Source organism: Hyperolius riggenbachi, chromosome 12, assembly GCF_040937935.1.
Source record: "Hyperolius riggenbachi isolate aHypRig1 chromosome 12, aHypRig1.pri, whole genome shotgun sequence".
Lineage (NCBI taxonomy): Eukaryota > Metazoa > Chordata > Amphibia > Anura > Hyperoliidae > Hyperolius > Hyperolius riggenbachi.
Genome location: NC_090657.1, coordinates 72,410,043 through 72,554,221, shown reverse-complemented (window position 1 = coordinate 72,554,221; position 144,179 = coordinate 72,410,043). Strand labels below are relative to the sequence as shown.

Sequence of the window (144,179 nt, the reverse complement as noted above, 5' to 3'; positions counted from 1 at the left end):
ATACCGGCTATCAGCAAAGAGCAGAAATGCTCCCCTCCAAAAGCACACCAAGTGTGAACTGGCCCTTAAGAGAATTTGATTGGTGATTACAAATTGTTGCAGCCTGCAGTGTAGAACTCAGGGGCATATTTAAAATGATTTAAATATACCCCCAAGTTCTACGTATGGCCTCCTCCTCCCCACAGCCATACCAACCCTCACCAAAAAGTTACAAAGCAAACAAAACAAAAAAGATGCAGGCCGACAATCGTAATTATTGAAAATACCAGTTGCACTAGCAAAAACCAGGCAATGCAATTTACATGTTCATCGCCGTGCTGTTGCTATTGGCAAAATGGGCATGATACCATTTTTTAATTGTAACGTGCCTAATACAAAAGGGCTCTAATTAGTTGATCTCCCTCTCAGATGGTTTATTATATTCTTTTTTGGCAGAGTACTTTGGCTAATCCAATTGGCTAAAAGTAAATCACATTATGGCCAATAGGATTGTAAGCCGGCCCACCATGGCAAGGTAGACTCTTAGGGCAGGTTGGGGGAAGGGAGTGAGTGAGGCATAGGGGATGGCAGTTTTGAATGGGGATAAGGGGGATAGGTGGTCATCATGGGTACCACTCTTACACCCTCAAGTGTAAAGTCTGGAACCCATGACAACCACCTGATAAATAATTGGGACCCAGTTGGTCCCCCTTAAGCCTGGTTCAACATTGGGATCGCAAAAGGAAAATCACAATCGCTTATAGAGTGTGATTGCGTTTTTACCAAGCAATTGTGGCTCCATGTTGCAGTGATTGCGTTTTTCGAGTCTCATTCCAGAGAATGAGAATGGCATTCTAACTGCCACCGAAATGTTGCACGCAGTGCACCTTTGCGACATATGCACACCGCAGGCACTGCAAGGATTTACCACATTGCCTTGCTGAATACCGGCTATCAGCAAAGAGCAGAAATGCTCCCCACCAAAAGCACACCAAGTGTGAACTGGCCCTTAAGAGAATTTGATTGGTGATTACAAATTGTTGCAGCCTGCAGTGTAGAACTCAGGGGCATATTTAAAATGATTTAAATATACCCCCAAGTTCTACGTATGGCCTCCTCCTCCCCACAGCCATACCAACCCTCACCAAAAAGTTACAAAGCAAACAAAACAAAAAAGATGCAGGCCGACAATCGTAATTATTGAAAATACCAATTGCACTAGCAAAAACCAGGCAATGCAATTTACATGTTCATCGCCGTGCTGTTGCTATTGGTAAAATGGGCACGATACCATTTTTTAATTGTAACGTGCCTAATACAAAAGGGCTCTAATTAGTTGATCTCCCCTCTCAGATGGTTTATTATATTCTTTTTTGGCAGAGTACTTTGGCTAATCCAATTGGCTAAAAGTAAATCACATTATGGCCAATAGGATTGTAAGCCGGCCCACCATGGCAAGGTAGACTCTTAGGGCAGGTTGGGGGAGGGGAGGGAGTTAGGCATAGGGGATGGCAGTTTTGAAGGGGGATAAGGGGGATAGGTGGTCATCATGGGTACCACTCTTACACCCTCAAGTGTAAAGTCTGGAACCCATGACAAGCACCTGATAAATAATTGGGACCCAGTTGGTCCCCCTTATGCCTGGTTCAACATTGGGATCGCAAAAGGAAAATCACAATCGCTTATGGAGTGTGATTGCGTTTTTACCAAGCAATTGTGGCTCCATGTTGCAGTGATTGCGTTTTTCGAGTCTCATTCCAGAGAATGAGAATGGCATTCTAACTGCCACCGAAATGTTGCACGCAGTGCACCTTTGCGACATATGCACACCGCAGGCACTGCAAGGATTTACCACATTGCTTTGCTGAATACCGGCTATCAGCAGAGAGCAGAAGTGCTCCCCACCAAAAGCACACCGAGTGTGAACTGGCCCTTAAGAGAATTTGATTGGTGATTACAAATTGTTGCAGCCTGCAGTGTAGAACTCAGGGGCATATTTAAAATGATTTAAATATACCCCCAAGTTCTACGTATGGCCTCCTCCTCCCCACAGCCATACCAATCCTCACCAAAAAGTTACAAAGCATAGAAGCGCAAACAAAACAAAAAAGATGCAGGCCGACAATCGTAATTATTGAAAATACCAATTGCACTAGCAAAAACCAGGCAATGCAATTTACATGTTCATCGCCGTGCTGTTGCTATTGGCAAAATGGGCACGATACCTTTTTTTTAATTGTAACGTGCCTAATATAAAAGGGCTGTAATTAGTTGATCTCCCTCTCAGATGGTTTATTATATTCTTTTTTGGCAGAGTACTTTGGCTAATCCAATTGGCTAAAAGTAAATCACATTATGGCCAATAGGATTGTAAGCCGGCCCACCATGGCAAGGTAGACTCTTAGGGCAGGTTGGGGGAAGGGAGTGAGTTAGGCATAGGGGATGGCAGTTTTGAAGGGGGATAAGGGGGATAGGTGGTCATCATGGGTACCACTCTTACACCCTCAAGTGTAAAGTCTGGAACCCATGACAACCACCTGATAAATAATTGGGACCCAGTTGGTCCCCCTTATGCCTGGTTCAACATTGGGATCGCAAAAGGAAAATCACAATCGCTTATGGATTGTGATTGCGTTTTTACCAAGCAATTGTGGCTCCATGTTGCAGTGATTGCGTTTTTCGAGTCTCATTTCAAAAAATGAGAATGGCATTCTAACTGCCACCGAAATGTTGCACGCAGTGCACCTTTGCGACATATGCACACCGCAGGCACTGCAAGGATTTACCACATTGCTTTGCTGAATATCGGCTATCAGCAAAGAGCAGAAATGCTCCCCACCAAAAGCACACCAAGTGTGAACTGGCCCTTAAGAGAATTTGATTGGTGATTACAAATTGTTGCAGCCTGCAGTGTAGAACTCAGGGGCATATTTAAAATGATTTAAATATACCCCCAAGTTCTACGTATGGCCTCCTCCTCCCCACAGCCATACCAATCCTCACCAAAAAGTTACAAAGCATAGAAGCGCAAACAAAACAAAAAAGATGCAGGCCGACAATCGTAATTATTGAAAATACCAATTGCACTAGCAAAAACCTGGCAATGCAATTTACATGTTCATCGCCGTGCTGTTGCTATTGGCAAAATGGGCATGATACCTTTTTTTTTAATTGTAACGTCCCTAATACAAAAGGGCTCTACATAGTTGATCTCCCTCTCAGATGGTTTATTATATTCTTTTTTGGCAGAGTACTTTGGCTAATCCAATTGGCTAAAAGTAAATCACATTATGGCCAATAGGATTGTAAGCCGGCCCACCATGGCAAGGTAGACTCTTAGGGCAGGTTGGGGGAAGGGAGTGTGTTAGGCATAGGGGATGGCAGTTTTGAAGGGGGATAGGTGGTCATCATGGGTACCACTCTTACACCCTCAAGTGTAAAGTCTGGAACCCATGACAACCACCTGATAAATAATTGGGACCCAGTTGGTCCCCCTTATGCCTGGTTCAACATTGGGATCGCAAAAGGAAAATCACAATGGCTTATGGATTGTGATTGCGTTTTTACCAAGCAATTGTGGCTCCATGTTGCAGTGATTGCGTTTTTCGAGTCTCATTCCAAAAAATGAGAATGGCATTCTAACTGCCACCGAAATGTTGCACGCAGTGCACCTTTGCGACATATGCACACCGCAGGCACTGCAAGGATTTACCACATTGCTTTGCTGAATACCGGCTATCAGCAAAGAGCAGAAATGCTCCCCACCAAAAGCACACCAAGTGTGAACTGGCCCTTAAGAGAATTTGATTGGTGATTACAAATTGTTGCAGCCTGCAGTGTAGAACTCAGGGGCATATTTAAAATGATTTAAATATACCCCCAAGTTTTACGTATGGCCTCCTCCTCCCCACAGCCATACCAACCCTCACCAAAAAGTTACAAAGCAAACAAAACAAAAAAGATGCAGGCCGACAACCGTAATTATTGAAAATACCAATTGCACTAGCAAAAACCAGGCAATGCAATTTACATGTTCATCGCTGTGCTGTTGCTATTGGCAAAATAGGCACGATACCATTTTTTAATTGTAACGTGCCTAATACAAAAGGGCTATAATTAGTTGATCTCCCTCTCAGATGGTTTATTATATTCTTTTTGGCAGAGTACTTTGGCTAATCCAATTGACTAAAAGTAAATCACATTTTGGCCAATAGGATTGTAAGCCGGCCCACCATGGCAAGGTAGACTCTTAGGGCAGGTTGGGGGAAGGGAGTGAGTTAGGCATAGGGGATGGCAGTTTTGAAGGGGGATAAGGGGGATAGGTGGTCATCATGGGTACCACTCTTACACCCTCAAGTGTAAAGTCTGGATCCCATGACAAGCACCTGATAAATAATTGGGACCCAGTTGGTCCCCCTTATGCCTGGTTCAACATTGGGATCGCAAAAGGAAAATCACAATCACTTATGGAGTGTGATTGCATTTTTACCAAGCAATTGTGGCTCCATGTTGCAGTGATTGCGTTTTTCGAGTCTCATTCCAGAGAATGAGAATGGCATTCTAACTGCCACCGCAATGTTGCACGCAGTGCACCTTTGCAACATATGCACACCGCAGGCACTGCAAGGATTTACCACATTGCTTTGCTGAATACCGGCTATCAGCAGAGAGCAGAAATGCTCCCCACCAAAAGCACACCAAGTGTGAACTGGCCCTTTAGAGAATTTGATTGGTGATTACAAATTGTTGCAGCCTGCAGTGTAGAACTCAGGGGCATATTTAAAATGATTTAAATATACCCCCAAGTTCTACGTATGGCCTCCTCCTCCCCACAGCCATACCAACCCTCACCAAAAAGTTACAAAGCAAACAAAACAAAAAAGATGCAGGCCGACAATCGTAATTATTGAAAATACCAATTGCACTAGCAAAAACCAGGCAATGCAATTTACATGTTCATCGCCGTGCTGTTGCTATTGGCAAAATGGGCACGATACCATTTTTTAATTGTAACGTGCCTAATACAAAAGGGCTCTAATTAGTTGATCTCCCTCTCAGATGGTTTATTATATTCTTTTTTGGCAGAGTACTTTGGCTAATCCAATTGGCTAAAAGTAAATCACATTATGGCCAATAGGATTGTAAGCCGGCCCACCTTGGCAAGGTAGACTCTTAGGGCAGGTTGGGGGAAGGGAGTGAGTTAGGCATAGGGGATGGCAGTTTTGAAGGGGGATAAGGGGGATAGGTGGACATCATGGGTACCACTCTTACACCCTCAAGTGTAAAGTCTGGAACCCATGACAACCACCTGATAAATAATTGGGACCCAGTTGATCCCCCTTATGCCTGGTTCAACATTGGGATCGCAAAAGGAAAATAACAATCGCTTATGGAGTGTGATTGCGTTTTTACCAAGCAATTGTGGCTCCATGTTGCAGTGATTGCGTTTTTCGAGTCTCATTCCAGAGAATGAGAATGGCATTCTAACTGCCACCGAAATGTTGCACGCAGTGCACCTTTGCGACATATGCACACCGCAGGCACTGCAAGGATTTACCACATTGCTTTTCTGAATACCGGCTATCAGCAAAGAGCAGAAATGCTCCCCGCCAAAAGCACACCAAGTGTGAACTGGCCCTTAAGAGAATTTGATTGGTGATTACAAATTGTTGCAGCCTGCAGTGTAGAACTCAGGGGCATATTTAAAATGATTTAAATATACCCCCAAGTTCTACGTATGGCCTCCTCCTCCCCACAGCCATACCAACCCTCACCAAAAAGTTACAAAGCATAGAAGCGCAAACAAAACAAAAAAGATGCAGGCCGACAATCGTAATTATTGAAAATACCAATTGCACTAGCAAAAACCAGGCAATGCAATTTACATGTTCATCGCCGTGCTGTTGCTATTGGCAAAATGGGCATGATACCATTTTTTAATTGTAACGTGCCTAATACAAAAGGGCTCTAATTAGTTGATCTCCCTCTCAGATGGTTTATTATATTCTTTTTTGGCAGAGTACTTTGGCTAATCCAATTGGCTAAAAGTAAATCACATTTTGGCCAATAGGATTGTAAGCCGGCCCACCATGGCAAGGTAGACTCTTAGGGCAGGTTGGGGGAAGGGAGTGAGTGAGGCATAGGGGATGGCAGTTTTGAAGGGGGATAAGGGGGATAGGTGGTCATCATGAGTACCACTCTTACACCCTCAAGTGTAAGGTCTGGAACCCATGACAAGCACCTGATAAATAATTGGGACCCAGTTGGTCCCCTTTAGGCCTGGTTCAACATTGGGATCGCAAAAGGAAAATCACAATCGCCTATGGAGTGTGATTGCGTTTTTACCAAGCAATTGTGGCTCCATGTTGCAGTGATTGCGTTTTTTGAGTCTCATTCCAGAGAATGAGAATGGCATTCTAACTGCCACCGAAATGTTGCATGCAGTGCACCTTTGCGACATATGCACACCGCAGGCACTGCAAGGATTTACCACATTGCTTTGCTGAATACCGGCTATCAGCAAAGAGCAGAAATACTCCCCACCAAAAGCACACCAAGTGTGAACTGGCCCTTAAGAGAATTTGATTGGTGATTACAAATTGTTGCAGCCTGCAGTGTAGAACTCAGGAGCATATTTAAAATGATTGAAATATACCCCCAAGTTCTACGTATGGCCTCCTCCTCCCCACAGCCATACCAACCCTCACCAAAAAGTTACAAAGCAAACAAAACAAAAAAGATGCAGGCCGACAATCGTAATTATTGAAAATACCAATTGCACTAGCAAAAACCAGGCAATGCAATTTACATGTTCATCGCCGTGCTGTTGCTATTGGCAAAATGGGCACTATACCATTTTTTAATTGTAACGTGCCTAATACAAAAGAGCTCTAATTAGTTGATCTCGCTCTCAGATGGTTTATTATATTTTTTTTTGGCAGAGTACTTTGGCTAATCCAATTGGCTAAAAATAAATCACATTTTGGCCAATAGGATTGTAAGCCGGCCCACCATGGCAAGGTAGACTCTTAGGGCAGGTTGGGGGAAGGGAGTGAGTGAGGCATAGGGGATGGCAGTTTTGAAGGGGGATAAGGGGGATAGGTGGTCATCATGGGTACCACTCTTACACCCTTAAGTGTAAAGTCTGGAACCCATGACAACCACCTGATAAATAATTGGGACCCAGTTGGTCCCCCTTAGGCCTGGTTGAACATTGGGATCTCTAAAGGCAAATCACAATCGCCTATGGAGTGTGATTGCATTTTTACCAAGCAATTGTGGCTCCATGTTGCATTGATTGCGTTTTTCGAATCTCATTCCAGAGAATGAGAATGGCATTCTAACTGCCACCGAAATGTTGCACGCAGTGCACCTGTGCGACATCTGCACACCTCAGGCACTGCAAAGATTTACCACAGTGCTTTGCTGAATACTGGCTATCAGCAAAGAGCAGAAACGCCCTCCACCAAAAGCACACCAAGTGTGAACTGGCCCTTGAGAGAATTTGATTGGTGATTACAAATTGTTGCAGCCTGCAGTGTAGAACTCAGGGGCATATTTAAAATGATTTAAATATACCCCCAAGTTCTACGTATGGCCTCCTCCTCCCCACAGCCATACCACTCCTCACCAAAAAGTTACAAAGCATAGAAGCGCAAACAAAACAAAAAAGATGCAGGCCGACAATCGTAATTATTGAAAATACCAATTGCACTAGCAAAAACCTGGCAATGCAATTTACATGTTCATCGCCGTGCTGTTGCTATTGGCAAAATGGGCACGATACCTTTTTTTTTATTGTAACGTGCCTAATACAAAAGGGCTCTAATTAGTTGATCTCCCTCTCAGATGGTTTATTATATTCTTTTTTGGCAGAGTACTTTGGCTAATCCAATTGGCTAAAAGTAAATCACATTTCGGCCAATAGGATTGTAAGCCGGCCCACCATGGCAAGGTAGACTCTTAGGGCAGGTTGGAGGAAGGGAGTGAGTGAGGCATAGGGGGTGGCAGTTTTGAAGGGGGATAAGGGGGATAGGTGGTCATCATGAGTACCACTCTTACACCTTCAAGTGTAAAGTCTGGAACCCATGACAACCACCTGATAAATAATTGGGACCCAGTTGGTCCCCCTTAGGCCTGGTTCAACATTGGGATCGCAAAAGGAAAATCACAATCGCCTATGGAGTGTGATTGCGTTTTTACCAAGCAATTGTGGCTCCATGTTGCAGTGATTGCGTTTTTCGAGTCTCATTCCAAAGAATGAGAATGGCATTCTAACTGCCACCGAAATGTTGCACGCAGTGCACCTTTGCGACATATGCACACCGCAGGCACTGCAAGGATTTACCACATTGCTTTGCTGAATACCGGCTATCAGCAAAGAGCAGAAATGCTCCCCACCAAAAGCACACCAAGTGTGAACTGGCCGTAAGAGAATTTGCTTGGTGATTACAAATTGTTGCAGCCTGCAGTGTAGAACTCAGGGGCATATTTAAAATGATTTAAATATACCCCCAAGTTCTACGTATGGCCTCCTCCTCCCCACAGCCATACCAACCCTCACCAAAAAGTTACAAAGCATAGAAGCGCAAACAAAACAAAAAAGATGCAGGCCGACAATCGTAATTATTGAAAATACCAATTGCACTAGCAAAAACCAGGCAATGCAATTTACATGTTCATCGCCGTGCTGTTGCTATTGGCAAAATGGGCATGATACCATTTTTTAATTGTAACGTGCCTAATACAAAAGGGCTCTAATTAGTTGATCTCCCTCTCAGATGGTTTATTATATTCTTTTTGGCAGAGTACTTTGGCTAATCCAATTGACTAAAAGTAAATCACATTTTGGCCAATAGGATTGTAAGCCGGCCCACCATGGCAAGATAGACTCTTAGGGCAGGTTGGGGGAAGGGAGTGTGTTAGGCATAGGGGATGGCAGTTTTGAAGGGGGATAGGTGGTCATCATGGGTACCACTCTTACACCCTCAAGTGTAAAGTCTGGAACCCATGACAACCACCTGATAAATAATTGGGACCCAGTTGGTCCCCCTTATGCCTGGTTCAACATTGGGATCGCAAAAGGAAAATCACAATGGCTTATGGATTGTGATTGCGTTTTTACCAAGCAATTGTGGCTCCATGTTGCAGTGATTGCGTTTTTCGAGTCTCATTCCAAAAAATGAGAATGGCATTCTAACTGCCACCGAAATGTTGCACGCAGTGCACCTTTGCGACATATGCACACCGCAGGCACTGCAAGGATTTACCACATTGCTTTGCTGAATACCGGCTATCAGCAAAGAGCAGAAATGCTCCCCACCAAAAGCACACCAAGTGTGAACTGGCCCTTAAGAGAATTTGATTGGTGATTACAAATTGTTGCAGCCTGCAGTGTAGAACTCAGGGGCATATTTAAAATGATTTAAATATACCCCCAAGTTCTACGTATGGCCTCCTCCTCCCCACAGCCATACCAACCCTCACCAAAAAGTTACAAAGCAAACAAAACAAAAAAGATGCAGGCCGACAACCGTAATTATTGAAAATACCAATTGCACTAGCAAAAACCAGGCAATGCAATTTACATGTTCATCGCTGTGCTGTTGCTATTGGCAAAATAGGCACGATACCATTTTTTAATTGTAACGTGCCTAATACAAAAGGGCTATAATTAGTTGATCTCCCTCTCAGATGGTTTATTATATTCTTTTTGGCAGAGTACTTTGGCTAATCCAATTGACTAAAAGTAAATCACATTTTGGCCAATAGGATTGTAAGCCGGCCCACCATGGCAAGGTAGACTCTTAGGGCAGGTTGGGGGAAGGGAGCGAGTTAGGCATAGGGGATGGCAGTTTTGAAGGGGGATAAGGGGGATAGGTGGTCATCATGGGTACCACTCTTACACCCTCAAGTGTAAAGTCTGGATCCCATGACAAGCACCTGATAAATAATTGGGACCCAGTTGGTCCCCCTTATGCCTGGTTCAACATTGGGATCGCAAAAGGAAAATCACAATCACTTATGGAGTGTGATTGCATTTTTACCAAGCAATTGTGGCTCCATGTTGCAGTGATTGCGTTTTTCGAGTCTCATTCCAGAGAATGAGAATGGCATTCTAACTGCCACCGCAATGTTGCACGCAGTGCACCTTTGCAACATATGCACACCGCAGGCACTGCAAGGATTTACCACATTGCTTTGCTGAATACCGGCTATCAGCAGAGAGCAGAAATGCTCCCCACCAAAAGCACACCAAGTGTGAACTGGCCCTTTAGAGAATTTGATTGGTGATTACAAATTGTTGCAGCCTGCAGTGTAGAACTCAGGGGCATATTTAAAATGATTTAAATATACCCCCAAGTTCTACGTATGGCCTCCTCCTCCCCACAGCCATACCAACCCTCACCAAAAAGTTACAAAGCAAACAAAACAAAAAAGATGCAGGCCGACAATCGTAATTATTGAAAATACCAATTGCACTAGCAAAAACCAGGCAATGCAATTTACATGTTCATCGCCGTGCTGTTGCTATTGGCAAAATGGGCACGATACCATTTTTTAATTGTAACGTGCCTAATACAAAAGGGCTCTAATTAGTTGATCTCCCTCTCAGATGGTTTATTATATTCTTTTTTGGCAGAGTACTTTGGCTAATCCAATTGGCTAAAAGTAAATCACATTATGGCCAATAGGATTGTAAGCCGGCCCACCTTGGCAAGGTAGACTCTTAGGGCAGGTTGGGGGAAGGGAGTGAGTTAGGCATAGGGGATGGCAGTTTTGAAGGGGGATAAGGGGGATAGGTGGTCATCATGGGTACCACTCTTACACCCTCAAGTGTAAAGTCTGGAACCCATGACAACCACCTGATAAATAATTGGGACCCAGTTGATCCCCCTTATGCCTGGTTCAACATTGGGATCGCAAAAGGAAAATAACAATCGCTTATGGAGTGTGATTGCGTTTTTACCAAGCAATTGTGGCTCCATGTTGCAGTGATTGCGTTTTTCGAGTCTCATTCCAAAAAATGAGAATGGCATTCTAACTGCCACCGAAATGTTGCACGCAGTGCACCTTTGCGACATATGCACACCGCAGGCACTGCAAGGATTTACCACATTGCTTTTCTGAATACCGGCTATCAGCAAAGAGCAGAAATGCTCCCCGCCAAAAGCACACCAAGTGTGAACTGGCCCTTAAGAGAATTTGATTGGTGATTACAAATTGTTGCAGCCTGCAGTGTAGAACTCAGGGGCATATTTAAAATGATTTAAATATACCCCCAAGTTCTACGTATGGCCTCCTCCTCCCCACAGCCATACCAACCCTCACCAAAAAGTTACAAAGCATAGAAGCGCAAACAAAACAAAAAAGATGCAGGCCGACAATCGTAATTATTGAAAATACCAATTGCACTAGCAAAAACCAGGCAATGCAATTTACATGTTCATCGCCGTGCTGTTGCTATTGGCAAAATGGGCATGATACCATTTTTTAATTGTAACGTGCCTAATACAAAAGGGCTCTAATTAGTTGATCTCCCTCTCAGATGGTTTATTATATTCTTTTTTGGCAGAGTACTTTGGCTAATCCAATTGGCTAAAAGTAAATCACATTTTGGCCAATAGGATTGTAAGCCGGCCCACCATGGCAAGGTAGACTCTTAGGGCAGGTTGGGGGAAGGGAGTGAGTGAGGCATAGGGGATGGCAGTTTTGAAGGGGGATAAGGGGGATAGGTGGTCATCATGAGTACCACTCTTACACCCTCAAGTGTAAGGTCTGGAACCCATGACAAGCACCTGATAAATAATTGGGACCCAGTTGGTCCCCTTTAGGCCTGGTTCAACATTGGGATCGCAAAAGGAAAATCACAATCGCCTATGGAGTGTGATTGCGTTTTTACCAAGCAATTGTGGCTCCATGTTGCAGTGATTGCGTTTTTTGAGTCTCATTCCAGAGAATGAGAATGGCATTCTAACTGCCACCGAAATGTTGCATGCAGTGCACCTTTGCGACATATGCACACCGCAGGCACTGCAAGGATTTACCACATTGCTTTGCTGAATACCGGCTATCAGCAAAGAGCAGAAATACTCCCCACCAAAAGCACACCAAGTGTGAACTGGCCCTTAAGAGAATTTGATTGGTGATTACAAATTGTTGCAGCCTGCAGTGTAGAACTCAGGGGCATATTTAAAATGATTGAAATATACCCCCAAGTTCTACGTATGGCCTCCTCCTCCCCACAGCCATACCAACCCTCACCAAAAAGTTACAAAGCAAACAAAACAAAAAAGATGCAGGCCGACAATCGTAATTATTGAAAATACCAATTGCACTAGCAAAAACCAGGCAATGCAATTTACATGTTCATCGCCGTGCTGTTGCTATTGGCAAAATGGGCACTATACCATTTTTTAATTGTAACGTGCCTAATACAAAAGAGCTCTAATTAGTTGATCTCGCTATCAGATGGTTTATTATATTTTTTTTTGGCAGAGTACTTTGGCTAATCCAATTGGCTAAAAATAAATCACATTTTGGCCAATAGGATTGTAAGCCGGCCCACCATGGCAAGGTAGACTCTTAGGGCAGGTTGGGGGAAGGGAGTGAGTGAGGCATAGGGGATGGCAGTTTTGAAGGGGGATAAGGGGGATAGGTGGTCATCATGGGTACCACTCTTACACCCTTAAGTGTAAAGTCTGGAACCCATGACAACCACCTGATAAATAATTGGGACCCAGTTGGTCCCCCTTAGGCCTGGTTGAACATTGGGATCTCTAAAGGCAAATCACAATCGCCTATGGAGTGTGATTGCATTTTTACCAAGCAATTGTGGCTCCATGTTGCATTGATTGCGTTTTTCGAATCTCATTCCAGAGAATGAGAATGGCATTCTAACTGCCACCGAAATGTTGCACGCAGTGCACCTGTGCGACATCTGCACACCTCAGGCACTGCAAAGATTTACCACAGTGCTTTGCTGAATACTGGCTATCAGCAAAGAGCAGAAACGCCCTCCACCAAAAGCACACCAAGTGTGAACTGGCCGTTGAGAGAATTTGATTGGTGATTACAAATTGTTGCAGCCTGCAGTGTAGAACTCAGGGGCATATTTAAAATGATTTAAATATACCCCCAAGTTCTACGTATGGCCTCCTCCTCCCCACAGCCATACCACTCCTCACCAAAAAGTTACAAAGCATAGAAGCGCAAACAAAACAAAAAAGATGCAGGCCGACAATCGTAATTATTGAAAATACCAATTGCACTAGCAAAAACCAGGCAATGCAATTTACATGTTCATCGCCGTGCTGTTGCTATTGGCAAAATGGGCACGATACCTTTTTTTTAATTGTAACGTTCCTAATACAAAAGGGCTCTAATTAGTTGATCTCCCTCTCAGATGGTTTATTATATTCTTTTTTGGCAGAGTACTTTGGCTAATCCAATTGGCTAAAAGTAAATCACATTTCGGCCAATAGGATTGTAAGCCGGCCCACCATGGCAAGGTAGACTCTTAGGGCAGGTTGGAGGAAGGGAGTGAGTGAGGCATAGGGGGTGGCAGTTTTGAAGGGGGATAAGGGGGATAGGTGGTCATCATGAGTACCACTCTTACACCTTCAAGTGTAAAGTCTGGAACCCATGACAACCACCTGATAAATAATTGGGACCCAGTTGGTCCCCCTTAGGCCTGGTTCAACATTGGGATCGCAAAAGGAAAATCACAATCGCCTATGGAGTGTGATTGCGTTTTTACCAAGCAATTGTGGCTCCATGTTGCAGTGATTGCGTTTTTCGAGTCTCATTCCAAAGAATGAGAATGGCATTCTAACTGCCACCGAAATGTTGCACGCAGTGCACCTTTGCGACATATGCACACCGCAGGCACTGCAAGGATTTACCACATTGCTTTGCTGAATACCGGCTATCAGCAAAGAGCAGAAATGCTCCCCACCAAAAGCACACCAAGTGTGAACTGGCCGTAAGAGAATTTGCTTGGTGATTACAAATTGTTGCAGCCTGCAGTGTAGAACTCAGGGGCATATTTAAAATGATTTAAATATACCCCCAAGTTCTACGTATGGCCTCCTCCTCCCCACAGCCATACCAACCCTCACCAAAAAGTTACAAAGCATAGAAGCGCAAACAAAACAAAAAAGATGCAGGCCGACAATCGTAATTATTGAAAATACCAATTGCACTAGCAAAAACCAGGCAATGCAATTTACATGTTCATCGCCGTGCTGTTGCTATTGGCAAAATGGGCACGATACCTTTTTTTTAATTGTAACGTGCCTAATACTAAAGGGCTCTAATTAGTTGATCTCCCTCTCAGATGGTTTATTATATTCTTTTTGGCAGAGTACTTTGGCTAATCCAATTGGCTAAAAGTAAATCACATTTTGGCCAATAGGATTGTAAGCCGGCCCACCATGGCAAGGTAGACTCTTAGGGCAGGTTGGGGGAAGGGAGTGAGTGAGGCATAGGGGATGGCAGTTTTGAAGGGGGATAAGGGGGATAGGTGGTCATCATGGGTACCACTCTTACACCCTCAAGTGTAAAGTCTGGAACCCATGACAACCACCTGATAAATAATTGGGACCCAGTTGGTCCCCCTTATGCCTGGTTCAACATTGGGATCGCAAAAGGAAAATCACAATCGCTTATGGAGTGTGATTGCGCTTTTACCAAGCAATTGTGGCTCCATGTTGCAGTGATTGCGTTTTTTGAGTCTCATTCCAGAGAATGAGAATGGCATTCTAACTGCCACCGAAATGTTGCACGCAGTGCACCTTTGCGACATATGCACACCGCAGGCATTGCAAGGATTTACCACATTGCTTTGCTGAATACCGGCTATCAGCAAAGAGCAGAAATGATCCCCACCAAAAGCACACCAAGTGAGAGGTCCAGGCTCACCTACACTCCCCTCCAGGTATCGCGCATTGGCCTTGGGGCCCCGGCCAGTGAGAGAGGTCCGGGGCCCCTGGCCATCGTGCGAACCAATCGTGTGTTTTTAAACGTTTTTTTTTCAGCTCTAGGACATGGCAGACAGGTGAGCGGTTAGGGAGGGACCCCTGTGGGAGGGATGCCTGCACGGGGCGGTCCTGCTAGCGACGCAATCTTGCGATTTGCGTCCAACTAAAGCCTCCCACCTGAATGCTAATGGCTGCTAGATGTGGTATGGCAGGTAAAGGGTGTATGACAGTGCATTATGAGTGGCTGACGAGCACCTGCTGACGACTTAAATGTAGCTGCATGCATGTATTGCTGTGTTCTATTGCTTGTGTGTGTCGAATTTAGCATTCAGTATGGAGGCAGTGTTGGTGGGTTTTCTGGATGTGAGAGGTCCAGAGCCTGGGTGTGAGAGGTCCAGGCCCACCTACACTCCCCTCCAGGTATCGCGCATTGGCCTTGGGGCCCCGGCAAGTGAGAGAGGTCCGGGGCCCCTGGCCATCGTGCGAACCAATCGTGTGTTTTTAAACGTTATTTTTTCAGCTCTAGGACATGGCAGACAGGTGAGCGGTTAGGGAGGGACCCCTGTGGGAGGGATGCCTGCACGGGACGGTCCTGCTAGCGACGCAATCTTGCGATTTGCGTCCAACTGAAGCCTCCCACCTGAATGCTAATGGCTGCTAGATGTGGTATGGCAGGTAAAGGGTGTATGACAGTGCATCCTGATTGGCTGACGAGCACCTGCTGACGACTTAAATGTAGCTGCATGCATGTATTGCTGTGTTCTATTGCTTGTGTGTGTCGAATTTAGCATTCAGTATGGAGGCAGTGTTGGTGGGTTTTCTGGATGTGAGAGGTCCAGAGCCTGGGTGTGAGAGGTCCAGGCCCACCTACACTCCCCTCCAGGTATCACGCATTGGCCTTGGGGCCCCGGCCAGTGAGAGAGGTCCGGGGCCCCTGGCCATCGTGCGAACCAATCGTGTGTTTTTAAACGGTTTTTTTTCAGCTCTAGGACATGGCAGACAGGTGAGCGGTTAGGGAGGGACCCCTGTGGGAGGGATGCCTGCACGGGGCGGTCCTGCTAGCGACGCAATCTTGCGATTTGCGTCCAACTGAAGCCTCCCACCTGAATGCTAATGGCTGCTAGATGTGGTATGGCAGGTAAAGGGTGTATGACAGTGCATCCTGATTGGCTGACGAGCACCTGCTGACGACTTAAATGTAGCTGCATGCATGTATTGCTGTGTTCTATTGCTTGTGTGTGTCGAATTTAGCATTCAGTATGGAGGCAGTGTTGGTGGGTTTTCTGGATGTGAGAGGTCCAGAGCCTGGGTGTGAGAGGTCCAGGCCCACCTACACTCCCCTCCAGGAATCGCGCATTGGCCTTGGGGCCCCGGCAAGTGAGAGAGGTCCAGGGCCCCTGGCCATCGTGCGAACCAATTGTGTGTTTTTAAACGTTATTTTTTCAGCTCTAGGACATGGCAGACAGGTGAGCGGTTAGGGAGGGACCCCTGTGGGAGGGATGCCTGCACGGGGCGGTCCTGCTAGCGACGCAATCTTGCGATTTGCGTCCAACTGAAGCCTCCCACCTGAATGCTAATGGCTGCTAGATGTGGTATGGCAGGTAAAGGGTGTATGACAGTGCATCCTGATTGGCTGACGAGCACCTGCTGAGGACTTAAATGTAGCTGCATGCATGTATTGCTGTGTTCTATTGCTTGTGTGTGTCGAATTTAGCATTCAGTATGGAGGCAGTGTTGGTGGGTTTTCTGGATGTGAGAGGTCCAGAGCCTGGGTGTGAGAGGTCCAGGCCCACCTACACTCCCCTCCAGGTATCGCGCATTGGCCTTGGGGCCCTGGCCAGTGAGAGAGGTCCGGGGCCCCTGGCCATCGTGCGAACCAATCGTGTGTTTTTAAACGTTTTTTTTTCAGCTCTAGGACATGGCAGACAGGTGAGCGGTTAGGGAGGGACCCCTGTGGGAGGGATGCCTGCACGGGGCGGTCCTGCTAGCGACGCAATCTTGTGATTTGCGTCCAACTGAAGCCTCCCACCTGAATGCTAATGGCTGCTAGATGTGGTATGGCAGGTAAAGGGTGTATGACAGTGCATCCTGATTGGCTGACGAGCACCTGCTGACGACTTAAATGTAGCTGCATGCATGTATTGCTGTGTTCTATTGCTTGTGTGTGTCGAATTTAGCATTCAGTATGGAGGCAGTGTTGGTGGGTTTTCTGGATGTGAGAGGTCCAGAGCCTGGGTGTGAGAGGTCCAGGCCCACCTACACTCCCCTCCAGGTATCGCGCATTGGCCTTGGGGCCCCGGCCAGTGAGAGAGGTCCGGGGCCCCTGGCCATCGTGCGAACCAATCGTGTGTTTTTAAACGTTTTTTTTTCAGCTCTAGGACATGGCAGACAGGTGAGCGGTTAGGGAGGGACCCCTGTGGGAGGGATGCCTGCACGGGGCGGTCCTGCTAGCGACGCAATCTTGCGATTTGCGTCCAACTGAAGCCTCCCACCTGAATGCTAATGGCTGCTAGATGTGGTATGGCAGGTAAAGGGTGTATGACAGTGCATCCTGATTGGCTGACGAGCACCTGCTGACGACTTAAATGTAGCTGCATGCATGTATTGCTGTGTTCTATTGCTTGTGTGTGTCGAATTTAGCATTCAGTATGGAGGCAGTGTTGGTGGGTTTTCTGGATGTGAGAGGTCCAGAGCCTGGGTGTGATGGCCCATACTCACGAGTGACATTTGTCGCCGCAACACGCGGCGCGCGCGTGTTGCGGCGACAGGTCGCCCGTGAGTATGGGCCGCCGCACGCGCGCGCACCCCGAACTGTCGCCCGCCGCTCTTGTCGCCATGCGATTGAAAGTTTTAATCGCATGGCAACAGTCGCCGCCGCACCTCCGCCGCAACTGTCGCTAGTCCGCGTGAGTACGCGGACTAGCGACAGCAACCTCCATAGAGGTGAATGAAGCTTCCGGCAGGGGGAGGAGGAACGTCGGCGACAGCTTCCGTCTCGCCGCTGGTCCCTCTTCCGCGTGTGTACGCGGAGGGACCTGGAGAGAAGCTGTCGCCGGCCTGTCGCTAGCACGCTCACGTGTGCTGGCGACAGGCCACTTCTGCAGCCCGTGAGTACGGGCCATGAGAGGTCCAGGCCCACCTACACTCCCCTCCAGGTATCGCGCATTGGCCTTGGGGCCCCGGCCAGTGAGAGAGGTCCGGGGCCCCTGGCCATCGTGCGAACCAATCGTGTGTTTTTAAACGTTTTTTTTTCAGCTCTAGGACATGGCAGACAGGTGAGCGGTTAGGGAGGGACCCCTGTGGGAGGGATGCCTGCACGAGGCGGTCCTGCTAGCGACGCAATCTTGCGATTTGCGTCCAACTGAAGCCTCCCACCTGAATGCTAATGGCTGCTAGATGTGGTATGGCAGGTAAAGGGTGTATGACAGTGCATCCTGATTGGCTGACGAGCACCTGCTGACGACTTAAATGTAGCTGCATGCATGTATTGCTGTGTTCTATTGCTTGTGTGTGTCGAATTTAGCATTCAGTATGGAGGCAGTGTTGGTGGGTTTTCTGGATGTGAGAGGTCCAGAGCCTGGGTGTAAGAGGTCCAGGCCCACCTACACTCCCCACCAGGTATCGCGCATTGGCCTTGGGGCCCCGGCCAGTGAGAGAGGTCCGGGGCCCCTGGCCATCGTGCAAACCAATCGTGTGTTTTTAAACGTTTTTTTTTTTCAGCTCTAGGACATGGCAGACAGGTGAGCGGTTAGGGAGGGACCCCTGTGGGAGGGATGCCTGCACGGGGCGGTCCTGCTAGCAACGCAATCTTGCGATTTGCGTCCAACTGAAGCCTCCCACCTGAATGCTAATGGCTGCTAGATGTGGTATGGCAGGTAAAGGGTGTATGACAGTGCATCCTGATTGGCTGACGAGCACCTGCTGAGGACTTAAATGTAGCTGCATGCATGTATTGCTGTGTTCTATTGCTTGTGTGTGTCGAATTTAGCATTCAGTATGGAGGCAGTGTTGGTGGGTTTTCTGGATGTGAGAGGTCCAGAGCCTGGGTGTGAGAGGTCCAGGCCCACCTACACTCCCCCCCAGGTATCGCGCATTGGCCTTGGGGCCCCGGCCAGTGAGAGAGGTCCGGGGCCCCTGGCCATCGTGCGAACTAATCGTGTGTTTTTAAACGTTTTTTTTTCAGCTCTAGGACATGGCAGACAGGTGAGCGGTTAGGGAGGGACCCCTGTGGGAGGGATGCCTGCACGGGGCGGTCCTGCTAGCGACGCAATCTTGCGATTTGCGTCCAACTGAAGCCTCCCACCTGAATGCTAATGGCTGCTAGATGTGGTATGGCAGGTAAAGGGTGTATGACAGTGCATCCTGAGTGGCTGACGAGCACCTGCTGACGACTTAAATGTAGCTGCATGCATGTATTGCTGTGTTCTATTGCTTGTGTGTGTCGAATTTAGCATTCGGTATGGAGGCAGTGTTGGTGGGTTTTCTGGATGTGAGAGGTCCAGAGCCTGGGTGTGAGAGGTCCAGGCCCACCTACACTCCCCTCCAGGTATCGCGCATTGGCCTTGGGGCCCCGGCCAGTGAGAGAGGTCCGGGGCCCCTGGCCATCGTGCGAACCAATCGTGTGTTTTTAAACGTTTTTTTTCAGCTCTAGGACATGGCAGACAGGTGAGCGGTTAGGGAGGGACCCCTGTGGGAGGGATGCCTGCACGGGGTGGTCCTGCTAGCGACGCAATCTTGCAATTTGCGTCCAACTGAAGCCTCCCACCTGAATGCTAATGGCTGCTAGATGTGGTATGGCAGGTAAAGGGTGTATGACAGTGCATCCTGATTGGCTGACGAGCACCTGCTGACGACTTAAATGTAGCTGCATGCATGTATTGCTGTGTTCTATTGCTTGTGTGTGTCGAATTTAGCATTCAGTATGGAGGCAGTGTTGGTGGGTTTTCTGGATGTGAGAGGTCCAGAGCCTGGGTGTAAGAGGTCCAGGCCCACCTACACTCCCCTCCAGGTATCGCGCATTGTCCTTGGGGCCCCGGCCAGTGAGAGAGGTCCGGGGCCCCTGGCCATCGTGCGACCCAATCGTGTGTTTTTAAACGTTTTTTTTTTCAGCTCTAGGACATGGCAGACAGGTGAGCGGTTAGGGAGGGACCCCTGTGGGAGGGATGCCTGCACGGGGCGGTCCTGCTAGCGACGCAATCTTGCGATTTGCGTCCAACTGAAGCCTCCCACCTGAATGCTAATGGCTGCTAGATGTGGTATGGCAGGTAAAGGGTGTATGACAGTGCATCCTGATTGGCTGACGAGCACCTGCTGAGGACTTAAATGTAGCTGCATGCATGTATTGCTGTGTTCTATTGCTTGTGTGTGTCGAATTTAGCATTCAGTATGGAGGCAGTGTTGGTGGGTTTTCTGGATGTGAGAGGTCCAGAGCCTGGGTGTAAGAGGTCCAGGCCCACCTACACTCCCCTCCAGGTATCGCGCATTGGCCTTGGGGCCCCGGCCAGTGAGAGAGGTCCGGGGCCCCTGGCCATCGTGCTAACCAATCGTGTGTTTTTAAACGTTTTTTTTTCAGCTCTAGGACATGGCAGACAGGTGAGCGGTTAGGGAGGGACCCCTGTGGGAGGGATGCCTGCACGAGGCGGTCCTGCTAGCGACGCAATCTTGCGATTTGCGTCCAACTGAAGCCTCCCACCTGAATGCTAATGGCTGCTAGATGTGGTATGGCAGGTAAAGGGTGTATGACAGTGCATCCTGATTGGCTGACGAGCACCTGCTGACGACTTAAATGTAGCTGCATGCATGTATTGCTGTGTTCTATTGCTTGTGTGTGTCGAATTTAGCATTCAGTATGGAGGCAGTGTTGGTGGGTTTTCTGGATGTGAGAGGTCCAGAGCCTGGGTGTAAGAGGTCCAGGCCCACCTACACTCCCCACCAGGTATCGCGCATTGGCCTTGGGGCCCCGGCCAGTGAGAGAGGTCCGGGGCCCCTGGCCATCGTGCAAACCAATCGTGTGTTTTTAAACGTTTTTTTTTTCAGCTCTAGGACATGGCAGACAGGTGAGCGGTTAGGGAGGGACCCTTGTGGGAGGGATGCCTGCACGGGGCGGTCCTGCTAGTGACGCAATCTTGCGATTTGCGTCCAACTGAAGCCTCCCACCTGAATGCTAATGGCTGCTAGATGTGGTATGGCAGGTAAAGGGTGTATGACAGTGCATCCTGATTGGCTGACGAGCACCTGCTGAGGACTTAAATGTAGCTGCATGCATGTATTGCTGTGTTCTATTCCTTGTGTGTGTCGAATTTAGCATTCAGTATGGAGGCAGTGTTGGTGGGTTTTCTGGATGTGAGAGGTCCAGAGCCTGGGTGTGAGAGGTCCAGGCCCACCTACACTCCCCCCCAGGTATCGCGCATTGGCCTTGGGGCCCCGGCCAGTGAGAGAGGTCCGGGGCCCCTGGCCATCGTGCGAACCAATCGTGTGTTTTTAAACGTTTTTTTTTCAGCTCTAGGACATGGCAGACAGGTGAGCGGTTAGGGAGGGACCCCTGTGGGAGGGATGCCTGCACGGGGCGGTCCTGCTAGCGACGCAATCTTGCGATTTGCGTCCAACTGAAGCCTCCCACCTGAATGCTAATGGCTGCTAGATGTGGTATGGCAGGTAAAGGGTGTATGACAGTGCATCCTGAGTGGCTGACGAGCACCTGCTGACGACTTAAATGTAGCTGCATGCATGTATTGCTGTGTTCTATTGCTTGTGTGTGTCGAATTTAGCATTCGGTATGGAGGCAGTGTTGGTGGGTTTTCTGGATGTGAGAGGTCCAGAGCCTGGGTGTGAGAGGTCCAGGCCCACCTACACTCCCCTCCAGGTATCGCGCATTGGCCTTGGGGCCCCGGCCAGTGAGAGAGGTCCGGGGCCCCTGGCCATCGTGCGAACCAATCGTGTGTTTTTAAACGTTTTTTTTCAGCTCTAGGACATGGCAGACAGGTGAGCGGTTAGGGAGGGACCCCTGTGGGAGGGATGCCTGCACGGGGCGGTCCTGCTAGCGACGCAATCTTGCAATTTGCGTCCAACTGAAGCCTCCCACCTGAATGCTAATGGCTGCTAGATGTGGTATGGCAGGTAAAGGGTGTATGACAGTGCATCCTGATTGGCTGACGAGCACCTGCTGACGACTTAAATGTAGCTGCATGCATGTATTGCTGTGTTCTATTGCTTGTGTGTGTCGAATTTAGCATTCAGTATGGAGGCAGTGTTGGTGGGTTTTCTGGATGTGAGAGGTCCAGAGCCTGGGTGTAAGAGGTCCAGGCCCACCTACACTCCCCTCCAGGTATCGCGCATTGGCCTTGGGGCCCCGGCCAGTGAGAGAGGTCCGGGGCCCCTGGCCATCGTGCTAACCAATCGTGTGTTTTTAAACGGTTTTTTTTCAGCTCTAGGACATGGCAGACAGGTGAGCGGTTAGGGAGGGACCCCTGTGGGAGGGATGCCTGCACGGGGCGGTCCTGCTAGCGACGCAATCTTGCGATTTGCGTCCAACTGAAGCCTCCCACCTGAATGCTAATGGCTGCTAGATGTGGTATGGCAGGTAAAGGGTGTATGACAGTGCATCCTGATTGGCTGACGAGCACCTGCTGACGACTTAAATGTAGCTGCATGCATGTATTGCTGTGTTCTATTGCTTGTGTGTGTCGAATTTAGCATTCAGTATGGAGGCAGTGTTGGTGGGTTTTCTGGATGTGAGAGGTCCAGAGCCTGGGTGTAAGAGGTCCAGGCCCACCTACACTCCCCTCCAGGTATCGCGCATTGGCCTTGGGGCCCCGGCCAGTGAGAGAGGTCCGGGGCCCCTGGCCATCGTGCTAACCAATCGTGTGTTTTTAAACGTTTTTTTTTCAGCTCTAGGACATGGCAGACAGGTGAGCGGTTAGGGAGGGACCCCTGTGGGAGGGATGCCTGCACGGGGCGGTCCTGCTAGCGACGCAATCTTGCGATTTGCGTCCAACTGAAGCCTCCCACCTGAATGCTAATGGCTGCTAGATGTGGTATGGCAGGTAAAGGGTGTATGACAGTGCATCCTGAGTGGCTGACGAGCACCTGCTGACGACTTAAATGTAGCTGCATGCATGTATTGCTGTGTTCTATTGCTTGTGTGTGTCGAATTTAGCATTCAGTATGGAGGCAGTGTTGGTGGGTTTTCTGGATGTGAGAGGTCCAGAGCCTGGGTGTGAGAGGTCCAGGCCCACCTACACTCCCCTCCAGGTATCGCGCATTGGCCTTGGGGCCCCAGCCAGTGAGAGAGGTCCGGGGCCCCTGGCCATCGTGCGAACCAATCGTGTGTTTTTAAACGTTTTTTTTTCAGCTCTAGGACATGGCAGACAGGTGAGCGGTTAGGGAGGGACCCCTGTGGGAGGGATGCCTGCACGGGGCGGTCCTGCTAGCGACGCAATCTTGCGATTTGCGTCCAACTGAAGCCTCCCACCTGAATGCTAATGGCTGCTAGATGTGGTATGGCAGGTAAAGGGTGTATGACAGTGCATCCTGATTGGCTGACGAGCACCTGCTGACGACTTAAATGTAGCTGCATGCATGTATTGCTGTGTTCTATTGCTTGTGTGTGTCGAATTTAGCATTCAGTATGGAGGCAGTGTTGGTGGGTTTTCTAGATGTGAGAGGTCCAGAGCCTGGGTGTGAGAGGTCCAGGCCCACCTACACTCCCCTCCAGGTATCGCGCATTGGCCTTGGGGCCCCGGCCAGTGAGAGAGGTCCGGGGCCCCTGGCCATCGTGCGAACCAATCGTGTGTTTTTAAACGTTTTTTTTTCAGCTCTAGGACATGGCAGACAGGTGAGCGGTTAGGGAGAGACCCCTGTGGGAGGGATGCCTGCACGGGGCGGTCCTGCTAGCGACGCAATCTTGCGATTTGCGTCCAACTGAAGCCTCCCACCTGAATGCTAATGGCTGCTAGATGTGGTATGGCAGGTAAAGGGTGTATGACAGTGCATCCTGATTGGCTGACGAGCACCTGCTGACGACTTAAATGTAGCTGCATGCATGTATTGCTGTGTTCTATTGCTTGTGTGTGTCGAATTTAGCATTCAGTATGGAGGCAGTGTTGGTGGGTTTTCTGGATGTGAGAGGTCCAGAGCCTGGGTGTGAGAGGTCCAGGCCCACCTACACTCCCCTCCAGGTATCGCGCATTGGCCTTGGGGCCCCGGCCAGTGAGAGAGGTCCGGGGCCCCTGGCCATCGTGCGAACCAATCGTGTGTTTTTAAACGTTTTTTTTTCAGCTCTAGGACATGGCAGACAGGTGAGCGGTTAGGGAGGGACCCCTGTGGGAGGGATGCCTGCACGGGGCGGTCCTGCTAGCGACGCAATCTTGCGATTTGCGTCCAACTGAAGCCTCCCACCTGAATGCTAATGGCTGCTAGATGTGGTATGGCAGGTAAAGGGTGTATGACAGTGCATCCTGATTGGCTGACGAGCACCTGCTGACGACTTAAATGTAGCTGCATGCATGTATTGCTGTGTTCTATTGCTTGTGTGTGTCGAATTTAGCATTCAGTATGGAGGCAGTGTTGGTGGGTTTTCTGGATGTGAGAGGTCCAGAGCCTGGGTGTGAGAGGTCCAGGCCCACCTACACTCCCCTCCAGGTATCGCGCATTGGCCTTGGGGCCCCGGCCAGTGAGAGAGGTCCGGGGCCCCTGGCCATCGTGCGAACCAATCGTGTGTTTTTAAACGTTTTTTTTTCAGCTCTAGGACATGGCAGACAGGTGAGCGGTTAGGGAGAGACCCCTGTGGGAGGGATGCCTGCACGGGGCGGTCCTGCTAGCGACGCAATCTTGCGATTTGCGTCCAACTGAAGCCTCCCACCTGAATGCTAATGGCTGCTAGATGTGGTATGGCAGGTAAAGGGTGTATGACAGTGCATCCTGATTGGCTGACGAGCACCTGCTGACGACTTAAATGTAGCTGCATGCATGTATTGCTGTGTTCTATTGCTTGTGTGTGTCGAATTTAGCATTCAGTATGGAGGCAGTGTTGGTGGGTTTTCTGGATGTGAGAGGTCCAGAGCCTGGGTGTGAGAGGTCCAGGCCCACCTACACTCCCCTCCAGGTATCGCGCATTGGCCTTGGGGCCCCGGCCAGTGAGAGAGGTCCGGGGCCCCTGGCCATCGTGCGAACCAATCGTGTGTTTTTAAACGTTTTTTTTTCAGCTCTAGGACATGGCAGACAGGTGAGCGGTTAGGGAGGGACCCCTGTGGGAGGGATGCCTGCACGGGGCGGTCCTGCTAGCGACGCAATCTTGCGATTTGCGTCCAACTGAAGCCTCCCACCTGAATGCTAATGGCTGCTAGATGTGGTACGGCAGGTAAAGGGTGTATGACAGTGCATCCTGATTGGCTGACGAGCACCTGCTGACGACTTAAATGTAGCTGCATGCATGTATTGCTGTGTTCTATTGCTTGTGTGTGTCGAATTTAGCATTCAGTATGGAGGCAGTGTTGGTGGGTTTTCTGGATGTGAGAGGTCCAGAGCCTGGGTGTGAGAGGTCCAGGCCCACCTACACTCCCCTCCAGGTATCGCGCATTGGCCTTGGGGCCCCGGCCAGTGAGAGAGGTCCGGGGCCCCTGGCCATCGTGCGAACCAATCGTGTGTTTTTAAACGTTTTTTTTTCAGCTCTAGGACATGGCAGACAGGTGAGCGGTTAGGGAGAGACCCCTGTGGGAGGGATGCCTGCACGGGGCGGTCCTGCTAGCGACGCAATCTTGCGATTTGCGTCCAACTGAAGCCTCCCACCTGAATGCTAATGGCTGCTAGATGTGGTATGGCAGGTAAAGGGTGTATGACAGTGCATCCTGATTGGCTGACGAGCACCTGCTGACGACTTAAATGTAGCTGCATGCATGTATTGCTGTGTTCTATTGCTTGTGTGTGTCGAATTTAGCATTCAGTATGGAGGCAGTGTTGGTGGGTTTTCTGGATGTGAGAGGTCCAGAGCCTGGGTGTGAGAGGTCCAGGCCCACCTACACTCCCCTCCAGGTATCGCGCATTGGCCTTGGGGCCCCGGCCAGTGAGAGAGGTCCGGGGCCCCTGGCCATCGTGCGAACCAATCGTGTGTTTTTAAACGTTTTTTTTTCAGCTCTAGGACATGGCAGACAGGTGAGCGGTTAGGGAGGGACCCCTGTGGGAGGGATGCCTGCACGGGGCGGTCCTGCTAGCGACGCAATCTTGCGATTTGCGTCCAACTGAAGCCTCCCACCTGAATGCTAATGGCTGCTAGATGTGGTACGGCAGGTAAAGGGTGTATGACAGTGCATCCTGATTGGCTGACGAGCACCTGCTGACGACTTAAATGTAGCTGCATGCATGTATTGCTGTGTTCTATTGCTTGTGTGTGTCGAATTTAGCATTCAGTATGGAGGCAGTGTTGGTGGGTTTTCTGGATGTGAGAGGTCCAGAGCCTGGGTGTAAGAGGTCCAGGCCCACCTACACTCCCCTCCAGGTATCGCGCATTGGCCTTGGGGCCCCGGCCAGTGAGAGAGGTCCGGGGCCCCTGGCCATCGTGCTAACCAATCGTGTGTTTTTAAACGTTTTTTTTTCAGCTCTAGGACATGGCAGACAGGTGAGCGGTTAGGGAGGGACCCCTGTGGGAGGGATGCCTGCACGAGGCGGTCCTGCTAGCGACGCAATCTTGCGATTTGCGTCCAACTGAAGCCTCCCACCTGAATGCTAATGACTGCTAGATGTGGTATGGCAGGTAAAGGGTGTATGACAGTGCATCCTGATTGGCTGACGAGCACCTGCTGAGGACTTAAATGTAGCTGCATGCATGTATTGCTGTGTTCTATTGCTTGTGTGTGTCGAATTTAGCATTCAGTATGGAGGCAGTGTTGGTGGGTTTTCTGGATGTGAGAGGTCCAGAGCCTGGGTGTAAGAGGTCCAGGCCCACCTACACTCCCCACCAGGTATCGCGCATTGGCCTTGGGGCCCCGGCCAGTGAGAGAGGTCCGGGGCCCCTGGCCATCGTGCAAACCAATCGTGTGTTTTTAAACGTTTTTTTTTTCAGCTCTAGGACATGGCAGACAGGTGAGCGGTTAGGGAGGGACCCCTGTGGGAGGGATGCCTGCACGGGGCGGTCCTGCTAGCAACGCAATCTTGCGATTTGCGTCCAACTGAAGCCTCCCACCTGAATGCTAATGGCTGCTAGATGTGGTATGGCAGGTAAAGGGTGTATGACAGTGCATCCTGATTGGCTGACGAGCACCTGCTGAGGACTTAAATGTAGCTGCATGCATGTATTGCTGTGTTCTATTGCTTGTGTGTGTCGAATTTAGCATTCAGTATGGAGGCAGTGTTGGTGGGTTTTCTGGATGTGAGAGGTCCAGAGCCTGGGTGTGAGAGGTCCAGGCCCACCTACACTCCCCCCCAGGTATCGCGCATTGGCCTTGGGGCCCCGGCCAGTGAGAGAGGTCCGGGGCCCCTGGCCATCGTGCGAACCAATCGTGTGTTTTTAAACGTTTTTTTTTCAGCTCTAGGACATGGCAGACAGGTGAGCGGTTAGGGAGGGACCCCTGTGGGAGGGATGCCTGCACGGGGCGGTCCTGCTAGCGACGCAATCTTGCGATTTGCGTCCAACTGAAGCCTCCCACCTGAATGCTAATGGCTGCTAGATGTGGTATGGCAGGTAAAGGGTGTATGACAGTGCATCCTGAGTGGCTGACGAGCACCTGCTGACGACTTAAATGTAGCTGCATGCATGTATTGCTGTGTTCTATTGCTTGTGTGTGTCGAATTTAGCATTCGGTATGGAGGCAGTGTTGGTGGGTTTTCTGGATGTGAGAGGTCCAGAGCCTGGGTGTGAGAGGTCCAGGCCCACCTACACTCCCCTCCAGGTATCGCGCATTGGCCTTGGGGCCCCGGCCAGTGAGAGAGGTCCGGGGCCCCTGGCCATCGTGCGAACCAATCGTGTGTTTTTAAACGTTTTTTTTCAGCTCTAGGACATGGCAGACAGGTGAGCGGTTAGGGAGGGACCCCTGTGGGAGGGATGCCTGCACGGGGCGGTCCTGCTAGCGACGCAATCTTGCAATTTGCGTCCAACTGAAGCCTCCCACCTGAATGCTAATGGCTGCTAGATGTGGTATGGCAGGTAAAGGGTGTATGACAGTGCATCCTGATTGGCTGACGAGCACCTGCTGACGACTTAAATGTAGCTGCATGCATGTATTGCTGTGTTCTATTGCTTGTGTGTGTCGAATTTAGCATTCAGTATGGAGGCAGTGTTGGTGGGTTTTCTGGATGTGAGAGGTCCAGAGCCTGGGTGTAAGAGGTCCAGGCCCACCTACACTCCCCTCCAGGTATCGCGCATTGTCCTTGGGGCCCCGGCCAGTGAGAGAGGTCCGGGGCCCCTGGCCATCGTGCGACCCAATCGTGTGTTTTTAAACGTTTTTTTTTTCAGCTCTAGGACATGGCAGACAGGTGAGCGGTTAGGGAGGGACCCCTGTGGGAGGGATGCCTGCACGGGGCGGTCCTGCTAGCGACGCAATCTTGCGATTTGCGTCCAACTGAAGCCTCCCACCTGAATGCTAATGGCTGCTAGATGTGGTATGGCAGGTAAAGGGTGTATGACAGTGCATCCTGATTGGCTGACGAGCACCTGCTGACGACTTAAATGTAGCTGCATGCATGTATTGCTGTGTTCTATTGCTTGTGTGTGTCGAATTTAGCATTCAGTATGGAGGCAGTGTTGGTGGGTTTTCTGGATGTGAGAGGTCCAGAGCCTGGGTGTAAGAGGTCCAGGCCCACCTACACTCCCCTCCAGGTATCGCGCATTGGCCTTGGGGCCCCGGCCAGTGAGAGAGGTCCGGGGCCCCTGGCCATCGTGCGAACCAATCGTGTGTTTTTAAACGTTTTTTTTTCAGCTCTAGGACATGGCAGACAGGTGAGCGGTTAGGGAGGGACCCCTGTGGGAGGGATGCCTGCACGGGGCGGTCCTGCTAGCGACGCAATCTTGCGATTTGCGTCCAACTGAAGCCTCCCACCTGAATGCTAATGGCTGCTAGATGTGGTATGGCAGGTAAAGGGTGTATGACAGTGCATCCTGATTGGCTGACGAGCACCTGCTGACGACTTAAATGTAGCTGCATGCATGTATTGCTGTGTTCTATTGCTTGTGTGTGTTGAATTTAGCATTCAGTATGGAGGCAGTGTTGGTGGGTTTTCTGGATGTGAGAGGTCCAGAGCCTGGGTGTGAGAGGTCCAGGCCCACCTACACTCCCCTCCAGGTATCGCGCATTGGCCTTGGGGCCCCGGCCAGTGAGAGAGGTCCGGGGCCCCTGGCCATCGTGCGAACCAATCGTGTGTTTTTAAACGTTTTTTTTTCAGCTCTAGGACATGGCAGACAGGTGAGCGGTTAGGGAGAGACCCCTGTGGGAGGGATGCCTGCACGGGGCGGTCCTGCTAGCGACGCAATCTTGCGATTTGCGTCCAACTGAAGCCTCCCACCTGAATGCTAATGGCTGCTAGATGTGGTATGGCAGGTAAAGGGTGTATGACAGTGCATCCTGATTGGCTGACGAGCACCTGCTGACGACTTAAATGTAGCTGCATGCATGTATTGCTGTGTTCTATTGCTTGTGTGTGTCGAATTTAGCATTCAGTATGGAGGCAGTGTTGGTGGGTTTTCTGGATGTGAGAGGTCCAGAGCCTGGGTGTGAGAGGTCCAGGCCCACCTACACTCCCCTCCAGGTATCGCGCATTGGCCTTGGGGCCCCGGCCAGTGAGAGAGGTCCGGGGCCCCTGGCCATCGTGCGAACCAATCGTGTGTTTTTAAACGTTTTTTTTTCAGCTCTAGGACATGGCAGACAGGTGAGCGGTTAGGGAGGGACCCCTGTGGGAGGGATGCCTGCAAGGGGCGGTCCTGCTAGCGACGCAATCTTGCGATTTGCGTCCAACTGAAGCCTCCCACCTGAATGCTAATGACTGCTAGATGTGGTATGGCAGGTAAAGGGTGTATGACAGTGCATCCTGATTGGCTGACGAGCACCTGCTGACGACTTAAATGTAGCTGCATGCATGTATTGCTGTGTTCTATTGCTTGTGTGTGTCGAATTTAGCATTCAGTATGGAAGCAGTGTTGGTGGATTTTCTGGATATGAGAGGTCCAGAGCCTGGGTGTGAGAGGTCCAGGCCCACCTACACTCCCCTCCAGGTATCGCGCATTGGCCTTGGGGCCCCGGCCAGTGAGAGAGGTCCGGGGCCCCTGGCCATCGTGCGAACCAATCGTGTGTTTTTAAACGTTTTTTTTTCAGCTCTAGGACATGGCAGACAGGTGAGCGGTTAGGGAGGGACCCCTGTGGGAGGGATGCCTGCACGGGGCGGTCCTGCTAGCGACGCAATCTTGTGATTTGCGTCCAACTGAAGCCTCCCACCTGAATGCTAATGGCTGCTAGATGTGGTATGGCAGGTAAAGGGTGTATGACAGTGCATCCTGATTGGCTGACGAGCACCTGCTGACGACTTAAATGTAGCTGCATGCATGTATTGCTGTGTTCTATTGCTTGTGTGTGTCGAATTTAGCATTCAGTATGGAGGCAGTGTTGGTGGGTTTTCTGGATGTGAGAGGTCCAGAGCCTGGGTGTGAGAGGTCCAGGCCCACCTACACTCCCCTCCAGGTATCGCGCATTGGCCTTGGGGCCCCGGCCAGTGAGAGAGGTCCGGGGCCCCTGGCCATCGTGCGAACCAATCGTGTGTTTTTAAACGTTTTTTTTTCAGCTCTAGGACATGGCAGACAGGTGAGCGGTTAGGGAGGGACCCCTGTGGGAGGGATGCCTGCACGGGGCGGTCCTGCTAGCGACGCAATCTTGCGATTTGCGTCCAACTGAAGCCTCCCACCTGAATGCTAATGGCTGCTAGATGTGGTATGGCAGGTAAAGGGTGTATGACAGTGCATCCTGATTGGCTGACGAGCACCTGCTGACGACTTAAATGTAGCTGCATGCATGTATTGCTGTGTTCTATTGCTTGTGTGTGTCGAATTTAGCATTCAGTATGGAGGCAGTGTTGGTGGGTTTTCTGGATGTGAGAGGTCCAGAGCCTGGGTGACGACTTAAATGTAGCTGCATGCATGTATTGCTGTGTTCTATTGCTTGTGTGTGTCGAATTTAGCATTCAGTATGGAGGCAGTGTTGGTGGGTTTTCTGGATGTGAGAGGTCCAGAGCCTGGGTGTGAGAGGTCCAGGCCCACCTACACTCCCCTCCAGGTATCACGCATTGGCCTTGGGGCCCCGGCCAGTGAGAGAGGTCCGGTGCCCCTGGCCATCGTGCGAACCAATCGTGTGTTTTTAAACGGTTTTTTTTCAGCTCTAGGACATGGCAGACAGGTGAGTGGTTAGGGAGGGACCCCTGTGGGAGGGATGCCTGCACGGGGCGGTCCTGCTAGCGACGCAATCTTGCGATTTGCGTCCAACTGAAGCCTCCCACCTGAATGCTAATGGCTGCTAGATGTGGTATGGCAGGTAAAGGGTGTATGACAGTGCATCCTGAGTGGCTGACGAGCACCTGCTGACGACTTAAATGTAGCTGCATGCATGTATTGCTGTGTTCTATTGCTTGTGTGTGTCGAATTTAGCATTCAGTATGGAGGCAGTGTTGGTGGGTTTTCTGGATGTGAGAGGTCCAGAGCCTGGGTGTGAGAGGTCCAGGCCCACCTACACTCCCCTCCAGGTATCGCGCATTGGCCTTGGGGCCCCGGCCAGTGAGAGAGGTCCGGGGCCCCTGGCCATCGTGCGAACCAATCGTGTGTTTTTAAACGTTTTTTTTTCAGCTCTAGGACATGGCAGACAGGTGAGCGGTTAGGGAGGGACCCCTGTGGGAGGGATGCCTGCACGGGGCGGTCCTGCTAGCGACGCAATCTTGCGATTTGCGTCCAACTGAAGCCTCCCACCTGAATGCTAATGGCTGCTAGATGTGGTATGGCAGGTAAAGGGTGTATGACAGTGCATCCTGATTGGCTGACGAGCACCTGCTGAGGACTTAAATGTAGCTGCATGCATGTATTGCTGTGTTCTATTGCTTGTGTGTGTCGAATTTAGCATTCAGTATGGAGGCAGTGTTGGTGGGTTTTCTGGATGTGAGAGGTCCAGAGCCTGGGTGTGAGAGGTCAAGGCCCACCTACACTCCCCCCCCAGGTATCGCGCATTGGCCTTGGGGCCCCGGCCAGTGAGAGAGGTCCGGGGCCCCTGGCCATCGTGCGAACCAATCGTGTGTTTTTAAACGTTTTTTTTTCAGCTCTAGGACATGGCAGACAGGTGAGCGGTTAGGGAGGGACCCCTGTGGGAGGGATGCCTGCACGGGGCGGTCCTGCTAGCGACGCAATCTTGCGATTTGCGTCCAACTGAAGCCTCCCACCTGAATGCTAATGGCTGCTAGATGTGGTATGGCAGGTAAAGGGTGTATGACAGTGCATCCTGATTGGCTGACGAGCACCTGCTGACGACTTAAATGTAGCTGCATGCATGTATTGCTGTGTTCTATTGCTTGTGTGTGTCGAATTTAGCATTCAGTATGGAGGCAGTGTTGGTGGGTTTTCTGGATGTGAGAGGTCCAGAGCCTGGGTGTAAGAGGTCCAGGCCCACCTACACTCCCCTCCAGGTATCGCGCATTGGCCTTGGGGCCCCGGTCAGTGAGAGAGGTCCGGGGCCCCTGGCCATCGTGCGAACCAATCGTGTGTTTTTAAACGTTTTTTTTTTTCAGCTCTAGGACATGGCAGACAGGTGAGCGGTTAGGGAGGGACCCCTGTGGGAGGGATGCCTGCACGGGGCGGTCCTGCTAGCGACGCAATCTTGCGATTTGCGTCCAACTGAAGCCTCCCACCTGAATGCTAATGGCTGCTAGATGTGGTATGGCAGGTAAAGGGTGTATGACAGTGCATCCTGATTGGCTGACGAGCACCTGCTGAGGACTTAAATGTAGCTGCATGCATGTATTGCTGTGTTCTATTGCTTGTGTGTGTCGAATTTAGCATTCAGTATGGAGGCAGTGTTGGTGGGTTTTCTGGATGTGAGAGGTCCAGAGCCTGGGTGTGAGAGGTCCAGGCCCACCTACACTCCCCTCCAGGTATCGCGCATTGGCCTTGGGGCCCCGGCCAGTGAGAGAGGTCCGGGGCCCCTGGCCATCGTGCGAACCAATCGTGTGTTTTTAAACGTTTTTTTTTCAGCTCTAGGACATGGCAGACAGGTGAGCGGTTAGGGAGGGACCCCTGTGGGAGGGATGCCTGCACGGGGCGGTCCTGCTAGCGACGCAATCTTGCGATTTGCGTCCAACTGAAGCCTCCCACCTGAATGCTAATGGCTGCTAGATGTGGTATGGCAGGTAAAGGGTGTATGACAGTGCATCCTGAGTGGCTGACGAGCACCTGCTGACGACTTAAATGTAGCTGCATGCATGTATTGCTGTGTTCTATTGCTTGTGTGTGTCGAATTTAGCATTCAGTATGGAGGCAGTGTTGGTGGGTTTTCTGGATGTGAGAGGTCCAGAGCCTGGGTGTGAGAGGTCCAGGCCCACCTACACTCCCCTCCAGGTATCGCGCATTGGCCTTGGGGCCCCAGCCAGTGAGAGACGTCCGGGGCCCCTGGCCATCGTGCGAACCAATCGTGTGTTTTTAAACGTTTTTTTTCAGCTCTAGGACATGGCAGACAGGTGAGCGGTTAGGGAGGGACCCCTGTGGGAGGGATGCCTGCACGGGGCGGTCCTGCTAGCGACGCAATCTTGCGATTTGCGTCCAACTGAAGCCTCCCACCTGAATGCTAATGGCTGCTAGATGTGGTATGGCAGGTAAAGGGTGTATGACAGTGCATCCTGATTGGCTGACGAGCACCTGCTGACGACTTAAATGTAGCTGCATGCATGTATTGCTGTGTTCTATTGCTTGTGTGTGTCGAATTTAGCATTCAGTATGGAGGCAGTGTTGGTGGGTTTTCTGGATGTGAGAGGTCCAGAGCCTGGGTGTGAGAGGTCCAGGCCCACCTACACTCCCCTCCAGGTATCGCGCATTGGCCTTGGGGCCCCGGCCAGTGAGAGAGGTCCGGGGCCCCTGGCCATCGTGCGAACCAATCGTGTGTTTTTAAACTTTTTTTTTTTCAGCTCTAGGACATGGCAGACAGGTGAGCGGTTAGGGAGGGACCCCTGTGGGAGGGATGCCTGCACGGGGCGGTCCTGCTAGCGACGCAATCTTGCGATTTGCGTCCAACTGAAGCCTCCCACCTGAATGCTAATGGCTGCTAGATGTGGTATGGCAGGTAAAGGGTGTATGACAGTGCATCCTGATTGGCTGACGAGCACCTGCTGACGACTTAAATGTAGCTGCATGCATGTATTGCTGTGTTCTATTGCTTGTGTGTGTCGAATTTAGCATTCAGTATGGAGGCAGTGTTGGTGGGTTTTCTGGATGTGAGAGGTCCAGAGCCTGGGTGTGAGAGGTCCAGACCCACCTACACTCCCCTCCAGGTATCGCGCATTGGCCTTGGGGCCCCGGCCAGTTAGAGAGAGGTCCGGGGCCCCTGGCCATCGTGCGAACCAATCGTGTGTTTTTAAACGTTTTTTTTTCAGCTCTAGGACATGGCAGACAGGTGAGCGGTTAGGGAGGGACCCCTGTGGGAGGGATGCCTGCACGGGGCGGTCCTGCTAGCGACGCAATCTTGCGATTTGCGTCCAACTGAAGCCTCCCACCTGAATGCTAATGGCTGCTAGATGTGGTATGGCAGGTAAACTATGACTAAGGGCAGATTGTAAGCCCGACACGCGTCAGTTGAACCCTGTGGTTTTTATTGCTTTGCAACATGGAATTTTTTGAATAAAGAATACAGCAACTTTTCTACCAGCATTTGGTTTGCGGATCCTTTTGTGCATAAAGGGTGTATGACAGTGCATCCTGATTGGCTGACGAGCACCTGCTGACGACTTAAATTTAGCTGCATGCATGTATTGCTGTGTTCTATTGCTTGTGTGTGTCGAATTTAGCATTCAGTATGGAGGCAGTGTTGGTGGGTTTTCTGGATGTGAGAGGTCCAGAGCCTGGGTGTGAGAGGTCCAGGCCCACCTACACTCCCCTCCAGGTATCACGCATTGGCCTTGGGGCCCCGGCCAGTGAGAGAGGTCCGGTGCCCCTGGCCATCGTGCGAACCAATCGTGTGTTTTTAAACGGTTTTTTTTCAGCTCTAGGACATGGCAGACAGGTGAGTGGTTAGGGAGGGACCCCTGTGGGAGGGATGCCTGCACGGGGCGGTCCTGCTAGCGACGCAATCTTGCGATTTGCGTCCAACTGAAGCCTCCCACCTGAATGCTAATGGCTGCTAGATGTGGTATGGCAGGTAAAGGGTGTATGACAGTGCATCCTGAGTGGCTGACGAGCACCTGCTGACGACTTAAATGTAGCTGCATGCATGTATTGCTGTGTTCTATTGCTTGTGTGTGTCGAATTTAGCATTCAGTATGGAGGCAGTGTTGGTGGGTTTTCTGGATGTGAGAGGTCCAGAGCCTGGGTGTAAGAGGTCCAGGCCCACCTACACTCCCCACCAGGTATCGCGCATTGACCTTGGGGCCCCGGCCAGTGAGAGAGGTCCGGGGCCCCTGGCCATCGTGCAAACCAATCGTGTGTTTTTAAACGTTTTTTTTTTCAGCTCTAGGACATGACAGACAGGTGAGCGGTTAGGGAGGGACCCCTGTGGGAGGGATGCCTGCACGGGGCGGTCCTGCTAGCAACGCAATCTTGCGATTTGCGTCCAACTGAAGCCTCCCACCTGAATGCTAATGGCTGCTAGATGTGGTATGGCAGGTAAAGGGTGTATGACAGTGCATCCTGATTGGCTGACGAGCACCTGCTGAGGACTTAAATGTAGCTGCATGCATGTATTGCTGTGTTCTATTGCTTGTGTGTGTCGAATTTAGCATTCAGTATGGAGGCAGTGTTGGTGGGTTTTCTGGATGTGAGAGGTCCAGAGCCTGGGTGTGAGAGGTCAAGGCCCACCTACACTCCCCCCCAGGTATCGCGCATTGGCCTTGGGGCCCCGGCCAGTGAGAGAGGTCCGGTGCCCCTGGCCATCGTGCGAACCAATCGTGTGTTTTTAAACGTTTTTTTTTCAGCTCTAGGACATGGCAGACAGGTGAGCGGTTAGGGAGGGACCCCTGTGGGAGGGATGCCTGCACGGGGCGGTCCTGCTAGCGACGCAATCTTGCGATTTGCGTCCAACTGAAGCCTCCCACCTGAATGCTAATGGCTGCTAGATGTGGTATGGCAGGTAAAGGGTGTATGACAGTGCATCCTGAGTGGCTGACGAGCACCTGCTGACGACTTAAATGTAGCTGCATGCATGTATTGCTGTGTTCTATTGCTTGTGTGTGTCGAATTTAGCATTCAGTATGGAGGCAGTGTTGGTGGGTTTTCTGGATGTGAGAGGTCCAGAGCCTGGGTGTGAGAGGTCCAGGCCCACCTACACTCCCCTCCAGGTATCGCGCATTGGCCTTGGGGCCCCAGCCAGTGAGAGACGTCCGGGGCCCCTGGCCATCGTGCGAACCAATCGTGTGTTTTTAAACGTTTTTTTTCAGCTCTAGGACATGGCAGACAGGTGAGCGGTTAGGGAGGGACCCCTGTGGGAGGGATGCCTGCACGGGGCGGTCCTGCTAGCGACGCAATCTTGCGATTTGCGTCCAACTGAAGCCTCCCACCTGAATGCTAATGGCTGCTAGATGTGGTATGGCAGGTAAAGGGTGTATGACAGTGCATCCTGATTGGCTGACGAGCACCTGCTGACGACTTAAATGTAGCTGCATGCATGTATTGCTGTGTTCTATTGCTTGTGTGTGTCGAATTTAGCATTCAGTATGGAGGCAGTGTTGGTGGGTTTTCTGGATGTGAGAGGTCCAGAGCCTGGGTGTGAGAGGTCCAGGCCCACCTACACTCCCCTCCAGGTATCGCGCATTGGCCTTGGGGCCCCGGCCAGTGAGAGAGGTCCGGGGCCCCTGGCCATCGTGCGAACCAATCGTGTGTTTTTAAACTTTTTTTTTTTCAGCTCTAGGACATGGCAGACAGGTGAGCGGTTAGGGAGGGACCCCTGTGGGAGGGATGCCTGCACGGGGCGGTCCTGCTAGCGACGCAATCTTGCGATTTGCGTCCAACTGAAGCCTCCCACCTGAATGCTAATGGCTGCTAGATGTGGTATGGCAGGTAAAGGGTGTATGACAGTGCATCCTGATTGGCTGACGAGCACCTGCTGACGACTTAAATGTAGCTGCATGCATGTATTGCTGTGTTCTATTGCTTGTGTGTGTCGAATTTAGCATTCAGTATGGAGGCAGTGTTGGTGGGTTTTCTGGATGTGAGAGGTCCAGAGCCTGGGTGTGAGAGGTCCAGACCCACCTACACTCCCCTCCAGGTATCGCGCATTGGCCTTGGGGCCCCGGCCAGTGAGAGAGGTCCGGGGCCCCTGGCCATCGTGTGAACCAATCGTGTGTTTTTAAACGTTTTTTTTTCAGCTCTAGGACATGGCAGACAGGTGAGCGGTTAGGGAGGGACCCCTGTGGGAGGGATGCCTGCACGGGGCGGTCCTGCTAGCGACGCAATCTTGCGATTTGCGTCCAACTGAAGCCTCCCACCTGAATGCTAATGGCTGCTAGATGTGGTATGGCAGGTAAAGGGTGTATGACAGTGCATCCTGATTGGCTGACGAGCACCTGCTGACGACTTAAATGTAGCTGCATGCATGTATTGCTGTGTTCTATTGCTTGTGTGTGTCGAATTTAGCATTCAGTATGGAGGCAGTGTTGGTGGGTTTTCTGGATGTGAGAGGTCCAGAGCCTGGGTGTAAGAGGTCCAGGCCCACCTACACTCCCCTCCAGGTATCGCGCATTGGCCTTGGGGCCCCGGTCAGTGAGAGAGGTCCGGGGCCCCTGGCCATCGTGCGAACCAATCGTGTGTTTTTAAACGTTTTTTTTTTCAGCTCTAGGACATGGCAGACAGGTGAGCGGTTAGGGAGGGACCCCTGTGGGAGGGATGCCTGCACGGGGCGGTCCTGCTAGCGACGCAATCTTGCGATTTGCGTCCAACTGAAGCCTCCCACCTGAATGCTAATGGCTGCTAGATGTGGTATGGCAGGTAAAGGGTGTATGACAGTGCATCCTGATTGGCTGACGAGCACCTGCTGAGGACTTAAATGTAGCTGCATGCATGTATTGCTGTGTTCTATTGCTTGTGTGTGTCGAATTTAGCATTCAGTATGGAGGCAGTGTTGGTGGGTTTTCTGGATGTGAGAGGTCCAGAGCCTGGGTGTGAGAGGTCCAGGCCCACCTACACTCCACTCCAGGTATCGCGCATTGGCCTTGGGGCCCCGGCCAGTGAGAGAGGTCCGGGGCCCCTGGCCATCGTGCGAACCAATCGTGTGTTTTTAAACGTTTTTTTTTCAGCTCTAGGACATGGCAGACAGGTGAGCGGTTAGGGAGGGACCCCTGTGGGAGGGATGCCTGCACGGGGCGGTCCTGCTAGCGACGCAATCTTGCGATTTGCGTCCAACTGAAGCCTCCCACCTGAATGCTAATGGCTGCTAGATGTGGTATGGCAGGTAAAGGGTGTATGACAGTGCATCCTGAGTGGCTGACGAGCACCTGCTGACGACTTAAATGTAGCTGCATGCATGTATTGCTGTGTTCTATTGCTTGTGTGTGTCGAATTTAGCATTCAGTATGGAGGCAGTGTTGGTGGGTTTTCTGGATGTGAGAGGTCCAGAGCCTGGGTGTGAGAGGTCCAGGCCCACCTACACTCCCCTCCAGGTATCGCGCATTGGCCTTGGGGCCCCAGCCAGTGAGAGACGTCCGGGGCCCCTGGCCATCGTGCGAACCAATCGTGTGTTTTTAAACGTTTTTTTTCAGCTCTAGGACATGGCAGACAGGTGAGCGGTTAGGGAGGGACCCCTGTGGGAGGGATGCCTGCACGGGGCGGTCCTGCTAGCGACGCAATCTTGCGATTTGCGTCCAACTGAAGCCTCCCACCTGAATGCTAATGGCTGCTAGATGTGGTATGGCAGGTAAAGGGTGTATGACAGTGCATCCTGATTGGCTGACGAGCACCTGCTGACGACTTAAATGTAGCTGCATGCATGTATTGCTGTGTTCTATTGCTTGTGTGTGTCGAATTTAGCATTCAGTATGGAGGCAGTGTTGGTGGGTTTTCTGGATGTGAGAGGTCCAGAGCCTGGGTGTGAGAGGTCCAGGCCCACCTACACTCCCCTCCAGATATCGCGCATTGGCCTTGGGGCCCCGGCCAGTGAGAGAGGTCCGGGGCCCCTGGCCATCGTGCGAACCAATCGTGTGTTTTTAAATTTTTTTTATTTCAGCTCTAGGACATGGCAGACAGGTGAGCGGTTAGGGAGGGACCCCTGTGGGAGGGATGCCTGCACGGGGCGGTCCTGCTAGCGACGCAATCTTGCGATTTGCGTCCAACTGAAGCCTCCCACCTGAATGCTAATGGCTGCTAGATGTGGTATGGCAGGTAAAGGGTGTATGACAGTGCATCCTGATTGGCTGACGAGCACCTGCTGACGACTTAAATGTAGCTGCATGCATGTATTGCTGTGTTCTATTGCTTGTGTGTGTCGAATTTAGCATTCAGTATGGAGGCAGTGTTGGTGGGTTTTCTGGATGTGAGAGGTCCAGAGCCTGGGTGTGAGAGGTCCAGACCCACCTACACTCCCCTCCAGGTATCGCGCATTGGCCTTGGGGCCCCGGCCAGTGAGAGAGGTCCGGGGCCCCTGGCCATCGTGTGAACCAATCGTGTGTTTTTAAACGTTTTTTTTTCAGCTCTAGGACATGGCAGACAGGTGAGCGGTTAGGGAGGGACCCCTGTGGGAGGGATGCCTGCACGGGGCGGTCCTGCTAGCGACGCAATCTTGCGATTTGCGTCCAACTGAAGCCTCCCACCTGAATGCTAATGGCTGCTAGATGTGGTATGGCAGGTAAAGGGTGTATGACAGTGCATCCTGATTGGCTGACGAGCACCTGCTGACGACTTAAATGTAGCTGCATGCATGTATTGCTGTGTTCTATTGCTTGTGTGTGTCGAATTTAGCATTCAGTATGGAGGCAGTGTTGGTGGGTTTTCTGGATGTGAGAGGTCCAGAGCCTGGGTGTGAGAGGTCCAGGCCCACCTACACTCCCCTCCAGGTATCGCGCATTGGCCTTGGGGCCCCGGCCAGTGAGAGAGGTCCGGGGCCCCTGGCCATCGTGCGAACCAATCGTGTGTTTTTAAACGGTTTTTTTTCAGCTCTAGGACATGGCAGACAGGTGAGCGGTTAGGGAGGGACCCCTGTGGGAGGGATGCCTGCACGGGGCGGTCCTGCTAGCGACGCAATCTTGCGATTTGCGTCCAACTGAAGCCTCCCACCTGAATGCTAATGGCTGCTAAATGTGGTATGGCAGGTAAAGGGTGTATGACAGTGCATCCTGATTGGCTGACGAGCACCTGCTGACGACTTAAATGTAGCTGCATGCATGTATTGCTGTGTTCTATTGCTTGTGTGTGTCAAATTTAGCATTCAGTATGGAGGCAGTGTTGGTGGGTTTTCTGGATGTGAGAGGTCCAGAGCCTGGGTGTGAGAGGTCCAGGCCCACCTACACTCCCCTCCAGGTATCGCGCATTGGCCTTGGGGCCCCGGCCAGTGAGAGAGGTCCGGGGCCCCTGGCCATCGTGCGAACCAATCGTGTGTTTTTAAACGTTTTTTTTTTCAGCTCTAGGACATGGCAGACAGGTGAGCGGTTAGGGAGGGACCCCTGTGGGAGGGATGCCTGCACGGGGCGGTCCTGCTAGTTACGCAATCTTGCGATTTGCGTCCAACTGAAGCCTCCCACCTGAATGCTAATGGCTGCTAGATGTGGTATGGCAGGTAAAGGGTGTATGACAGTGCATCCTGATTGGCTGACGAGCACCTGCTGACGACTTAAATGTAGCTGCATGCATGTATTGCTGTGTTCTATTGCTTGTGTGTGTCGAATTTAGCATTCAGTATGGAGGCAGTGTTGGTGGGTTTTCTGGATGTGAGAGGTCCAGAGCCTGGGTGTGAGAGGTCCAGGCCCACCTACACTCCCCTCCAGGTATCGCGCATTGGCCTTGGGGCCCCGGCCAGTGAGAGAGGTCCGGGGCCCCTGGCCATTGTGCGAACCAATCGTGTGTTTTTAAACGTTTTTTTTTCAGCTCTAGGACATGGCAGACAGGTGAGCGGTTAGGGAGGGACCCCTGTGGGAGGGATGCCTGCACGGGGCGGTCCTGCTAGCGACGCAATCTTGCGATTTGCGTCCAACTGAAGCCTCCCACCTGAATGCTAATGGCTGCTAGATGTGGTATGGCAGGTAAAGGGTGTATGACAGTGCATCCTGAGTGGCTGACGAGCACCTGCTGACGACTTAAATGTAGCTGCATGCATGTATTGCTGTGTTCTATTGCTTGTGTGTGTCGAATTTAGCATTCAGTATGGAGGCAGTGTTGGTGGGTTTTCTGGATGTGAGAGGTCCAGAGCCTGGGTGTGAGAGGTCCAGGCCCACCTAAGCTCCCCTCCAGGTATCGCGCATTGGCCTTGGGGCCCCGGCCAGTGAGAGAGGTCCGGGGCCCCTGGCCATCGTGCGAACCAATCGTGTGTTTTTAAACGGTTTTTTTTCAGCTCTAGGACATGGCAGACAGGTGAGCGGTTAGGGAGGGACCCCTGTGGGAGGGATGCCTGCACGGGGCGGTCCTGCTAGCGACGCAATCTTGCGATTTGCGTCCAACTGAAGCCTCCCACCTGAATGCTAATGGCTGCTAGATGTGGTATGGCAGGTAAAGGGTGTATGACAGTGCATCCTGATTGGCTGACGAGCACCTGCTGACGACTTAAATGTAGCTGCATGCATGTATTGCTGTGTTCTATTGCTTGTGTGTGTCGAATTTAGCATTCAGTATGGAGGCAGTGTTGGTGGGTTTTCTGGATGTGAGAGGTCCAGAGCCTGGGTGTGAGAGGTCCAGGCCCACCTACACTCCCCTCCAGGTATCGCGCATTGGCCTTGGGGCCCCGGCCAGTGAGAGAGGTCCGGGGCCCCTGGCCATCGTGCGAACCAATCGTGTGTTTTTAAACGTTTTTTTTTCAGCTCTAGGACATGGCAGACAGGTGAGCGCTTAGGGAGGGACCCCTGTGGGAGGGATGCCTGCACGGGGCGGTCCTGCTAGCGACGCAATCTTGCGATTTGCGTCCAACTGAAGCCTCCCACCTGAATGCTAATGGCTGCTAGATGTGGTATGGCAGGTAAAGGGTGTATGACAGTGCATCCTGATTGGCTGACGAGCACCTGCTGACGACTTAAATGTAGCTGTATGCATGTATTGCTGTGTTCTATTGCTTGTGTGTGTCGAATTTAGCATTCAGTATGGAGGCAGTGTTGGTGGGTTTTCTGGATGTGAGAGGTCCAGAGCCTGGGTGTGAGAGGTCCAGGCCCACCTACACTCCCCTCCAGGTATCGCGCATTGGCCTTGGGGCCCCGGCCAGTGAGAGAGGTCCGGGGCCCCTGGCCATCGTGCGAACCAATCGTGTGTTTTTAAACGTTTTTTTTTCAGCTCTAGGACATGGCAGACAGGTGAGCGGTTAGGGAGGGACCCCTGTGGGAGGGATGCCTGCACGGGGCGGTCCTGCTAGCGACGCAATCTTGCGATTTGCGTCCAACTGAAGCCTCCCACCTGAATGCTAATGGCTGCTAGATGTGGTATGGCAGGTAAAGGGTGTATGACAGTGCATCCTGAGTGGCTGACGAGCACCTGCTGACGACTTAAATGTAGCTGCATGCATGTATTGCTGTGTTCTATTGCTTGTGTGTGTCGAATTTAGCATTCAGTATGGAGGCAGTGTTGGTGGGTTTTCTGGATGTGAGAGGTCCAGAGCCTGGGTGTGAGAGGTCCAGGCCCACCTACACTCCCCTCCAGGTATCGCGCATTGGCCTTGGGGCCCCGGCCAGTGAGAGAGGTCCGGGGCCCCTGGCCATCGTGCGAACCAATCGTGTGTTTTTAAACGTTTTTTTTTTCAGCTCTAGGACATGGCAGACAGGTGAGCGGTTAGGGAGGGATCCCTGTGGGAGGGATGCCTGCACGGGGAGGTCCTGCTAGCGACGCAATCTTGCGATTTGCGTCCAACTGAAGCCTCCCACCTGAATGCTAATGGCTGCTAGATGTGGTATGGCAGGTAAAGGGTGTATGACAGTGCATCCTGAGTGGCTGACGAGCACCTGCTGACGACTTAAATGTAGCTGCATGCATGTATTGCTGTGTTCTATTGCTTGTGTGTGTCGAATTTAGCATTCAGTATGGAGGCAGTGTTGGTGGGTTTTCTGGATGTGAGAGGTCCAGAGCCTGGGTGTGAGAGGTCCAGGCCCACCTACACTCCCCTCCAGGTATCGCGCATTGGCCTTGGGGCCCCGGCCAGTGAGAGAGGTCCGGGGCCCCTGGCCATTGTGCGAACCAATCGTGTGTTTTTAAACGTTTTTTTTTCAGCTCTAGGACATGGCAGACAGGTGAGCGGTTAGGGAGGGACCCCTGTGGGAGGGATGCCTGCACGGGGCGGTCCTGCTAGCGACGCAATCTTGCGATTTGCGTCCAACTGAAGCCTCCCACCTGAATGCTAATGGCTGCTAGATGTGGTATGGCAGGTAAAGGGTGTATGACAGTGCATCCTGAGTGGCTGACGAGCACCTGCTGACGACTTAAATGTAGCTGCATGCATGTATTGCTGTGTTCTATTGCTTGTGTGTGTCGAATTTAGCATTCAGTATGGAGGCAGTGTTGGTGGGTTTTCTGGATGTGAGAGGTCCAGAGCCTGGGTGTGAGAGGTCCAGGCCCACCTACACTCCCCTCCAGGTATCGCGCATTGGCCAGGGGCCCCGGCCAGTGAGAGAGGTCCGGGGCCCCTGGCCATCGTGCGAACCAATCGTGTGTTTTTAAACGTTTTTTTTTCAGCTCTAGGACATGGCAGACAGGTGAGCGGTTAGGGAGGGACCCCTGTGGGAGGGATGCCTGCACGGGGCGGTCCTGCTAGCGACGCAATCTTGCGATTTGCGTCCAACTGAAGCCTCCCACCTGAATGCTAATGGCTGCTAGATGTGGTATGGCAGGTAAAGGGTGTATGACAGTGCATCCTGATTGGCTGACGAGCACCTGCTGACGACTTAAATGTAGCTGCATGCATGTATTGCTGTGTTCTATTGCTTGTGTGTGTCGAATTTAGCATTCAGTATGGAGGCAGTGTTGGTGGGTTTTCTGGATGTGAGAGTTCCAGAGCCTGGGTGTGAGAGGTCCAGGCCCACCTACACTCCCCTCCAGGTATCGCGCATTGGCCTTGGGGCCCCGGCCAGTGAGAGAGGTCCGGGGCCCCTGGCCATCGTGCGAACCAATCGTGTGTTTTTAAACGTTTTTTTTTCAGCTCTAGGACATGGCAGACAGGTGAGCGGTTAGGGAGGGACCCCTGTGGGAGGGATGCCTGCACGGGGCGGTCCTGCTAGCGACGCAATCTTGCGATTTGCGTCCAACTGAAGCCTCCCACCTGAATGCTAATGGCTGCTAGATGTGGTATGGCAGGTAAAGGGTGTATGACAGTGCATCCTGATTGGCTGACGAGCACCTGCTGACGACTTAAATGTAGCTGCATGCATGTATTGCTGTGTTCTATTGCTTGTGTGTGTCGAATTTAGCATTCAGTATGGAGGCAGTGTTGGTGGGTTTTCTGGATGTGAGAGGTCCAGAGCCTGGGTGTGAGAGGTCCAGGCCCACCTACACTCCCCTCCAGGTATCGCGCATTGGCCTTGGGGCCCCGGCCAGTGAGAGAGGTCCGGGGCCCCTGGCCATTGTGCGAACCAATCGTGTGTTTTTAAACGTTTTTTTTTCAGCTCTAGGACATGGCAGACAGGTGAGCGGTTAGGGAGGGGCCCCTGTGGGAGGGATGCCTGCACGGGGCGGTCCTGCTAGCGACGCAATCTTGCGATTTGCGTCCAACTGAAGCCTCCCACCTGAATGCTAATGGCTGCTAGATGTGGTATGGCAGGTAAAGGGTGTATGACAGTGCATCCTGATTGGCTGACGAGCACCTGCTGACGACTTAAATGTAGCTGTATGCATGTATTGCTGTGTTCTATTGCTTGTGTGTGTCGAATTTAGCATTCAGTATGGAGGCAGTGTTGGTGGGTTTTCTGGATGTGAGAGGTCCAGAGCCTGGGTGTGAGAGGTCCAGGCCCACCTACACTCCCCTCCAGGTATCGCGCATTGGCCTTGGGGCCCCGGCCAGTGAGAGAGGTCCGGGGCCCCTGGCCATCGTGCGAACCAATCGTGTGTTTTTAAACGTTTTTTTTTCAGCTCTAGGACATGGCAGACAGGTGAGCGGTTAGGGAGGGACCCCTGTGGGAGGGATGCCTGCACGGGGCGGTCCTGCTAGTGACGCAATCTTGCGATTTGCGTCCAACTGAAGCCTCCCACCTGAATGCTAATGGCTGCTAGATGTGGTATGGCAGGTAAAGGGTGTATGACAGTGCATCCTGATTGGCTGACGAGCACCTGCTGACGACTTAAATGTAGCTGCATGCATGTATTGCTGTGTTCTTTTGCTTGTGTGTGTCGAATTTAGCATTCAGTATGGAGGCAGTGTTGGTGGGTTTTCTGGATGTGAGAGGTCCAGAGCCTGGGTGTGAGAGGTCCAGGCCCACCTACACTCCCCTCCAGGTATCGCGCATTGGCCTTGGGGCCCCGGCCAGTGAGAGAGGTCCGGGGCCCCTGGCCATTGTGCGAACCAATCGTGTGTTTTTAAACGTTTTTTTTTTCAGCTCTAGGACATGGCAGACAGGTGAGCGGTTAGGGAGGGACCCCTGTGGGAGGGATGCCTGCACGGGGCGGTCCTGCTAGCGACGCAATCTTGCGATTTGCGTCCAACTGAAGCCTCCCACCTGAATGCTAATGGCTGCTAGATGTGGTATGGCAGGTAAAGGGTGTATGACAGTGCATCCTGAGTGGCTGACGAGCACCTGCTGACGACTTAAATGTAGCTGCATGCATGTATTGCTCTGTTCTATTGCTTGTGTGTGTCGAATTTAGCATTCAGTATGGAGGCAGTGTTGGTGGGTTTTCTGGATGTGAGAGGTCCAGAGCCTGGGTGTGAGAGGTCCAGGCCCACCTACACTCCCCTCCAGGTATCGCGCATTGGCCTTGGGGCCCCGGCCAGTGAGAGAGGTCCGGGGCCCCTGGCCATCGTGCGAACCAATCGTGTGTTTTTAAACGTTTTTTTTTCAGCTCTAGGACATGGCAGACAGGTGAGCGGTTAGGGAGGGACCCCTGTGGGAGGGATGCCTGCACGGGGCGGTCCTGCTAGCGACGCAATCTTGCGATTTGCGTCCAACTGAAGCCTCCCACCTGAATGCTAATGGCTGCTAGATGTGGTATGGCAGGTAAAGGGTGTATGACAGTGCATCCTGATTGGCTGACGAGCACCTGCTGACGACTTAAATGTAGCTGCATGCATGTATTGCTGTGTTCTATTGCTTGTGTGTGTCGAATTTAGCATTCAGTATGGAGGCAGTGTTGGTGGGTTTTCTGGATGTGAGAGGTCCAGAGCCTGGGTGTGAGAGGTCCAGGCCCACCTACACTCCCCTCCAGGTATCGCGCATTGGCCTTGGGGCCCCGGCCAGTGAGAGAGGTCCGGGGCCCCTGGCCATTGTGCGAACCAATCGTGTGTTTTTAAACGTTTTTTTTTTCAGCTCTAGGACATGGCAGACAGGTGAGCGGTTAGGGAGGGACCCCTGTGGGAGGGATGCCTGCACGGGGCGGTCCTGCTAGCGACGCAATCTTGCGATTTGAGTCCAACTGAAGCCTCCCACCTGAATGCTAATGGCTGCTAGATGTGGTATGGCAGGTAAAGGGTGTATGACAGTGCATCCTGAGTGGCTGACGAGCACCTGCTGACGACTTAAATGTAGCTGCATGCATGTATTGCTGTGTTCTATTGCTTGTGTGTGTCGAATTTAGCATTCAGTATGGAGGCAGTGTTGGTGGGTTTTCTGGATGTGAGAGGTCCAGAGCCTGGGTGTGAGAGGTCCAGGCCCACCTACACTCCCCTCCAGGTATCGCGCATTGGCCTTGGGGCCCCGGCCAGTGAGAGAGGTCCGGGGCCCCTGGCCATCGTGCGAACCAATCGTGTGTTTTTAAACGTTTTTTTTTCAGCTCTAGGACATGGCAGACAGGTGAGCGGTTAGGGAGGGACCCCTGTGGGAGGGATGCCTGCACGGGGCGGTCCTGCTAGCGACGCAATCTTGCGATTTGCGTCCAACTGAAGCCTCCCACCTGAATGCTAATGGCTGCTAGATGTGGTATGGCAGGTAAAGGGTGTATGACAGTGCATCCTGATTGGCTGACGAGCACCTGCTGACGACTTAAATGTAGCTGCATGCATGTATTGCTGTGTTCTATTGCTTGTGTGTGTCGAATTTAGCATTCAGTATGGAGGCAGTGTTGGTGGGTTTTCTGGATGTGAGAGGTCCAGAGCCTGGGTGTGAGAGGTCCAGGCCCACCTACACTCCCCTCCAGGTATCGCGCATTGGCCTTGGGGCCCCGGCCAGTGAGAGAGGTCCGGGGCCCCTGGCCATCGTGCGAACCAATCGTCTGTTTTTAAACGTTTTTTTTTCAGCTCTAGGACATGGCAGACAGGTGAGCGGTTAGGGAGGGACCCCTGTGGGAGGGATGCCTGCACGGGGCGGTCCTGCTAGCGACGCAATCTTGCGATTTGCGTCCAACTGAAGCCTCCCACCTGAATGCTAATGGCTGCTAGATGTGGTATGGCAGGTAAAGGGTGTATGACAGTGCATCCTGATTGGCTGACGAGCACCTGCTGACGACTTAAATGTAGCTGTATGCATATATTGCTGTGTTCTATTGCTTGTGTGTGTCGAATTTAGCATTCAGTATGGAGGCAGTGTTGGTGGGTTTTCTGGATGTGAGAGGTCCAGAGCCTGGGTGTGAGAGGTCCAGGCCCACCTACACTCCCCTCCAGGTATCGCGCATTGGCCTTGGGGCCCCGGCCAGTGAGAGAGGTCCGGGGCCCCTGGCCATCGTGCGAACCAATCGTGTGTTTTTAAACGTTTTTTTTTTTCAGCTCTAGGACATGGCAGACAGGTGAGCGGTTAGGGAGGGACCCCTGTGGGAGGGATGCCTGCACGGGGCGGTCCTGCTAGCGACGCAATCTTGCGATTTGCGTCCAACTGAAGCCTCCCACCTGAATGCTAATGGCTGCTAGATGTGGTATGGCAGGTAAAGGGTGTATGACAGTGCATCCTGATTGGCTGACGAGCACCTGCTGACGACTTAAATGTAGCTGCATGCATGTATTGCTGTGTTCTATTGCTTGTGTGTGTCGAATTTAGCATTCAGTATGGAGGCAGTGTTGGTGGGTTTTCTGGATGTGAGAGGTCCAGAGCCTGGGTGTGAGAGGTCCTGGCCCACCTACACTCCCCTCCAGGTATCGCGCATTGGCCTTGGGGCCCCGGCCAGTGAGAGAGGTCCGGGGCCCCTGGCCATCGTGCGAACCAATCGTGTGTTTTTAAACGTTTTTTTTTCAGCTCTAGGACATGGCAGACAGGTGAGCGGTTAGGGAGGGACCCCTGTGGGAGGGATGCCTGCACGGGGCGGTCCTGCTAGCGACGCAATCTTGCGATTTGCGTCCAACTGAAGCCTCCCACCTGAATGCTAATGGCTGCTAGATGTGGTATGGCAGGTAAAGGGTGTATGACAGTGCATCCTGATTGGCTGACGAGCACCTGCTGACGACTTAAATGTAGCTGCATGCATGTATTGCTGTGTTCTATTGCTTGTGTGTGTCGAATTTAGCATTCAGTATGGAGGCAGTGTTGGTGGGTTTTCTGGATGTGAGAGGTCCAGAGCCTGGGTGTGAGAGGTCCAGGCCCACCTACACTCCCCTCCAGGTATCGCGCATTGGCCTTGGGGCCCCGGCCAGTGAGAGAGGTCCGGGGCCCCTGGCCATCGTGCGAACCAATCGTGTGTTTTTAAACGTTTTTTTTTTCAGCTCTAGGACATGGCAGACAGGTGAGCGGTTAGGGAGGGACCCCTGTGGGAGGGATGCCTGCACGGGGCGGTCCTGCTAGCGACGCAATCTTGCGATTTGCGTCCAACTGAAGCCTCCCACCTGAATGCTAATGGCTGCTAGATGTGGTATGGCAGGTAAAGGGTGTATGACAGTGCATCCTGATTGGCTGACGAGCACCTGCTGACGACTTAAATGTAGCTGCATGCATGTATTGCTGTGTTCTATTGCTTGTGTGTGTCGAATTTAGCATTCAGTATGGAGGCAGTGTTGGTGGGTTTTCTGGATGTGAGAGGTCCAGAGCCTGGGTGTGAGAGGTCCAGGCCCACCTACACTCCCCTCCAGGTATCGCGCATTGGCCTTGGGGCCCCGGCCAGTGAGAGAGGTCCGGGGCCCCTGGCCATCGTGCGAACCAATCGTGTGTTTTTAAACGGTTTTTTTCAGCTCTAGGACATGGCAGACAGGTGAGCGGTTAGGGAGGGACCCCTGTGGGAGGGATGCCTGCACGGGGCGGTCCTGCTAGCGACGCAATCTTGCGATTTGCGTCCAACTGAAGCCTCCCACCTGAATGCTAATGGCTGCTAAATGTGGTATGGCAGGTAAAGGGTGTATGACAGTGCATCCTGATTGGCTGACGAGCACCTGCTGACGACTTAAAATGTAGCTGCATGCATGTATTGCTGTGTTCTATTGCTTGTGTGTGTCAAATTTAGCATTCAGTATGGAGGCAGTGTTGGTGGGTTTTCTGGATGTGAGAGGTCCAGAGCCTGGGTGTGAGAGGTCCAGGCCCACCTACACTCCCCTCCAGGTATCGCGCATTGGCCTTGGGGCCCCGGCCAGTGAGAGAGGTCCGGGGCCCCTGGCCATCGTGCGAACCAATCGTGTGTTTTTAAACGTTTTTTTTTCAGCTCTAGGACATGGCAGACAGGTGAGCGGTTAGGGAGGGACCCCTGTGGGAGGGATGCCTGCACGGGGCGGTCCTGCTAGCGACGCAATCTTGCGATTTGCGTCCAACTGAAGCCTCCCACCTGAATGCTAATGGCTGCTAGATGTGGTATGGCAGGTAAAGGGTGTATGACAGTGCATCCTGATTGGCTGACGAGCACCTGCTGACGACTTAAATGTAGCTGCATGCATGTATTGCTGTGTTCTATTGCTTGTGTGTGTCGAATTTAGCATTCAGTATGGAGGCAGTGTTGGTGGGTTTTCTGGATGTGAGAGGTCCAGAGCCTGGGTGTGAGAGGTCCAGGCCCACCTACACTCCCCTCCAGGTATCGCGCATTGGCCTTGGGGCCCCGGCCAGTGAGAGAGGTCCGGGGCCCCTGGCCATCGTGCGAACCAATCGTGTGTTTTTAAACGGTTTTTTTCAGCTCTAGGACATGGCAGACAGGTGAGCGGTTAGGGAGGGACCCCTGTGGGAGGGATGCCTGCACGGGGCGGTCCTGCTAGCGACGCAATCTTGCGATTTGCGTCCAACTGAAGCCTCCCACCTGAATGCTAATGGCTGCTAAATGTGGTATGGCAGGTAAAGGGTGTATGACAGTGCATCCTGATTGGCTGACGAGCACCTGCTGACGACTTAAATGTAGCTGCATGCATGTATTGCTGTGTTCTATTGCTTGTGTGTGTCAAATTTAGCATTCAGTATGGAGGCAGTGTTGGTGGGTTTTCTGGATGTGAGAGGTCCAGAGCCTGGGTGTGAGAGGTCCAGGCCCACCTACACTCCCCTCCAGGTATCGCGCATTGGCCTTGGGGCCCCGGCCAGTGAGAGAGGTCCGGGGCCCCTGGCCATCGTGCGAACCAATCGTGTGTTTTTAAACGTTTTTTTTTTCAGCTCTAGGACATGGCAGACAGGTGAGCGGTTAGGGAGGGACCCCTGTGGGAGGGATGCCTGCACGGGGCGGTCCTGCTAGTGACGCAATCTTGCGATTTGCGTCCAACTGAAGCCTCCCACCTGAATGCTAATGGCTGCTAGATGTGGTATGGCAGGTAAAGGGTGTATGACAGTGCATCCTGATTGGCTGACGAGCACCTGCTGACGACTTAAATGTAGCTGCATGCATGTATTGCTGTGTTCTATTGCTTGTGTGTGTCGAATTTAGCATTCAGTATGGAGGCAGTGTTGGTGGGTTTTCTGGATGTGAGAGGTCCAGAGCCTGGGTGTGAGAGCTCCAGGCCCACCTACACTCCCCTCCAGGTATCGCGCATTGGCCTTGGGGCCCCGGCCAGTGAGAGAGGTCCGGGGCCCCTGGCCATTGTGCGAACCAATCGTGTGTTTTTAAACGTTTTTTTTTCAGCTCTAGGACATGGCAGACAGGTGAGCGGTTAGGGAGGGACCCCTGTGGGAGGGATGCCTGCACGGGGCGGTCCTGCTAGCGACGCAATCTTGCGATTTGCGTCCAACTGAAGCCTCCCACCTGAATGCTAATGGCTGCTAGATGTGGTATGGCAGGTAAAGGGTGTATGACAGTGCATCCTGATTGGCTGACGAGCACCTGCTGACGACTTAAATGTAGCTGCATGCATGTATTGCTGTGTTCTATTGCTTGTGTGTGTCGAATTTAGCATTCAGTATGGAGGCAGTGTTGGTGGGTTTTCTGGATGTGAGAGGTCCAGAGCCTGGGTGTGAGAGGTCCAGGCCCACCTACACTCCCCTCCAGGTATCGCGCATTGGCCTTGGGGCCCCGGCCAGTGAGAGAGGTCCGGGGCCCCTGGCCATCGTGCGAACCAATCGTGTGTTTTTAAACGTTTTTTTTTTTCAGCTCTAGGACATGGCAGACAGGTGAGCGGTTAGGGAGGGACCCCTGTGGGAGGGATGCCTGCACGGGGCGGTCCTGCTAGCGACGCAATCTTGCGATTTGCGTCCAACTGAAGCCTCCCACCTGAATGCTAATGGCTGCTAGATGTGGTATGGCAGGTAAAGGGTGTATGACAGTGCATCCTGATTGGCTGACGAGCACCTGCTGACGACTTAAATGTAGCTGCATGCATGTATTGCTGTGTTCTATTGCTTGTGTGTGTCGAATTTAGCATTCAGTATGGAGGCAGTGTTGGTGGGTTTTCTGGATGTGAGAGGTCCAGAGCCTGGGTGTGAGAGGTCCAGGCCCACCTACACTCCCCTCCAGGTATCGCGCATTGGCCTTGGGGCCCCGGCCAGTGAGAGAGGTCCGGGGCCCCTGGCCATCGTGCGAACCAATCGTGTGTTTTTAAACGTTTTTTTTTTCAGCTCTAGGACATGGCAGACAGGTGAGCGGTTAGGGAGGGACCCCTGTGGGAGGGATGCCTGCACGGGGCGGTCCTGCTAGCGACGCAATCTTGCGATTTGCGTCCAACTGAAGCCTCCCACCTGAATGCTAATGGCTGCTAGATGTGGTATGGCAGGTAAAGGGTGTATGACAGTGCATCCTGATTGGCTGACGAGCACCTGCTGACGACTTAAATGTAGCTGCATGCATGTATTGCTGTGTTCTATTGCTTGTGTGTGTCGAATTTAGCATTCAGTATGGAGGCAGTGTTGGTGGGTTTTCTGGATGTGAGAGGTCCAGAGCCTGGGTGTGAGAGGTCCAGGCCCACCTACACTCCCCTCCAGGTATCGCGCATTGGCCTTGGGGCCCCGGCCAGTGAGAGAGGTCCGGGGCCCCTGGCCATCGTGCGAACCAATCGTCTGTTTTTAAAGGTAGACTCTTTGGGCAGGTTGGGGGAAGGGAGTGAGTGAGGCATAGGGGATGGCAGTTTTGAAGGGGGATAAGAGGGATAGGTGGTCATTATGAGTACCACTCTTACACCCTCAAGTGTAAAGTATGGAAACACAACGACCACCTGATAAATAATTCGGACCCAGGTGATCCCCCTTAGGCCTGGTTTAACATTGGGATCTCAAAAGGCAAATCACAATCGCCTATGGAGTGTGATTGAGTTTTTACCAAGCAATTGTGGCTCCATGTTGCAGTGATTGCGTTTTTTGAGTCTCATTCCAGAGAATGAGAATGGCATTCTAACTGCCACCGAAATGTTGCACGCAGTACACCTTTGCGACATATGCACACCGCAGGCACTGCAAGGATTTACCACATTTATTTGCTGAATACCGGCTATCAGCAAAGAGCAGAAATGCTCCCCACCAAAAGCACACCAAGTGTGAACTGGCCCTTAAGAGAATTTTATTGGTGATTACAAATTGTTGCAGCCTGCAGTGTAGAACTCAGGGGCATATTTAAAATGATTTAAATATACCCCCAAGTTCTACGTATGGCCTCCTCCTTCCCACAGCCATACCAACCCTCACCAAAAAGTTATAAAGCATAGAAGCGCAAACAAAACAAAAAAGATGCAGGCCGACAATCGTAGTTATTGAAAATTCCAATTGCACTAGCAAAAACCAGGCAATGCAATTTACATGTTCATCGCCGTGCTGTTGCTATTGGCAAAATGGGCACGATACCATTTTTTAATTGTAACGTGCCTAATACAAAAGGGCTCTAATTAGTTGATCTCCCTCTCAGATGGTTTATTATATTCTTTTTGGCAGAGTACTTTGGCTAATCCAATTGGCTAAAAGTAAATCACATTTTGGCCAATAGGATTGTAAGCCGGCCCACCATGGCAAGGTAGACTCTTAGGGCAGGTTGGGGGAAGGGAGTGAGTGAGGCATAAGGGATGGCAGTTTTGAAGGGGGATAAGGGGGATAGGTGGTCATCATGAGTACCACTCTTACAACCTCAAGTGTAAAGTCTGGAACCCATGACAACCACCTGATAAATAATTGGGACCCAGTTGGTCCCCCTTAGGCCTGGTTTAACATTGAGATCGCAAAAGGAAAATCACAATCGCCTATGGAGTGTGATTGCGTTTTTACCAAGCAATTGTGGCTCCATGTTGCAGTGATTGCGTTTTTCGAGTCTCATTCCAGAGAATGAGAATGGCATTCTAACTGCCACCGAAATGTTGCACGCAGTGCACCTTTGTGACATATGCACACCGCAGGCACTGCAAGGATTTACCACATTGCTTTGCTGAAAAACGGCTATCAGCAAAGAGCAGAAATGCTCCCCACCAAAAGCACACCAAGTGTGAACTGGCCCTTAAGAGAATTTGATTGGTGATTACAAATTGTTGCAGCCTGCAGTGTAGAACTCAGGGGCATATTTAAAATGATTTAAATATACCCCCAAGTTCTACGTATGGCCTCCTCCTCCCCACAGCCATACCAACCTTCACCAAAAAGTTACAAAGCATAGAAGCGCAAACAAAACAAAAAAGATGCAGGCCGTCAATTGTAATTATTGAAAATACCAATTGCACTAGCAAAAACCAGGCAATGCAATTTACATGTTCATCGCCGTGCTGTTGCTATTGGCAAAATGGGCACGATACCATTTTTTTATTGTAACGTGCCTAATACAAAAGGGCTCTAATTAGTTGATCTCCCTCTCAGATGGTTTATTATATTCTTTTTTGGCAGAGTACTTTGGCTAATCCAATTGGCTAAAAGTAAATCACATTATGGCCAATAGGATTGTAAGCCGGCCCACCATGGCAAGGTAGACTCTTAGGGCAGGATGGGGGAAGGGAGTGAGTGAGGCATAGGGGATGGCAGTTTTGAAGGGGGATAAGGGGGATAGGTGGTCATCATGGGTACCACTCTTACACCTTCAAGTGTAAAGTCTGGAACCCATGACAACCACCTGATAAATAATTGGGACCCAGTTGGTCCCCCTTAGGCCTGGTTCAACATTGGGATCGCAAAAGGAAAATCACAATCGCCTATGGAGTGTGATTGCGTTTTTACCAAGCAATTGTGGCTCCATGTTGCAGTGATTGCGTTTTTCGAGTCTCATTCCAGAGAATGAGAATGGCATTCTAACTGCCACCGAAATGTTGCACGCAGTGCACCTGTGCGACATATGCACACCGCAGGCACTGCAAGGATTTACCACATTGCTTTGCTGAATACCGGCTATCAGCAAAGAGCAGAAACGCTCCCCACCAAAAGCACTCCAAACACCAATAAATTACTGTGCGCGGTACAAAGTAAGTAAAAATATGGGGTGTACTGTAATATAGAAAAATTTATATGTTACGGCCAGAACCCGAAGTTTCAGGTTCTGGTCGGCCAATGTGCGAAGTGGCCACTGCGCTGCGGCCAGTGTTAGAAATGAAATGTTTCCTGATAGATGAATGTATTTTCTGGCCGTCTCGCTGCGGCCGAATGTATGAAAAGTTAATTAATTTAATGAAATTAAGACGGCAGCAATGTAGCCGCCGGCTTCCTCTCTGCCTCTCTCTCCTCCCCCCTGCCTCTCTCTCTCTCCTACTGGCAGCCGGGGGGGGACACGCGTGTCCCCGAGAGTCGTTCGTCGCAGCAGGGAATCCTGCCGTTCTTGCAGAGCGGGTGTTGGCACAAGCAATGTCTGCAGCCTTCCCCGCTATGCTTCCCTGGTGTGACGAACGACTCTCGGGGACACGCGTGTCCCCCCCGGCTGCCAGTAGGAGAGAGAGGCAGGGGAAGGAGAGAGAGGCAGAGCTGAAGCCAGCGGCTTCATCTGCTACATTTGCCGCCGGCTTAATTTCATTAACATTAACTAACTTTTCATACATTCAGCGAGACAGCCAGAAAATACATTCATCTTTCAGGAATCATTTCATTTCTAACACTGGCCGCAGCGCAGCAGCCACATTGGCCGGCCAGAACCCGAAGTGGCCAGCCAGAACGCGAAGTGGCCAAACTTCAGGTTCTGGCCGTAACATATACACCAAATATAAACACACTGGCTCAAAATTCAGACTTGGTAGAAAAAGTAATTACAGTGACAAATGTTACATGATGAATAAAATGTATAACACATTTCAAGACACAACATGTTGAGAGAGCCTTGTCCTTGTGAGTTTACTATCTATGGGAATTCGGGGGATGGTGTAGTAAACAACATGTATACCAAGAGGTGATGTGTTTTTAGGTTTGCTAGTGAGGAGCACAACTTGGCCAGAGGCTGATGTGGGAGTGGCGTAAGTTGTAGTGTGTATACTTGTTGGAAAATGTAGCTATCAAGTGTGATGCTTTTTTCAGGACCATATACTAGCACAGAGTAATAATTCATAGCAGCAATTCATAGCTGTTGCATGAAATAACTGGAGAATTGTTGCCACCCTGTCATCCTATAAATTGTAACACCAGATTACTATCAAGTGTGACCATGTTTCAGGGCCGTATACAGTCACGCTCTGTCAGTCAGTTGTAAATGGTGGTGAGAAATGACTTTGCGGTACCTCTCCCATTTGTAGAGCTGCAGGACTGTCTTACAGGATGTATACTCTGCAGAATCTGGCACCTGGCCTCCAGTACTGCAGAGTGACCAGGATCTGCTTTCCTTTCCGTCCTCTTCCCCAATGTGCATGCATACTAGAACAGCAGTGAAAAGCACCACCTGAGAGGGCGTGGACCAGAGGTTCCCAGCATCCTCTATCTATACCCAGCTGAGTATTGTGAGGTCATCAGGTAATCCTGACCAGGGCAGTTTCTAGGCAAAAATACACTCAGGGCGAGGGTGTGAAAAGTGCACCCCCTCCACGTGGAGCCAGGTATAGGGGCCTGCAGTATAGGTTAGCAAGGTCTAGTTGCACTAAGTATAGGTAGCCAACTATAAGTCCCCTCAGTATAGGTAGCTAGGCATAGGTGCCCCAGTATAGGTAGCCAGCTATAGGTCCCCACAGTATAGGTTAGCCAGGTAGGTGCCTCCAGTATAGGTATGCAGTATTGTTGTCCCGGCATAGGTTAGATAGGCAGGTGTCACCGCTATAGGTTAGATAGGTAGGTGCCCCCAGTACAGGTTAGCTAGGTGGGTGTCTCCAATATAAGTAGCCAGAATAGTTGCCCCAGTATAGGCTAGCTAGGTAGGTGCCCCCAGTATAGGCTAGCTAGGTAGGTGCCCGCAGTATAGGCTAGATAGGTAGGTTCCCCCAGTATAGGTTAGATAGGTAGATGCCCCCAATATAGGTTAGATAGGTAGCTGCCCCCAGTAAAGGCTAGATAGGTAGGTGCCCCCAGTACAGGTTAGATAGGTAGGTGCCCCCAGTATAGGCTAGATAGGTAGGTGCCTCCAGTATAGGCTAGATAGGTAGGTGCCTCCAGTATAGGCTAGATAGGTAGGTGCCTCCAGTATAGGATAGATAGGTAGCTGCCCCCCGTATAGGTTAGATAGGTAGGTATGACAAAAAAGGGAGCCTCATATACAACGTATCAAAAATATTTTTTATTCAAAAAGCATAGTGTGAATAACCCCCCCTGCCCAATTTAAAACCATAAAAATGGCTGCGGTTCCCATAGAGGATGGTAGGCCTAGCGCTAGATGAATTTGGAGTGCACTTCTATTATTCAAGCATAAGCAACAGTTACCAATAGCGTATTTCTTCTGGATCCCCTTTATGTACACTCAGGATGCTAACAATCCTTGTGATGTTCTCTATAGGTATCCAGGTCATGTGCCATATGTCATGGATAGCATATGATGAATAGACTTCAGCCTCTTACTTTAGCTCCCCTTTTTATATGCAGAACATCCACAGCAATTTTTCTAAGCAGACCGGCACTTGCCGGGACTCACCTGTCCTTTTGTATAAGTGTATTACGCTATAATGGCGGGTACTTCCGGCACTAGCAACGTCCATATGCCAGGTTCCCTTGCGTGCCACTCGTCTGCCGCCGTCCGTTTATGTGCACCGGCTACTTCAGCTGTTCGGGCGTTTTGAAGCAGGAACCAGGATGCTGGGAGGAGAGAGCGAGGCCGTACACCGAGATCCGTCACATGACCGTAGCCTCACGTGACGCATTTCACCCGGCGTCGGGTTTCTTCAGACAGGTAGGTACCTGCAATATAGGTTAGATAGGCAGCTGCCCCCAGTATAGGTTAGATAGGTAGGTACCAGCAATATAGGTTAGATAGGTAGCTGCCCCCAGTATAGGTTAGATAGGTAGGTACCAGCAATATAGGTTAGATAGGCAGCTGCCCCCAGTATAGGTTAGATAGGCAGGTACTTCCAGTATAGGTTAGATAGGTAGGTGCCCCCCAGTATAGGCTAGACGGGTAGGTGCCCCTAGTATAGGTTAGATAGGTAGGTACCCCTGTATTGGTTAGATAGGTAGGTGCCCCCAGTATAGGTTAGATAGGTAGGTACCTGCAATATAGGTTAGATAGGTAGGTGCCCCCAGTATAGGTTAGATAGGTAGGTACCTGCAATATAGGTTAGATAGGTAGCTGCCCCCAGTATAGGTTAGATAGGTAGGTACCAGCAATATAGGTTAGATAGGCAGCTGCCCCCAGTATAGGTTAGATAGGCAGCTGCCCCCAGTATAGGTTAGATAGGTAGGTACCTGCAATATAGGTTAGATAGGTAGGTGCCCCCAGTATAGGTTAGATAGGTAGGTACCTGCAATATAGGTTAGATAGGTAGCTGCCCCCAGTATAGGTTAGATAGGTAGCTGCCCCCAGTATAGGTTAGATAGGTAGATGCCCCACAGTATAGGCTAGATAGGTAGGTGCCCCCAGTATAGGTTAGATAGGTAGGTGCCCCCAGTATAGGTTAGATAGGTAGGTACCCCCAGTATAGGCTAGATAGGAGGCTGCCCCCGTATAGGTTAGATAGGTAGTTTTTCCCCGGATAGGCTAGATAGGTAGGTGCCCCCAGTATAAGTTAGATAGGTAGGTACCTCCAGTATAGGCTAGATAGGTAGGTGCCCCCAGTATTGGTTAGATAGGTAGGTGCCCCCAGTATAGGTTAGATAGGTAGCTACCCCCAGTATAGGCTAGATAGGAGGCTGCCCCCGTATAGGTTAGATAGGTAGTTTTTCCCCGGATAGGCTAGATAGGTAGGTGCCCCCAGTATAAGTTAGATAGGTAGGTACCTCCAGTATAGGCTCGATAGGTAGGTGCCCCCAGTATAGGTTAGATAGGTAGGTACCCCCAGTATAGGTTAGATAGGTAGCTGCCCCTAGTATCAGCTAGATAGGTAGGTACCCTCCTCCCCATCATGGAGGGGGGAGTCAGCCGAGGGGAGAGCGACCCAACCTCTCCCTTCCTTCCTCTCCCGGGCTGCCCTCCGTGCTCCCCCTTTGATGCAGAGTAAAGCGCAGCAGGAAGCAATGTAGAGAGCAACAGGAAGCAATGTAGAGCGCATCTGCCTGTGTTCCAATCGCCGGTCACTAGCCGCTGGTCTCCTCCTCTGCATAGCCGCTTATACACACACTATACTTCCTGCTAAACCAGTACCCCCAAACAAGAAGTATAGTGTGTATAAGCAGCTATGCAGAGGAGGAGACCAGCGGCTAGTTACCGGCGATTGGAACTCAGGCAGGTGAGTTGCTCTCTACATTTTCAATTTCACCGTGATGTTGCGCTCAGTCCTCAAGCTCCTGTGTGGCTGCTGACTATGCACAGAGACAAGTCCCAGTGAAACAAATGCAATCAATTAGACGTGCCAATGGTCCACACACGCCCAATTCAGATTGTGTTTTTATTTTTAAGGTCTCACAGACAAGAGGGTCTCCTCATAGTGAGTATTGCCTCAATACAGTACACCCTAGTGCCAACACACACTGCGTGAGGGTAATAGCTATCACCAAAAGGCAGGAGATCACCCCCCCTCTCAATCCCCACTCACCGGATGGCTTCTTTTAATAATTACACATCAAACATTTCATTCCGGCTGCACATGAAGATCTGAAGAGATGCACACCCCGCTGAAGGTCTAATGAAGATGTGCCCAGGCTGCTCGATCACCACTCGAGTACATATAGCAAAGAAGTAAAGCCGGCACCATCAAAGCTCTTTTACTTTTTATTAAAGACTGTCATACATAACAGCGACGTTTCGGAGCAGATGTTATGCTCCTTTATCAAGCTATGGCAGTCTCAAAGTGTAAGTTTTCAACAGTAGTTTATATAACACACCCACATTTTAAATTCACCAATTGTAGGCTATCAAAACATAATAGACCAATCCCCTGTCTCCACACAAGGGAGGACCTGATGGGGAACTATGCACGAAAATGTAGGAGCCAATGGAGAAAAGGAGAACTCACCTGCGTCATATGCAATCACACTCCACATCCGCATCACGCCAGGTCTGCCCCACAGCTCGGCGTCACAGTGATGGAACCACTCCCACCAGTCGCACGGACCAGATGGGAAACTGAGCGTCGAGTAGGCGGTGCTACAACGTCACATGGACGTTGTCAGGGGAACAGTGAAGACGCCACGGAGAGAGCCCCGTGCGTCTATCAAACCAGTGGATGACGTCACTGTGGTCCTGGCCAATCAGGTGGCTCCATGGTCCACCAATTGGCCGGCACGCTGTTACACCACATGGCTACGTGTAGACCAGCTTACACGTTGCCATAGCGATGTACACGCCGGGGCAGAGATGCGGATGTAGAGAGGAACACACAGAGCATAAACAGCCCAGAATAGCCACCGCGCAGCAGCAGTCACCGGGTCTCATCCAAACACAGCACATCACTTGATCTCTATAGTCCAGATTAGGAATAAAAATCAAACCACAGACATTAAGGGGAAGAATGCCCAGAAAAAATAAAAGAAAAAAGATAAAAAAGGATATGATCTTAAGATGAGATCAGTTGTAAAAAAATCTATTGTTGCAAAAAATTACAAGGAATCACAAAAGGGGCAATAGATCGTATTCACGATTCATGCCCCGTGGTTCCAAAGTGTCAAGAACACGTATCCAGTGAGCCTCGCGGCGTAACAGTAGCCTGTGTCTATCGCCAGCCCGTTTTAAAGGAGGCACGCTGTCAATAATTTGACAGCGTAACTGACTAACAGAATGGTTAACTTGGGCGAAGTGACAGGCCACTGGTTGCTCCACCAGGCGTTCCCGGATAGCATGTTTATGAGCAGACAGTCTAATCTTGAATTTTTGAGTAGTCTCCCCCACATAGAGAAGGCCACAAGGGCACTTCAATATGTATATCACATATTGGGAATCACAGTTATAGATACTCCTAATCTCAAACTTGGTACCCAATCTAGGATGAGTGAAAAAGTTGCTCCTGATAACTGAGTTGCAGTGCACACAATTAAGGCACGGATACATGCCTCTCCTAGAGCCCCCACATTTTTTGTCAGAAGGTTTAATTTCAGCGTGTACAAGTTTATCCCTGAGTGTAGGGGCCCTTTTGTAAGAGAATAAAGGCGGATTCTGGAACTCAGGGACAGCGGGGAGCGACTGCGAAAGAGCACCCCAATGTTGCTTAATAATTCTCCCAACTCTTCCGGCTGCACATAAAATAAACTGGTATGTTTGCATATCACAATACCCATCCGCCGACACCGGTCACCTCACACATGCCCAGGCCGCGTCTGGTTCAGTATTCAGTTTGTGTGCGTCCTCCAAGCTCCGCCCTACGCATTTCGTCAGGATTGTGACTCAGTCAGGAGGACGCACGCAAACTGAATACTGAACCAGACGCGGCCTGGGGATGTGAGAGGTGACCGGTGTCGGCGGACGGGTGTTGTGATATGTAAACATACCAGTGTATTTTATGTGCAGCCGGAATGAAATGTTTGATGTGTAATTATTGAAAGAAGCCATCCGGTGAGCGGCGATTGAGGGGGGGGGGGGTGATCCCCTGCCTTTTGGTGATAGCTATTACCCTCACGCAATGTGTGTTGGCAGTAGGGTGTACTGTATTGAGGCAATACTCACTATGAGGAGACCCGCTTGTCTGTGTTTTTATTTTTAAGGTATCACAATCTTAATTGGGCATGTGTGGACCATTGGCGCCACTAATTGATTGGATTTGCTCTCTACATTGCTTCCTGTTACTCTCTACATTGCTTCCTGCTGCGCTTTACTCTGCATCAGAGAGGGAGCATGGAGGGCGGCCCGGGAGAGGAAGGGAGAGAGAGGTCGGGCCACTCTCCCCACAGCTGCAGCTCCCCCTCCATCACTGCGCCCCCCTCAGGGTGGCCACACGGCCCTACAAAACGGGCCTGATCCTGACTCTATGGAAGGAGTTAATAAGCCTGAGGTAGAGAATATAACCTTGTGAGCCAATCATAACCATAAAGAAAAAGTAATATTAATAAGCAGAGATAAGATGGAACTGTGCCCCATTGTAGAATGGAATCTCCACTTTCACACATATCATACTTGATCAGATATCAGATACTTGACTCAGATGCTTCCAGCTAGTTGTTATGCCTGGTACATACACACCATGCAATTTCCCATCTGATAGACGGGTCCAAACGATGATTTCTGACAGGTCCAATCTGATCTGATTTCTGATCATGTTTCTGATGCATTTTTTGTAGAAGTTTTTGGAAAGTTTAATTGGAAAAACGATCTGAAATCAGATCTAATCTGTTGGAAATTATCAATTCGATCCGTCCATCTGAAGGAAATTGCATGGTGTGACCCAGGCATAACACCTATAGGATGTAGTCTTCCCAGTGAGTAAATCCTGGTACACACTTTCAATTATGATTGGCCAATCACTAACTAACCTTACCAAAATGCACTATGGGAGCCAACAGATATTGGATTTAATGAGCAGATTGTGCAGGTAAACAATCACACTACATATAGCTAGGTTCACACTTGGTCCGTTAACATATCTGTGGCTCTGTTTTTCAGGCCGGATCAAAACTGGAGCTACGGATACCAGTGTTAAAGATGGCAGTTCTCTTCACCCATAAAAAAAAAACGGATCTGTCTGCGTTCAGGGGGACCCGTTTTTAAAACCTGAACGGACGGTCCGTATTTGCAACATTTTCAAGGACCCCAACTAGCTGGAGGGAGAGCGGGGACGGGGGACCCAGGTGAGGGGGGAATGACCCCCCTCCCCACTGACGTTTCCATGGACTGGAAACGTCACCTGTGGCTTTATCCTAGCCTCTGTTTTGTTTAGAGAAAAAAATAAAAAAGGACCCTTTTAAAACGGATTTGATCCTGAACTGACAAGTGTGGACCTAGCCATAGGTGGTAATTGGTAAGTTATTGGCCAATCATAATTGAAAGTGTGTACCAGGCTACTAAACATGTCAAACGTTCCATCGTTCTGCCATGATTGGCCTGCTTGGTGTTAGTAGTTTTCAGATCATCAAATCATTATATTTGTGATCTGTTTATATAACTTTCTATTTGGCTACTAATTACCATAATTTCTGTGAACAGATCACAAATATGATTTGATGATCTGAAAACTACTAACACCAAACTGGCCAATCAGGAATCCACAGTTATGGTTACTAATGCACTTAAGGGGCCCATACAGTGGTTGATTTCAGCGATCGATCGATCAGAAATCGATTCTATCAAATTCCCCATTCGATCGATTTGCGGCCAAGTTCGATCGATTTGATCTATCTGACAGGATCGACCTAAATTTTCCATCCTGTCAGATAGATCAAATCGATCGAAAATTGGCCGCAAATCGATCGAATGGGGAATTTGATAGAATCAATTTCTGATCGATGACCCATAGAGTTGCATTGGCTCTAATGGTCCAATAATGAGTGAGTTTACTATCTATGGGAATTCGGGGGATGGGGTAGTAAACAACATGTATACCAAGAGGTGATGTGTTTTTAGGTTTGCTAGTGAGGAGCACAACTTGGCCAGAGGCTGATGTGGGAGTGGCGTAAGTTGTAGTGTGTATACCTTGCATTGGATTTAATGGTTCAATAATGCATTTAGATTGATTTTCAATAGATTTCAGGAAATCTGTTCCTATTGTGTGGCACATCAGATAGATTCCTGTCAGATTGGACTTGACAGGCATCTGCCATAAATCTATCTGATGGTCAAATCTGCTGCAAATCTATAAGTGTATGGCAACCTTTACACTCAGCTCATACTTAGTGCTTAAAACTGACTGAGGCTGGGTGCACACATAACAGAGTGTGAAAGGTTGCGTTTTCTGTCATGTGTGGGGTTTTTTGTGTGTGTTTTTAGTACGTTTGCGGTTTTTCCTTGCAGATGCGTTTTTCAAGCGTTTGTGTGCATTTTTATGCATTTGTGTTTGGTATATACAAAACCCATATGTGTTTTGTATGCGCTTTTCAATTGCGTTTTATGCTAATCCCTAGGAAGACAACAGGAAGCGGAAATACATAAGAAAACAATTTTTTAAAATAAAAACGCATATAAAAGCGCATGTAAAATGCAAACATAAAACATAAAAAATGCATACCATTGCGTTCCCATTGACTTTCATTATGTGTGTTTTTTAATATTATGCAACAAAACCTGAATTTTAAAAACGCATGTTTGAAAACGCATATGCGTTTTTATATGCATTTTTCCTGCGGCCCATTGACTTCCGTTCTGCAACGTTAGCGTTTCTGCTAAGTGTGCACCTAGCCTGTATGTTCTCTATTCCATATACTTATTCTTCCTACATGCATCCTCTATGTATAACCAGCTGAGTACTGTGAGGTCATCAGGTAATCCTAGCATTCTCTATACCCAGCCGAGTTTATTGTGAGGTCATCAGGTAATCCCAGCATCCTCTATACCCAGCCGAGTATTGTGAGGTCATCAGGTAATCCCAGCATCCTCTATACCCAGCTGAGTATTGTGAGGTCATCAGGTAATCCCAGCATCCTCTATACCCACCTGAGTATTGTGAGGCCATCACGTAATCCCAGCATCCTCTATACCCAGCTGAGTATTGTGAGGTCATCAGGTAATCCTAGCATCCTCTATACCCAGCTGAGTATTGTGAGGTCATCAGGTAATCCAAGCATCCTCTATCTGTACCCAGCTGAGTATTGTGAGGTCATCAGGTGGGAAAAAACAGCTATAACTGATCAGTCAAGTTTTCATCTGGAAAGACAATTTACAGCATGTCAGGACTGTTTGCATGTAAATGATAATGTATTCTGTACTAGGGATTTGATTATATTTTCTTTTCATAATTCACGCTGATGTAATGCTTCCTGAGTGAGGTTTGTTGACTTTTTTGTATATATGGACTTTGCTTACCTTTTCAATAAAACGTTTAAACAAAAAATACACACACACACACATATATACATATATATATATATATATATATATATATATATATATATATATATAGCCATCATTTCTTATGTCATTTGGTATATCTGCTTACATCGCTTTTTCTCTGGCTGCTATATATATATATAACGCTTTCATTAATATATTTGCTGTATTAAAATCCTTATGTGACTCTATGATTGATGTTTAAATAATAAAAAGAATAATTACTAAAACATTCCTTCCTTCCGTTGCAGCATCGGAGCTGCGATCAGCGGCAGAGGTGCCCCTCGGCTCGGCGGTCTCTAGGCGAATGCCTCGCTCCCGCAGCGGAGCTTTATACAGCCACAGAGCGGACCACGTTGAGAACACACACAGCCACCGCGTGCCGCTGCGCCACATTTGTGTTTCTTCTCCCGCCTCTTCGCGGGGTTTTCAGGCGATCGGTGACCCCCAAACCCGGGACCACCCGCATGTCTCCATCTCCGGACTCCGCCCCGAAGACCCGAACAGGAATCCCGGAGGAATGCCGCCGCTTTCATGTGGAAATCATACGATCCATGGGCGCCCCCTGGCGGTCACAGCGCCAGCGGTGTGAAGACGGCTGTTCGGGGGCAGATTGCGGGGGTGAGAGGGGGCAGAGAGGAGAGATCGCTGCTGGGGGTGGAGGAGGGCTCTCTGATAGACAGGTGTAATGCTATTTGGGGCCTCCAGGGGGCGGTGATGGGGAGTTATGAGCAGTTTAGTGTGATTGGAGAAGCACAAAGCCTGTCACGTGACCCCGGAGCTGTCGGCACTGGAAGCACAGATGCGGCTCCGTCACGTGCAGAGGGGAGGGGCTCTGGCACATCCCCCCCCGACCCCCACATGCCTTTTTTTACATACAACAAAGGTGGCTGCAAGAAGCCACGCCCCCCGCCGCGAGAAGCTCCGCCCCCCTATCCAGGACACTTTGGAGAGGCAGGCAGCCCTGACAGGAATTTGGGATCAGGTGAGAATGTGCATCCCCCATTGCAGCACCCTCACTGAGCTCCACCCCCTTCCAACTAACTTCTCCTTTATCCACACACCGACACTGACCCCTCCCCCCACCTGCACCCACAGTACTTTCTCCCTCAAGAACCCCCCCCCCACACACACACACACACACTGACCCCTCCTTCCACCAATCAACACACACTGATCCCTCACCCCCCCCCCCCACCCCACCCCCAAAACCCACAGTAACTTCTTCCTCATCCAACACACACACCCCCTACACCCACACTGGCCTCTCCCTCCACCAATCACCTACACTGACCCATCACCCCCCCCTAGAACCCACAGTAACTTCATACCCCCCCCCACACACACACACACACACACACCCACACACACACACACTGACCTCACCCTCCACCCACACTAACCTCTCCATCATCCACACTGACCTCTCCCACCCCCCACAATCCACTCTAACTTCTCCCTTCCCTGACAATCATACTGACCTCTCCCTTCCCCGACAATCACAATGACCTCTACCTTCCCCCACCCCCTACACTAACCTGTCCCAACCCCCGGAACCCACACTAACCTCTCCCTTTCCCGACAACCACACTGACCTCTCCCTTCCTCGACAATCACACTGACCTCTCCCTTCCCCCACCCCCTACACTAACCTCTCCCACCCCCCAGAACCCACACTAACTTCTCCCTTCCCCAACAACCACACTGACCTGTCCCTCCCCCGACACCCACACTGACCCCCGCCCAGCACCCATCCTGACCTCTTCCTCCTCCCAGCACCTACACTGAGTTCTCCCTCCTCCAGCACAAGTGGCATAGGAATCTCCATAGGAGCCATAGTAGCTGCTATGGCGGCCTTAGCCAAGGGTCCTATTCTCTTTACCGGCGATAGGGGGGTCTGCTGCGAGCCTCATGGAGACCCATGGCGGTCTACCTGAAGTGTACAGCTAGCAAAGGGGGGACATTTCACCCTGGGCCGGCTGCACTAATGCAATAGAAAATACAGCTGTAACACCGCGACCACTCGATTAGCTCCGCCCCCTCCTCTGTACCTTTCCACCTGGCTGTCATGCCTCTTTGTTGCTTTCTGTGTTGGGTGCCAGGGATGTGATGCTCCTGTCATGCTCCTGCTATTTGCTGCTGTAGTGCTGTGCTCCGCCCCTCCGTCCTGGAACTTTCAATCTGGAAACCGTGGCGCAAGTGCCACATGTAACATTGCTGCATTTTCCCTATGGGCTAAAGTGCTGTATTTTCCCTATGGTCTAAAGTGCTATATTTTCCCTATGGGCTAAAGTGCTGCATTTTCCATATGGTCTAATGTGCTGCATTTTATATATTGGCTAACATGCTGCATTTTATATATGGGCCAATATGCTGCATTTTATATATATGTTACGGCCAGAACCCGAAGTTTGGCCACTTCTAGTTCTGGCCGGCCACTTCGGGTTCTGGCCGGCCAATGCGCGAAGTGGCCGCTGCGCTGCGGCCAATGTTAGAAATGGAATGATTCCTCTGAGGTTAATGTATCTTCTGGCCGCAGCGCAGCGACCAAACGTTTAACAACTTAGTGAATTTATTGCAATTCAGCCGGCGGCAATGTAACAATTCAAGCCTCCGGCTTTTTTTTTTTCTGCCTCTCTCTCTCTCTCCTCTTATGGGCAGTCGGCGGGGACATGCGTGTCCCCGGGAGTCGTTCGTGGCGCCAGGGCAGCAGAGCGGGGAGGCTGCAGACATTGCTTCTGCCAGCACCCGCTCTGCAAGAACAGCAGGATCCCCCTGCCGCGACGAACGACTCCGGGGGGACACGCGTGTCCCCGCCGGCGGCCCATAGGAGAGCGAGAGAGGCGGGGGGGGGGGGGGGGAGGAGAGAGAGGCAGAAAAAAAAAAAGCCGGCGGCTTGAAATGTTACATTGCCGCCGGCTGAATTGCAATAAATTCACTAAGTTGTTATACGTTTGGCCGCTGCGCTGCGGCCAGAAGATACATTAACCTCAGAGGAATCATTCCATTTCTAACATTGGCCGCAGCGCAGCGGCCACTTCGCGCATTGGCCGGCCAGAACCCGAAGTGGCCGGCCAGAACTAGAAGTGGCCAAACTTCGGGTTCTGGCCGTAACATATATACTAACATGCTGCATTTTATATATGGGTCAATATGCTGCATTTTATATATGGACTAACATGCTGCATTTTATATATGGGTCAATATGCTGCATTTTGTTTATTGGCTAACGTGCTGCATTTTGTATACGGGCTAACGTGCTGCGTTTTATATATGGGCTAACGTGCTGCATTTTGTATACGGGCTAATGTGCTGCATTTTGTATACGGGCTAACGTGCTGCATTTTGTATACGGGCTAACGTGTTGCATTTTGTATACGGGCTAACGTGCTGCATTTTGTATACGGGCTAACGTGCTGCGTGTTGTATATGGGCTAACGTGCTGCGTTTTGTATACGGGCTAACGTGCTGCGTTCATTATACGGGCTAACGTGCTGCGTTTTGTATACGGGCTAACGTGCTGCGTTTTGTATACGGTCTAACGTGCTGCGTTTTGTATACGGTCTAACGTGCTGCGTTTTGTATACGGTCTAACGTGCTGCGTTTTGTCTACGGGCTAACGTGCTGCGTTTTGTCTACGGGCTAACGTGCTGCGTTTTGTATACGGGCTACCGTGCTGCATTTTCCCTATGGGCTAAAGTGCTGTATTTTCCCTATGGTCTAAAGTGCTGTATTTTCCCTATGGGCTAAAGTGCTGCATTTTCCATATGGTCTAATGTGCTGCATTTTATATATTGGCTAACATGCTGCATTTTATATATTGGCTAACATGCTGCATTTTATATATGGGCCAATATGCTGCATTTTATATATATATACACTAACATGCTGCATTTTATATATGGGTCAATATGCTGCATTTTATATATGGACTAACATGCTGCATTTTATATATGGGTCAATATGCTGCATTTTGTTTATTGGCTAACGTGCTGCATTTTGTATACGGGCTAACGTGCTGCGTTTTATATATGGGCTAACGTGCTGCATTTTGTATACGGGCTAATGTGCTGCATTTTGTATACGGGCTAACGTGCTGCGTGTTGTATATGGGCTAACGTGCTGCGTTTTGTATACGGGCTAACGTGCTGCGTTCGTTATACGGGCTAACGTGCTGCGTTTTGTATACAGGCTAACGTGCTGCGTTTTGTATACGGGCTAACGTGCTGCGTTTTGTATACAGGCTAACGTGCTGCGTTTTGTATACGGTCTAACGTGCTGCGTTTTGTATACGGTCTAACGTGCTGCGTTTTGTATACGGGCTAGCGTGCTGCGTTTTGTCTACGGGCTAACGTGCTGCGTTTTGTCTACGGGCTAACGTGCTGCGTTTTGTCTACGGGCTAACGTGCTGCGTTTTGTATACGGGCTACCGTGCTGCGTTTTGTATACGGGCTAACGTGCTGCGTGTTGTATACGGGCTAACGTGCTGCGTTTTGTATACGGGCTAACGTACTGCATTTTGTATACGGGCTAACGTACTGAATTTTGTATACGGACTAACGTGCTGCATTTTGTATTCGGGCTAACATGCTGCGTTTTGTATTCGGGCTAACGTGCTGCGTTTTGTATTCGGGTTAACGTGCTGCGTTTTATATATGGGCTAACGTGCTGCGTTTTGTATACGGGCTAACGTGCTGCGTTTTGTATACAGGCTAACGTGCTGCGTTTTGTATACGGTCTAACGTGCTGCGTTTTGTAATCGGGCTAACGTGCTGCATTTTGTATTCGGGCTAACGTGCTGCATTTTGTATTCGGGTTAACGTGCTGCGTTTTGTATACGGGCTAACGTGCTGCGTTTTGTATACGGGCTAACGGGCTGCATTTTGTATACGGGCTAATGTGCTGATTTTTGTATACGGGCTAATGTGCTGCGTTTTGTATACGGTCTAACGGGCTGCATTTTGTATACGGGCTAACGTGCTGATTTTTGTATTCGGGTTAACGTGCTGCGTTTTGTATACGGGCTAACGTGCTGCGTTTTTTATACGGGCTAACGTGCTGCGTTTTGTATACGGGCTAACGTGCTGCATTTTGTATATGGGCTAATGTGCTGCATTTTGTATATGGGCTAATGTGCTGCATTTTGTATATGGGCTAACGTGCTGCATTTTGTATATGGGCTAACGTGCTGCATTTTGTATATGGGCTAACGTGCTGCATTTGTATATGGGCTAATGTCCTGTGTTTTGTATATGGGCTAACATGCTGCATTTTCTGTATGGGCTAACATGCTGCATTTTATATATGGTTTAAGATGCTGCATTTTCTATGTGGGCAAACATGCTTCTTTTTGTATATGGACTGCATTTTCTATATGGGCTAACATGCTCATTTTATTTTTGGGCTAGCCAACTTATTTTCTATATAGGCAAATGTGCTGCATTTTCCGTATGGTCTAACGTGCTGCATTTTATATATGGGCTTACGTGCTACATTCTCTATATGTGCTAACATGCTGCATTTTCTATATGAGCTAACATGCTGCATTTTATATAAGGGCTTACATGCTGATGACCTGGCGTTACCCGGGTATGTATTTGGCTGGTGTTGGCTCTGCCCACTTTTTCTAACCCTAACACACAATTACTCAATGACCAAGTTTGTGAGCTTTGTGGTCTTTGGCATCAATAATTTGCATTGAAATGAAACAAATCTGATTGACGGTGGCTCCACCCCTTTTCTGAATTTGATCCCCAGTCACCCAATGACCAACTGTACCAGGTTTGAGGTTTGCGCCATTAACAGTGCAAGAATGGCAGCAATTAAATATTCCCTGTGAAAATCAATAGGTGAATTCTGATTGGCTTTTGTAGGCTCCACCCACTTTTCTGAATATTAATCCCAGTCACCCAGTGGCCAACTGTGCAAAGTTTGAGAACCCTGCTATTACCAGTGTAAGAATGGCTGCAGTTTACATTTTCCCAGTGAAATTTGTATTTGTCTCCGCCCACTTTTTGGTTATGGGGATAAAAAGTATCCTATATGTTATTTCAGGTAATATACTATGTGTGTGCCAAATTTCATTCAAATTCCTTCAGCCATTTTTGCGTGATCGAGTAGCAAACATCCGAACTTCCCCTTTTATAATATTAGTAGGATATGCTGCATTTTATAGATGGTCTACATTTTCTGTCTGGGCTAATATGCTCATTTTATGTGTGGCCTAATCTTTTTAACTTCTATATGGGCTAATGTGCTTCATTTTCTGTATGGGCTAATGTGCTGCAATTCATATATAGGCTGCTGTTTCTATATGGATTAACCTGCTTATTTTCTATATGGGCTAACATGCTTCATTTTATTAATGGGCTGCATTTTGTTTATGGGCTAATGTGCTGCTTTTTATATATGGACTGCATTATGTATATGGGCTAACGTGCTGTATTTTCCATATGGGCTAATGTGCTGCATTTTCCATATGGGCTAAAGTGCTGCATTTTCCATATGGGCTAACGTGCTGCATTTTCCATATGGGCTAAAGTGCTGCATTTTCCATATGGGCTAAAGTGCTGCATTTTCCATATGGGCTGGTAAAAAGAGTGGCACTCATATAAAGCAGGGATATGGGTGCCAAAGCCTCAAAGGATCCTCACACCTCTGGATCCAATTCGTGTAGTAGAAGTATTGGAGGCTGACACTTCCAAACGTGAAAAAAGCTCTTTATTGAAGCATTAAAATTAGTGGTAATACAGCTGTATTACCACTAATTTTAATGTTTCAATAAAGAGCTTTTTTCACGTTTGGAAGTGCCAGCCTCCAATACTTCTACTCTTCCATATGGGCTAACGTGCTGCATTTTGTATATGGGCTAACGTGCTGCATTTTCTATATGGGCTAACGTGCTGCATTTTCCATATGGGCTAAAGTGCTGCATTTTCCATATGGGCTAAAGTGCTGCATTTTCCATATGGACTAAAGTGCTACATTTTCCATATGGGCCAATGTGATACATTTTATATATGGGCTGCATTCGGAGAAGTGATTTTTAGCACTGCTAGATTTGAGCGCAGCCGGCGCCACCATAGACTATTATAGGAATCACATCACACAGCGCTCAGTGAGTAACGTTGGCGCTGTCAGAAGACAGAGCCGAAGTTGCTTAAATCACACAATAAATCGGCCTCCAGCAATCGCTGGAAGCCAAATTATATCATTCCCCCCTATCCATGGCGGCCTGGAGGAGGAATAGTAATTAACACGGCCCGGACTTGTGCAGAAGCAGGATCAGCCAGGGCCGGCCCGCTCATGAGGCGGGGTGAAACTTTTACCTCAGGCGGCAAATTTCTAGGGGCGGCATCCGCCCGTCGGAGGGTGCGGGGAGCCGGCCGCCCAGCTGGAGGGGTAGCGGGCAGGACGGGGGTATTGGGCCTAGCGGCGGGGAGGGGGGTCGGACCCCCCCTCCATCGCCTGGGTCCCCGTCCTCCGCTCCCCTCCAGCCTTAAATACATCAGAACTAGCGCAACTCGTAAGAAGCAGTGGGCGGGGAGGACTCACGTCTTCCTCGCTCGATCCAGCGTGCGCTCCACTGACGTCACTTCCTGCACGCCGCCCACTGTATTGTAAATGGACGGCGCTGCAGGAAGGGACGTCAGTGGAGCGCACGCTGGATCGAGCGAGGAAGAGGTGAGTCCTCCCCGCCCACTGCCTCTTACGAGTTGCGCTAGTTCTGATGTATTTAAGGCTGGAGGGGAGCGGAGGACGGGGACCCAGGCGAGGGAGGGGGGGGGGGTCCGACCCCCCTCCCCGCCGCTACGCACAATACCCCCGCCCTGCCCGCTACCCCTCCAGCTCGGCGGCGGCAGCAATAATTTTTTTTAAAATTTGCCTCAGGCGGCAAAAAGTCTCGGGCCGGCCCTGGGATCAGCTATATACCTGCTGTGTCCTGTGCCCAAGTCTACCGGGCTGATTTCACATGTATGCACTACATTTTCTATACTGGCTAATGTGCTGCATTTTATGATATGTGAGATGGGCCCCTGTATTGGAGGGGGGGGGGGAGGTTAGAAGCTGTGCCCCCACAGCTCTGGAACCCCCTGCAGTCACTGGGGCTGCTCTCTGTGGTTACACCTCTGGTATAGATATTGTGGGGACTGCTTGAGTGTCCTGAACGTAACTGCACAACACTTATAAAGCATATACAGTATATTAGAATCTTGCTGCTCAAATAAATTGTTCAAGTAGTCTGAAGTGTGTGTCCAGGTGCCCCCAATGTTCCTGGCATTCCCTTCAGCCATTGCACACTTTAGGTCAGCATTGTCTGACAGTTATCTTCTATTGTTTTTCCTACACCTCCAGCTCACCCCTTTTCCCCTCCCCTTTCCATACAACAGAACAGGCTACTCAGCAGATAGCCCGCTAGCATGCCTATACAGAGATCATTCCTAAATTACCACCTTGAAGTAATGTTTTTTATGTGAATGGAGTCATTCATATTTTAATAATATTAATCAACGTTTATAACAGTATTGATAAATTAAATGTTTTGTTTCCATAACCTCCTCAAGCCCTTGTCGAATAAGTTCTGGATCGGTGGGATCAAGGAGGATTGAGAAGACTCTGAACTCTCCAGAGGCTTCCCACTACTGAGGTAAGTGTTCAATTATCTTTTTTTCACTTCAGGTACCCTTGAAAGGATGCACGAGGTGACATGATGACATAGACATGTGTATGTACAGCGCCAAGCATACAAATAACTATGCTGTGTTCCTTTTTTTCTTTCCCTGCCTGAAAGAGTTAAACATCAGGCATGCAAGTGACTGGCTTGGGACTGGGTGGGACCACAGCGTAACCCTCACTGATAAGGAATTCCAGCTATAATACAGAAAATGGCTTCTGAGAGCAGAAAATAGATTAAAAAGGGTCAACAGTTCATAGATTGTAGCTCTGGCATACTTCAATAAAGGGCTATTGAGCAGAGACAATGAAACAGTAAAAACTTAAAAAGTAGATTTAAATATTAAATAAAACTGGGATATCTAAAAAAACAACAACACATTTTTAGGAGGAGGATCAGGGCATAGGGGCCAAGGTCGCAGCAGTTGCCTGTGCAACCGGGCCCCTGAGGGGCCCGCTTGTTCCTACCACAGTGCTGCCATTGAGGGAGTCATCAGATACTAACTTCGCCACGATCCACGCTCTGCAGCTACAAACTTCTTCCTGTTCTTGTGCTCCATCTCACATTAAGAGTGCTCCCTAGGGGCGCTCTTGCTGTGAGCTGGAACATAGGACAGGAAGAATTTTGTAGCTGCAGAGCGTGGATCTTGGCCGAAGTGACTATCCGATGACAGCTGAGCCACTGCTGCTGCATACCCCCTCCGCCTGGCTACCTATATAGAGGCATCTGATTCTGACTATCTATACAGAGCCATCTAATCCTGGCTACCTATAAAGAAGCATCTAATCCTGGCTATACAGAGGCATCTAATCCTGACTACCTAACCAAAGGCATCTAATCCTGACTATCTGCACAGAGGCATCTAATACTGACTATCTATACAGACGCATCTAATCCTGGCTATACAGATGCATCTAATCCTGACTACCTATACAGAGGCATCTAATCCTGACTATCTATACAGAGGCATTGAATCCTGACTATACAGAGGCATCGAATCCTGACTACTATACAGAGACATCTAATCCTGACTATACAGAGGCATCGAATCTTGACTACCTATACACAGCCATCTAATACTGACTACCTATACAGAGGCATCTGATCCTGACTACCTATACAGAGGCATCTAATCCTGTCTACCTATACTGCGGCATCTAATCCTGACTACCTATACAGAGGCATCTAATCCTGACTACCTATACAGAAGTATCTAATCCTGGCTACCTATACAGAGGCATCTAATCCTGACTACCTATACAGAAGCATCTAATCCTGGCTACCTATACAGAGGCATCTAATCCTGACTATCTATACAGAAGCATCTAATCCTGGCTACCTATACAGAGGCATATAATCCTGACTTCCTATACAGAAGCATCTAATCCTGGCTACCTATACAGAGGCATCTAATCCTGACTATCTATACAGAGGCATCTAATCCTGACTACTTCTACAAAAGCATCTAATCCTGGCTACCTATACATAAGCGTTTCCTTCCGGGTACCACTTAACAATGCCGCCCATGCCCCCTGCATCAGCGTGTAGCTGCATACGGAGGTCCACCAAGTTTGTAGCTGCAGAGAGTGGATCCTGGCCGAAGTGACTATCCGATGACAGCTGAGCCTCTGCTGCTGTGTCCCCCCTCCGCATGGCTACCTATATAGAGGCATCTAATACTGACTATCTATACAGAGCCATCTAATCCTGGCTACCTATAAAGAAGCATCTAATCCTGGCTATACAGAGGCATCTAATCCTGACTACCTATACAGAGGCATCTAATCCTGGCTACCTATACAGAGGCATCTAATACTGACTATCTATACAGAGGCATCTAATCCTGACTACCTATACACAGCCATCTAATACTGACTATCTATACAGAGGCATCTAATCCTGACTACCTACACAGAGGCATCTAATCCTGACTATCTATACAGAGGCATCGAATCCTGACTATACAGAGGCATTGAATCCTGACTATACAGAGGCATCGAATCCTGACTACCTATACAGAGCCATCTAATCCTGACTACCTATACAGAGCCATCTAATCCTGACTATCTATGCAGAGGCATCTAATACTGACTATCTATACAGAGGCATCTAATCCTGACTATACAGAGGCATCTAATCTTGACTACCTATACACAGCCATCTAATACTGACTACCTATACAGAAACATCTAATCCTGACTACCTACACAGAGGCATCTAATCCTGACTATCTATACAGAGGCATCTAATCCTGACTACCTATACAGAGGCATCTAATCCTGACTACCTATACAGAGGCATCTAATCCTGACTACCTATACAGAAGCATCTAATCCTGGCTACCTATACAGAGGCATCTAATCCTGGCTACCTATACAGAGGCATCTAATACTGACTATCTATACAGAGGAATCTAATCCTGACTACCTATACACAGCCATCTAATACTGACTATCTATACAGAGGCATCTAATCCTGACTACCTACACAGAGGCATCTAATCCTGACTATCTATACAGAGGCATCGAATCCTGACTATACAGAGGCATTGAATCCTGACTACCTATACAGAGCCATCTAATCTTGACTATCTATGCAGAGGCATCTAATCCTGACTATCTATACATAGGCATCTAATCCTGACTATACAGAGGCATCTAATCTTGACTACCTATACACAGCCATCTAATACTGACTACCTATACAGAAGCATCTAATCCTGACTACCTACACAGAGGCATCTAATCCTGACTATCTATATAGAGGCATCTAATCCTGACTACCTATACAGAGGCATCTAATCCTGACTACCTATACAGAGGCATCTAATCCTGACTACCTATACAGAAGCATCTAATACTGGCTACCTATACAGGGGCATCTAATCCTGACTACCTATACAGAAGCATCTAATCCTGGCTACCTATACAGAGGCATCTAATCCTGACTATCTATACAGAAGCATCTAATCCTGGCTACCTATACAGAGGCATATAATCCTGACTTCCTATACAGAAGCATCTAATCCTGGCTACCTATACAGAGGCATCTAATCCTGACTATCTATACAGAGGCATCTAATCCTGACTATACAGAGGCATCTAATCTTGACTACCTATACACAGCCATCTAATACTGACTACCTATACAGAAGCATCTAATCCTGACTACCTACACAGAGGCATCTAATCCTGACTATCTATATAGAGGCATCTAATCCTGACTACCTATACAGAGGCATCTAATCCTGACTACCTATACAGAGGCATCTAATCCTGACTACCTATACAGAAGCATCTAATACTGGCTACCTATACAGGGGCATCTAATCCTGACTACCTATACAGAAGCATCTAATCCTGGCTACCTATACAGAGGCATCTAATCCTGACTATCTATACAGAAGCATCTAATCCTGGCTACCTATACAGAGGCATATAATCCTGACTTCCTATACAGAAGCATCTAATCCTGGCTACCTATACAGAGGCATCTAATCCTGACTATACAGAGGCATCTAATCTTGACTACCTATACACAGCCATCTAATACTGACTACCTATACAGAAGCATCTAATCCTGACTACCTACACAGAGGCATCTAATCCTGACTATCTATATAGAGGCATCTAATCCTGACTACCTATACAGAGGCATCTAATCCTGACTACCTATACAGAGGCATCTAATCCTGACTACCTATACAGAAGCATCTAATACTGGCTACCTATACAGGGGCATCTAATCCTGACTACCTATACAGAAGCATCTAATCCTGGCTACCTATACAGAGGCATCTAATCCTGACTATCTATACAGAAGCATCTAATCCTGGCTACCTATACAGAGGCATATAATCCTGACTTCCTATACAGAAGCATCTAATCCTGGCTACCTATACAGAGGCATCTAATCCTGACTATACAGAGGCATCTAATCTTGACTACCTATACACAGCCATCTAATACTGACTACCTATACAGAAGCATCTAATCCTGACTACCTACACAGAGGCATCTAATCCTGACTATCTATACAGAGGCATCTAATCCTGACTACCTATACAGAGGCATCTAATCCTGACTACCTATACAGAGGCATCTAATCCTGACTACCTATACAGAAGCATCTAATACTGGCTACCTATACAGGGGCATCTAATCCTGACTACCTATACAGAAGCATCTAATCCTGGCTACCTATACAGAGGCATCTAATCCTGACTATCTATACAGAAGCATCTAATCCTGACTACCTATACAGAAGCATCTAATCCTGACTACCTACACAGAGGCATCTAATCCTGACTATCTATATAGAGGCATCTAATCCTGACTACCTATACAGAGGCATCTAATCCTGACTACCTATACAGAGGCATCTAATCCTGACTACCTATACAGAGGCATCTAATCCTGACTACCTATACAGAAGCATCTAATACTGGCTACCTATACAGGGGCATCTAATCCTGACTACCTATACAGAGGCATCTAATCCTGACTATCTATACAGAAGCATCTAATCCTGGCTACCTATACAGAGGCATCTAATCCTGACTATCTATACAGAGGCATCTAACCCTGGCTACCTATACAGAGCTATCCAATTCTGGCTACCTATACAGTGCCATCTAATCCTGGCTACCTACACAGAGCTATCTAATCCTTGCTACCTATACAGAGCCATCTAATCCTGACTACCTTTACAGAGGCATCTAATCCTGACTATCTATACAGAGGCATCTAATCCTGGCTATCTATACAGAGGCATCTAATCCGGACTACTTCTACAGAGGCATCTAATCCTGGCTATCTATACAGAGGCATCTAATCCGGACTATCTATACAGAGGCATCTAATCCTGATTACTTCTACAGAGGCATCTAATCCTGACTACTACAGAGGCATCTAATCCTGGCTACCTATACAGAAGCGTTTCCTTCCGGGTACCACATAACAACGCCACCCATGCCCACTGCATCAGCGTGTAGCTGCATACGGAGGTCCACCGTGTGTCATCCACCCAGCACTCTGAAGCCCTGTGTTATGGACTTAGCAGCATCTTGAGACCAGATAGGAAGCAGTTGTCCAATGGATTGAATAGAGATTTCTGCTTTACAACAGTAGCTTCGTTTGTCTCTGGGCGGCAATGTCTTGTGCTTCCACATGCTGCATCGCTTGCTTTTGTACACGCTTCATGGTGCCATATTCCATACTCAAGAGTGCTAACTGATTCAATAACTACGATTGAGTTGTGATCTGGACACTCTGCTGGAATAGTGTGGACACTGCCGGAATTATTGCGTTGGCAATTGTTTGAGGAATGAGAGCATCAGCTTAAGGTGCCAAGCATTATTGCTTTTTCATCATGAATTGTGCTTGATGCTATTAACATGCAAATAAATATCTGGGGATTGCGACCAGAGATACCTGCTCTCTGAAATGTTGCTTATAGCTAGTAGGTGTAGTCCAGCGGACCATTTCTGGCAGGTAGTTGTAGGTGGTGTATGAATGACATTACAACGTTGGCCGGCCATACTGTTTTTAATATTTTGACAGATCTGTCAGATATTTTACAAGATGTTTGTCTGAGTATGCACTTTAACTTTTTCTAATGCACTAATAAAGTGACAACACAGTGGGTTTGTTGGACATACACGCTCATTAGTGTTTTATTTTTTGGGCAACTTTTAAGAAGAAAATAAACGCAGTGGGCAGCATTTCAGCAGAAAATAAACGCAGTGGGCAACATTTCAGCAGAAAATAAACGCAGTGGGCCACATTTCAGCAGAAAATAAACGCAGTGGGCAACATTTCAGCAGGAAATAACGCAGTGGGCAACATTTCAGCAGAAAATAAACGCAGTGGGCAACATTTCAGCAGAAAATAATGCAGTGGGCCACATTTCAGCAGAAAATAACACAATGTGGGCAACATTTCAGCAGAAAATAAACGCAGTGGGCAACATTTCAGCAGAAAATAAACGCAATGAGGGCAGCTTTTCACCAGAAAATAAACACAGTGAGTGCAGCTTTTCACCTGAAAATAAACGCAATGATGGCAGCATTTCACCAGAAAATAAACACAATGAGGGCAGCTTTTCACCAGAAAATAAACACAGTGAGTGCAGCTTTTCACCAGAAAATAAACGCAATGATGGCGGCATTTCACCAGAAAATAAACGCAATGAGGGCAGCTTTTCACCAGAAAATAAACGCAATGATGGCAGCTTTTCACCAAAAATAAACGCAAAGATGGCAGCATTTCACCTGCAAAGAAAAAAAAATTTACTCACCTGACAGAAGTCTCCTCTCCCGGCGGTCTCTGGTGTGCAGTTCCCCAGATGATGCTCCTGCAGTCTCCCGCGCTGACAGGCAGAATGCAGGGCTACAAGAAGATGGCGCCCGAAGCCCTGTACTGGAGACACAAATAGTCTCCAGTGCAGGGCTTCGGGCGTCATCTTCCCGTAGCCCTGCAGACTGGAGCGGGGCTGCGGGCTATGAACTGTTAAATCCGGGACATAGCGCAGCAGCGATGGCGTGTCTGCAGATGAGGCTATGCGTGCTGGGTCTAGCACGCGTGCCATAGGTTCGCCATAGCTGATCTATACTAAGGTACCTATTCCTGACTACCTATAAAGAGGCATCTAATCCTGACTATCTATACTGAGGTACCTATTCCTGACTGTAGAGAGGCATTTAATCCTGGCTATCTATACTGAGGTACCTATTCCTGACTATATACAGAGGCATATAATCCTGGTGTATACTGAGGTAACTATTCCTGACTATCTATACAGAGGCATCTAATCTTGGCTATTTATACTGAGGTACCTATTCCTGACTATCTATACAGAGGCATCTAATCCTGACTATCTATACTGAGGCATCTAATCCTGGCTACCTATAAAGAGGCATCTAATCCTGACTATCTATAGAGAGGCATCTAATCCTGGCTACCTATACTGAGGCCTCTAATCCTGACTATACAGAGGCATCTAATCCTGGCTATCTATACTGAGGCATCTAATCCTGACTATACAGAGGCATCTAATCCTGGCTATCTATACTGAGGTACCTATTCCTGACTATGTATACAGAGGCATCTAATCCTGACTATACTGAGGCATCTAATCCTGGCTACCTATACTGAGGTACCTATTCCTGACTATAGAGAGGCATCTAATCCTGGCTACCTATACTGAGGTACCTATTCCTGACTATGTATACAGAGGCATCTAATCCTGACTATACTGAGGCATCTAATCCTGGCTACCTATACTGAGGTACCTATTCCTGACTATAGAGAGGCATCTAATCCTGGCTACCTATACTGAGGTACCTGTTCCTGACTATCTATACAGAGGCATCTAATCCTGACTACCTATACAGAGGCATCGAATCCTGACTACCTATACAGAGGCATCTAATCCTGGCTACCTATACTACGGCATCTAATCCTGACTACCTATACAGAGGCATCTAATCCTGACTACCTATACAGAAGCATCTAATCCTGGCTACCTATACAGGGGCATCTAATACTGACTACCTATACAGAAGCATCTAATCCTGGCTACCTATACAGAGGCATCTAATCCTGACTATCTATACAGAAGCATCTAATCCTGGCTACCTATACAGAGGCATATAATCCTGACTTCCTATACAGAAGCATCTAATCCTGGCTACCTATACAGAGGCATCTAATCCTGACTACTTCTACTACAAAAGCATCTAATCCTGGCTACCTATACATAAGCGTTTCCTTCCGGGTACCACGTAACAATGCCGCCTATGCCCCCTGCATCAGCGTGTAGCTGCATACGGAGGTCCACCAAGTTTGTAGCTGCAGAGAGTGGATCCTCGCCGAAGTGACTATCCGATGACAGCTGAGCCTCTGCTGCTGTGTCCCCCCTCCGCATGGCTACCTATATAGAGGCATCTAATCCTGACTATACAGAGGCATCAAATCCTGACTATACAGAGGCATTGAATCCTGGCTATACAGAGGCATCGAATCCTGACTACCTATACAGAGCCATCGAATCCTGACTACCTATACAGAGCCATCTAATCCTGACTATCTATGCAGAGGCATCTAATACTGACTATCTATACAGAGGCATCTAATCCTGACTATACAGAGGCATCTAATCCTGACTACCTATACAGAGCCATCTAATACTGACTACCTATACATGAGGTGTAATAAAAAGGAGTTTGAAGTGCAAAGCGTGATTAAACCAATACTTGACAAGGGATTAAATGGTATGAAAAATCATCGCTTTATTGTATCAAAAAAGGGTAAAATGCAATATTGGATGTCAGAAGCCCGATGCCTGTCCAACCCACCCACCAATAAAAACCCAAATGTCCGTGGAGCGAGGATCACCCAAGTGTTGGAAGCCAACACTGGGAAAATGCAGCCAAAGAAATATAAATTCACTGCCAGTTCAATAATGACACGGAAGGTAAATGGCACTCCAGATAGCTGTCACAAACTGGGTCTAGCACGCGTGCCATAGGTTCGCCATAGCTGATCTATACTAAGGTACCTATTCTTGACTACCTATAAAGAGGCATCTAATCCTGACTATCTATACTGAGGTACCTATTCCTGACTGTAGAGAGGCATTTAATCCTGGCTATCTATACTGAGGTACCTATTCCTGACTATATACAGAGGCATATAATCCTGGTGTATACTGAGGTAACTATTCCTGACTATACAGAGGCATCTAATCTTGGCTATTTATACTGAGGTACCTATTCCTGACTATCTATACAGAGGCATCTAATCCTGACTATCTATACTGAGGCATCTAATCCTGGCTACCTATAAAGAGGCATCTAATCCTGACTATCTATAGAAAGGCATCTAATCCTGGCTACCTATACTGAGGCCTCTAATCCTGACTATACAGAGGCATCTAATCCTGGCTATCTATACAGAGGCATCTAATCCTGGCTATCTATACTGAGGTACCTATTCCTGACTATGTATACAGAGGCATCTAATCCTGACTATACTGAGGCATCTAATCCTGGCTACCTATACTGAGGTACCTGTTCCTGACTATCTATACAGAGGCATCTAATCCTGGCTACCTATACTGAGGTATCTATTCCTGACTATCTATACAGAGGCATCTAATCCTGACTATGTATACTGAGGTACCTATTCCTGGATATCTATACAGAGACATCTAATCCTGGCTATGTATACTGAGGTACCTATTCTGGACTATACAGACTATGTATCCTGAGGTACCTATTCCTGACTATCTATACAGAGGCATCTAATCCTGGCTACCTATACTGAGGTACCTGTTCCTGACTATACAGAGGAATCTAATCTTGGCTATCTATCTGAGGCATCTAATCCTGACTACCTATAAAGAGGCATCTAATCCTGACTATACTGAGGTACCTATTCCTGACTATTTAGACCAGTGGGCCTCAAACTAAGGCCTGCGGGCCGAATGTGGCCCCCAGAGGCATTTTTACCGGCCCCCCACACAAAATGTATTACTTAAAGATGCGATCAGCTACATCTTTAAATATTGGTGGTCCGCATATAAAATAGCAGTGCTGGCACCACCCATCCACATGGAAGCCAGAAAGCAGTAATTCGCTGCATTCCAATTATATAGGTAGAAAAAAACAACGTTTTGTAAAAAAATAATACCTTTTAATGGCTAACTAATAGAGTTAAATGATGCAAGCTTTCTGGGATCTAGTCCCCTTCTTCAGGCATATTTCCAGATGTATATTTCCAACTTTTTTGCTGCTTTCCATTCAAATTCCACATCAGATGACACTGCTGTCCAATTGGACTGCAGGTTGTTACCTGGGTATGCTTTACTGTCTGGCCCGCAGACTTCTACATCATTTTATATATACTCCGGGCCCCCAGCTGTCTGAAGTATGTTGACCCGGCCCTCGACCCAAAACATTTGGGGACCCCTGATCTAGACAGAGGCATCTAATCCTGGCTATCTATACTGAGGTACCTATTTCCTGACTATCTATACAGAGGAATCTAATCCTGGCTATGTATACTGAGGTACCTATTCCTGACTATCTATACAGAGGCATCTAATCCTGGCTATGTATACTGAAGTACCTATTCCTGACTATCTAGACAGAGATAACAATGAAGCAACGACCTTATTATCTTCTTGTATGTAGGTAGGCATAGGTAGGAGTCCCAGTATAGGTAGGTAGTCCCAGTAGTTAGCTAGGCATAGGTAGGAGTCCCAGTATAGGCATGTAGGCATAGGTAGGTGCCCCAGTAGTCAGCTAGGCATAGGTAGGAGTCCCAGTATAGGTAGGTAGGTAGACATCTAATCCTGGCTATCTATACTGAGGTACCTATTCCTGACTATCTATACAGAGTCATCTAATCCTGACTATACTGAGGCATCTAATCCTGTCTATCTATACTGAGGCATCTAATCCTGGCTACCTATAAAGAGGAATCTAATCCTGACTATACTGAGGTACCTATTCCTGACTATCTAGACAGGCATCTAATCCTGGATATCTATACTGAGGTACCGATTTCCTGACTATACAGAGGCATCTAATCCTGGCTACCTATACAGAGGCGTTTCCTACCGGGTACCACGTTGCAACACCGTCCATGCCACCTGCATCAGCGTGCCATCAGTGTGTAGCTGCATACGGAGGTCCGCCGTGTGTCATCCACCCAGCGCTCTGTGCAGCGCGGCTCTGAGCTGAAGCCCTGTGTTATGGACTTAGCAGCATCTTGAGACCAGATAGAAAGTGGTTGTCCAGCGCATGGGTGAGAGACTTCTGCTTTACAACGGTAGCTTCGTTTGTCTCTGAGCCGCAATGCCTTGTGTTTTTACACATGCTGCATTGCTTGCTTTTGTACACGCTTCATGGTGGCATAATCCTGACTGAGGTACCTATTCCTGGCTACCTATAAAGAGGCATCTAATCCTGACTATCTATACTGAGGTACCTATTCCTGACTATCTAGACAGAGGCATCTAATCCTGACTATCTATACTGTGGTACCTATTCCTGGCTATCTATACAGAGGTATCTAATCCTGCCTATCTATACTGAGGTACCTATTCCTGACTATCTATACAGAGGTATCTAATCCTGACTATCTATACTGAGGTACCTATTCCTGGCTATCTATACAGAGGCATCTAATCCTGACTATCTATACTGAGGTACATATTCCTGGCTATCTATACAGAGGTATCTAATCCTGCCTATCTATACTGAGGTACCTATTCCTGGCTATCTATACAGAGGTATCTAATCCTGCCTATCTATACTGAGGTACCTATTCCTGGCTATCTATACAGAGGTATCTAATCCTGCCTATCTATACTGAGGTACCTATTCCTGACTATCTATACAGAGGCATCTAATCCTGTCTACTGTATGTATAATGAGGTACCTATTCCTGACTATCTATACAGAGGCATCTATTCCTGGCTATCTATACTGAGGTACCTATTCCTGTCTATCTATACAGAGGCACCTATGGTACCTATACTGAGGTACCTATTCCTGACTATACAGAGGCATCTAATCTTGGCTATGTATACTGAGGTACCTATTCCTAACTATCTAAACAGAGATAACAATGAAGCAACTACCTTATTATCTTCTTGTATGTAGGTAGGCATAGGTAGGAATCCCAGTATAGGTAGGTAGGCATAGGTAGGTGTCCCAGTAGTTAGCTAGGCATAGGTAGGAATCCCAGTATAGGTAGGTAGGCATAGGTAGGTGTCCCAGTATAGGTAGATAGGCATAGGTAGGTGCCTCAGTAGTTAGCTAGGCATAGGTAGGAGACCCAGTATAGGTAGGTAGGCATAGGTAGGTGCCCCAGTAGTTAGCTAGGCATAGGTAGGAGTCCCAGTATAGGTAGGTAGGCATAGGTAGGTGTCCCAGTATAGGTAGATAGCCATAGGTAGGTGCCTCAGTAGTTAGCTAGGCATAAGTAGGAGACCCAGTATAGGTAGGTAGGCATAGGTAGGTGCCCCAGTAGTTAGCTAGGCATAGGTAGGTGTCCCCGTATAGGTAGGTAGGCATGGGTAGGTGTCCCAGTATAGGTAGATAGGCATAGGTAGGTGCCTCAGTAGTTAGCTAGGCATAGGTAGGAGACCCAGTATAGGTAGGTAGGCATAGGTAGGTGTCCCAGTATAGGTAGGTAGGCATAGGTAGGAGTCACAGTATAGGTAGGTAGGCATAGGTAGGAGTCACAGTATAGGTAAGTAGGCATAGGTAGGTCCCCTAATGTAGGTAGGTAGGCATAGGTAGGTGTCCCCGTAAAGGTAAGTAGGTGCCCCAGTAGTTAAGAAGGCATAGGTAGGTGTCCCAGTATAGATAGTTAGGCAGGGCCTGGCTGGCACAGTAATAACAATTACCAAGGTCCAGCTGCAACAGATAGGGCTGTATAATGTCAGTGTCAGTGAGCAACACAAAAAAAAAAACACATCAGGAGAATATTAGCTCTCAAAAGAGCTGTTGGTTGGTACTATTTTAGCAATAACAATCAGCCAGGAGCAAGCTAACAAGCCAAGAGCCTAACTAATCTTTCCCTAGGAGAAACAGTCTGAAGCAGCTCACCCTACTCTCACTATTGCAGGCACACGAGTGAGTGTAATGGCCAGCGGAGCCTGCCTTATATAAGGGGGGAGTGGCTCCAGGACTGAGTGTAGCCTGATTGGCTACAATGTGCCTGCTGACTGTGATGTAGAGGGTCAAAGTTGACACTAATGGAGCATTATGGGGTGAATCGAACTTCCAGGAAAGTTCGCCGGCGAAGGCGAACCACCCAAAGTTCGCCTCGAACCATTCGGGCCATTTCTAATTGGCAATTGTTTGAGGAATGACAGCATCAGCTTAAGGCGCCAAGCATCATTGCTTTTTCATCATGAATTGTGCTTGATGCTATTAATAAATGAATATCTGGGGATTGCGACCAGAGATACCTGCTCTCTGAACTGTTGCTCATAGCTAGTAGGTGTAGTCCAGCGGACCATTCCTGGCAGGTAGTTGTAGGTGGTGTGTGAATTGCATTACAGCATGGGCCGGCCATATTGTTTTTTTATATTTTGACAGATCTGTCAGATATTTTACAAGATGTTTGTCTGAGTATGCACTTTAACTTTTTCTAATGCACTAATAAAGTGACCACACAGTGGGTTTGTTGGACATACACGCTCATTAGATTGTTATTTTTTCCCCTTACCTTTTTGAATTACCTATACAGAGGCATCTAATCCTGACTATCTATACAGAGGCATCTAATACTGGCTACCTATACTGTGGTACCTATTCCTGACTATCTATACAGAGGCATTTAATCCTGGCTATGTATACTGAGGTACCTATTCCTGTCTATCTATACAGAGGCATCTAAACCTGGCTATGTATACTGTGGTACCTATTCCTGACTATCTATACAGAGGCATCTAATCCTGGCTATGTATACTGAGGTACCTATTCCTGTCTATCTATACAGAGGCATCTAATCCTGGCTATTTATACTGAGGTACTTATTCCTGACTATACAGAGGCATCTAATCCTGGCTACCTATACTGTGGTACCTATTCCTGACTATCTATACAGAGGCATCTAATCCTGGCTATGTATACTGAGGTACCTATTCCTGACTATCTATACAGAGGCATCTAATTCTGGCAATGTATACTGAGGTACCTATTCCTGACTATCTATACAGAGGCATCTAATCCTGACTACCTATACTGAGGTACCTATTCCTGACTATCTATACAGAGGCATCTAATCCTCCTGGCTATGTATACTGAGGTACCTATTCCTGACTATCTATACAGAGGCATCTAATCCTCCTGGCTATGTATACTGTGGTAGCTATTCCTGACTATACAGAGGCATCTAATCCTGGCTATGTATGCTGAGGTACCTATTCCTGACTTGGTATCAGCGAATAATTGCGCACAGCGCCTATGCATAAAATTGGCGCCGCATTAAAAAGATACGCTTATCACTATTTATCGTTAGTACTGCATAATAATGGCGCACAGGGAAAAAAGAAGAAAAACGGCACACAGTAACGTTATTTATCAATAGTGCTGTTCATATGCCAAACAGCAGACGTTATTGTGCACAGTAACATTATTTATCAATAGCGCCCTACATAAGCCAAACTGCAGAAGTTATTTAACTGCAAAACAGTGAATGGATTTAATGTAACACTGTCAAGGTTAGGCACCATCAGGGGAGATTTAGGGTTAGGCATCACCATGGAGGTCTTAGGGTTAGGCACCACCAGGGGAGTGGTTAGGGTTTGGCACTACCAAGGGGGTGGTTAGGGTTAGGCATCACCAGGAGGGTGGTTAGGGTTAGGCACCACCAAGGGGGTGGTTAGGATTAGGCACCGCCAGGGGGGTGGTTAGGGTTAGGCACCACTGGGAGGTCTTAGGCTTAGGCACCACCATGGAGGTGCTTAGGGTTAGGCACCACCAGGGGAGTGGTTAGGGTTAGGCACCACCAAGGGGGTGGTTAGGGTTAGGCACCATCAGGGGGGTGGTTAGGGTTATGCACCACCATGGGGGTGGTTAGGGTTAGGCACCACCAGGGGGGTGGTTAGGGTTAGGCACCACCAGGGGGGGGTTAGGGATAGGTACAGAGAGGGTTCTGTGTGTTAACGCTAAATAACAATAAGGCTTTAACGTTAAATAGCGATAAGGCTTTAACGTTAAATAGCGATAAGCGTCAAACGGATTAGCAACAACACCGTGCGCCATTATTCGCAGGTGCCATTTTCAGATGGACCCTTACCCGGGGCTTCCTTAAGCCCCTTGTGGCCACTCGGCCCCTCTACAACTCCCCTGGTGGCTCCTGCTGCACGGGGCGATAGCCTGGCCAAGTCACGTTTTGTCAAGTATGTGTGGGCTGGCTGCAAGCATGCCCCCGTCGCTGGGAGCGTCCTGAGCCTGCTGGAGCATGACTGGGGCAAGTGTGCAGCCGGGCCGTAAACGCGCGACAAAGCACAACGCAGCCAGGCTATCGGTAGTGGCGTGGCTAAGGAGCAATGGGCCCTGGTGCAAGTTTTACATTGGGGCTCCCCAAGCACTCTATACACAACAATTGATAGGGCGCACCAAATCCTGCCAAGGAGAACCACAGTGTCAGAGGTGCAAGAAGGAGATGGGGACAGTGTGCTAATAATTACTATTACTATTCAAGGCATCTATAGAAGTGATTATTACAAGCACAGGACCAATAGAGAGCTAATACTGTGGTTGAGGTAGGGCCCCTCTGGCCCAAGGGCACTGATGCGGTTGCAATCTCTGCACCCCCTATTGCTACGCCACTGTTAGTACAAAACACCTATTGGGCTATTGTAATATACTACTTTTTGGACCACCAACTACCAGACAGGCTCCCCTTTAATCTGCACTGAACATGGCTGAAATTGAAAACGTCAGCGATTTTCAATTTTGTGGGCAAATGTTTTTCCTCTGCCAGCGCTTGGGGGGGGGGGGGGGGGGAGCTGCGTTTTTTATCCGCTTTTGCAGAGCGATTTGTTTTTTCACTACCTGACGTCAGTCAGGAAGTGAACTCTTTGAACCGGAAAATAATTAATACAATGGGCTTGATTCATAAAAGCGTGATAACTCAGTTATCACGCCTAAAAACTTAGTTATCACGCCTAAAAGCTTTGCACGTGCAAACTAGGGTGCTGAGTAGTTTGCACCCTAGTTTGCAAGTGCAAAGCTTTTAGGCGTGATAACTCAGTTATCACCCTTTTGTGAATCAAAAGCCCATTGTATTTATTCTTAAAAGCGCCTGGGAAATCGCTAAGCAAAGCGCTTTTTCAAGGGTTGTGTGATTCCCCTATACTTTCCATTGAGGCATACTATACTTTTCCATTGAGCGGATCGGAAATGAGAAGCTCAAATGTGAACACTCTCATAGGGAATCATTGCACAAGCACTTTGAAGGGGATTTTCAAAATCGCCGGTGCTTGAAAAAAAACGCAAAACGCCCTAGGAGTGAACAAGCCCTTAACCCTAACCTACAAAGCTCTCTACAATCTCTCTCCCCTCTACAGGTAGCCATACACTGGTTGATTTGCCATCAGATCCGACCAACAGATAGATCCCTCTCTGATCGAATCTGATCAGAGAGGGATCGTATGGCTGGCTTTACTGCAAACAGATTGTGAATCGATTTCAGCATGAAACCGATTACAATCTGTGGTGGTGGTGCTGCCGCGGCCCCCTCCCCTTGCATACATTACCTGCTCTGGCCGGCGCATGTCCCCTGGTCTCCGTTGTCCCTTCTCTGTGCTCGGCTCCTCCAGCTTCACTGAACTTCCTGCCGGGGAAGTTTAAACAGTAGAGGGCGCTCTACTGTTTAAAGTTCCTGCCGGGACACTAAGTTCATTGAAGGTGGAGGAGCAGAGCACAGAGAAGTGACAGCGGAGACCAGGGGACATGCCCCGGCCGGAACAGGTAATGTATTGCAGCTAGCGTCGGTCGTCGGGCATTCGAACGCCGCTATAGCTGTGTAGATACATGACGTCATAATTATTGGTTTATTAACATGATCATCACCTGATCATTGCTGATAGTGCCGGCTTTGGCTACTTATGGCCACCCAGCACATACCTTACTGGAATCTTTAAAACACTGTATTGTTTGCTATCAAATGGCGATCACCTGCCATCTATAGGTCGCTTGGAAGTGAAAGCAAATAAATGAGCTTTGCCTTAGGTCTTGCCATGTTTTCATTTCACACCGGTAATCACCGATAGAATCAATACAGCGCTGCACGTTAAGCATGAAGATGCCCTCGCGTCGTATCAGCTTGTGTTTGTTGAATAACATCATTTCTGATTACCGCACTGCTCACTTGCAGGTAAACAGCTGAAGTGGGTCAGAAGCTATTAGTGCTACACATAGACAAAACTTATAGTCAATACAAGAGACTGCCTCTTCCGCACCTATTCTCCAAGCTCTCTAATGCAGATGTGAATATTTATTTCCGATGTCAGTGACTCAGTCACAGGGTACAAGTTACTTACAGACAGCAGATGTTTGCCAACTGACAGTATTTGAAAGAAAGGAATAAATAAAATAAATTCCAGTATTTGTATAGTGCTTTTCTCCTGTCGGACTCAAAGCGCCTTGCGAGGCAGCCACTGGAGCGCACTCATTAGAACGGTGTAGTGTTAGGGTGTCTCACCCAAGGTCTCCTTACTGAATAGGTGCAACTTACTGAACAGGAAGAGTAGAGATTTGAACCCAGGTCTCGTGTCAGAGGTAAAGTCCTTGACCATTACACTTTCTAGCCAAAGGAAGGATCTGAGACTAATTGATTACAGGTTTGTTATCACTATCTGCCGCGCGTGGCAGCACTTCCTGTTCTGCGAGGACACAGATGAATCCCAGAAGCTGTGCCATGCACAGCTATGGTATTAGAAATATCATCCAATATCAATGGAATAGAAATATCATCATTGAGCTGTAATTTGGGTGCTCCCAGTGCCCAATTAATAACGGGCACTGCATCGGCTATTTATTGGGCAATCAAATCACAGCTCAATGCCAATATTCCTATAGGTGCCTACGGCGGCGCCCAAGCTTTCAGCATTAGCGGGGAACCCAAATTGCCTGCTTCACCCCTCCATCCCACTCTAACCTTGGGAGAAAAAACAAATATGGAAATATTTAAAGGACCACTGCTGTGAAAATCTTTACTTTAAAATACATGTAAACACATACAGATAAGAAGCAGATAAGAAGTTTCTTCCAGAGTAAGACGAGCCATACATTACTTTTCTCCTGTGTTGCTGTCACTTACAGTAAGTAGTGGAAATCTGACATTACTGACAGGTTTTGGGCTAGTCCATCTCTCCATAGGGGATTTTCAGCATGGCCTTTATTCTTTATAAAAACACTCCTTGGAAAAGATTTATAAAAAGATGCTGGCCAGCCTGCCTGCTCGCTGCACACTTTCTTGGCAGTTGGGCGGAGCAACTGCCATTAACTAAGTGCTTTTCAAAATAAAGAAAACCCATGAGGAGATGAGCTAGTCCAAAACGTGTCGGTTCTGTCAGTTTTCTACTACTTACTGTAAGTGACAGCAACATAAGAGAAAAGTAATTTATAGTTCATTTTACTCTGGAAGAAAAGTACTGTACTTCTTATCTGTATATGTTTACATCGATTTAAAATTTTAAGATTTTCGCAACAGAGGTCCTTTAAGTAATTGCTATAATATCTCCAAATCGGATGGCAAATTTTCCCCAAATTTCCTTGAATACAATTGCTCTGGGATTGCGGCAAAAATGGTGCAGGCAGCAGCTGTGGAATCACCTTCCCAGGGTTCTACTGCTGCAGCGCTTTTCTGACCGCAGCTGATCGCAAAGTGCCGGGATCCCAGCCCTTACTCTTAGGTCACAGATACATTCTATCATCCTGAATGGCTTCTTTGTGCAACTCGAGGTCCCAGTTTTTGCTGAAACAGAAGCTCGACTCTGCAGATGACAATAATTGGTGGTCAAATATATTTTATTGATTTTCCTGTAACCATAACACACACAGCTGAAGCACAGGTATAAAAGCATCACCTAGAGTAGATAAACAGTTCATACATGACAGATGTAAGAAATATTAGGTAATATGGATTTCATTTTACATCATGAGTCCTATGGGAGAAAAGTGCTAAAGAAATGTTATTGGTATTGTTGTTATCACTTCATAGCTATAATGCAGTACAATATAATTTTTGTTTGTTTGAAAAACACAGACAATAACGTCAGCATAAAAGAAACGCAATAACATCATACTGAACAAGAGCAAAGAGCAACACCTATCAGCGTTAGGACAGCACCCAAACAACAAATAAACAGTCTTAGTGATTTACTGCAGTAGTGTAGTTGGCATGGCTTGTCCTATACAGAGCACTTGGCAATAACAAACATAGCCTGGCTGTCCACCAAGCTGCGCTCTAAACTCAATATTTTACTAACGTGATTGTAGTTGTCAAAAGCGAGAGACTTGCCTGGATATTGTGGATTTACCTTTCTTTGATTAGGTAAGAAGGGGAATAGGGTTCATAAAAGTTGCCAGGGCCGAGGCAGAGGCGAGAGAGGCTCCATCCTCAGGGCGCAGTGTAGGAGGCGGCGCACAACTCATTCAGCTATCAATACCCTATTGTGTCTGAAGCAGAGAGAAATAAGAAAAGGGGATACATGGCAGTGACTGCAAGCCAGATTACTAGAGATTAAGGTGGTGGTGGGGCAGGGGGGGGGGGGGGGGGGGGGGTTTGGGTTTTCTAGTAATCAAATAGCAACCAGAGTGTAAAGACTGTGGTAGGGGTGATGGAGGGCACCCTTTGGTGTCTCAGTCTTGGGTGCTGGAGGACCTTGTCCCGGCTCTGGTTGCCAGCCAGGCCCCTGAACACGGATTAGGCTCTAGGCACCTGCCTTGGGTGGCCTTGTGAATGATACAGCTTTGGTGTGATGTGTGAAGTACAGAGATAGGCAATAAGATGTCTATAATTCCAGTTTACGTGCACATTGTATGCAGCTAGAAACTGAGTTAATCAAAACGGGTAGGAACTGATTACATAGCTTCAACTGTCCCTTTCAAAAACTGCAAGCAGTTGTGCTTTTGTGTCTAATGACTTGAAGAAGCATCACCAGATTTGAAAGGAGTTGTCATGGTAGATCTGGTACATTTGATGCTTTAATGTGATTTTAAGAAGATTAAATAAAGTGGCTTTAACTGAATGGTGCGGATCCTTATGTGAAGAGATTCAACGCAATTCCCTTTAAACTCCAGGGGACAGATCTTGCACACCAATACAGGGGCTGGACAAAATAATGGAAACACCTTTTGGCATCATAATCTTTGAACATGTTTTAAGCAATCAAAACTTGACATATGTTAATTTTTATTATTTTTGTCATTTGATGTTTAATGAAAATAATAGTTTTTTACAGATATTTAAACAAAAGTTGGTTATCTATATATATAAAATCGTATGTATGTATGTATATGTGTGTGCATGTATGTATGTGTGTATGTATGTGTGTGTGCCGCGATCACGCGAAAACAGCTCGACCGATTTGAACTAAACTTGAACCAGGAGGACCTGGGAATTCACACTGAGCCAGATTACTTGTGTTTATTCTGTTATACTTCAGACTAGTTTCAGGGTGTAGAGACCACAGATCCCTTACTACCTGGGATGATATGTTCTGGGGGTCTCGCGGCACCCCTGCACACCTGGGCGGAGCTACAAACAGCCAATCAGATTTCACCCATTCAAGTCAATGGAAAAAATGTAAAAGGCTGTGTGAGAAAACGCGGAAAAGCCGCCGCGTGTACTAGCAGCAAGGTGGCTGATTCCGCGTCCAATGCGGCGGTCTGCACGCGGAAGCGTGCATCTAGTGACATGGCAGAACGCGGAAAAGCTGTCGCATGTATTGATAGCGAGGCGGCTGGTTCAGCGTCCAGCGTGGCGGTTTGCACGCAGCAGCGTGCAGCCGGGGTGGCTGAGCCTGTTAGTTCACATAGGTTTAGGAATACACGCGCGCGCGCTGAAAAGCAGAACTTTTATGATGGCCAAGGGGGGATCAGCTGACCAGGCTGGTCAGCTGACCTCAGAGCTGGTAACCATTGGTTGATCATTTTAGGGCGGCGCCAGTGAGCACTGCTCTATATATGGTTACTGCTGGCCACTCTCAAATTGTCTGCCATTGCGATCACTACGTGGAAGCACTCAGACCTTAGTCAGATCCTACAGTGTGTTTGAACCAGGAGGACCTGGGAATTCACACTGAGCCAGATTACTTGTGTTTATTCTGTTATACTTCAGACTAGTTTCAGGGTGTAGAGACCACAGACCTCACACCCAAGACTAGGGAACTTGTGTTATCATTCTGTTATACATCAGACTAGTTCCAGGGTGTAGAGACCACGGATCTCACACCCAAGACTAGGCATTGTTTGATATTTGTTATGACCTGTTACTTTCCTGACTATCCCTCTGCTCTCTGAATCGGTACCACCCATATCTGATATACCGTTGCCAAACCCTGCCTGCCCTGGATACCGAATCAGCCTTCTGTCTTTTGTACTTTGTCTGTCCGTGTGTTGCCGACCTGGCTTGTCCGACCTCGAGAGCTATCTCTCTCCACTTAAGAGATAGTCTCCAGATCTGTCAGTGACATCCACCTCCAGGTGTCACTCACTCTCTGGTCCTTCCTACCTTCAGCCTGATTCCACCCCTTGGAGAGTCTCAAGCTGCTGGAAGGTTTCTGTACTCTCTATAGCAGTACTTCCTGTACTGCCTAGGGCCACCTGCTCTTCAGGTGGGTTACTCAAAGTTATACTGTTACACCAAACACTCACTATATACTTTAAGAGGTGTCCAGAGGTTAGCACTATATCTGTATTGTTGGTGATTCTGCAGATCATCCATAACCAGGTATAGATCTGTATTCTTGGTGATACTGCAGATCACCAATAATCAGATTCTCTCTGCGAGCTGACACCGATCGTTACAGGCTGCCATTCTCACAGTAATCAAGCCAGAGTCCCCACACTTGGCACAGTTGGTCACTTGGTGACTGAGGTTACAAATCCAGGAAAAGTGGGAGGAGCATAACACAGCCAATCAAATTTCAGCCATTCATTTTAAATGGAAACATGTAAATGCCATTCTTAGACTGGGTTCTCATACTTGCCACAGTTCGTCACTGGGTGAATGTGATTAAGATTCAAGAAAGTGGGTGGAGCCTACAACAGCCAATCAAAATTCACCTATTGATTTTCAAGGGGAATATTAAAACTGCTGCCATGCTTACACTGTTAGCGGCAGAGGCTTCAAACCTGGTACAGTTGGTCATTGGGTGACTGGGGTCCAAATTCACTAAAGGGGCGGGGCCACAAACAGCCAATCAGATTTCCTTGCTGGATAAACTGCTTCCATTCAGACATTTTTGATGCCAGGAACCTGAAAGCTCACAAACTTGGTCATTGAGTGACTGTGTGTCAAGGTTACAAAAAGTGGGCGGAGCCAAAAATAAAGTTCACTAGGAAAATATAAACTGCAGCCATTCTTACACTGTTTCTGGCAGGGGTCTCAAACTTTGCACAGTTGGTCAATGGGTGAATAGGATGAATATTCAAGAGAGTGGGTGGAGCCTACAACAGCCAATTCAAATTCACCTGTTGATTTTCAAAGGGAATATTTACATTGCTGCCATTCTTACACTGTTAATGGCAGATGCTTCAAACCTGGTACTGTTAGTCACTGGGTGACTGGGGTTCAAATTCAGAAAGGGGGCGGAGCCACAAACAGCCAATCAGATTTATTTAATTTCAATGGGAATACACAAATAATTGATACCAAAAGCCCAAAGCTCATAAACTTGATCATTGAGTGACTGTATGTTAAGGTTAGAAAAAGTGGGCAGAGCCAACAACTATATTTTATTCCAGGGGAAAATATAAACTGCAGCCATTTTTACACTGTTAATGGCGGGGTTCCCAAACTTGACACAGTGGGCCACTGGGATTAATATTCAGAAATGTGGGTGGAGCCAACAGCCAATCAAATTTCACCTATTGATTTTCAAGGGGAATATTTACATTGCTACCATTCTTACACTGTTAATGGCAGAGGCCTCTTAGCTGATAGGTGACTGGGGTCCAAATTCACTTAAGGGATGGAGCCACAAACAGCTAATCAGATTTGTTAGATTGATTTCAGCCATTCTGTTATTGGCAGGGTTCTCAAACGTGACACAGTTGGTCAATGGATGAATGGGATTAATATTCAGGAAAGTGGGTGAAACCTACAACAGCCAATCAAAATTCACCTATTGATTTTTAAGGGAAATATTGAAACTGCTGCCACTCTTACACTAATAATGGCAGAAGCCTCAAACCAGCTACAGTCGGTAATGAAGTGGCTGGGGTTCAAATGCACTAAAGGGGTGGAGCCACAAACAGCCAATCAGATTACTTTACTGGATAAACTGCTTCCATTCACACAATTTTGATGGCAGAAACCCAAAAGCTTAAAACTTGGTCACTGGGATTTTCCGGGATTAATATTCAAAAAAGTGGGTGGAGCCTAAAAAGAAAATCAAAATTCACCTGTTGATTTTCAAGGGGAATATTTAAATTGCTGCCATTCTTGCACTGCTAATGGCACAAGCCTCAAACCTGGTACAGTTGGTCATTGGGTCACTGGGGTTCAAATTCAGAAAAGGGGTGGAGCTACAAACAGCCAATCAGATTTGTTTCATCTCACTGGTAAATTACAAATTAATGATGCCAAGGACCCCAGAGCTCACAAACTTGGTCATTGAGTGACTGTGTGTCAAGGTTACAAAAATTGGGCAGAGCCAAAAACAAATTTCAATAGGAAAATATAAACTGCAGCCATTCTTACACTGTTAATGGCAAGGGTTCTCAAACTGTGCCCAGATGGTCACTGGGTGACTGAGATTAATATTATGGGAAGTGGGTGGAGCCTATAATAGCCAATCAAAATTCACCTGTTTATTTTCAAGGGGAATATTTAAATTGCTTCCATTTTTGCTCTATTAATAGCAGATGCCTCAAACCTGCTACAGTTGGTCATTGGGTGACTGGGGTTCAAATGCAGAGCCACAAACAGCCAATCTGATTTGCTCAATTTCTATGGGAATATACAATTTATTTATTTTTAACAGAGAATTTTTATTGTTTTTTTTTAAAGCAGTACAATAAAAACATAAAATAGAGAAAGAAAAAAAGAAAAACATTCCAGCGTACATACGAATATTGGCACAGATCAATGATTTGATTATAATCAGCAGTTGGTCATAAACATTAATATTTTAGACAAACTTTGATTTCTCACAGGGTGCATGTATTATTGACATTCGTTGTGGTGAAGGTGGCATTGATGCCCATAAATGTGTCTGCAAACATCTTTTTTAAACCCATTGTAGGTCTTGAACAGCTACGCTTATATCGAGATTAGGGATTGTAGTTTCCGTAGCATCTACCCATCTATACCAGATTTTATCGAATTTTTTGAATTGGTTTCGTGACTGGTAGGTGATTTTGTAAAGTGGGAGCGCTGAATTTACCAGTTTTTTCCAGTCTCTTATTGAGGGAATTGTAGGTAGTTTCCATTTTAAGGCTACAGCTTTTCTGGCATAATGTAGAAGAATTTTAACTAGGATAGACTGATATTTGCTACAGGGTATGTCTCCCAGGATCCCTAACAAGCACAGCTGTATATCTAGCATCACCGGTAGTTGTAGAGTATCTCGTAGAAAATGTATGACAGATTTCCAGTAGTTATTGACTAAAGGACAGCTCCATACGCAGTGGAGGAAGTCAGCGTGGGGGGCTTTGCACTTAAAGCAACAATCATCATAAGAGGAACTCATTTTAGCTAATCTTAGTGGTGTATAGTAAACTTGGTGAAACCATTTAATATTTGTAATTTTGTCATATGAGGCAATGATATTCTTATTAAAGCCTTCCGCATGTTCTGACCATTTCTCTTGGGATAAATTTGGATCGATAGCCGACCATCGGTTTCTCGAAACCAGGATTCTCCTGTTATTTCCGTGGGTGCTTAAAAAATTGGATAAGGTGGATAGTTGTTTTGTGTGATCTTTTTTGAGGAGAAGTTTTTCTAGTTCCGAGGGTTCAAGGGTTACCCCTGTTAGCCCAATTTGTGCTTTTAAGGCGTGTCGTAATTGAAAATACCGAAATAGAGCATGTTTGGGTAGACCAAATTCTAAGCGTAGAGTATTAAAGTCTTTAAAAGTGCCACTGTCATGCAGTTGGGATATATACTTGACATTATGTGTATGCCAGAAGATAATATCAGGCAGTGTATGTAATTCAGGGAGCTTGGGGTTGCCCCATAAGGGAGAACTAAGGGAGACATATCTCAGGGGTTCATCTAGTAGTTTTCGCGCTTTTTTGTACATTCGTATGGTGTTACAAATGAGGGATGTTCCCTCTAGACCTCCAGAGACTTTATATCGATAGACCGCACCGCATAATGATTCATAGGAGCCTGCAATGTCCGCTTCCACCGCTAAGCTGGAATTTGATCTGTCATCACTCAGCCAACTTTGAATGGGAATTAGTTGTGCCGCCATGTGATATAGCATAAAATTAGGTAAGGCCAGGCCTTCTAAAGCTGGGGGGAGTTGGAGTGTAGCTAATGATATGCACGTTGGGGAGCCGGACCAAATGAATGAAAGTATCATAGAGTTGATACGTTTAAAAAAGGATTGTTGGATCCAAACTGGGGACATCTGCATAATATATAGTATTTTGGGGGCTATTACCATTTTAATAATACATATTCTACCAGCTAGATTTAGGGGCAAAGAGGCCCACTTTCGTAGTTTTAATTCAACCTGTGTCATAACAGGGTCGAGATTTGTCTCTATGAAGGATTTTAGATGGCGTCTTACCCATATTCCTAGGTATTTAAATTCCTCCACTACCTGTAGTTGAGAGAGTTTGGAAATTCTCTGGTGGTCAAAGGTATCCAGAGGAAATAAGATTGATTTGGACCAATTGATAGAGAGTCCCGATATTTTATAAAAGGCATTATATATATTTAAAGTGGCCTCTAAAGAGGGACCTGGATCTGCCAAATATACCAGCATGTCATCGGCATATAGGGAGATGCGTTCTTCAACATTGTGTATTTTGAGGCCTTGAATTAAAGGGCTGTGACGGATAGCTTGGGCAAGGGGTTCAATAGCAATGGCAAAAAGAAGAGGTGAAAGTGGGCATCCCTGCCTCGTACCTCTAGAAATAGAAAAAAGAGGGGAAATCAAAGAGTTAATTCTTATCTTGGCTTTTGGTTTGTTATATAAAATCTGGAACCAATTTTGAAAGACTGGACCAAAGCCGAAGGCTTTGAGAACTGCTCTTACATATATCCATTCGATTGAGTCAAGCGCTTTATTAGCGTCGAGTGATAAGATTACTCTTGAACCAGAATTTTTGTGTGGAAATTGTAAGTTTGAAAAAAGTCTCCTTATATTAAGCCTGGTAGAGCGATTGGGGATAAAGCCCGTTTGGTCTTGGTGTATAATGGAGGTAATGCAGTTATTGAGTCTAGAGGCCAGAATTTTAGTGAGAATTTTTATATCAGTGTTAATAAGTGATATTGGACGATATGAATCACACGAGGTGGGGTCTTTGTTAGGTTTAAGAATTAACGTAATTAAAGCTTCATACATAGTATCAGGGAGAGAGCCAGTGTCATATATGTGTTGAAATAAAGATACTAGGTGGGGAATTATAGAGGACTTATTTTTTGCATACCATTCGATAGGTATACCATCCGGTCCTGGGGCTTTGTTATGTTTAAAGGAGGAGATGGTTATACTTATTTCCTGGGGTGTTATGGGAGCATCAAGGGTTTTAATTGCCTCTTCTGATAGAGTTGGCAGATCCAGATCTCGAAGAAACACCTCGATTTCTGTGTCTATATTTCCAACTTTAGTGGAGTATAGGTCTGTATAGAAATTAGTGAAGGCATGAGCAATGTCAGGAGATTTATTACATACAGTGCCAGCGGGGGACTTGATGTTGGGAATTGCCATAGACTCTGACGTAGATTTTAATAGATATGTTAGCAATTTGCTACACTTATTCCCATATTCAAAATACCGCTGAGACTGAATGATGTCCTTGCGTTTGGTTCTTTGTAAATTGATTAATTCAAGCTTTCTGCGGGCTATTTGCCATCTGGTATAGTTGTCATCCGAGGGGTTATTAATTAAAGCGGTTTGGGCGTCATTGGTGGCTTCTTCATGATATTCCTGCGATGCGGTTTCGTTTTGTCTAATTCGTGAGAGAGATGCACGAAAGTGGCCTCTAAGCACCGCCTTGCCTGCATCCCAGCATATGTTCTCCCCAGCTGTCCCTGTGTTAATGCGCCAGAAGTCATCCATACCCCTCTGACATTCCTGAAGAACCATCTCGTCTTCTAGCCAACATGGATTCATTCGCCACAATGTTTGGGAGGTCAGGGTAGGGAGCCGTAGTTTGCAAAGCAGGGGGAAATGATCTGATATACCATGTGGTAAATAGTTAATAGAGTCTATTAGTGGTAGGGTATCTGAGGAGCCTAGGCACATATCAAGTCTAGACATAGTTTTATATGGGTCTGAGAAACAGGAAAATACTTTAGAGTCAGGGAATTTCCATCTCCATATGTCCTGTAAATTGTATGTGTCTAGCCAGTTTAGTAATGTTGGAAAGGATCTCCCCCCTGTTTTTAGTCTATCTATGTCTGGGTCTAGAACTGCATTAAAATCTCCGATTATGATTAATGGACCGTCTAGCAGGGAATGTGTCTTGGACATCAGTGCTGATAATACAGATATGTCAAAAGGAGGTGGCTATATATATGGATGCAAATATAAATGAGCGCCCTTCTATTAGGCATTTAATTATTACGAAATTTCCCTTGGGATCCACCCTGACCTCCGAGACACTACCCTGGAATGTTCTAGTGACCAAAATGGCCGTGCCCCTCGAGTAGGAAGAATAGTGTGCCAAGTAATATTTGGCTACCCAGGGTTTTTTAAGGAGAAATGCTCTGGCTCCTAATAGGTGGGTTTCTTGCAGGCAGATTATTTGTGGGGCTAATTTACGGATATGGTTGAACACTAGTTTACGTTTAATAGGATTATTCATTCCCCTGACGTTCCACGACAGTATTGGAATCAGAGCCATAGATATATTGTTTCATATGTCTTAAAGAATGGGTTATTCACTATTATTCCTTCTCTAATGACACTGTGAGACAAAAGTTGTCTATCACATTTTGCTGGAATGGAGTAAAAGAAGAAAAGGGAAAAAGAAAAGGGAAGAGAAAAATAACCAAAAATCCCTAGGAGGACGTCTCGTCATTACGAGATTACCTACCTAAAACAAACTCAAACACCCTACTCCCTGTTCCAACTACAGAGAGTCTTGTGCCCTAAACTAACGAAAGGAGTAAGCAACAAAGGGTCGACTATGTCCAACTCACCATCAGAAAAAATGTTTTTCTCCCATTATTTGAGATAGAATAGTACCTTCATGTTTAGAGAAAACAAACTCAATGACATTAGTGTCTTAGCAGTCTCAGGTTAAGGGGGGGGAGGTTGAGGGGAGGAGGGTACAGGGGGGAGGGGAGCATATATTGCTAGAATAACAACATACATGGATAAAAACATATAAGTGTCAATGTAACATTTCAGCCTGCTACCATAATAGTTAACTAAAAGAGATTATTCTGTGTAGATAGTTAAAGATTATTATGTTATCCGGTGTCCAATACAGCAAGAGGTAGTATGCGGTTGGATATTTGAAATCAGAGAACCATTTGGAGTATGAGAAAGCAGCTGAGAAAAACATTTAAACCATTAATTCAAAAGCATGCCAGTAGGTGTCGCTGTTGTATTACAAATGGTTATATGGTGCTGATAAACTTATATTCAATTGAAAGTTGAAAGTGGGAACCTGTGGAAAAAAAACAAAATAGGGAAGTCATCCCAGGAGGAAAGTTATCTTGGTATGCTGTTATTGGTTGGGGAAGAGAGTCAGTAAACTGATTTGAATTATTACACAGTTAGTTTGTAATTTAAGGAAAACCAGCACACATCTATGCTATGAACATTGGAGCATGAGAAAAAAAAAAGGATCTAGTGGGCTGGTGTATTGATCCAGTGTCAAATTTTCCAAGGACCTAAATTCCAGACCTGTAAATCAGTGTATATAAGTAGATAGGTTGCTGCATTACTGTTCAGCGTTTTGGCTTGTTGGAGATGATTGGAATTGGAATATCCTGTTCCTCCATCCAAGCAGCTGCTTCAGCAGAAGTTGTAAAGAAGAGTGCTTTGCCTTTAAACAGGATCTTCAGCTTGGCTGGAAAAAGCATACTGTAATTAATCTGTTTGTCCCTGAGGCCTGCTTTAACAGCTTGGAATGTGGCCCTGAGTTTTTGTATTTCAGCAGAGAAATCTTGATAGATGGAGATTTTTTTGCCGTTATATTCCATTTGAGGAGCCAGCCTGGCTTTCTGCAGAATCTCGGTTTTGTCTCTGTAATTTAGCAATTTAGCAATCATAGGTCTCAGGGGTTTGCCTGGTGTTGGGTTCCCACCTGGGATTCTGTGCGCCCTTTCTATTGAAAAGGAGTGTGTGAGAACTAAGTTTGCATACCCCCCAACCGTCCCGTTTTCGTCGGGATTCTCCCGATTTGGGGGGGCCCTCCCGCTATCCCGGGCCCCCCCTCTCGAATCCCGACGGCTGGCAGAGAATAGAGGCGGAAAAACTGATCGAGGCTCCAGCCGCGGTACTGAGGGATGCGGGAGCCCGGCTTCAATACTTCCTCCCTCCCTCCCTCTGTGAATGCCCCCTAATGTATGTCCGTGTGCCCCCCTCTCCTCCCCTCCCTATAGGCAGAGTGAGCGCAGCGGAGCGGGCAGTCGGGTCCTCTTACCGCTGGCTGATGCACGCGTACTGTCTCTGGCATCGGACTTCCATGTGCTTCCTGTTTACTATGACGTCACAGGAAGCACATGGAGGTCGGATGCCAGAGACAGTACGCGTGCATCAGCCAGCGGTAAGAGGACCCGACTGCCCGCTCCGCTGCGCTCACTCTGCCTATAGGGAGGGGAGGAGAGGGGGGCACACGGACATACATTAGGGGGCATTCACAGAGGGAGGGAGGGAGGAAGTATTGAAGCCGGGCTCCCGCATCCCTCAGTACCGCGGCTGGAGCCTCGATCAGTTTTTCCGCCTCCATTCTCTGCCCAGGCGCCCCCCCCCCCCCCCACCTAAAAGTGGCACCCTCCTCCCCACCCACGGTGACGGGCATTCTCCCCCCCTCCACTGACAACCCCCCTAATTAATCACATAATGGGACACTGGGGGCACATTAGGAGGGAGGGAGGGAGAAGCTTAATAGCGTCCATGCGGCATCCATGCCGCATACGCATCCCCGGGCTGGTGCCTCGATCGGGTTTTCTTTTCCCCCCCTCGGCCACCCTCACCACCCTCCTCCCCCTCCCACTGGCACCCTCCCTTTCGGGAGTAATTAATTACATTTTTTTAATAAAAAATAAATTAAAAAAAATAACATAAAATAGTGGGCGTGACTAGGGGGTTGGGGGCGTGGCCTAAGTGTCCCACTTTCGACACTTAAAATGTTGGGAGGTATGACGTTTGGAATGGTGGACTTCAGCCATTGTTCTAGAAAGTTCTCTGGGGCGGTTCCCTCTGACTTTTCAGGGAATCCCACAAACCGTAAATTGGATCTCCTTGATCTATTCTCTAGGTCATCTAATTTCAGAGCGTGTGAGGCTGAAGTTTTTATCATGGTATACTGTGCTGCTTGCATGGGTTTTATAGCATCTTCAATGTCACTGATTCTTCTATCTGATGCTGCAGCCTTTCCCTTAGTTTTCTCAAATCATCTTTTACCAGAGATAAGTCAGATTGTACTGTATCGAGTTTGGCTGTCACATTAACTTGTAATGCTCTTATTGCTTCTAGAAGCTCGGCTCTGGATGGCTCCCTCTCCCCCTTGTCTGATTCCCCATCACTAGATGTTTGTGCCCGCTTTTTTTTCCTGCTGGATTCCCCTTCATGAATCTTGGGGCTGGGGCATCTACTCACAGTTTGAGAGGTTGTGTGTTCTGTCTCCCCCTCCTGTTCCATGTCTGTGTCGTCGCTCGAGAGAGTGTCAGCTTGTATGACGGGCGGGTTGGCTGGGAACGGAGCGGCGCCATCTTGGCTGGCCCTGTGCGCATATTTAGCCAGCTTCTCTGCCGCCTCCTCGGCTCTGGCTTGCGCGGATTTCGGCATGTCGGGGCTCAATTGGGAGCTGAGGTGATCCGCCGTCACTGGGGCAAGGTTGCGTGGCAGTTGGGCTGCTGGGAGAATCAGGATACCGCAGGATTAGAGGTGAGGTGGAGGAGCCGCGGGAGATCGCGTCTTCACTCCTGCATAGCCGGCCACGCCCCCGGGAATATACAAATTTTTGATGACAAAGACTCCAAAGCTCACAAACTTGGTCATTGAGTATTTGTGTGTTAGGGTTAGAAAAAGTGGCCGGAGCTAACACCAGCCAAATACATACCCGGGCAACGCCGATTCATCAGCTATTATTCATAAAAGTGGATGGAGCCTACAAAAGCCAATCAAAATTAATCTATTGATTTTCAAGGGAAGTATTTCATTACTGCCATTCTTGCACTGTTGATGGCACAAGCCCCAAACTGGGTACAGTTATTTATTGGGTGACTGGGGTTCAAATGCAGAAAAGGGGTGGAGACACAAACAGCCCAAGACTGCAAAGCTCACAAATTTGGTCACTGAGTAATTAAGTAATTGTCTGTTACTATTAAAAAAGTGGGCATAGCCATCACCAGCCTAATACATACCCAGGCAATGCTGGGTCATCAGTGGGCGGAGACAAATAGAAATGTCACCGGGAAAATGTAAACTACAGCCATTCTTACACTGTTAACGGTAGAGTTCTCAAACTTTGCACAGTTGGTCACTGGGTTACTGGGATTAATATTCATAAAAGAGGGTGGAGCCTACAAAAGCCAATCCAAATTCATTTATTGCTTTTCAAGGGGAATATTCAATTGCTGCCATTCTTGCACTGTTAAGGACACAAGCTTAAAACCTGGTACAGTTGGTCATTTGGTGACTGGGGTTCAAAATCAGAAAAGAGGGTGGAGCCACAGCCAATCAGATTTGTTTCATTTCAATGCAAATTATTGATGCCAAACAATGCAAAGCTCACAAACTAGGCCATTGAGTCATTGTGTGTTTGGGTTAGAAAAGTGGGCGGGGCCAACACCAACCAAATACATACCCGGGCAATGCCGGGCAATCAGCTAGTAATTTATAAAAATGGCAGATCTCTCAGACTTTCAAAGAGGCCAAATTGTTGGTGCTCGTATGGCAGGCGCTACTGTAACAAAAACTGCCCGAATGCTTGGATATTTCAAGAGGTACTGTCTCAAAAGAAAGGACTGCCTTTGAGAGAGAAGGAAAAACGTCCTCAGCAAAGCACAGGTGTGGCCGAAAGTCGAAGTTGTCTGAGAGAGACCGTCGGACTCTAAATCGAATTGTTACAAAAGCTCGCAAGACCACGGCTCCTAAAATCACTGCAGAGCTGAATGAACACCTGCAGAACCCAGTTTCCACAAAAACTGTTCATTGGGAGCTGCACAAATCTGGATTCCACGGAAGAACTGCAATTAGAAAACCTCTGCTCTCAATGACAAATGTTTCAAAGCGTGTGAGAAGAGTGGTGTAGAAACCACCAGAATTGGTCCCTCGAGCAGTGGAAAAATTAGATTTTCTCTGACGAATCATCGCTTACCTTATTTCTGGCCGAGTGTACGTTTGGAGACAGCCGAAAGAAGCATTTCATCCAGACTGCCTTCTCCGAACCATAAAACATGGCGGGGTTCTGTGATGATCTGGGGTGCTATTTCTTGGAAATCCGCCAGGCAAATGATTTCCCTTTTGTAACGATGGGTGTCAACACGCAGAGAGAATCTGATTACTGGTGATCTGCAGAATCACCCGCAATGCAGATATACACCAGATTATGGATGATCTGCAGTATCACCAATAATCCGGGTATGTCTAACCTCTGGACACCAGTATAATGTGAGTGTTTGGTGTAACAGTACAACTCTGAGTATAGACCACCAGGGACCCCGGTGGCCTGAGTGACTTGAGGAATACTCCCCTGACTGTGGGGAATATTCCTGTAGCCTGAGGACTCCCTAGGAGAGGGACCCAGGCTGGGTTGCAGGAAGCCCTGCTGCTAATATGAACAAACTGGCCCTAACTAGGTGTGAGGGCCTATTCTCTATGCCCTGGAACCGGGCTAAGGCAAATACACATACAATACAATCCTAGCTCTGGGTGTGAGGTCCGTGATCACAACACCCTGGAACTAGCCTACCGAATACCCTAGTCTTGGGTGTGAGGTCCGTGATCACAACACCCCGGAACTAGTCTAGAGCATAACATAGAACTGACACAATATCCTAGTCTTGGGTGTGAGGTCCATAGTCACAACACCCCGGAACTGGGCTAAAGCATAACATAGAACTGACACAGTATCCTAGTCTTGGGTGTAAGGTCCGTAGACACAACACCCTGGAACTGGTCTAAAGCATAACATAGAACTGACACAGTATCCTAGTCTTGGGTGTGAGGTCCGTAGTCACAACACCCTGGAACTGGTCTAAAGCATAACATAGAACTGACACAGTATCCTAGTCTTGGGTGTGAGGTCTGTAGTCACAACACCCTGGAACTGGTCTAAAGCATAACACAGAACTGACACAGTATCCTAGTCTTGGGTGTGAAGTCCGTAGTCACAACACCCTGGAACTGGTCTAAAGCATAACATAGAACTGACACAGTATCCTAGTCTTGGGTGTGATGTCCGTAGTCACAACACCCTGGAACTGGTCTAAAGCATAACATAGAGCTGACACAGTATCCAAGTCATGGGTGTGAGGTCCGTAGTCACAACACCCTGGAACTGGTCTAAAGCATAACATAGCCACAAGAGTAATCTAGCTCAGTGTGAATCCCTAGGTCCACCTGGCTCTTAACACACTGTAGGATCTGACTGTGGTCTGTGTGCCAACACATAAGCATTCGCAACGGCAGACAACGTGAGACTGAAGGACAAGCAGCTATATAGTGCAGCGCAGATCAGCGCCGCCCAGTCCCTTTCAGCCAACCGCCGTTCGTTCTGGGATCAGCTGACCAGTAGAGTCAGCTGACCCCTTTCTGCTTCCCATAAAGCTTCTGCCTCTCAGCGCGCGCGTGCGTATTCCTCAGCCTATGTGCACAGGAAGGCTGAACCACATCAGACACATGTCGCCGCGCAGAAACCGCCGGGCTGAACGCGGAACCAGCTGCCGCGCAGTCAGAGCACGCGGCGGCTTTTCCACAATCCTTCACAGTACCCCCCCCCCCCCGAGGAGTGGACTCCGAACACTTCCCGCCAGGCTTCCCAGGATGTAAGTCATGGAACTCTTTCCTTAACTCCTCTGCGTGCATGCGACATTCTGGCACCCGAGTCCTATCCTCCACATCATAACCTTTCCAGTGCACCAGATACTGCACGGAGTTCTGCACTAGCCGTGAGTCCAGAATCTTTTCAACCTCATACTCAGGTTGATCATCAATCAACACAGGGGGGGGGGAGCAGAATCCACCTGTACTGCCGGCTTGAGCAATGACACGTGGAAAGATCTTACACCTCGCATACTGGTAGGAAGATCTACAGCATAAGTGACAGCATTAATCTTTTTGGTCACTGGAAAAGGCCCAACAAACCTAGGCCCCAATTTGGGTGACAGTTGTTTCAGTGCCAGGTGTCGCGTAGACACCCAGACCAAATCTCCTGGTGAAAAGTCCCATTCAGTAGACCGCCTTTTGTCCGCCTGTTTTTTCTGAGACTTGAATGCCTACTCCAAATTTGTTTTCACCATAGCCCAAATCTGTTTTAACGCCCCCTGCCAATCCTCTAATGCTGGGAAAGGACTAGATGTCACTGGCAAAGGAGCAAACTTAGGTGACCTTCCTGACACCACCTGAAATAGGGAAAACCCAGAGGAAGAACTTCTCAGATTGTTGTGCGCAAACTCTGCAAAAGGCAAAAACTTAACCCAGTCGGTTTGCGCATCAGCCACATAACATCTGAGAAACTGTTCCATGGATTGGTTGACTCTTTCTGTCTGGCCATTGGTCTGCGGGTGGTAGCCTGATGAAAACGAAAGATCCATGCCCATTAGATGACAAAATGCCCTCCAGAACTTAGAAACGAATTGGACTCCCCTATCTGACACCACATTCTCCGGAATGCCGCGCAGCCGGAAAATGTGCTGGATGAAGAGATTAGCCAGCTCCTGGGCTGAGGGGAGTCCTTTCAGAGGGACAAAATGGGCCATCTTGCTGAATCTGTCTACTACCACCCAAATGACAGACATGCCTTCTGACCTGGGGAGTTCACCCACAAAATCCATGGACAGATGAGTCCACGGTTCATTTGGCACCGGCAAAGGCTGCAAAGTTCCCACTGGTGCCTGATGGGAAGGTTTACTCCTAGCACACACAGCACACTCTCTCACAAACTCCTTACAGTCCGTGGCTAAAGATGGCCACCATGCACACCTGGCAAGGAGATCCTGTGTCCTGGTGGCCCCTGGATGACCAGCATTCTTATGAGAATGAAATAACTGTAAGAGCTGTAGGCGAAAAGGCAGGGGCACAAACAACACTCCCTCAGGCTTTCCTTCAGGAACATCCTGCTGATATGGGGCCAGTGTGGCAGCCCAATCCTTCCAGGTATCTGTGGCTGCCAAAACCACCTTCCAAGGCAGAATAGTCTCGGGTGCTGAGGGCTGTGCCGTCTCGGGCTCGAAACACCTGGACAAGGCATCAACCTTAACGTTTTTACTACCAGGAGTGTATGTAATTACAAAATTGAATCTGGAAAAGAACAGTGACCACCGGGCCTGTCGGGGACTGAGTCTCTTAGCGTTTTCTATGTACTCTAAATTTTTATGGTCCGTGTTAACCATAAAATAATGATAATGTGTTCTGCTCCCTCTAGCCAATGCCGCCATTCCTCAAAGGCTAACTTGATGGCCAGGAGTTCTCAGTTACCTATATCGTAGTTTCTCTCTGCTGGGGAAAACCTACGAGAGAAGTAGGCACATGGGTGAAGCTTACCCTGCAAACCAGAACGCTGAGACAGCACAGCCCCCACCCTCACCTCTGAGGCATCGACCTCCAGTATAAAAGGGAAGGTGACATCAACGTGTCTCAAAATTGGTGCAGAACAAAACAGTTTCTTCAGTGTGTCAAACGCCATAAGAGCCTCCTCGGACCAGTGGTAAGTATCAGCCCCCTTCTTGGTAAGACTGGTGAGGAGCGCGACCACTGTAGAGTACTCCTTTATAAATCTCCTGTAGTAATTTGCAAAAACCCAGGAATCTCTGGATGGCCTTCAAACCCAGAGGCTGCGGGCAGTCCAGCATTGCAGAGACCTTCCCAGGATCCATAGATAGGCCCGAGGTGGATATTAAATACCCCAAGAAAGCAACAGAGGTCACCTCAAAAATACACTTTTCCAGTTTGGCATACAATTGATTTTGTCTTAGTCTTCCCAGCACGAACTTGACATGTCTCCGATGCTCTGAAAGAGTAGCTGAAAAGATCAGTATATCATCGAGATATACCAAGGCAAATTTGCCCAAAATCGGTCTAAAGACCTCGTTAATCAGCTCTTGGAAGACGGCAGGAGCGTTGCACAACCCGAAGGGCATCACCAGATACTCGTAATGCCCATCGGGTGTATTAAAGAATGTCTTCAACTCATCACCGTCCCTGATATGTACAAGGTTGTATGCACCCCTTAAGTCCAATTTCGAGAAAATTTTAGCATTTGTGATCTGAGAAAATAAATCATCAATCATAGGCAGGGGGTAACGATTTTTTACTGTGATCTTGTTTACGCCCCGATAGTCAATGCAGGGACGTAGGCCCCCATCTTTTTTCTTGCCAAAAAAGAACCCGGCCCCCGCAGGTGACCGAGAGGGGCGGATAAAACCCTTGGCTACATTTTCTTTGATGTATTCTTGCATTGCCAATTTCTCTGGCCCGGACAAGTTATATAGATGACCCCTAGGGGGCATACAACCAGATCTTAAGTCAACTGGACAATCAAAGGGACGGTGAGGAGGCAGTCTATCTGCTCAACAAAAGTTAGATGGCGCTGCCTGAATAAAGCTAAAAAGATCCTGATACTGCCCACCTGCTGCTTCCCAGATGAGGTGGGTATCCCCCTCCTCCCACCTTAAAAAACACTACTTTCAAATCCTAATTATGGGTGCGCAGGTGCTGAATAATATGGATGGAGAATTAATCGATAATAAATGGATCAATATTTTATTATAAAAGTCAAAATTACATGCATAATCCACATGCATTACCCTCAATCACACTGTATCCACACATGCATGGGAGTCATATGGTGTCCATTAAAAAATGTGTAAATTACATATATACTTAGAGACTCCGCAGGGTTTTTCTTTAAAAATACTAAAAGACTGAAAGAGTATCTCTAATCAATCCCACAGTTCCGTGGCTGTTATCAGCTTTCCCTGTATATGTTTATGTCCCAAACAAATTGTTGTCCACAAATATGCACTATATATACTGTTTGGTGGGTTTTGAAAAAAAAAGGTTGATGTCACCTGACACTGTGGTATTCCTGATGCTTAGTTCGTTTTGAACTCCCGACCTGGGTAGCGGCGAGCTACGCTTTGATCTCCGTGGCTCCACGTAGGTACTGGACGGTGTCACCGGCCGAGTTCTCCTATAGTCTCGTGGGAACTCGCCGGACTCTCCAGTCATACAACTCAGAGCGCTCCTGCGCGGTGACGTCACGTCTTTTCCCAGTGGTATGGAGCTGCGTATTGGTCAGTACTGATTCTGAGGAAGACAATAGTTATTGTCGAAACATGTCAATCAAAGTCAGTCTGTAGGGGCGCCCCATTGACTGCTGAAGTACCGAGCACTAGGAGGTTTGACTGACATCTGAAGTTGATGCTAAAAAATCTGCTGTTTATTTCAACTCTTGCAATCCAGGAAGCGCTGTGGAACGCATCCAATCCAGGAAGCGCCGTGGAACGCAAAACAGCAAGGTGAAAACCCGGAGCTTAACACAAAATAGAGCGGACCAATACGCAGCTCCATACCACTGGGAAAAGACGTGACGTCACCGCGCAGGAGCGCTCTGAGTTGTATGACTGGAGAGTCCGGCGAGTTCCCACGAGACTATAGGAGAACTCGGCCGGTGACACCGTCCAGTACCTACGTGGAGCCACAGAGATCAAAGCGTAGCTCGCCGCTACCCAGGTCGGGAGTTCAAAACGAACTAAGCATTTTTTTTTCAAAACCCACCAAACAGTATATATAGTGCATATTTGTGGACAACAATTTGTTTGGGACATAAACATATACAGGGAAAGCTGATAACAGCCACGGAACTGTGGGATTGATTAGAGATACTCTTTCAGTCTTTTAGTATTTTTAAAGAAAAACCCTGCGGAGTCTCTAAGTATATATGTAATTTACACATTTTTTAATGGACACCATATGACTCCCATGCATGTGTGGATACAGTGTGATTGAGGGTAATGCATGTGGATTATGCATGTAATTTTGACTTTTATAATAAAATATTGATCCATTTATTATCGATTAATTCTCCATCCATATTATTCAGCACCTGTGCACCCATAATTAGGATTTGAAAGTAGTCTATCTGCTGCCTTAGGACAAAATACATCAGCAAATTCTTTATACTGCTCTGGCAATCCTTACACCTGAATTCTGGTGTTACCCATGGTTACCTTCGCCAAACAATGATGATGGCAGTGGGTAGACCAGTTTGTTAGCTGACCAGAGGCCCAATTAATCTGAGGGGCGTGAAGTCGTAACCACGGCAGGCCAAGGATAACCGTGGAAGTTGCCATCCGTAACACAAAAAACTGCAGACTCTCTCTATGTAAAACCCCTATGGTGACCCCCAACTCTGGAGTCTGAGACAGAGGGTATTTACTCTGCAGAGGAGAGTCATCCACCGCAGTAGCCAACACTTTATGATCTAATGGGAGAATAGGAATTCCCAATTTTCTGGCAAATTCGTAGTCGATAAAATTGGCCGCAGAGCCAGAGTCAAGAAAGGCCTCAGTAGAAACTGTCTGACCTTCCCATGAAATTATACATGGGAGAAGCAACCGATCATCATGAAGAGATAAATTCTGCACGCCTAGGGTATTACCTCTGACTACTCCTAGGCGGCAGTGTTTCCCGACTTCTTGGGACAGTTCTGCCCTTTATGACCCTCCTCTGCACAGTACAAACAGAGCTGCTCGGCTTTCCTGCGACTCTGCTCGACCCGAGACAATTTTGACCTACCAATCTGCATGGGTTCAGGAGGAGGTGACGTAGGTGGAGACGAGGCATAGGAAACATATATCACACTATTCCTGCCCCGAGTCTGCCTCTGATATCGTAAGCGACGATCCACTCTGACTGCTAGTGTAATGGCCTCATCAATGGACTTTGGTTCAGGATAGCCTAACATCAGACTAGAAACTGCATCTGATAATCCTGACAAGAAGCAGTCTAACAGTGCGAATGAGCCCCATCTAGCCGACACCGCCCACTTCCTGAACTCAGCTGCATAAATCTCTACCGAATCCTTGCCCTGCCGCAGAGTCTTGAGATTCCGCTCAGCGGTCGAAGCAATATCCGGATCATCGTAAATTATAGCCATAGCTTTAAAAATTCCTCCACCGAGGTCAGGGCCTTATCCCCTGGTTGCAGACCATATGCCCAGGTCTGAGAATCCCCTGTCAACAGAGTCTTAATAAAGATAATTCTCTGTGCGACAGTACCAGATGAATTAGGTCTTAACCCAAAGTATGATAACACTCGATCTTTAAAGTTTCGAAAGTCAGATCTGTGACCAGAAAACTTCTCGGGCACCGGCATGCGTAAATCGGTAACAAGAGGGGACCGCACTGCATTAACAGTCGTCTGAAGGGCTTGTATAGACCCAGACAAAGCATCGATCTGGGTCTGATGACTATCCAGCACGCTGATGCAATTCTCCACCGAGGTGGTGAATGCAAGCAGACGACTGTCAAGTGCGTCCATATTGTTTTGGTCTGCCGTTCTGTATCGATGGGTGTCAACACGCAGAGAGAATCTGATTACTGGTGATCTGCAGAATCACCCGCAATGCAGATATACACCAGATTATGGATGATCTGCAGTATCACCAATAATCCGGGAATGTCTAACCTCTGGACACCAGTATAATGTGAGTGTTTGGTGTAACAGTACAACTGTAAAGTATAGACCACCAGGGACCCCGGTGGCCTGAGTGACTTGAGGAATACTCCCCTGACTGTGGGGAATATTCCTGTAGCCTGAGGACTCCCTAGGAGAGGGACCCAGGCTGGGTTGCAGGAAGCCCTGCTGCTAATATGAACAGACTGGCCCTAATTAGGTGTGAGGGCCTATTATCTATGCCCTGGAACTGGGCTAAGGCAAATACACATACAATACAATCCTAGCTCTGGGTGTGAGGTCCGTGATCACAACACCCTGGAACTAGCCTACCGAATTACCCTAGTTCTGGGGTGTGAGGTCCGTGATCACAACACCCCAGAACTAGTCTAGAGCATAACATAGAACTGACACAGTATCCTAGTCTTGGGTGTGAGGTCCGTAGTCACAACACCCCGGAACTGGTCTAAAGCATAACATAGAACTGACACAGTATGCTAGTCTTGGGTGTGAGGTCCGTAGACACAACACCCCGGAACTGGTGTAAAGCATAACATAGAACTGACACAGTATCCTAGTCTTGGGTGTGAGGTCCGTAGTCACAACTAGTGTTGGGCGAACAGTGTTCGCCACTGTTCGGGTTCTGCAGAACATCACCCTGTTCGGGTGATGTTCGAGTTCGGCCGAACACCTGATGGTGTTCGGCCAAACCGTTCGGCCGCATGGCCGAACTAAGAGCGCATGGCCGAACGTTCCCCGAACGTTCGGCTAGCGCTGTGATTGGCCGAACGGGTCACGTGGTTCGGACCCGAACGCGCTCTGATTGGCCGAACTGTCACGTGGTTCGGGTAAATAAATACCCGAACCACGTCATATTTCCGCCATTTGTCTGTGGGTTTAGCTTTGGGTAGGCAGGCAGGGTAGTTCGCACTCCAGCCACGCTAGCCAGGGTCCCCCCAGTCATTGTGTCGCTGCTGGGAATAGTAGTACACCGCTCGCTCAGCATTGTGTTTACTGCCACTGTGTACCTCGCTCAGCCACACTATATAGCATTCTGTTTACTGTTCTGTGTCTGCTGGGAATAGTAGTACACCGCTCGCTCAGCCACACTATATAGCATTCTGTTTACTGCCACTCTGTCTTCTGGGAATAGTGGTACACCGCTCACCCGCCACTGTATAGCATTGTGCTCTGTGTTGCTGCTGGGAATAGTGGTACACCGCTCACCCGCCACTGTATAGCATTGTGCTCTGTGTCGCTGCTGGGAATAGTGGTACACCGCTCACCCGCCACTGTATAGCATTGTGCTCTGTATCGCTGCTGGGAATAGTGGTACACCGCTCAGCCACACTATATAGCATTCTGTTTACTGTTCTGTGTCTGCTGGGAATAGTAGTACACCGCTCGCTCAGCCACACTATATAGCATTCTGTTTACTGCCACTCTGTGTACCTCGCTCAGCCACACTATATAGCATTCTGTTTACTGTTCTGTGTCTGCTGGGAATAGTAGTACACCGCTCGCTCAGCCACACTATATAGCATTCTGTTTACTGCCACTCTGTGTACCTCGCTCAGCCACACTATATAGCATTCTGTTTACTGTTCTGTGTCTGCTGGGAATAGTAGTACACCGCTCGCTCAGCCACACTATATAGCATTCTGTTTACTGCCACTCTGTGTACCTCGCTCAGCCACACTATATAGCATTCTGTTTACTGTTTTGTGCCTGCTGGGAATAGTAGTACACCGCTCGCTCAGCCACACTATATAGCATTCTGTTTACTGCCACTCTGTGTACCTCGCTCAGCCACACTATATAGCATTCTGTTTACTGTTCTGTGTCTGCTGGGAATAGTAGTACACCGCTCGCTCAGCCACACTATATAGCATTCTGTTTACTGTTCTGTGTCTGCTGGGAATAGTAGTACACCGCTCGCTCAGCCACACTATATAGCATTCTGTTTACTGTTCTGTGTCTGCTGGGAATAGTAGTACACCGCTCGCTCAGCCACACTATATAGCATTCTGTTTACTGCCACTCTGTGTACCTCGCTCAGCCACACTATATAGCATTCTGTTTACTGTTCTGTGTCTGCTGGGAATAGTAGTACACCGCTCGCTCAGCCACACTATATAGCATTCTGTTTACTGCCACTCTGTGTACACCGCTCAGCCAGACTATATAGCATTGCGTACTCTGCCAGTCAGTGTGTATATTGCTGGGATCAGTAATACTCCACTCACCGCCAACCACTATATGAGCTCACCATGAGTTCCTCAGAGACCTCCGCTGTGAGCAGCACTCCCAACAACAGCAACAGCCAACGCCCCACGCAAGCTATAAACTCCACCCCAGCAGCCAGTGGTCAGCAGCAGCCCTCCCCGGAGGAGAACGTTGTGTCCATCGGTCCGTCGCCAGAGCGATTAATGAGGGCTGCCATTGAGGAGATGATGGGGCCTGATGTGGAGGAGGAGGTCTGGCTCAGGCCAGCATCCCAAGTTAATGTTGAGGACGATGAGGGGTCTGTGTCTGGGGATGTTGGGGTGGCAGAGGTGGTGGGTGGGTCAGACTCAGGAGAAGAGTTGTATGATGAGGATGATGATCGGGACCATCTGTATGTGCCTCAGAGTCCGACCCCGGAAAACATGTTGTATCGTGTGTTTAGGTACTAAAATCTGCGTTCCCACTTCCCAGTACTGCCCGCAGTGCCCGGGTCCACGGATCCATATAATTTTTTGGGCAGCACTATCAAACTGTGGTACTATGAGTGAGTTGCCATGGTCCTTCTGTGCTGCCTGTCACACTCACCGTCTGTCTGCAGATGGATTGTTCAACACAGCTACGCCATCTGACATGTAGTCCTGGACCTTGACCATCTTCTCCAGGCGATTGGTGTTGGAGGACGTGGAACTGCCCGATTGCTGTTCTGTGGGCTGCTGCATGGGTGTCAGAAAATGTTCCCACTCCAAGGACACTGCCAATACCATTCCCTTTTCGGCACTAGCAGCAGCTTGTGTTCTTTGCTGCCCTCCTGGTCCTCCTGGGTTTGCTGAAGTCAGTCTGTCGGCGTACAACTGGCTAGAGAAGGAGGAGGATGTCAATCTCCTCTCTAAAGTCTCCATCCTCAAGGGCCTGCTGGAATTGTTCCATTTTTGACCTGTCTGACACTTTCTTCAATCAGTTTTTTAACATTGTGTTTGTATAAACTGGGTATAAACCCAGTAATTGGTGTTGTCCAGATTCCAGAATAATGAATAATAATGAATAGTGAATAATGCGCGGGCCGCGTTCAATGCAGTCTAGCATGAATTGAGCCATGTGTGCCAGAGAGTCCTGCCAGACTCCTCTGTCTTCATGTTCTTGTGAGCGTTGTGATTGTTGTGATGCACCATATTCGTCACCAGCATCACTTTCTTCCTCTTCTGCTGTCCATTCCCGCTAAATTGTGGAAGTCCAACGTGCACCGCTCTGTCCCTCGGCAGTGGGGGCATCCAATTCCTGCTCCAACTCCAGCTGTTCCTCGTCCTGTTCTTTGTCATAGCTGGGACCAGCGTTTCCTGAGGCAGGTTGCCTGATGTTGGTATCATCACGCTGATCGTTTTCATCTTCAGAATCCCCCACTTGCATCATGCCAGCGGTTTCCATCTTCAACATTGATTTCTTCAGTAAACACAGCAGTGGTATTGTAATGCTGACTGTAGAGTTGTCACTGCTCAGTCACGCAACGTGGATTGCTCAAAATTTTGGAGGACTTGGCAGAGATCTAACATGGTGGCCCAATCAGATCCACAGAAGCTTGGTAGCTAGCTGCTGGAATGCGCCTCGGCACTGCGCAAAAGCGTGCTAGCATGTGCAGCGTAGAATTCCAGCGCGTAGGGAGGGACATCACCCAGCGAGCGATGAAGCATCTCCTGCATCTCTTGGTGAGTCCTTCAGAAGCGGTACTGGACTTTTAACAATGTTTTTTTTTTTTTCCTTCAACAGAAGATCTGCCACGTTGGAGTGAGGAGGACGCCGCCGACCCCGACACCAAGCTGAACCCCGGCGAACTCCAAGCAGAGGATCTTCAGGAACCCTCAAGGCTTTGAGCAAGCTGAGGAGGATCAGCAGTCCCGACGAGACCTCTCCTCATATGCGACTGAGTGCAGTGGAGCTCCCCAGAACAACCTCTCAGTTGTCACTTTGTCACTGGTCACTTTGTCATTTTGTCACTTGTCATTTTGTCACTTTGTCACTTGTCACTTTGTCACTTGTCACTTTGTCATTTTGTCACTTTGTCACTGGTCACTTTGTCACTTGGTCACTTGTCACTTGGTCACTTGTCCAGATGATCTCGGTACACCTCCTGCGATTCAAATTCCTGCACACATTGCTCTGGGATTTGGGTGTGATGAATGATGCATCTAACTGGCCACCGGAGGCAATTAAGGCCTTCAAAACATTGAAAGCAGCTTTCTGTTCCGCCCCCATTTTGCGTCATGTTGAGTTGTTGACGTCATGTTCATCCTCGGCCTCGCCTTGCATTTCAGTGCGAGGTGCATTTTCCACAGAAAAAGGTTGTGAATCCGGGCACAACATTTGTGGCTGTTCCATTGACCTTTCACAGGTAGAAGATTGTGGGGGTGGGAATAGCTCCTCCGAATAGCCCATTGTGTCCTGAAAACTACTCATTGCATTGCTTTGCGCACACATTTTTTTGTCCTCATGCAAGGCCTGAGTTGCCCCTGAAAGCGTGGCCTTCTCCTCCTGCGCCTCCTCCTGTTCCATCACGTCTGCTGCTGCTGCTGGGTTAGCGTTGACGCCCGGTCCCCGTTTATTGAACCTCTTATCTTTATTACATTTATGACTGCATGGCGTTAAAAAGCATGCTATCCGCACGCTTCTTGTCCTCATGCAAGGCCTGGGTTGTTGTGTCTCAAAAAGCATGGCCTTCTCCTCCTGCGCCTGCTCCTGTTCCATCACGTGTGCTGCTGCTGCTGGGTTAGCGTTACCGGTCCCTTTTCCTGGAACCTCTTCTCTGTATTACATTTATGACTGCATGGCGACAAAAAGCATGTTACCTGTGCAAAGAAACATGACATTTTCCACATTTAAAAGACAGTTTTTCCTTTGAAACTTTACAATCAATTTTCTCAAAAACTATAAGCTCTTTTTCAAATATTTTTTTTCCTCTTGTACCCACTCCCAAGGTGCACATACCCTGCTAATTTGGGGTATGTAGCATGTAAGGAAGCTTTACAAAGCACGAAAGTTCGGGTCCCCATTGACTTCCATTATGTTCGGAGTTCGGCGCGAACACCCGAACATCGCGGCGATGTTCGGCGAACGTTCGCGAACCCGAACATCTAGGTGTTCGCCCAACACTAGTCACAACACCCTGGAACTGGTCTAAAGCATAACATAGAACTGACACAGTGTCCTAGTCTTGGGTGTGAGGTCCATAGTCACAACACCCTGGAACTGGTCTAAAGCACAACATAGCCACAAGAGTAATCTAGCTCAGTGTGAATCCCCAGGTCCACCTGGCTCTTAACACACTGTAGGATCTGACTGTGGTCTGTGTGCCAACACATAAGCATTCGCAACGGCAGACAACGTGAGACTGAAGGACAAGCAGCTACATAGTGCAGCGCAGATCAGCGCCGCCCAGTCCCCTTCAGCCAACCGCCATTCGTTCTGGGATCAGTTGACCAGTAGAGTCAGCTGACCCCTTTCTGCTTCCCATAAAGCTTCTGCCTCTCGGCGTGCGCATTCCTCAGCCTATGTGCACAGGAAGGCTGAACCACATCAGACACATGTCGCCGCGCAGAAACCGCCAGGCTGAACGCGGAACCAGCCGCCGCGCCGTCAGAGCACACGGCGGCTTTTCCGCAATCCTTCACACCTTCATGGAAGAATTAACAGCAGAGACTATTTAGGAATTTTGGGTGACCAAGTTCATCCTATGGTTCAAGAACGGTTTCCGGAGGGGAATGTCATCTTTCAAGATGATAATGCCCCAATCCATACAGCTAGAATAGTTAAAGAATGGCACGGGGAACATTCTAATGAAGTTGAGCATCTCATCTGGCCACCACAATCCCCAGACCTTAACATTAATGAGCATTTACAGACGTTTTTAGAGATTTTAGTTACATAGTTGTTTAGGTTGAAAAAAGACATACGTCCAACGAGTTCAACCAGAGAACAAAGTACAACACCAGCCTGCTCCCTCACATATTTATCCAGAGGAAGGCGAAAAACCCTTACAAGGCATGGTCCAATTAGCCCCAAAAGGTAAAAAAATTCCTTCCTGACTCCAAATGGCAATCAGATAATATCCCTGGATCAACATCACTGGGCATTACCTAGTAATTGTAGCCATGGATGTCTTTCAACGAAAGGAAAGCATCTAAGTCCCCTTTAAATGCAGATATAGAATTTGCCATAACTACTTTCTGTGGCAATGCATTCCACATCTTAATCACTCTTACTGTAAGGAACCCTTATCTAAATAAATGGCTTAAATGTTTTTCCTCCATGCGCAGATCATGTCCGCTAGTCCTTTGAGAAGGCCTAGGGACAAAAAGCTCATCCACCAATCTTTTATATTGCACTCTGATGTATTTATACATGTTAATTAGATCCCCTCTAAGGCGTCTTTTCTCTAGACTAAATAAACCCAGTTTATCTAACCTTTCTTGGTAAGTGAGACCTTCCGTCCCTCATATCAATTTTGTTTCTCATCTCTGCACCTGCTCTAAAACTGCAATATCTTTCCTGTAATGTGGTGCCCAGAACTGAATTCCATATTCCAGATGTGGCCTTACTAGAGAGTTAAATAGGGGCAATATTATGCTAGCATCTCAAGTTTATATTTCCCTTTTAATGCATCCAAAAATTTTATTAGCTTTAGCTGCAGCGGCTTGGCATTGAATACGATTATTTAACTTCCTTGCCTTCCTCTGGATCAACAGGGACATGTGAGGGAGTAGGCTGATGTTGTACTTTGTTCTCTGGTTGAACTCGATGGACGTATGTCTTTTTTCAACCAAAATAACTATGTAACTTGCTGTCGATGAGTACTCCTAAGTCCTTCTCCAAGTTTGATGTCCCCAACTGTATCCCATTTATTTTATATGGTGCTAGGCCATTGGTATGACCAAAATGCATGACTTTACATTTTTCAACATTGAATTTCATCTGCCATTTATGTGTCCATATAGCCATCCTTTCCAGATCCTGTTGCAATATGTCACTATATTCCTGAGAGTTGATGATCTACTGCATCTACTAGGTCATTAATAAATAAATTGAAGAGCACTGGACCCAGTACAGATCCCTGTGGGACCCCACTGCTAACAGTCTCCCATTTTGAGTATGATCCATTGACCACAACTCTTTGTTTTCTGTCCATTAGCCAGTTCCCTATCCATGCACACAGACTCTTCCCCAGTCCTTGCATCCTCAACTTTTGCACCAGTGGGGAACAGGTTCGAAGGCCTTAGCAAAGTCCAAGTATATCACAACTACAGCATTCCCAATATCCACATTAGCGTTCACTACCTCATAAAAGCTGAGCATGTTAGTCAAACAGGACCTGTCTTTAGTAAACCCATGCTGATGCTCAGAAATAAGATTATTTTCTACTATGAAGTCCTGCATAGTATCTCTTAGTAACCCTTCAAATAGTTTACATACAACTTATATACGCTTACAGGTCTATAATTTCCTGGATCTGATTGTTTGCCCTTCTTAAATAATGGGAAAATGTGGGCTGTACGCCAATCCACTGGGACTCTGCCAGTTGAAAGAGACTCACAAAAAAGATAAGATAAAGGGGTTTATCTCTAACTGAACTTAATTCCCTTAGGACCCGAGGATTTATGCCATCCGGGCCAGGTGCCTTGTCTATTTTTTATTTATTTAGTCTTGCCTTCACTTCTTCCTGAGTTAAGTATTTTAATATTACAAGTGAAAGATTGAGACTCTTCTGCATCTGTAATTTGCAACAGTGATGTTTCCCTTGTGAACAGGGGTGCTTCTACCAAAATGCAGTACAAGCAACTGCTTGAGGTGCTGTGTGGGGAAAAGGCGCCCCTCCCCCACCGCTACTACCATTATGCTGACCGGCTGCCATGTATTTTGTTTATAGCCTAGCAGTCCAAGCCTACAGCAGCACTCGCACGCTCCTACCACATGTGAGGAAGTACTTCAGCCTGGATACACACTATGCCCTCCATCCCCGGCAACATGGTGTGCAGAGTGCATTGCTCAAGACTACCTATGTCCCCTGGCTTGTGGAGTTGAGCGTGCAAGCAATTTATTTGCAGTGCAATGATCGGGGATGCTTCCTGTGCAGCAATGGCTGTATCTCAAATCTATGACACCATCTAGTTGCTTCTTGAGACACTGCTGCATCATCCTTGGGGCACCTTTAGCTATGGGGAGGGGGCTGACTTGTACCGGGGGCACATCTGGCTATTCTGGAGGGGGCTATACTGGAAAAGGGGCATGTATGCGAGTCAATCATTTTTTTCCTGGTTTCCTTTGCATGTCGCTCGCCTGTTCTCCTTTCTGCCCCCCACATTATGCCTAAATGTCCCCCAGATCCCTCTTCCGGGTCGCCAGAGTCGGGCTTTACTGAGCAGGTGCTGGACGGGCTGTACGCGTCCTACAGTGATGTCACTACGTCATGTGAATTAAGTCATATGCATGTGCAGAGCTCTCCCAGCCACAGGCGTGCGCTGTAGGATGCGCACAGCCTGGCCAGCATCTGAGCAGTAAAGCCTGACTCCGGCAACCTGGAAGAGGGTCCCGGGGGGCATTTAGGCATAATGCGGGGGGCAGAAAAGAGAATGGGGGGAGCGACAGGCATCAGGACAGGTAAGACTATATGCCTGCTCCCTCCGTTTCTATTACTATTTTCACATCTGGTACCCTTTAAGTTTAAAGATTGCCAATAAAGTGTGTCATATGTAATTAAAATAAGAACAATATGCAGCTGGGGGCCTCAGATCTCTTTAAAGTGATTTAAAACCCTGACATAATATTCAATAAAAACATGTTTTCCTACTTTTTATATGCCATACGGTTATCATATTTGCATATGTGCATAAGTATTATTATTCATTTAGAAGTTATAGGTTTCCAAAAGTACAGTTTTTTGCTTTGTGAGCTGACTTTGCATTGTATTAATAACTGTTTTTATTCATTATGTATTAAAGGCAGACATGCTTTGAGTCTCTGTGTTGAGCTGCTTCTCCGCAGTCAGAGAATGTGTCACATTCCTCACTTGATACATTTAAGTAAACACAAGATAACATAATCTAAATCTTCGGATGTGTCCAGATTTCACTGCACTGAACTTTCAAGCTCTGTGTGTAACCCTTCGAATAAAAAAAATATGCTGATTTCATATAATATGCTGTAAACAATGTTTTAGAGCAAATATGAAATGCTGGGTTATATTCTGCTTTAAGGGAGTAAAGAGTCATAATTAGTTACATGAATAATCTGGGGACAATTTAGAGTTAACCCCATATCTTCATCATAAGTACACTTAATACTATAAGACAACAGAACTAAAGTGCAAAACAGTAACAGTTTCTGAATAGAAAATCTTGCTATTGGTCACCCAGTATTAGCTGATAGTAGCTCCTCCCCTCTGCGGTGCACACTCCACCAGCCTGGAGTTTATTTTCGTGAAGCAAGGTGTTTACGAGTGAAGCTATTTACACTGCCAGTGTTTCAGCACTGTCTCTAGAACTGGTATGTTGACACTCGGTGCTGCCAAGAAATGTCCCCACCTTATAAATACCACATTATGTAAGCTGATCTCTGAAGCTGGTAAACATTAGTATTTTGGCATGTGTGCAAGCGAGCGCAGGCTGCTTTACTGATGAAGGTAGGAGATAAGATAAGCCAATACTTGTGTCAGTGATGTGACGTCCTACAGAATGGGGCTGCTGTCAACCAAGTTCGTGAAGTGCAGATGTCATAACCCTAAGATGAAGTTGACGTAAAAGTCACAGATACGGCAGGTACAAGGCTTTGGATGGGGCCCTCCCACCCCCCTCGCTTTCTGCACAGGAAAACTGAGGACCTGTAACGATTGGTGTCAGCACACAGAGAGAATCTGATTATTGATGATCTGCAGAATCATCAACAATACAGATGTATACCTGATTATGGATGATCTGCAGAATCACCAATAATACAAGTATGACTAACCTCTGGACACCTAATGAAGTATAAGTGTTAAGTGTAACTGTAGGCTATCTCCCGTGAGGCGGGAGATACAGGCAGCTCGGCCAGGAACCACCTGAGGGGCAGGTGGCCCTGGACTGTGCAGGGACTATCTCCTAGAGAGAGGAGATAGTGATAATCTGGCAGCCAGTGATTCCTTGGTAAACTGGAAATCAGACTGTACTGCAGCCAAGGGACTCCAATGGGATAGAGGCCACTGGCTGTGTTGCAGGAAGGACTCTCGGATGAGCAAGAGGTCCTTGCAGCTAACTGACACTTGGTGGAATAGTGTCACGGGTAGTACAGACAGACTGAACGCTCAAGGGATGAGTGACAGCCAGAAGGGTCGGCCAGGCCAGGTCGGCAAAACACGAGCAAATGGTCATAACAGATATAAATCACAATCCTAGTCTGGGGTGTGAGGACCTTGGTCTAGACACCCAGGAATTAGTCTAAAGAATAACACAGTATCCTATGCTTGGGTGTGAGGTCCTTGGTCTCAACACCCTGGAACTGCTGGAACTGGTCTAGAGTATAACACAGTAATGACACAGTAATCCTAAGCTTGGGTGTGAGGTCCTTGGTCACAACACCCTGGAACTGGTCTAAAGTATAACACAGTAATGACACAGTAATCCTAAACTTGGGTGTGAGGTCCTTGGTCACAACACCCTGGAACTGGTCTAAAGTATAACACAGCATATAACAATAGCGTAATCTGGCTAAGTGTGAATTCCCAGGTCCACCTGGTTCTAACACACTGTAGGATCTGACTGAGGTCTGAGTGGTCACACGTAAGTATTCGCAACGGCAGACAAGCAGCAACTGACAAGCAAGATCTATATATACTTGCAGTGTTGTGCAGCTCCGCCCGAGCCACTCAGCCAATCCAGAGTCCAGCTGGGATCAGCTGATCGGCCTGATCAACTGATTCCCCTTCTGCTGATATAACTGTCCTGTCGCCTGGCGCGCGGCGTAGCTCTCCATCTGTGTGAACTAGAAGGTCCAGCCAAGCCAGACGTGTGTCGCTGCGCGGAAACCGCCGGTTTGACCGCGGAGATAGCCGCCCTGTCACTAGACCATGCGGCGGCATCTCCGCTGTTCCTACAGGACCAATGTGTTTTCCCCATGCTGATAAAAACACTTAGACTTAAAGGAAACGTCAGGCAATCTATGCTACCCCTAGATCTACTTACCCGGGGCTTCCTCCAGCCCCTTGCAGCCAACAAGTCCCTTGTCGAAGCTCTGCTCCCACTACATACATACACACACAGCCGTATTATCTTACTACATGAGAGCACATGCTATATGGAGGAACAACAATGGCATGCTGAACATAAGAAGATATAGTATTTACTGTAACTTTGGCAAAACATTCAAAATGTCACTGATTGATACTGTTATTACAGGATCTTGGACTCCATGTGAGACAACAAGCTCTCAAAAAGGCAGCAACAGTCAGACATCAATCTCCACTCCACTGTGTTGTAAATGTAATCAGAGCCATAAGGTCATTAGCCTGTGTGTGATAAGAATCTAGGAATCCTTTCGGAGTGATTGCTGAAAAGGGAAAGTCTTCAACTTTTTTTCAAAACGTGACTACTTTGTAAGGTTGTACATGAAGTCATCAGAACTTTGCAGCAGTTAGAGACAGATGTTTTTTTATGAACCCTAAGGAGCAGGGACAGTGTATGAGTCCTTATCTGTGTCATATGCAGTCAATATAACAATGGTGCGAGAGCAGAATACGTTTTTTCTCTCCATGTCCTTAGCTGTCAGACACTCAAACTGTTCCCCCCACGGGCCCCCTGTGGCTTCTGGGCCCCCTGCGGAGGCATCCCTTGCATGGTCTATTGTTACGACCCTGAATTTGAAATAAAGGTGTATTTTTTCTGTTTTGAGTTTTTCTCAGGGGACAGGACAGGCTGTGGAGTATCTGGTTTTTTTTATAATTCCAACAGAGGGGCAGAACACTGGGCATGTCTAGTGCACCACATGTGCCATGCCATAAACAAGCCAGCCAGTCTCACCAAGTCCAGTAGAGAGGCCCATGGAGACAACAAGTAACATGGTCCTACAGTGCCCATGTGCCACCACAAGCTGATCTGCCCCATTTGTCTGCAGAGTGCAGATGCCTGGGGTATGTGCATCACTCATGTCCAAGGCATGCAATTGTTTTTGCCAGCTGAATGTGTTAGGAATTAACTGGTAAGCTTCACAACAGCAAGAAATACAACAAACTATAAAACACAGATCAGCAGAATGCACAATAACAGCATCAAACATAAAAGTGTACCTGATGTGTTAACCTCCCTGGCGGTAAGCCCGTGCTGAGCACGGGCTATGCCGCCGGGAGGCACCGCTCAGGCCCCGCTGGGCCGATTTGCATAATTTTTTTTTGCTACACGCAGCTAGCACTTTGCTAGCTGCGTGTAGCATCTGATCGCCGCCGCTACCCGCCGATCCGCCGCAATTCCTCTCGCCGCGGCCGCCCCCCCCCCAGACCCCGTGCGCTGCCTGGCCAATCAGTGCCAGGCAGCGCTATGGGGCAGATCGGAGTCCCCTCTGACGTCACGACGTCGATGACGTCGGTGACGTCATCCCGCCCGTCGCCATTTGAACGGGATCTCCTGATCTCTGATCGGAGGGGCTGGGGGGATGCCGCTGAGCAGCGGCTATCATGTAGCGAGACTTTGTCTCGCTACATGAAAAAAAAAAAAAAATTAAAAAAAAAGATGTGCTGCCCCCTGGCGGATTTTTTGCAAACCGCCAGGGGGGTTAATATAGTGACTCTACACAACCCTCTAAGATGGAGTGATGGCTGGATGAAAGAAGTAGCCTGGAGCTGTCTGATTAGTCTCTCAAACACCAACGTTAAGTATATATTAACAATTTTTCACCTCTGGTTTACTTTAACAAACTAACATTATACAGTATAGCATATTGACAGAATGAATTAAAGGACAACTGTAACGAGAGGGATATAGAGGCAGCCATATTTATTGACTTTTTAAAAAAAAATACCAGTTGCCTGGCAGCCCTGCTGATTCTCTGTCTCTAATACTTGTAGCCATAGACCCTGAACAATCATATGCAGATCAGGTGTTTCTGATAATTGTAACGATTGGTGTCAGCACACAGAAAGAATCCGATTATTGATGATCTGCAGAATCACCAATAATACAAGTATGACTAACCTCTGGACACCTGATAAATTGTAAGTGTTTTGGTGCAACAGTAGGCTGTCTTCCGTGGGGCGGGAGACACAGATAACAATGAGCATGGACCACCTGAGGAGCAGGAGGCCCCTGGCTGTGTGTGAACTATCTCCTAGGAAAGGGGATAGAGATAACCTTCGAGCCAGTGATTCCCTGCAATACTGGGAATCAGACTATACTGCAGCCAAAGGAATCCTAAGGGATAGAGCCCCTGACTGGACTGCCGAGAGGCCTCTCTGAGGAACAGGAGGTCTCTGCAGCTACCTGACACTTGGCGGGGTAGTGTCACAGGTAGTACAGACAGACTGAACACTCAAGGTATGAGTGACAGCCAGAAGGGTCGGCCAGGCCAGGTTGGCAACACACAAACAGATAAGGTACAGAGACAGAAGGCTGATTCGGTAACCAGGTACAGGCAGAGTTTGCAACAGGTAGGCAGATATGCATAGGTACCGAATCAGAAAGCAGGAGAGAGGTCGAGAGAGCAATTGGTCATAACAGATAAAGCAGAGGCCTAGTCTAGAGTGTGAGGTCCGTGGTCTCAACACCCAGGAACTAGTCTAAAGTATAACACAGCAATGACACAGTATTCCTAAGCTTGGGTGTGAGGTCCTTGGTCACAACACCCTGGAACTGGTCTAAAGTATAACACAGCAATGACACAGTATTCCTAAGCTTGGGTGTGAGGTCCTTGGTCACAACACCCTGGAACTGGTCTAAAGTATAACACAGTAATGACACAAGCGTAATCTGGCTAAGTGTGAATTCCCAGGTCCACCTGGTTCTAACACACTGTGGGATCTGACTATGGTCTGAGTGCTCACACGTATGTATTCGCAACGGCAGACAACCTGAGACTGACCAGCGAGATTTATATATAGTGCCGCGCTCCTCAGTGCCACCCAGCGCTACTCAGCCAATGACAGTCTGCGCTGGGATCAGCTGACAAACCTGATCAGCTGATCCCTCTCCTCCTGGCATAAAGGTCCTGCCTCTCAGCGCGCGCGCGTAGCTCTCCATCTGTGTGCACTAGAAGGCTCAGACAAACCAGACGCATGCTGCTGTGCGGAAACCGCCGGTCTGAACGCGTAGACAGCCGGCATCTCCGCAATCCTTTCCAGTACCCCCCCCCCCCCCCCCCCCCCCCCCGAGGAGTGGACTCCGGACACTTCCCACCAGGCTTCCCAGGATGTGAGTCATGAAACTCTTTCTTTAATTCTTCCGCATGCATGCGACAATCTGGCACCCAAGTTCTTTCCTCTACACCATATCCCTTCCAATGAACCAGATACTGCACGGAATTCTGCACTAACCGAGAGTCTAGAATCTTTTCAATCTCATATTCCGGTTGGTCATCAACCAACACAAGGGGGGGGGGGGAGGAATCCACGTGCACTGCCGGCTTCAACAGAGACACATGGAATGATCTCACACCTCGCATGCTGGCTGGGAGATCAATAGCATAAGTGACGTTATTGATTTTTCTGGTCACTGGAAAAGGTCCTATAAATCTAGGACCCAGTTTGGGTGACAGTTGCTTCAAGGCCAAATGCCGAGTGGACACCCACATCAAGTCCCCTGGAGAGAATTTCCACTCTGCGGACCGCCTTTTGTCCACCTGCTTTCTCTGGGTCTGGAAGGCTTTCCCCAAGTTTCTCTTAACCATTCACCAAATCTCCTTCAAAGCCCTCTGCCAGTCCTCCAGGGCCGGGAATGGTGTAGAAGCCACTGGCAATGGGGCAAACTTGGGCGATCTTCCCGACACTATCTGAAATGGGGAAAACCCTGAAGAGGAACTCTTCAGGTTGTTGTGTGCAAATTCTGCAAACGGCAAAAATTTTACCCAATCGGATTGCGCATCTGCAACATAACATCTAAGAAATTATTCCAGGGACTGGTTAACTCTCTCGGTCTGGCCATTGGTCTGTGGGTGGTAGCCTGATGAGAATGCAAGATCCATGTCCAGCTGATGGCAAAAAGCTCTCCAAAACTTAGATACAAATTGGACTCCCCGATCTGACACTACATTTTCCGGAATGCCATGCAGCCGGAAAATGTGCTGGATGAAGAGATCGGCCAATTCCTGGGCTGAGGGGAGTCCTTTCAAGGGGACAAAGTGAGCCATCTTACTGAATCTGTCTACTACCACCCAAATGACCGTCTTGCCCTCAGACCTGGGGAGTTCTCCCACAAAATCCATGGACAAGTGAGTCCAAGATTCACTCTGGACTGGTAAAGGTTGTAAAGTACCAACAGGAGCCTGACGAGAAGGTTTACTCCTAGCACACACTGCACACTCTCTTACAAACTCCTTACAGTCTGTTGCTAATGTAGGCCACCAAGCACATCTGGCCAGCAAATCCTAAGTTCTGGTGGCATGACCAGCATTTTTGTGAGAATGGAACAGCTGTAACAGTTGTAGACGGAAAGGTAGTGGCACAAACATAACCCCGTCAGGCTTCCCCTCTGGAACATCCTGTTGGTAAGGGATCAGAGTGACTGTCCAATCTTTCCAGGTCTCAGTGGCTGCCAAAACCACCTTCTGAGGTAGAATGGTCTCAGGGGCTGAGGGCTGTACCGTCTCGGGCTCGAAACACCTGGACAAGGCGTCGGCCTTGACGTTTTTACTACCAGGGGTATACGTAATTACAAATCTAAATCTCGAGAAGAACAAAGACCATCGGGCCTGACGGGGGCTAAGTCTCTTGGCACCCTCTATGTACTCCAAATTTTTATGATCTGTATAAACTGTGATAGTGTGTTCTGCACCTTCTAGCCAATGTCGCCATTCCTCAAAGGCTAACTTGATAGCCAAAAGCTCCCGGTTGCCTATATCGTAGTTTTTCTCTGTGGGTGAAAACCTACGAGAGAAGTAGGCGCATGGGTGGAGTTTACCCTGTAAACCCGAACGCTGAGACAATACAGCCCCCACCCCTACCTCTGAAGCATCCACCTCCACGATGAAGGGGAAGGTGACATCCACATGTCTCAATATGGGTGCAGAATAGAACAGTTTTTTCAGTGTGGAAAAAGCAGTATGTGCCTCTGCTGACCAGTGGTAAGTATCAGCCCCCTTTTTGGTGAGACTGGTGAGGGGCGAGACTTCTGTAGAGTACCCCTTTATAAACCTCCTGTAGTAGTTGGCAAAGCCCAAAAACCTTTGGAGCGCCTTCAGTCCCACAGGCTGAGGCCACTCCAAGACAGCAGAAACCTTACCAGGATCCATAGAGAGGCCAGACGTAGAGATAATCTACCCCAGGAAGGCAACAGAGGTCACTTCGAAAAGACATTTCTCAAGTTTAGCGTAAAGCAGATTCTGTCTTAACTTCCATAGGACAAACTTGACATGCTTTCGGTGTTCCGAGAGATTAGACGAAAAGATCAGAATATCGTCCAGATATACTAGGACAAACTTCCCCAACACCTCCCTGAACACCTCATTAATCAACTCCTGGAAGACGGCCGGGGCGTTACACAACCCGAAGGGCATCACCAGGTACTCGTAGTGTCCGTCGGGTGTGTTGAAGGCCGTCTTCCATTCGTCACCATCCCTGATACAAACTAGGTTGTATGCACCTCTCAAATCTAATTTCGAGAAAATCTTGGCGTTAGTAACCTGAGTGAACAAATGGTCAATCAAGGGCAGAGGATAACGATTTTTTCACTGTAATCTTGTTTAAACCTCGGTAATCAATGCAAGGACGAAGGCCTCCATCTTTTTTCTCAAAAAAGAATCCTGCCCCTGCTGGTGAACGAGAGGGGCGGATGAACCCTTTAGCCAAATTTTCTTTGATATACTCCTGCATTGCCAGTTTCTCAGGCCCAGATAGATTATAGAGGTGACCTCTGGGAGGCATACAACCAGATCTTAAATCGATGGGACAGTCAAAGGTACGGTGGGGGGGAAGTTTATCAGCTGATTTGGAACAAAACACGTCTGCAAATTCTGCGTATTGGCTTGGCACACCTTTAACCTGAATCTTGGTGTTATCATCACTGTTTAGCGAAAGTAACCGTGGGTAACAATGGGTAGACTAGCTTGTTAGCTGACCTGAAACCCAGTCTATCTGAGGTGAGTGAAGCTGTAACCATGGCATACCAAGAATAACGGTGGAGGTTGCCATACGCAAGACCAGAAACTGTAGACTCTCTTTATGTAGTACCCCAACACTGAACCCCAACTCCGGGGTCCGAGACAGGGGATGTCTACTTTGCATAGGAGAGTCATCTACTGCAGTGACCAAAAACCTACAGGTCCAATGGAAGTATGGGAATCCCCAACTTTTTTGCAAACTCGTAATCCATAAAGTTGGCCGCTGAGCCAGAGTCTAAGAAAGCTTCAGTGGAAACAGTCTGACCTTCCCATGTGACAGAACAGGGAAGGAGCAAGCGATTATCGTTTAGAGGTAAAGACTGCGCGCCTAGGGTATTACATCTGACTACACCTAGGCGGCAGCGTTTCCCGACTTCTTGGGACAATTCTGTACCTTATGACCCTCCTCTGCACAGTATAAACAGAGCTGTTCTGTTTTCCTGCGATTCTTTTCCACCCGTGTCAATTTTGACTGCCCAATTTGCATTGGCTCTGGTGGAGGTGACACAGGTGGAGGAGAGGCGTAGGAGACATATCTCACAGTGTTCTTACCCCGGGTCTGTTTCTGATAGCGTAAACGCTGATCAACCCGTACTGCTAAGGCGATTGCCTCATCGATAGACTTAGGTTCAGGGTGTCCCAACATCAAATCTGAGACTGCGTCTGACAACCCTGATAAAAAACAGTCTAACAATGCAAATGTCCCCCACCTAGCTGACACAGGCCACTTCCTGAACTCAGCTGCGTAGACTTCTACCGGATCCTTGCCTTGACGCAAAGTTTTGAGCTTCCGCTCAGCAGTGGAGGCAATGTCCGGATAATCATAAATTATGGCCATGGCCTTAAAAAATTCCTCGACTGACGTCAAAGCCTCATTCCCTGTCTGAAGGCTATATGCCCATGTTTGAGAATCCCCTGACAGCAGGGTCTTAATAAATGTAATTCTCTGTGTGTCAGTTCCTGACAAGTTGGGTCTCAACTCAAAATATGACATTACTCGATTTTTAAAATTCTGAAAGTCAGATCTATGACCAGAAAACCTTTCGGGTACAGACATACGTAAGTCTGTAACTGGAGGGGATCGCACTGAATTCACAGCCGTCTGAAGGACTTGTATGGACCCAGACAAGGCAGTGATCTGGGTCTGATGACCGTCCAGCACTCTGATGAAATTCTCCACCGAGGTGGTGAGTGCATCAAGATGGCTGTGGAGTGCATCCATTTTGTTTTTTGGGTCTGCCGTTCTGTAACGATTGGTGTCAGCACACAGAGAGAATTTGATTATTGGTGATCTGCAGTATCACCAACAATACAGATATATACCCGGTTATTGATGATCTGCAGAATCACCAATAATACAAGTATGACTAACCTCTGGACACCTGATAAATTGTAAGTGTTTTGGTGCAACAGTAGGCTGCCTCCCGTGGGGCGGGAGATGCAGATAACAATGAGCATGGACCACCTGAGGAGCAGGAGGCCCCTGGCTGTGTGTGAACTATCTCCTAGGAAAGGGGATAGAGATAACCTGCGAGCCAGTGATTCCCTGCAATACTGGGAATCAGACTATACTGCAGCCAAAGGAATCCTAAGGGATAGAGCCCCTGACTGGACTGCCGTGAGGCCTATCTGAGGAACAGGAGGTCTCTGCAGCTACCTGACACTTGGCGGGGTAGTGTCACAGGTAGTACAGACAGACTGAACACTCAAGGCATGAGTGACAGCCAGAAGGGTCGGCCAGGCTAGGTTGGCAACACACGAGCAGATAAGGTACAGAGACAGAAGGCTGATTCGGTAACCAGGTACAGGCAGGGTATGGCAACAGGTAGGCAGATATGCATAGGTACCGAATCAGAAAGCAGGAGAGAGGTCGAGAGAGCAATTGGTCATAACAGATAAAGCAGAGGCCTAGTCTAGAGTGTGAGGTCCGTGGTCTCAACACCCAGGAACTAGTCTAAAGTATAAAACAGCAATGACACAGTATTCCTAAGCTTGGGTGTGAGGTCCTTGGTCACAACACCCTGGAACTGGTCTAAAGTATAACACAGCAATGACACAGTATTCCTAAGCTTGGGTGTGAGGTCCTTGGTCACAAAACCCTGGAACTAGTCTAAAGTATAACACAGCAATGACACAGTATTCCTAAGCTTGGGTGTGAGGTCCTTGGTCACAACACCCTGGAACTGGTCTAAAGTATAACACAGCAATGACACAGTATTCCTAAGCTTGGGTGTGAGGTCCTTGGTCACAAAACCCTGTAACTGGTCTAAAGTATAACACAGCAATGACACAGTATTCCTAAGCTTGGGTGTGAGGTCCTTGGTCACAACACTCTGGAACTGGTCTAAAGTATAACACAGTAATGACACAAGCGTAATCTGGCTAAGTGTGAATTCCCAGGTCCACCTGGTTCTAACACACTGTGAGATCTGACTATGTTCTGAGTGCTCACACGTATGTATTCGCAACGGCAGACAACCTGAGACTGACCAGCGAGATCTATATATATAGTGCCGCGCTCCTCAGCGCTACCCAGCCAATGACAGTCTGCGCTGGGATCAGCTGACCAACCTGATCAGCTGATCCCTCTCCTCCTGGCATAAAGGTCCTGCCTCCCAGCGCGCGCGTAGCTCTCCATCTGTGTGCACTAGAAGGCTCAGACAAACCAGACGCATGCTGCTGTGCGGAAACCGCCGGTCTGAACGCGGAGAGAGCCGCCCCCCCGCCAGACTGCGCGGCGGCATCACCGCAATCCTTTAAAATAATATTGTCAGATTTGACAAGATTAGCTGCATGCTTGTTTCTGGTGTGATTCAGACACTACTGCAGCCAAACAGACCAGCAGGGCTGCCAGGCACCTGGTATTGTTTAAAAGGAAATAAATATGTCCGCCTCCATGTCCCTCTCGTTACAGTTTTCCTTCAAGGCTCGTACCCACGTCGTGATTTTGTAGGTTATTCTTCCAGCCACCAGCGATTTTATGAGCAACAAGCGATTGTTTCCATGATCTCGCGATGTGAGTATGAGCGTGCTATTAGAGGAACAATGTTTTGTAGCACGCATCGATTATGACTGTCATGGCGGAACAGATTGTTAAGATCCCGGATGACTCCCGCAGAAAGTGCGGCGATGGTTTGAACTCTCCTTTGCGCCCGACGTGTGCCATAACGTGACATTGCATGTTCCCACGGGCAGGACGATGGGTGGGGGAATGCTCTTAGTCTGGTGTTCTCATTGTGATCCATCTTCCTGTGTCTTCAGGTGAGTATTCAGAATTTAGCATTTCACTGCCATCAAAACTAACAATACTTAATATTGCTAAATGCTGCCATCTTGTGGTAAACAATAAAAATGCACTCAATGCTAGAAACAATACTGATAATCTAGACTGAGATCAAAGAAATCACAAAAACATCCATATATTACCGGGATGTTAGAAAGCTGGAGGCAATATTGGTCGATTTTAATAAAAAAGGAGAATGATAACCCACCTTCTAATCACATCCAGGGAGGCAGCATCCCTTCTAAACAGGAGGCTCAAACTGATGACTTCCACTACTGATATGCTGCTGGGAATAAAGAGAAATAAATAATGGATTCATGAGAATAAAAATGTATTGTAAATATTATAAGGAAAAAAATAAAACTGTAAGAAAAATGTATTGATTGATCTGTCCTAAATATGGATATGGGATAGGCAAAGTGAACAATGTTAAAGTAAACCTGAGATGAACGGGACAAAGAGATGCTTACTTCCCTGAGGCTTCCCTTTAGTCCAGTGGTCCTCAAACTAAGGCCCGCGGGCCGAATATGGCCCCCTGAGGCTTTTTTTACCGGCCCCCAAACACAAAATGTATAACTTATAGATGCGGTCAGCTACATCTTTAAATATTGGTGGTCTGCATATAGAATAGCAGTGCTGGCCACCCATTCACATCCAATCAAATTCCACATCCGGTGACACTGCTGTCCAATTGGACTGCAGTTTGTTACTTGGGTATGCTTCACTGTCTGGCCCGCAAAGACTTCTACATCATTTTATGTATATTCCGGCCCCCCAGCAGTCTGAAGTATGTTGACCCGGCCCTCGACCGAAAACCTTTGGGGAACCTGCTTAAGTCTGTCAATGCCCTCCCAGTCCGATCCGCTATGCCACTGTCAGCGATGGGGGCGGCTATGGCTGGCTAAGCTATACTGGCAACAATACCTTTGGCTGGCTAACCTATACTGGGGGTTCCTATGGCTGGCTAACCTTTTACGGCTGCACCTATGGCTGACTAACCTATACTGTGGGCACCTATGACTGGCTAACCTATACTGGGGGCACCTATGGCTGGCTAACCATTACTGGGGGCACCTATGGCTGGCTAACCTTTACATGGGGGCACCTATGGCTGGCTAACCTATACTGGGGGCACCTTTGGCTGGCTAACCTTTACTAGGGGCACCTATGGCTGGCTAACCCTACACTGGCGGCACCTATGGCTGGCTAACCTTTTACGGCAGCACCTACGGTTGGCTAACCTATACTGGGGGCACCTATGGCTGGCTAACCCTACACTGGCGGTACCTATGGCTGGCTAACCTTTACTGGGGTCACCAATGGCTGGCTAACCTATACTGGGCCACCTATGGCTAACTAACCTTTACTGGGGCACCTATGGCTGGATAACCTACTATGGGGCGCCTATAGCTGGCTACCTATACTTGGGGGCTAATTATCGCATCGTAATTACCATTCTCAAGCCCACGGGGGAGGGGGGTACAATATTAAAACCCTTGCCCCCATCATGCTGTGGTGCCCAGGAGTGTTCTGCAAATGGGAACTTCATTAAGATTGTAACTGCGCCTGAGCAGAACGCCCCCGGTCACGGGAGAACGATCGAGGTGGTGTGCGCCCAGAACAGCGCATGCACAGTAACCCGCAACCCAGATGGATCACAGACTTCATAGCAGCACAGCAGATCGGACCCGGAGGACATTGAGGGAACTAATAGACTACAGGGGGCTGGAGGAAGCCCCAGGTAAGTACAAATCATCTCAGGTTTATTTTAAGGGCAACGAACAGAAAATTGTGTAAATAAGACCAAACACTTACCAAGTGTGTAAATAAGACCCAACACATTGTATTTATTCATGACTTTCAGGGCAGCAGCCCTTGCAGCCTCCCCCCTTAGTCTTTTAAATGTATCGGCTCCCTTCATGTCCCCTCCATTGTGCCACTGCCCCCCTCAGAAAGATCTACAACCATTTTTTGTTGGGGGTTGCTGCGCATGCGTGGTCCTATCCGTGTGCCTGCTTGATTGCGCTCAAGTCTCTTGGATCATTTTGTGCACTTTCCTTTAGGCTGCTTACACACCAAGACGTTACAGGCGCACGTTAGTGCGCCTGTAACGCTCCCCCAACGCACAGCAATGTAACACAAGTGGGCTGTTCACACAGCCCACGTTGCGTTACATGTAACGCTGCACGTTCTCCGCAAAGTGCAGCATGCTACGGCGTTGGAGCGGCTATAGCCGTGTTAGACTGTTTGCACATGCGCAGTGGGGGGCGGAGAGGAGGCGGGAAGAGCCAGCTACAGTAGCCGCGCACATGGCTACTTAATATTCACTGCACTGGCGGGCGCTGATTGGCCGGCGGGACCACGTGATGCGGAGTGTCTCGCTCCGCATCACGTGGACCCACTGGCCAATCAGCGCCACTCTGGGAGACATTATAGGAATCGAGCAGCCTAACGCGGCTCACTCTACCGTCGGCTCTTGCAGCACCGTACGTTGTGTTAGGTGCACGTTATGCGACCTTAACGTAGCACCTAACGCAACGTCTTGGTGTGCAAGTAGCCTTAGGGCTTGTTCACACTATGAGTTTTTGCTGAATTTTTTAAGCGCTGGCAATTTTGCAAATCGCTCTAAAAGCGTTTGTGCAATAACTTCCTATGAGAATGTTCACATTTGAGCGTTTGGATTTTTTTTATAAATGCTAACGCACTACCTGTACCATTGTCGGAGCATTTTGGCTCAATGGAAGGTATAGGGAAATCGCAAAGCTTTTGAAAAAGCCCTTTGTATAGCGATTTCACAAGCGATTTTAAGAATAAATACATTGTATTTATTCATTTCTGGGTTAAAGAATTCACTGATGTCAGGAAGTAAAAAAACATTCGCTCCGCCGAAATCGCTCTGAAAGCTCCTGTAAAAGCGCTTTCAAAATCCCCCCATAAATCGCCAGCGCTTGCGATAGCGCTGGCGATTTATAATGTGAACAAGGCCTTAAAGTGGACCTGAACTCTTGCACAGGGAAGAAGGAAAACATCTCATCTGTGTCCAATCACAAGTTGTAATTTGAACTCTCCCACGTCTGCCACGGTAGATAAGCTCATTTGAAAGCACGGGATATTAACAATATGTCTGCTTCCATGAAAACAGGAAGTAGACACACTGCAGATTTATTGTAGGATTTGTATCAGCTGTAACAAAGACATGTTTTTCTTTAAAGGTTATTATCCTGTTGGGTATCTTTTAGAGCAGAGAAGAAGTTCTGAATTCAAGTCCACATTAAATGCCTTTTTTCTATTCCATCTTTCACTATTTACTTTCTATAATTAAAAGGGTTAATCTCACTTCTGTTTACACTAAACTTTTCACCTTGAGGTTGTGCCTATATCCCAGTTAGTTAATACATATAGCTTGGATCACACCTGCTAAAATAGTGTGTGTACCACTTTAAGTCAGATAATAAAATAGTGTACAGGGCACTCAACAAGAAACTGATAATAACATCAGCATCTGTGTAAAACACTTCACGTAATGTCCTTTCAGATTAGCATTTAATACAAAAGAGTCCTCATAAGCTTCCCTCAATGCTGATTGTCACGGACGGTTGCGTGGCCGCAAACGCGTCAAAGAACCGCCTGTGAAGAAAATGCGAACGCAATCGATTCTCTGCATCGATTGCGATTCAGATCAATAGGATCTGGATTGGTTGTGTAGGGGCTACCTGTAGCAACCTGGAGTTTCTCTTTCTCCCAGCTGTCACGGAAAAGCCGGGAGGAACGATTTTTCCAAATTCTTGGTCAGATTTGCCAGTCGTGCAAGCGATCAGAAAATTACTTCTTTGTGTTTTTTTTTTAAAAACACACGATTGGTTCACACGATGGCCAGGGGCCCCGGACCTCTCTCATTGGCCGGGGCCCCAAGGCCAACACGTGATACCTGGAGGGGAGTGCAGGTGGGCCTGGACCTCTCACACCCAGGCTCTGGACCTCTCACATCCAGAAAACCCACCAACACTGCCTCCATACTGAATGCTAAATTCAACACACACAAGCAATAGAACACAGCAGTACATGCATCCAGCTACATTTGAAATTGGTCAGCAGGTGCTCGTCAGCCAATCAGGATGCACTGTCATACACCCTTTACCTGCCATACCATATCTAGCAGCCATTAGCATTCAGGTGGGAGGCTTCAGTTGGACGCCATCGCAAGATTGCGTCGCTAGCAGGACCGCCCCGTGCAGGCATCCCTCCCACAGGGGTCCCTCCCTAACCGCTCACCTGTCCGCCATGTCCTAGAGCTGAAAGAAAACAGCTCTAGGACATGGTGGACAGGTGAGCAGTTAGGGAGGGACCCCTGTGGGAGGGATGCCTGCACGGGGCGGTCCTGCTAGCGACGCAATCTTGCGATGGCGTCCAACTGAAGCCTCCCACCTGAATGCTAATGGCTGCTAGATATGGTATGGCAGGTAAAGGGTGTATGACAGTGCATCCTCATTGGCTGACGAGCACCTGCTGACCAATTTCAAATGTAGCTGGATGCATGTACTGCTGTGTTCTATTGCTTGTGTGTGTTGAATTTAGCATTCAGTATGGAGGCAGTGTTGGTGGGTTTTCTGGATGTGAGAGGTCCAGAGCCTGGGTGTGAGAGGTCCAGGCCCACCTGCACTCCCCTCCAGGAATCACGTGTTGGCCTTGGGACCCCGGCCAGTGAGAGAGGTCCGGGGCCCCTGGCCATCGTGTGAACCAATCGTGTGTTTTTAAACGTCTTCTTTCAGCTCTAGGACATGGCGGACAGGTGAGCGGTTAGGGAGGGACCCCTGTGGGAGGGATGCCTGCACGGGGCGGTCCTGCTAGCGACGCAATCTTGCGATGGCGTCCAACTGAAGCCTCCCACCTGAATGCTAATGGCTGCTAGATATGATATGGCAGGTAAAGGGTGTATGACAGTGCATCCTGATTGGCTGACGAGCACCTGCTGACCAATTTCAAATGTAGCTCGATGCATGTACTGCTGTGTTCTATTGCTTGTGTGTGTTGTTGTTTTTTTTAAACCAGAGATCTGTCCCCCTGTGAGCAAAGCATTCCCCTCACCCCTCAGGAATGTCGCACGTGGCCAGATTCCCTGCAGGGACCAGCTCATTCCCCCCACAGCCAAATGGCTCCATGAAAAGAGCCAGGAAGCTGGCTTCCCAGGGGGGCCCCGAGAAAGCCAGCCGGGGCGGCACCGATAGTGACAGATATGAATGCATGTGATGTATGGTTTCTTACCTATTATATGGAGACCGTATATCGCACAGCTATAGTCTTATTCGTTAAAGTCTGCCCAACGCGCTGATATAACATTCATGGCAACATCTCGTCCAGTTATTGCGGTATGAATCTTCTCAGGAACCTGACCCGCTGCCTTAGTCATGTCTGATGTCATATTAATCAGTATTTTCTGACAATTAGGAATCTGCTATCCACCTAAATATGACATGTATCGTCCACGAGTTACGGCATTTTATAAGTTTAAACCTCAAATCTCTCTCAGAGAGAATGAACTGTCATTGGTTGGTAATTCAGAGAGGACGGGCATTGCCACACCCCCGAGCCAGCTTCATCAAAAGCACGGTGCCAGCAGGCGGACTTCAGTCCTCCAAATTCCATCTTTATGAGAGCCTGTCTGCTGCTAGCCAGAGGATACATGGTTAGCGGCCATCCTGTTTGGACTTTGCTCTGAGCTGAAACTAAAGAACTTTGCTGAAATTGAAACCAAGGACTTTATGATTTTCCCACAAAAGGACATCTCTCCATGAACTTTAAGTATCCGTGTTTTTCTCCCTTTTATTTTCATACTGTGTTATCTCATGTCTCAATAATTGTTGATTTTAATAATTTTCTGTATATATTAATTATTTATATTGCATATTTTATTAAAGGACGTTCAAACGTCCTTTGTTTATTCAGCTACCCTATTATTCAGCTATACACAGAAACTGAACCCAGACTTCTGAGGAGACGCTACTTTCGTTGCTAGCTAGACAGAATAGAGTGTGTTTTATTTGCAGGTCTAGAAATAGCTAGTCAGTGGGTGCTTCTGGCCCAGGAAAGCAGAAGTGGTGGCAGTTCAGTGGCGGACATACGGCCGTGCAGGCCGTGCCGCCGCACGAGGGCCCCTGAAGTTCCGTTTTCTTCAGGGGCCCATTAAGTATTTTTTTTTTAATTATTTTATTCCCCGGGGGGCCCCCCGATTCCTATCCTCCCTCCCTCCCTCACCTCGGGGGGCCCCCCTCCCGATATGCGCGGCGGGAGAGCGAGCGAGCGAGCGGCAAATGCAGGAAGTCTTCAGGGCTCTCCAGGCATCCGCTAGAGGCCCAGCCGCTTAGTCTCCAATATGTCTCCAGTTGGAGACATATTGGAGACTCAGCGGCTGGGCCTCTAGCGGATGCCTGGAGAGCCCTGAAGACTTCCTGCATTTGCCGCTCGCTCTCCCGCCGCGCATATCGGGAGGGGGCCCCCCGAGGTGAGGAAGGAAGGGAGGGAGGGAGGGAGGATAGGAGTCGGGCCCCCCACCCGGATAGCTACCCACCCGGCTACCTAACCACCTACCCACCCGGCTACCTATCTACCCACCCACCAGGCTTCCTACCTACCCACCCGACTACCTAACCACCCACCAGGCTTCCTACCTACCTACCCACCCGGCTACCTACCCACCCACCAGGCTTCCTACCTAACCACCCACCTAACTACCTAACCACCCACCCGGCTACCTACCCACCCACCAGGCTTCCTACCTAACCACCCACCCGGCTACCTACCCACCCGGCTACCTACCTACCTACCCACCCGGCTACCTACCTAACCACCCACCCGGCTACCTACCTAACCACCCACCCGGCTACCTACCGGGCTAGTTACCAACCCACCCACCAGGCTACCTACCCACCCACCAGGCTACCTACCTACCTACCCACCCACCCACCCACCAGGCTACCTACCCACCCACCAGGCTTCCTACCTACCCACCCGGCTACCTACCTACCCACCCACCCGGCTACCCACCCACCAGGCTTCCTACCTACCTACCCACCCGGCTACCTACCTAACCACCCACCCGGCTACCTACCGGGCTAGTTACCAACCCACCCACCAGGCTACCTACCCACCCACCAGGCTACCCACCCACCCACCAGGCTACCTACCTAACCACCCACCCGGCTACCTACCTAACCACCCACCCGGCTACCTACCGGGCTAGTTACCAACCCACCCACCAGGCTACCTACCTAACCACCCACCCGGCTACCTACCGGGCTAGTTACCAACCCACCCACCAGGCTACCTACCCACCCACCAGGCTACCTACCTAACCACCCACCCACCAGGCTACCTACCTAACCACCCACCCACCAGGCTACCTACCTAACCACCCACCCACCAGGCTACCTACCTAACCACCCACCCGGCTACCTACCGGGCTAGTTACCAACCCACCCACCAGGCTACCTACCTACCCACCCACCAGGCTACCTACCTAACCACCCACCCGGCTACCTACCGGGCTAGTTACCAACCCACCCACCAGGCTACCTACCTACCCACCCACCGGGCTACCTACCCACCCACCCACTCACTCACCCACTCACTCACTCACTCACCCACTCACTCACCCACCCACCCACTAACCCACCCACTAGGCTACCTATCCACCCAACCACCCATGGGAGCTGCGCGCCGGATGGAGGCTGGGACAGGAGGTCTGCTGCTGCAGGTGAGTAAATGTTTTTGTTTTATTTATATTAGCAGGTGTATGTTCTGGGCAGGTCTGCCACATGATTGCATGTATTTTCTGGGCATATCTGCCGACATGATTGCACGTATTTTCTGGGCATATCTGCCGACTTGTTTGCACGTATTTTCTGGGCATATCTGCCGACTTGATTGCATGTATTTTCTGGGCATATCTGCCGACTTGTTTGCACGTATTTTCTGGGCATATCTGCCGACTTGATTGCATGTATTTTCTGGGCATATCTGCCGACTTGATTGCACGTATTTTCTGGGCATATCTGCCGACATGATTGCACGTATTTTCTGGGCATATCTGCCGACATGATTGCACGTATTTTCTGGGCATATCTGCCGACATGATTGCACGTATTTTCTGGGCATATATGTGTATTTTCTTGAGAAAACCTGCACAATTATGTGAATTTTCTGGGGAAAGGGTCACCAAAACTTGGGCCCACTGTCTTTGCGTTGCACTTTTCAAGGGAACCTGAGGTGAGAATAATATTGAGGCTGACATATTTCTCTCCTTTTAAGCAATACCAGTTGCCTGGCTGCCGTGCTGGTCCTCTGCCTCTTATTCTTTCAACCATAGACCCTGAACAAGCATGCAGCAGGTCAGGGGTTTCTGACAATATTGTCAGAACTGAGAAGATTAGCTGCATGCTTGTTGCTGGTGTAATTCAGTTTATTACTGCAGCCAAATAGATCAGCAGGGCCGCCAGGCAACTAGTATTGTTTAAAAGGAAATAAACCCTCACCCCGGGTTCGCTTTAAGTTACAGTTAGCTCCGCCCTCATCCGGTCATTGCCACGCCCATTTTTTGCCGCGGCGCGTATCCACTATTTTTTGCCGCGGCGCGCTTCGCGCGCCGCAGGTTGTAGCCACGCCCATTATTTTGCCGCGGCGCGCTACGCGCGCCGCAGGTCATAGGGGGACCACAATTACAATTTTGCACAGGGGCCCACTGCTGGCTGTGTCCGCCACTGTGGCAGTTATACCCTGAAATACGTGTAAGTTGTAATTACCGTACCTCACTGGCTCCCTTCTGGTCGGGCTGCTGCAAAAATTCTGTCGATTTCTGCCCAGTGATCGCGACCACAGCTTGCATGGTCTGTGTACTGAAACCGATTGGAAGGCAATTTGTGGTCTGGCCACCAGGGGCTCTGTGACACTGATGACCCTTGAGGTTTAACGATCACTCCCTCCAATATAGGATTTCCTAAGCCTCAAACAGGCTGGATATAGTGTAACTCCGATTTTATTAAAATATTTAAAAAAGTAGTGCACTGCGGAGCCAAAGGAGCGAAGCAGAAACTAGATGAGCCCGGGATAATTTGATCTGATATGCACATTTTAAAGTGGAAATTTGTAAGTGCACTACTTTTTTTTAAATATTTTAATAAAAACGGAGTTACACTATATCCAGCCTGTTTGAGGCTTAGGAAATCCTATATTGGAGGGAGTGATCGTTACACGCTTTCAAGCTCTGACTGCTGATCTGTGCTGGGTCGGCCAGCATTTCTGGTGAGAGGCTTAAAGGGGAACTGAAGAGAAAGGTATATGGAGGCTGTCATGTTTATTTCCTTTTAATCAATACCAGTTGCCTGGCAGCCCTGCTGGTCTATTTCTCTGCAGTAGTATCTGATTAAAACCAGAAACAAGCATGCAGCTAGTCTTGTCAGATCAGACTTATAAGTCTGAACCACTGAAACACCTGATCTGCTGCATGCTTGTTCAGGGGCTATGGCTAATAGTATTAGAGGCAGAGGATCAGCAGGGCTGCAAGGCAACTGGTATTGTCTAAAAGGAAATAAACATGACAGCCTCCATATACCTCTCTCTTCAGTTCCCCTT

At 48.4% G+C, this 144,179-nt stretch overlaps 1 long non-coding RNA gene across 1 annotated transcript; it reads left to right on the top strand.

The window, feature by feature from the left end:
- Positions 1–66,005: 66,005 nt before the first annotated feature.
- Positions 66,006–125,854, top strand: LOC137540840 (uncharacterized). The gene is made up of 3 exons (XR_011025058.1): positions 66,006–66,085; positions 73,665–73,747; positions 125,371–125,854. It is a non-coding gene; the product is annotated as an uncharacterized lncRNA (long non-coding RNA).
- Positions 125,855–144,179: the final 18,325 nt, after the last annotated feature.